The sequence below is a fragment of the Carya illinoinensis genome, chromosome 6 (assembly GCF_018687715.1).
Source record: "Carya illinoinensis cultivar Pawnee chromosome 6, C.illinoinensisPawnee_v1, whole genome shotgun sequence".
NCBI classification, from domain to species: Eukaryota; Viridiplantae; Streptophyta; class Magnoliopsida; order Fagales; family Juglandaceae; genus Carya; species Carya illinoinensis.
In genome coordinates, this window is record NC_056757.1 from 28,628,354 (window position 1) to 28,771,731 (window position 143,378).

Here is a 143,378-nt window from a genome sequence, read left to right on the forward strand (position 1 = left end):
TAGTAAACGGTAACCTTTTGCTGCTTAAAGCCCAAGTCTATTACTAGTCCCTATAACAAAATGACTTCTTCTACGGCTTCTGTTACAGCCATGTATTCAGCCTCCGTGGATGATAGTGCAATTGTAGACTATAAATTTGATTGCCTACTAATTGGTCCTCCAGCCATAGTGAACACATATCCAGTTGTTGATCGGCATTTGTCAAGATCACCTGTATAGTCTGAGTCAACATATTCAGTTACTAGACTATCTTTACTCTTCTCAAACTTCAAACCAAGATTTAGGGTCCCTAAAATAAACTGTAGAATCCATTTAGTTGTATGTCAATGGGTCTTTCCAGGATTATGCTATAAGCGACTAACTAAGCTAACGGCTTGGGAGATATCAGGTCGTGTACACACCATGACATATATTTGGCTTCCAACAATACTTGTATATGAGACATTCCTCATGTAGTCCCGCTCTTCATTATCTTTAAGAGACTGCAATGCAATAAGCTTAAAATATGGGGCCATTGGAGTACTCACCGACTTTGTCTTCGAGTCCATGTTGAAGCGTTGCAGTATTCTTTTCAGATACTGCTCCTGATTAAGGTGAACTATGCATTTCACCCAATCTCTGCTGATCTCCATCTCCAATATTCTTCGTGCTTCTCCCAAATCTTTCATTTCAGACTTATGACTCAACTGAGTTTTTAAACTATTTATCTACCACTTGCTTTTATATGCAATTAACATATTATCCACATATAAAAGTAAATAAATGAAAGATTCATTTGCAAGTTTTCTGAAATACACACAGTGATCCTATTGGCAACGAATGTATTTCAGGTCTATCATAAAGCGATCGAAACGCTTGTACCATTGCTGAGGTGACTGCTTCAAGCCATAGAGTGAATTTTTTAGACTGTAGACCCATTTTTCTTTTCTAGCTTCTTTAAAACCTTCTGGTTGAGACAGATAGATCTCCTCCTCCAGATTACCATGTAAGAAAGTTGTCTTCACATCAAGCTATGCTAACTCAAGATCATTTTGTGCAACTAAAGCTAGTAATATCTGAATGGATGAGTGCTTCACAACAGGAGAGAATACTTCACTGTAGTCAATTCCCTCTGTCTGAGCCTAGCCATTCAATACCAATCTAGTTTTGTATCGTACTCCATTTTTAGCAGTTTGATCATCAAAACCCACATACAGCCAATTGACTTCTTTCCTTATGGAAGCGCCACAAGCTCCCAAGTCTGGTTCTGGTGAAAAGAGTGCATCTCTTCATTCATCGCATTTGTCCATTCAACTTGTTCACTGAACTATATGGCTTCTCTGTAAGTGGTTGGGATCTCACCCCCTTCAACTAGCAGTGCATATCACAAAGTCCGCAAAACGTGTTGGTATACATTTCTCTAGTCTCAGCTCGTTGGTTGCTATTGATTCAAGTTGACTTGGAGGTACTGTGACTGGACTATCAATCTTATCTTGTCCATGTTCTCCTGAATCGTTTGAAGTAGTAAACTTCACATTCTACGAATCACCGGGTGTTTCGCTATCATGGCTGCCTTAATTGGAATCTTTATGCTTATGTGATTTAAGTATCTCAGATTCGTTGAATTTAACATCTCTACTGATGATTACAATTTTAGACTTTATGCACCAAAATCTATACCCTTTTACACCAGTACTAAAGCCTAAGAATTTTAGTTTTTTTGCTCTAAGATCAAGTTTACTTTCTTTAATATGATAGTAACCAGGACATCCAAAAAAGTATAAAGAGTCACAATCATTAGCATGTATACATTTCCACATTTCAATGGGTGTCTTCCTGTCATTAGCAATTGCGAGTGGTTGGTTGATGAGGTGGCAGACATATGTCACAGCTTTAGCCCAAAATTTTTTATTGAATCCAGCATCCAGTAACTTACATCGCACTTTCTTTAGCAAATTATAATTCATCCGTTTTGCCACACCGTTTTGCTACGGTGTTCCTCGTATCGTGAAGTGTCTGACAATTCTTTCTTTCCAGCATACTTCCATGAAGGGGTCTGAAGTATACCCACCTCTATTGTCATATCTGAGTTACTTGATTTTTCTAAAGATCAGAGTCTCAATCATTTTCTTCCAAACAAGGAAGATGTTTAGCACTTCGTTTTTATTCTTCTTCGTATACACCTATACATGAAGAGAACAATCATCTACAAAAGTAACAAACCAATGCTTACCTCCCAAATATGTATTTTTGGTAGGTCCCCAAACATCAGAGTATACATAGTCAAGTATCCCCTGTACAGCAGCTCTAAACTTGATTCGTCTCTGCTTCCCTAATACACAGTACTCACAGAAAGACAATTTACCAGTCTTGACACCTTTAAGTAAGTCTTGCTTCACTGGTGTTTGCAAAGCTTTTTCTCCAGCGTGTCCCATACGCATATGCCAAAGACTGATGGTTTCAGCATCAGTCTCATCTAGCTTCTCACAGCCTGTGGAAGCTCTACCATCAACAGTACTTCCTTGTAAGAAGTACAAGTTTTCACCTCAAACCCTTCATAGCCACCTGAACTCTCATTACTATTTTGAGAGTTTTGTTTTTAATAGTGATTTTGAATCCCTTTGAATCCAGAGATCCAAGTGAGATGAGATTCTTCCACAAGTCTGGAACGTACCAAACTTCTGTCAGAGTTTTGACACTACCATCGTGCAGTTTCAACCGAATGCTTCCTATTCCCTGAGTCTTACAGGCACTTTCGTTGCCCATAAGTACTGCTCCACTATCAGTCTTTGTGAAGTTAGTAAACCAGTCCCGATTAGGACACATGTAATAGGTACATCTAAAATCCATAATCCATTCATCGGAATGACAAATGGATGATGAACTTGTCAAGGAAAAGTCTGAATCTTCATCTATGTCAATGACATTGGTTGTGGTGGGTTAATTATTCTGTTGTCCTTTCAGCTTGGGCAATCATTCTTCAAATCTCTTTTGTTACGACAAAAGGAACATACCTCTTTGGCGAGTTTTCTCCAGACTGATGAACCACGTGATGTGGCCCAAGTTTTCGATTGAAAACCTTTCTTCTTTCCCGAATACCTTGACTGTGGTCTCTCCCTTACTATTAATGCTTCACTTGATGTATCTAACTGTACCTACTTCTCCTTTCTGCGATACTCATTGCTAATTAAAGAACTTGATACATCGTCAAAATTAATTAAATGCTCATATGTATCAGGCAAGGAATTTAATAATAATAAAGCCTTATCTTCATCTTGGATTTCAACATCCAAATTTAATAAATTAGCAAGAATTTGATTATAAGTATTGAGGTGTTCAGACATAGAAATACATTCACGAAACTAGAATCTGAAGAGCTTTTTCTTCAAGTGCAAACGACTCTCAATGCTTTTCTTCATGAACTTATCTTCCAATTTCTGTCAAAGTTCATTTGTATTTATCTCTCTCATGACAAAATACTTCTGATCTTTGGTAAGACATAACCGGATTCTACTACAAGTTTGTGTATTAAGCTTCATCCGATCCTTTTGGGTCATATCATCTAGTTTTTCTTCTAACGCAATATTTAACTCTTGTTGGATCAAAACGTCCATAACTTCGCACTGCCTCATGCTAAAGTTACTTGTTCTATCGAACTTTTCAACTTCAAACTTGGCATTTGAAACTGTGGACCAACACTCAGAGCTGCTGGCATTTCCAGAGCTCATATCTCTTTCAGAACATTCCATTTGAATGTAGAAAAATTTAGACAACAAATTTCAAAATTCTAACAGTACGGATGAGTCAGGAATGATCCAAATAATTGGTAATCACTATTTGATCGTTGAAATCGGACTATAAATGACTTAGATCAAGCTCAACAAGGATCTGAAAAACAGACGATGTTGATCGTCAGGCACGTGAGATACACACGCAGAGCAAGGCATCTAGGGGGTGCATGGGGTACGTGGCATACATGCGTAGAGAGCTCCTAGGGCACGTGGAGGCGTGTGGGAGCGTGTCCTCACCCGCCCCAGAGGTTGAAGACGCATGAAGGACACATGCCCACGCGCCCTAGGAGCTCTCTACTCATGTACACCACATGTCCCACGCGCCCCCAGATGCCCTGCTCAGCGTGTGTATCTCATGCGCCTCACTATCAGCACCTGTATCTCACGCGCCTCACTATCAGTACCGTCCATTTTTTAGATCCTTGTTGGGCTTAATCTATGCCATTTTGAGTTTGATTCTAATGATCAAATAGTATTTTTCAACTATTTTGATCATTCCGGACTCATCCATACAGTTAGAATTTTGAAATTTGTTGTCTAAATTTTTCTAAATTCATATGGAAGGTTCTTAAAGAGATAGGAGCTCTAGAAATTCCAGCAGCTCTGGGTGTTGGTTCACAGTTTCAAATGCCAAGTTCGAAATTGAAAAGTTCGATGGAACAAGCAACTTCTACATGTGGCAGTGCAAAGTTATGGATGTTTTGATCTAACAAGAGTTGGTTATTGCGTTAGAAGAAAAATTTGATGATATAATCGAAAATTATTGGAGGAAGCTTAATACACAAGCTTGTAGTACAATTCAGTTGTGCCTTACCAAAGATCAGAAATACTTTGTCATGAGAGAGACAAATGCAAGTGAATTTTGGCAGAAATTAGAAGATAAGTTCGTGAAGAAAAGCATTGAGAGTTGTTTGCACTTGAAGAAAAAGTTCTTCAGATTCCAGTTTCGTGAAGGTATTTCTATATCTGAACACCTCAATAGTTACAATCAAATTCTTGCTGATTTATTAAACTTGAATATTAACATCCAAGATGAAGATAAGGCTTTACTATTATTAAATTTCTTGCCTGATACATATGAGCATTTAATTATTACACTACTGTATGAGAATGAAAAAATCAATTTTGATGATGTATCTCGTACTTTAATTAGCAATAAGTACCACAGAAAAAATAATCAGATACAGTTAGATACATCAAGTGAAGCATTAATAGCAAGGGAGAGACCACAGTCAAAGTATTCAGGAAAGAAGAAAGGTTTTCAATCAAAAACTCAGGGCACATCACATGGTTCATCAGTCGGGAGAAAACTCGCCAAAGATGAGTGTTCCTTTTGTTGTAACAAATGACACTGGAAGAAGAATTGTCCTAAACTAAAGGGACAACAGAAGAATCAACCCATCACAACCAATATCGCGGACATAGATGAAGATTCAAACTTTGCCTTGACAAGTTCATCATCCATTTGTCATTCCGATGAATGGATTATGGATTTCAGATGTACCTATCACCTGTCCCAATCGAGACTGATTTACTGACTTCACAAAGACTGATAGTGGAGCAGTACTTATGAGCAACAAAAGTGCCTATAAGACTCAGGGAATAGGAAGCATTCGGTTGAAACTACACGATGGTAGTGTCAATACTCTGACAGAAGTTCGGTACGTTCCAGACTTGTGGAAGAATCTCATCTCACTTGGATCTATGGATTCAAAGGGATTCAGAATCACTATTGAAAACGGAACTCTCAAAATAGTAATGAGAGTTCAGATGACTATGAAGGGTTTGAGGCGAGAAAACTTGTGCTTCTTACAAGGAAGTACTGTTGATAGTAGAGCTTCTACAGGCTGTGAGAAGCTAGATAAAACTGATGCTGACACCACCAGTCTTTGGCACATGCGTATGGGACACACTGGAGAAACATTTTTGCAAACACTAGTGAAACAATGCTTACTCAAAGGTGTCAAGACTGATAAATTGTCTTTCTGTGAGCACTGTGTATTAGGGAAGTAAAGGTGAATCAAGTTCGGAACCGTTATACATAATACACAGGAGATACTTGACTATGTACACTCCAATATTTAGGGATACCTACCAAAAATGCATCTTTGGGAGGTAAGCATTAGTTTGTAACTTTTGTATATGATTATTCTCATCGTGTGTAGGTATATACTATGAAGAATAAAGATGAAGTGCTGAACGTCATCTTTCTTGTTTGAAAGAAAATGATTAAGACTCAGACCGTTAGAAAAATTAAGCGACTTAGATATGATAATAGAGGTGAGTACACTTCAGACCCCTTCATAGAAGTATGCCAGAGAGAGAGAATTGTCAGACACTTCACGGTACGAGGAACACCGCAGCAAAATGGTGTGGCAAAATGGATGAATCGTAATTTGCTAGAAAAAGTATAATATATATTACTGGATCTGGATTCAGTAAAAAATTTTGGACTAAAGCTGTAACATATGCCTGCCATCTCATCAACCGACTACCTACAGCTGCCAATGACGGGAAGACATCTATTGAAATATGGAAAGGTATACATGCTAATAATTATGACTCTTTACACGTTTTTGGATGTCCTGCTTATTATCATGCTAAACAAAGTAAGCTTGATCCTAGAGCAAGAAAGCAAAATTGTTAGACTTTAGTACTGGTGTAAAAGAGTATAGACTCTAGTGCATAAAGTCTAAAAATGTAATCATCAGTAGAGATGTTACATTTAACAAATCTTAGATGCTTAAGTCATATAATCATAAAGATTCTAATGAAAGCAGTCATGATAGCGAAACACTCGGTGATTCATAGAATGTGAAGTTTACTATTTCACCCGATTCAGGAGAGCATGGACAAGATAAGGTTAATAGTCCAATCACAGTATCTCTACGTCAACCTGAATCAATAGTAACCAACAGGCCGAGACGAGAGAAACGTGTACCGATATGTTTTGTAGACTTTGTGACATGCACTACCAGTTGAAGGGGGCGAAATCCAAACCACTTACAGAGAAGCCATACAATCCCGTGAACAAGTTGAATGGACAAAGGTAATGAATGAAGAAATGCAGTCTCTTCACCAGAACCGGACTTTGGAGCTTGTGCCGCTTCCACAAGAAAAGAAGTCAATTGGCTGTAAGTAGGCTTTCAATCTGAAAGATGCTCAAACTGCTAAAAATGGTGGACGAAACGAAGCTAGATTGGTAGCCAAGGGCTACACTCAGACAAAGGGAATTGACTATAGTGAAGTATTATCTCCTATTGTGAAGCACTCATCCATTCGGATATTACTAACTTTAGTTGCACAAAATGATGTTAAGTTAGCACAGCTTGATGTGAAGATAACTTTCTTACATGATAATCTGGATGAGGAGATCTATCTGTCTCAACCAAAAGGTTTTAAAGAAACTGGAAAAGAAAAATGGGTCTGCAGTCTAAAGAAGTCACTCTATGACTTAAAGCAGTCACCTCGGCAATGGTACAAGTGTTTCAACCGCTTTATGATAGACGTGAAATACAATCATTGTCAATACGATCACTGTGTGTATTTCAAAAAACTTGCAAATGAATTTTTCATTTATTTGCTTTTATATATAGATGATATGTTAATTGCATGTAAAAGTAAGGAGGAGATAAATCGTTTAAAAACTCAATTGAATCATGAGTTTGAAATGAAAAATCTGAGAGAAGCACGAAGAATATTAGGGATGGAGATCAGCAGAGATAGGGTGAAATGTACAGTTCACCTTACTTAGAAGCAATATTTTGAAAAGACTACTGCAAAACTTCAACATAGACTCGAAGACGAAGCCAATGAGTACTCTAATGGCACCATATTTCAAGTTCAGTGCATTGCAGTCTCCTAAAAATAATGAAGAGCGGAACTACATGACGAATGTCCCATATGCAAGTATTGTTGGAAGTCTAATGTATGTCATGGTGTGTACACGATCTAATATCTCCCAAGCCATTAGTTTAGTTAGTTGCTATATGCATAATCCTGGAAAGGCCCATTGCCATGCGGCTAAATGGATTCTACGGTATATTTTTAGGACTGTAGATATTAGTTTGAAGTTCGAGAAGAGTGAAGATAGTCTAGTAACTGGATATGTTGACTCAGACTATGCAGGTGATCTTGACAAATGCCGATCGACAACTGGATATGTGTTCATTATGGCTGGAGGACTAGTTAGTTGGTGATCAAATTTATAGTCTACAGTTGCACTATCATCCATGAAAGCTGAATACATGGATGTAACAGAAACTATAAAAGAATCTATTTGGTTACATGGACTGGTAACAGACTTGGACTTTAAGCAGCAAGAGGTTACTGTTTACTGTGACAGTCAAAGTGCAATTCATTTGGCCAAGAATTAAGTATATCACTCTTGAACAAAATACATAAATGTCCGATTTCACTTTGTACGTGAAATATTAGAAGAAGAGGACATCATACTTAAGAAGATTGGCACTGAAGATAATTCAATAGATATGTTGACGAAAGTTGTCACAGAAATCAAGTTCCAATACTATTTGGAATTGATCAATATTGCACACTGCTGAGTATCATCGGGTACATTGGAGCCTTAAAGCGCATTTGATAGCGGAAGTCTCTCATGTCAAAGAATGAGGTGCATTCATTTGAAGAATAAATCAATTTGTAAGCTGCCTAGTATGACACACTTGGGTGGAGGAGATGATTGTTGAAAAAGCCACTTAAGTGTGAATGCAGAAATTAAAAGGCTGCTATGGACATGCACTGCCTAAAATCTCATACTCTGCACCGTCCTATATGTTGCAAGTTCAACTATAGCTGCTACAGCTCACCCTTAGCCATCAATTTCTGCTGATATATAGTAAGATGTTTAGTTGAACTTCTCCTATAAATATGAGAGTTCTGATATGTGAAAGAATGGACAAAAATAGAGAGAGTAGACATGAGAAAACTTTGAATATTTGTAATCTCATACAAATATATTGAATTTTTACTTCAGTGGATGTAGGCAAATTGGTGAACCACTTAAATATCATCTTGTGTAATTTTTGGACAGTTCTGAGGCGCAACAGTGGCAGCCTTGAGCATTGATGAGTAACTATAATCTCCAATCACAAGGGTTTGCAAGAGACTCTAATCTTCGATACTTCATAGTTCTGATTTAAAGGAGCAAGAAAATTGTTGTAAGAAAAATTGCTAGATTTACAAAGAGAGGGCCTGTTTGGAAATAGATCCCATTTCAAAAATTTTATCTTATCCTATTTTATTTCTAAACATAATTCAAACTAATCATTTTAACTTTTTCAAATTAATCATTATAACTTTCTCAAACTTTTAAACAAAAAATAAAAAATAATTAAACTTTTTCAAATCTCTAAATAAAAATTATATTATAAAATTATATTTTAACAATATTTTAACTTTATAATATTTTTAATTCAACTTTTTCTTTCTCCTTTCCTAAAATTTAAAAAATATTCAACTAAAATTATCTCATTAATACTCACAAGCTATCTTACTACTGTTTAAAAAATTATCATCTCATCTTACACCCCAAACAAGCCCTAATGTGATGCGTTAAATTTAGTTTACAACAATTTTTTTTATATATAATTTAACTTATTGTATCAAACTACATTAATTTGTGATTTTATTTTTATAAGATTTATTTGTGGGTCGAGTATTTTTCTATTTGTAATTTCTTCCTCCATTCCTCTAATGTCCTTAAATATATATATATATATATATATATATAACTTAAAATGGCTCCAGTTGGATGGTCACACGACTCTATCAAGTGGATAGGCTTATCAAGTGTTTTTGAGTGTTGAGGTGATCTTATATAATTTGTGAATTCTATTAAGATGTATTTGAACGTATAAAATAGGTTGAGATATATGTATAAATTGGTCAAAGTAGTTATTTTATATTAAAAAAAATTTAACGACTAATCACATTAATGAAATGTATAAGAATACATAAAAATGACTATATATAAAATTTTTGATTTGAATACATGAAATAAGTTAAGATATGTTTAATTTTTTATAAAAAGATGAAAAAATAGTAAGTTGGATCTTGAGATAAGATGGAAATATAGTTGACAACCAAACGTAGCAGCTTGTATATCCACAGAAGCCTGCAGGTGGTGCAAGGTGTTAGAAAAAAGAGTCAACTCTCAAGTTCAACATTGAAGCAGGACTTGGATGTGATCATATCTCATAACAAATAGACGTCGTGTTTCAACCTTTTGCAGATAGTCGTCGATGTCCTGCGCACCAACAAAGCTAGAGGACAGGCTAATTACTGTTGTATTTTTCTTTTTTTCTTTTTTCTTGTTTTTATTTGTTAAGAACCAAGAAAGAAAACTCGTGGCTTAAAAACAGATCCCACATGAAAATAATTAGGAAAATAAACCATATAAACGTGAAGTGGGTGGTGCTCAATTCACGGCCGGTAACGGGGTTCGTCAGCTTCTGTCCAAGTCTGTGCTACCGACTATTCTCAAGTCCTGCATGGATTTTTCTTTTTATCATCCATTTATATCATGATTTTCTAAATGTATTATATTCAATCATATAGATTGATATAAAATATTTAAATAATTTCAAAATAATAAATTCGAACCAAATAAATAAAATTTAATTATGGCGGCCAGCTTTGACAAAAAGAAAGAAAGAAAAAGCAACCCATAGCATTTATATATTCAGCGTTCAGTCGGACCCAACGAGTAGTTTGCAGTTTGCAGTTTGCGCGTGGAATTGAAAATACAGTTCTGTAACTGTTACAAGACAACGTCCCTTTATTTGCCGGCTGTCTGAAGTCCGAGGAAGGACACGTACCTTCCAGTTGCCGTTACCACATGCCCGTGCTCCTCCTCGGCTTTGCCTTTTAAGAGTCTCTCTCTCTCTCTCTCTCTCTGTGCTCAGACATACGCGTAGTCGAATTCTGATCACTTGCATGTAGAGTCTGATCGAGAACATAAACACAGGATCCATAAAAGGTTTGCTTCGTATGATTTGAGGTTGTATTAACTTGAGTGTTCACAGTATCGTTAATTATTTCAATTATGGGAAACTCGTGGACATGCTTCGCTCCCAAGGAGGTCAGATTCACCAGAGAACCCTCCAAACGCATACCCAACTTTTTACGCAAAAGTAGAACCGGTTCTTCTTCTTCTCCTTCCCCTAGCAGTAACAAGCAGGGGAATAAGCTCGATGATGAAGATGCTCAGCTTCGACAGCAGGCCATTGCCGCCGCTCTTCTCTTCCGCCAACATCAGCAGAACCTTTCTCTTCCCCTTAACCGCTCCACTTCTGTCGTCTATCCTAATCCATCTCCTGGTGTTCTTAAAAAGCTTCCCAAGAGTTCGAGTTCTAGGCAGCGTTCACGATCTGATTCTCTCGTTCAGCCTCATCAGCTTGTTATCAATAAGGTTTGTGTAAATTCCCTTAAAATTGGTTCTATTTTTTCTATGGTTTTTGGATGTTCTATTCGTCAGATTATTTTCCACACTTGATCATAGTTTTGTGCTTCTTTTTTTCTTCAAAATGATTCCTTCCCTGGCCTTGTGAAAATTGATTTTCGAGTCTAACTCTGTTATTACTCAATTTCTTGTTTTGGGAACTGTATCTTGTTTGAGAATCTTTTGATCTGAAGCTCATGTCAAAGAATAGGAATTAAAGTTTTGGTTAATCTTCATTTCATTGCCTGCATACTTAGGAATAGTGCTGTTTGACTGAGTTGGTCAACTCAGTAAGATGGAAAGACCAGTTCAAAGTGCAGCCTGCTGGCCATTATTTAATTCTATATAGGACGGTTATGTTTGCGGCATAAATTATAATATCCTATTTCATATATATGATTAAAATATGCTATATAATCACATTCAACCACGTTTCTTTAGTGTTTAATTACGCCACGAGTTCTCGCCTTTACATGGCTTGTTTGGTCGAGCATTTTTCAACGACTAAAATTGGTCGGGTTTGGTGAAATTCAAACTTTAGTTGGAGATATCATACGCTATGGCTGAAAAGATGCATGATTCCATGAATATGTACTCCTTTCTGCTGGCGAAGAGTTGCCAAAACTGACAATTCAAAGACATCAAAAAGGTTGATGTGAAGTCCATTACCCTTTGATCACTATGCTTTTGCCAAAAAGTTACTTGACGTTTACAACATGATTGGGCTTGTATAAAGCAGCTTCCTTCTAACCTGTGTCAAAAGAGACAAGTTTACCCCCAAAACCTAGATGAATTAATCAATATACAGTTCTTCAAAGTTCAGGCGTTCAAGCAAATAGGATCCTTCCCAATTCTACAGTCTAATGTAACAAAAGAAAAGAAAAAAATAGAACAGGGAACTCTATTGGCTCCAGGAATCTAAATTTAATGAGAGTGGTCAGAAAGTATGCACATAATTGATGGTAGATTTGATGCACAATGGACTGAATAAGTAGGGTTAATGGATTAAGTTAGCAAGTGATCAGGAAGCATTTGATCAGTTTGTGAAAAATTCACCTTATCTATTTCCTATCATTATATATGGACATGCAGTATCATCTCCATGATTTTTGGACTCTAATGCTGCTCAAATACTTGTACTTGTTCATTTCAATTTTATACTTTTACCCTGCCTGTTCAATAGGAGACAGAAAAAATGATGATTGTGTCATCCAAGAAAGGAAATTCTTCCTCTTATATATCAGTCATCATCTTATTTTCTGATTTTAATCCCTTAGGATGTAAAGGCTGATGATCTGGAAACCAATCATTTTGTCCTTGTTCATGGAGGTGGCTTTGGTGCTTGGTGTTGGTATAAAATTATGACGCTTTTGGAAGAAGGGGGATACAAAGTTGATGCAGTTGACTTAACTGGAGCTGGAATTCATTCATATGACACAAACAACATCACCAGTCTTGCACAGTATGTAAAGCCACTCACAGATATCCTAGAGAAACTTGGAGATGGCCAAAAGGTTTTTGCTCTCTCTCTCTCTCTCTCTGTTAGAAAAATAATCACAGTGTTTATTTTTGTCTGCATTCATATATGCTTATAGGGTGAAAAGTTGTGTACGTCTGAGATCTTTGGTGTTCTTTCACAAGTTAGTCTTGGTTTTTTACTCTCAATTGCAACAAGGATAACACTTTCAGATTGCTTTTATCTCATATGGAGATGACGAACCCTGAAAGGGACTATTCAAGCTTATCCCCAGTTTATTATTCTATTATTCATTTGTGTATAGATTCCTTATCATATTACTCTCTTCTATTCATGCTTACAAGATTCCTGTCTCTCAGACTCACATTTTAATTCCAAACAAACATTATGCAACACAGTTGGACAAGATATTCACTGAAAGTTCATTTGCCTGTATAAAATTAGGGAACTTTGTAGCTAGCTTTCCACTTTCCAGTGAATAATTGAGAGTAACTAGCATTGATCATAGTAAACCTGTGGTAGTACCTCTAAATGCAGGTGATGCTGGTGGGGCATGATTTTGGCGGTGCCTGTATTTCATATGTAATGGAGTTGTTTCCATCTAAGATCTCGAAAGCAATATTTATAGCTGCAGCAATGTTGAGCAGTGGGCAGAGTACCCTTGATATGTTTTCCCAACAGGTTGGCCTCCACTCCATAATTATTGGGCTCAGAGAAAGGGTAGAAACAAAATAGGGAATATTGTCACCCATATAATTAAGGGAAAACTTTGCTCTAATTTCTCCGGGTGACTCCAAAGCTTTCCTGTTTTCTAGATAGTTTACAACATATGCCTCCTTAATATGCTTCCTTCTTCATTCCTTAATTCTTAGTCCACTATACTTAAATACCAGCAGTCCAAATAAAAGAAGTGCATTGCTCATTTAATGTTACACTCTCCACCTTATTGTTAATAGCAATTGCAGTAGTTTCAGTCCACTCTATATTTATTTGAAATAGGCTGCATGTATCTGCAATTAAAATTGAGTAATGATACAAATACAACTCGTTTTATAACTCTGCCTATAATAGAAAGCAGTTATGCAAAATTTAAAATTCAAATCAGATGGGAAATTCAAAATTTGAAAAAACACTTAAATATATATATGAAATGACACTATCACATTGGTTGGTTGTTAAATGGATTGTAAAATAGTTGTGCCAATATCATTATTCATTAAAATTTAGTATGAAACTCTTAAGTCTAGTTTCTCGACAATTGTGTGCTAGCATGAGACTGTCTTACTAAACTAGTTGTGCATGATATTGCAGGCAGGTTCAAATGATCTGATGCGGCAGGCTCAGATGTTTTTGTATGCAAATGGGAAAGGTCAGCCTCCAACTGCAATTGATCTTGACAAAACATTGGTGAGAGACCTATTGTTCAATCGAAGTCCCGCAAAGGTATGTCCACCATATTGTTGTGACTGGTGTTAAACATTCTTGGAACAGGTCTGATATGAAAGCTTTTATTCTCCTCCATCCAGGATATCACATTGGCATTAGTTTCAATGAGGCCTATCCCTTTTCCACCAGTAATGGAGAAGCTCGTGCTTTCTGATAAGAACTATGGCTCTGTTCGGAGATTTTTCTTAGTTACTCAAGAAGACAGTGCAGTATCAGTTTCTCTGCAAGAGAACATGATAAAAACAAATCCCCCAGAGCAAGTGTTTTGGCTAAAAGGTTCTGATCATGCACCTTTCTTCTCGAGGCCTCAGTCCCTACACAAAATATTGGTAGAGATAGCGCAAATGTCATCAAAGCAGGTCTAGGAATCCTTTTGCGTCAGAGCCTCGGTGGTAGAGTTATCTTGCAGATTGTGGGGGGCAGATTGTAAGCAGCATCATGCATGTCTGGTCAGGGTACCTCAATCTGTCTAAACCATGTGCATGCATATGGCATTGTTCCCCTTGTGTAGCTGTAATACATTTGGTTGTATTTTGGCATCTTCCCATCTGTGTGGACAGTTTTGGCATGTGTTTTGTGAGCCAGAGAGGACCCCATGTATTTTCATCCTACATATTATAGGGTACTTGTCGTGAAATGGATGGATTTGAACTTCTGAAAAGAAGGGAATATTTCGGCATACTCCTTTGTGTCATGTTATGGCAAACTGTTTTTGGTGACAGGCTAGAGACGATCAAGTTTAGAGTGGGACTGCATCTTAATTGATGCCCCACTTCACCCACCAAATTCTGAGTTATTTCAAGTAAGAGGTTGCTTGGAAAACATATCTCATCTGACTTGACTTGATTGCTTTAGCAACTTTCCTCCTCCTCATCCTCTATATTTTCGGAGAGAAAAATAAAGACGAATGTCTGCTTTAAACAAAAGAAAGAATTGAAGATTGTCCCTTGCCAAAGAAATCTTGTCAAAGAAATAAGAATTGTTGGACCATTGCCGGAGGTGCTGCCTTATAAACAGGCATCTCTGGCTGTGGGTAGGTAGACAATGACATATCGAATTTTTAAGATGGGGGAAAAACACAAGGAAAATGGAGGAAAATTAAAGAAAAGAGAATAAAACGATTGGAAAATTAAAGAAAATCCAGTTAAAGGAGCACCAAAACCTACTCTTTGGGGACGGTGAGTGGTAGCCGTATATTCTACCTTTGGTTTCCCTTCACTAGTTTAGATTTATCGCCATTGAAATAATTTATTTTGCAATGAATTTTCATGCAATTTAGTAAATTTTCTTTTCCTTGTTATCTCTCCATATCATTCTGTTACTTTGAGCCTTGAAGCACAATCCTCTGGCCACGAGCCTTCTCACGGCATCAGTTTCAACTTTCAACAACTGAAAAATTAACAATGTCCGGTTTTTCTATCTGGCCAACTAGTTTTAGCTTAGCTGCAGCTCAAATAACATTTTCTTTATGAGCGACAGGAGCAGGAATTATCCCCCATTTCCTTCGAACATCCTCCAAGTCCTCATGAAAGTGGCGTTCATAATATATACACATGATCCGGGTGTCCGGTTATGGTTTTCAGCCCGGATTTTAGAAATCCACATTTTAAAAATCGGTCCAATTTGGGCCGGTTATGGGTATTACACCTGGGTACCAGATCTTAATCCCGGTATCCGGTTTTTAAGGTTTTGATTGTGAATGTGATTTATTTGACTCCTCTCTCTCTCTCTTTCTCGCGTCCGAGCCCAACGAAATGTAATCTCTCTCTCTATCTCTCTTTCTCGCGTCCAAGCTCGACGAATGTAACCCTAGGCTTTGCCTTCAAGTCTTGCCGCTGTCTATCTCTCTCTCCCTGCTGCCGAACTTTAGATCGGTAGTCTCTCTTCTCTCTCTCTCTCGATCGATCGACCGACCCAAGTTTATTAAACATAGGGTATTTTTTATTAACGAGTTGGGCTCATAGCAGATCAAGAACAGAAGAAGGTAGATCTGCTATTTTTTGTTAAACATAGGGTTTTTTTTTTCAAGTTTATTAGTCTTTACATTTGGTTCTTCTGTTTCTCTTTTTTATATTCTTTTATTTTATTTTCCGTTGGATAAATGCAGTGAGTGGCTATATAATTTTCTGGGATGCCCTATATATTTCATTTCTATCCTCTCTTCTGTTTTTCGCTTTGTTTTTATTCAGCTTGTTGTGGGTTTCTTAGTTTGTTGCTTTGTTTTTAATAAATTAACGGATTGGAAATAATTTTCTTAGTTATTTCTATACTGATTGGCACTATATTTTTAGCTTGAGTGTTTCCCATCCCATCTCCAGGTGAGCCGTGCGCTTTTAAAGTCCTCCAGATACTTATAATGCCATGATTTACAATCTTCTCTTCTACGATGAGGCCAAATATTAGTTAATCAACTTGATAGCTATTATTGATCGATTCTTCAAAGGTTTAGTTAAAAGGGTCTGCTTTTCTACTTTTAACAAAAACAAAAACAGGGCATTATATATCATTTTCTCAGAAAGCAAATAATTTGTTGTGATTGGATATTATTTCTCAGGTAGAAACATCCTCTGCAAGGATCATAAATAGAATCAAGTAAAATACAATGGTAGTATTGATGGTAGTTTGGAATTGGTCTTGGAAGCCAATTGCAAGCTTGACTTTGAGCTATATATATACACACACACACTTAAGAATTCAAGGTTGGAATTTATGTGATCATAAACAAACGAGTTCTATTCAAGAAATTCTGGTGAAAATTACTAATATTACATAGAGATCAATATATAAGAAGCCAATTGTTGTCCAATGAAAATGCTAAGGCACATTATGTGGCCTTAATGAAGCATAATTTCTGGGGAACCTATTTCAATTTATTTTTGCAATTATTTGAAATATATTATGTTGATAATTAGTGCAACATTTTCTTTTCTACCTACATTTGTTGTTTCTATGGAGCAAGTACGAATTGGCACCCATTCCTTTACATTTGATCATGTCTATGGAAGCAGTGGAGTGGATCTCCTTCATCTGCCATGTTTGAAGAATACATTGCTGCACTTGTTGATGGTTTATTCCAAGGATATAATGGTACCAGTACTTGCTTATGGTCAGGAATCTCTAACCTATACATAAAATGTTCTAAATGGAGCAAGACCTCACATTTAAATTCAATTGATAGAATTTGCAAAGTTTGTCTAATTATATTTGACATTTTGGCTCAGTGTAAGTTACTGTAACTTTGATTGTGTCAAAAAGCAAAACAGAGTCCATTCAAATGTTCAATTGTGTAAGTTTATTCCGCTGTCATATCCCATCTATCTCTTTTTATTTGGAAATGAAGCTGCGAATTTATGAGGTTATAATTGTAGATCAGTTTAATTTATTGCTATCTAATTCTCCCATTTATGCCCCTGCTTAACAGATTGAAGCAGCAGGAGGAGAGGAAATGAAGATCATGAAATAGCACATGTTTCTATTGTTAGTGTAGGCAATGATTATTCAGTGGGAAACATGATTGTTTTGTAATTATTTTGTAGTTCATCTTGTAGTTTTGTATTTTGTATTGTAATGTAATTTAATATGTAAATAATAAAATAATGTAAGATGTAGTGAATTACACAAATTTTAGTTTTTCATTTTTATATATTTTTATTATTCTGGAAAATAGTATTATGCTTTTTAACATTATCTCTTAGAAAATTTTCACACTAAATATAGGCTTTTATAAAAAAAAAAAATTAAGATTTTCAAATTTTTTTAAAAATTTCTATCATAAATATAGGCTTTTACACAAGGGGTTTTTTCTTGAAAAATCTTTAATATAATATAGGCCTTTATTAAAAAAAAGAATTATACTTTTTAAATCTTACTAAAATAAAAAGTTCTATGGTAAAAAAAAAACTCGGTCCAATCCGAAATTTGGGTTTTATCAAATCCGGATTTATCCGAGTTTCGGTCCGATTCTGATTCGGACTAATACGGTCCGGATAATTCCGGATTCCCGGGTTGGAACCCGGAAGAACAGAGGAGGTGAGTGCACTGCATGCCAGTCCGTATGGCCCACGGGAAGTAGTGCTGAAAGAACAATTTCCTCTGCTTCTCGCTGAATCTTGCTCTGCCCCCTAAGACAGAGAGCAGGCACATGGGAAGGCACATTTGCTCAAACTCTATCACCTTGAGTGCTGACTCGCCAATTAAGTTGGCGGGGAGGCCGAATAGGGTGTGCCAGAAGTCAAGCAACACGGGTATTTCTACACCCGATTTTCTGGAGCTGCATTAGAATACCTTGTACCCATGATTTGTCATTGTATCCAAGGGGTGAGTAATTTACACCAACGTTACTTAAAAACTGTACATATTATGTAAGGAAGGGATCACATGGAAAACACTTAATTTATCGAACTTATGTACATGCAAAAGTGTGTAGAAAAAATGAGTGGTAAATCTTATGTGCAACAAAACATATAAACAATTAATTGAAACTACTTTATATTAGAAATGACTGATGGAGTGGGTTCGGATACTTTCTTGCGTATATGTGTATGGTGGAAAGTCATTGATTATGATAAGATGCCATTAATTTAGAAGATGCTATTACATTTGAAATGTTGCTAAGTTTTGAAGCAATTGTACTTATAATGACTAACTAAAAAGTAGAATCAATAAAGTTTGGATGACAATGATATTATATTGGAGTGAAGGTCCTTCACTTAAGAATAGAAGACGAACAAAAGAAAAAAAAAAAGCTGTGCAAAGTTCTTTTCATTTAGAACTGTTACATTGAGTAATACCCCCTTATCCAAATTTAGGTGTTACAGTAGCATTTTTTATTTCATTGTTTGGAGATATTGCTACCTATAAAAAATATTATGTGGAGATATTGCTGTTTTTCTAATCAAATTCTGGGTCTCTCTCACTTCATGGTATTTTATACCCCCTTTTCCAGGTGGATGTATGGGCTCTTGGTGTGTCTGCAATTGAAATGGCAGAGGTATCTCTTCTGTGTCTGTCATTTTGTAGAATTCCAAAGGAAAAAATTGAAGGGGCAGATATATTTTATAAGGTGCTTGAAAGCAGATATTTTTATAGGTAAAAGAAAGTTTTTTAATAAAATTGAATGAAAATAGGCGTAGCCCAAGTACACTGAACAAATACAAGAGAAGACACATTCAATAACTAAAAATCAATAGTACAAAAAAATGAAAATTGAGTCCATTGAAGATATCATCTCATAGATCCCTAGCCACGTCACTGTGAAGAAGCAAATGATCTATTGTCTCTCCACTTCTCCTACACATGCAACACTAGTCAATTAGTAGTAATTGATCCGTTTCCTTAGGTTGTCCATGGTCAGAACTGTCCCTTGCAACTGGAGTTTCCTTTCTTTTTTCGGGCAGGGGGTGAGATAGGATTCATGCCCGAGTTGCCAAAGTTCTCCCACTCTAGTGTTGAAGGTCTAATGATGTCCAATAGATTTATGAATGATGGTTTGACTTGTGTAGTTTTGTCACCTTTCAATTTCTGGACTTTAGTAAACAAAAAATTTTGGTATTAGCTGTCATGACAGCATATTTTTGTGTTGAATGACTTTCTATGGATTATATTCAGGATGACATTCACTTGTTCATGTTTTTTGATATCCACATCCTTTACCTCTTTTCCTGTCTTTCAGGGACTTCCTCCAAGATCGGCAGTACATCCAATGAGGGTTAGTGCATCATTCCCATTCAACTGAAATTTATGTGATAGTTTATTATTGTGTTGTAATAAGTATCTGTATTTGCCCAGCTTTAACCCATGTTCATGATAATTTATATTTATTTTAGTGCATTCATTGAAGGATTATTGCACGACATTGTTTGTTTCTTTGTAGATAACTGGTAGATTTAAATCCTAAGTCGGTATACATTCTAGGTCATTGACAAGAGCTTCTATATGTTTTCTGTCCTCTCTCACCTTTTAGAGATCCTTTAATCACATATGGTCGGTATTATGGTCATTGCTGTTTTAAGAATATGTTTTTTTCTATCTTGCTTGTAGATGCATCTTGTGTAATAGGTGAACCTGTGGCACAATTCACTGTTATACAGTGATGAGGAATATTTGACTTATCTTTTTCTAGTTGATAGGTTCTATTCATGATATCCATTGAGCCGGCTCTGATGCTTGAGGATAAAGAAAAATGGTTCGTTTTTAAGTCCATTACATCCACATATCTAATAGCAATTATTGTGGGTGGTAACTTACTTTTAGCAGTTCGTTTTAGCCACCCGGTATCACGTTGCTTTAATTATGGTTCAAAGATTAGAAGAGTATAAAATCCAACTAATAGAGCTTAAACCATTGTTTTCCTATTATTTCCTTCTTAAATTGGTAGGCATTAGGTGGTCATATAACATTATGGCTGGCCTGTATGATTATTCTACAATGATCTTTTGGTCTTCCTTTCAATCAAATTTCTCCATATTCTCATTTGTACATATGCATAACCAAATCTACTTTCGTTAAGTAACACTTTTTGGTGCCCATAAGAAAAGGGTTACACTTTTGTTATGCCTTTTTATTTATCCTTTTGGTTGTGAATCACATACTGCCTCTATCCCAAAATTAAGTGTTTTACCTTCCTTGTTAGGATCTTGCAAGGTGAGTCCGGGGAGTCAGAAAGTATTCATATCTAGATCTTCCTATCTTATTCTAACCTAATATCTATATGTATGTTTATGTATTATATGAGTTTTATCTCTATTTATATCTTCTTGGATTATTCTTACCTTAAAAAAGAAAGAAAGAAAAGCCTAAGAGACTCATTAAAGTTAAAGCCCACATTTGGGCATTTTAGTAAGACTTTCTGCTTATTATACTTCATTAAGCATTGTGCCGTTTCAAACTAAGTAAAATTAAAATTTACACGATCACTACAACAATAGGGTTTTATCACTACTTGTCCCAACTTAGTGAAGCGAAAACAATTTTTGTGTGTATTCTAAAGCTGTATATAGAGATTCTCTCCGATATTCTATTGAGTTTGATGGTCCAATTTGGAGAGAGATAGACATAGCATGTAGGCTTTACAGCATCTAAAGCTGCTTGTTTGGGCTCCGCATGCTGTATATTTCTCTATTCAAATTGGATGATACACTTTGAGCAAAGAATTGGACAGCATCTCAATCCTCTATAGCCATGTAAATTTCAGTAAGGATCTCAATCCTCTAAATCCACGTAAATTTTGGGAAGGATCACCATCTTTTAAAGCCATGGTATATAATAGAGTTATAACTAAGCTTCACTCAAGAGTATATACTCCACCTATGCTCGTACCTTTTTTTATTCTTTGTTATGACATTTAAGTCATATCATATCGATGGTTTTCAGACGCAAGTTATCTCCTTTGGCAGGTCTCTTGTGTTCCATGATTTTGTTGCAAAGTGCCTTACAAAAGAACCACGTCTACTTCCTACTGCATCTGAGATGTTGAAACTACATTAAGTAGCATCTCTACTTGTGTGGTGAAAAATACACATTTTGTAAAAATCTTGATGCATTGAATTTATATGTCACGCATTTTGTACTTAGGCATTATTTCGAAGTGACACCCTAAAGAATGAAAAGTTTCAGTATCCACCATAAACTACTAATAAATTACTATATGCTCCCTCCGTTCAGATCATGCTATGTAGACTATTTTTTGTTCATCTTAATAGTCAAATCTTAGCAGAGGGCAGCTTTGTTTTTATAAGTAAAATAAAATGTTATTGGAACATGTAAATAGGCATAGCCCAGGTACATAGGAAGTATACAACAAAGAATACCTAATTACAAGTTAGGAGCTATAAAGTGATACAAAAAAGTCATGTAAACTGGCTTCGTTAAAAACACTGTTAGAAGCCCAAAGAAATAAAGTATAGAAAAAAGAAACTTCTAAGCTCATCCAGAGAGCGTTCCCTATCTTCAAAGCTTTGGCCATTCCTTTCAAGCCAAATAAACCACATGAGACATAAAGGAATTATTCTCCATGCATCCACAATTTGGGAATTGCCCCGAATCCCTTTCCAACAAGCAAACAAGTCCACCACCCTCTTAGGCATCAGCCGTGCAAGTGTAATGTCACTTTAATGAATTAGTATTGTATGTGTAGGACGAATGGGGAGTCCATTGGTCATTCTATTCTTCACTATGATGCAGAGAAAGATTTATTGTGTTTACTATTCAGGTGGTTTGGTGTTGATTGGGTAAAACCTAGAATGGTGCTAGAGTTAGCGATCTGGTGGGGATGACAGGAATGTGGTAATGTTTTGGTAGAATGGAGGTTGGCTCCTCTATGCCTACTAAGGTGTATTTGGAGTGAAATGCATGGACCTTTGAAGATAAGGAAGCTTCAGTGGTAGAGCTGTCAAAGATCGCCCTCAAAACCCTTTATACATGGATAGTAGCTCATGCTACTGTTATTTTTTCTGCCTTTTCAAGGTATTTAAGTTATTGTTTTTACATTTATTCTGAATAGGGATATTAGGATTGCCCCCTCTTCAATTTTTAAAGAGATTAACATTTTTTTATAAGTAATAAAAGATTTTATTCCCAAGAAATAGGCATAAGCCCAAGTACACAAGACGTATACAAAGGAAATACCTACTACTTTCCAAAAACGAAAGGAAAACTAAAATATATTCTGGAAATTATCTTCCATTCCAAAAGCTTTAGCCCACAAACTCAAAGAACTAAAGAAAAAATCCCTTTTTTTTTATAAGTAAGAAGTAAATTTTATTCATACGAATGAAATAGGCATAGCCCGTGTACACAGGAAGTATACAAAAGAACACCTAGATACATTCTAGATTAAGGAAAGAAAGTCATGGATATTGTTTCCATCAAGTACAATGGTTGAGAACCAAAGCATTAAGGTGCGCATAAAAAAAATTCTGAAGCTCTACCATCGTGCTCTCCCTATCTTCAAAGCATCTCTCATTCCTTTCTAACCATGTATACCACATAATACACAATGGGATCATCTTCCACACTGCCGCCACGTGAGGGCAGCCTTGAAGTTCCTTCCAACAAGCCAATAAATCCACCACCCTCGAAGGCATTACCCAAGCAATATCCATTCTTCTAAGGATCTCATCCCAAAGCCCCCCTGTAACCTCACAATGCAATAGCAAGTGATCTACAGATTCACCTTGCTTTTTACACAAATAACACCAATCCATCACAATGAGTCTCATCTTTCTCAAATTGTCCATAGTCAAGATCTTCTCAAGAGCTGCAGTTCAAGCAAAGAAAGCTACTTTAGTAGGCACCCAGGACCTCCAAATCCTCTACCAAGGGAAAGGAGCATGACCTTGGCCTCATAAAGTCTTGTATTATGTCCTAACTGTACATTTTTTACTGTCATTCACCCTCCACTGCACCTTATCCTCCTGTGCCATGGTATTTCCCATAGAATAGAACAAGCTGAAAAAATAAGACATGGAGCAATTCCCAATCATGAATCCCTATTAAAAAGGACATTCCATTGGTAAGAACCATGAGAGAATACCCGCATATCTGCCACGGAAGCCTTAGTGTTGGCTGCAATACAATAGAGTGCTGGAAAAACCCTATACAAAGCGCATTCTCCACACCAAATATCATGCCAAAACCTGATTCTGGACCCCTCACCCACCACAAACCGTATATGACTTTCGAATCACTGCCATCCCTGCCTAATAAATTCCCATAAGCCCACGCCATACCCCCCCGCCCCCTTCACTACATTGGAGCACCATCCTCCCCACTCACTCCCAAGTCTAGAAACAATAATCTCCTTCCAAAGTGTGTCCCCCTCTAGATAGAAAAAATCCTTAAGCTCTCCCAATGATTGTTCTTTGTCTTCGAAGCATCTCCCATTTCTTTCAAGCCATAGGCACCACATGAGACAAAAAGGAATCATCTTCCAAACATGAACAGCATTCTTGCTACCCTTCAAACCCTTCCACCCTACCAATAAATCCACCACTTCCTTGGGCATTACCCAAAGTAATCCAGTCCGATTCAAAGCCTCATTCCACAAGAACCTGGCCACTTCACAATGAAGAAAGAGGTGATTAACAGATTCTCCATTCTTCTTGCACATGACACACCAATCAGCAATGTACATACCTCTCCTTCTAAGATTTTCAGTTGCCAACACTTTGCCCAAGGATACCACCCAACAGAAAAAAGTAAACTAGGAAGGAACTTTCACTTTCCATATGTTTTTCCAGGGAAATTCACAACTCCTGTGACTGGTTAATGTTGCAGATGGAGACAAAGAAGTAAACGGTGCCATGCACCGTTTACTATTTTGGCATGTTAGGCACCGAAGGCACCGTTCGGTGCTTTTGTTAGGCACCTCCCCACCTCTTCCTAAAATCATGCAGCAAGTTGCTGCATAGTTCTGATATGCTCTCCTATAAATAGGAGAGCTTAAGTGAAGAGTAGTGTGCAGCGTGCAGACAGAGAGTGGGAGAGACAGAAGAGAGAAACAGAGAGTGGGTGAGAGAGAGTTTCTGTAAAAATATTTTCATAGTGAATTTACAGCTTCTGTGGACGTAGGCAGTTGCCGAACCACGTTAAATTTCGTCCCTCCTTTATTTAGATTCGTTTCTGGGCCAGAACAGCCCACAACAACTGGTATCAGAGCACCGGTTCAATCTGTCCGAAAATTCAAGTTGTTCAAAATCAATTTTTGACAACTCCACGGTGTTCCTCGCATCGAGACGAATCCGTTGCCGCAAACGGAATCGAAAACGGAGGTCGGACGAGGCTACACGCGCCCCTAGAAGATCGGCGCGTGCATCTGCTGCAAATCCACGCGCACCACGCGCTCCAGAGGTTGAAGACGCGTGCAACACACGCGCTCACGCGCCCCCACGCGCGTCAGAGGTTGAAGACGCGTGACGGACACGCGCTCACGCGCCCCCACGCGCCCTACAGAGGTTCTGCGCGTGTTCCACACGCGCCTCACTCTCCCCACGCGCACAGCACTGTACAGAGCGTGTATCCCACGCGCCACGCGCACTGTACAGCGCGTGCAACCCACGCGCCACGTGCTTGACCACGCGCACTGTACAGCGCGTGCAGCTCACGCGCCAGACAGATCAAGGCCGTCCGTTTTTCAGATCTGTTTTTGGCTAGATCTAAGCCATTCGGAGTCCAATTTTGACGATCAAATAGTGCTTTCCAACTATTTGGATCATTCCGGACTCATCCGTACGGTCGAAATTTTGATATTCGGCGTCAGTATATTGGATCTGAACCATCCACGTGTTGCAGATCATTTTGGGCTAGATCACGCCAGTTGGAGTTCCATCGCGACGATCAAATAGTGCTGACAAACTATTTGGATCATTCCGGACTCGTTTCCAGCTAATTCGAGTATTTCAGACGTAACGGTGATCTTTGTTTAAATTTGAACTCATGGCTGGAGAAGAAGCTAAAGGTGCTGGTATCGAGAAATTTGACGGTACAGACTTTGGCTACTGGAGAATGCAGATAGAAGATTATCTCTATGGGAAGAAACTACATCTTCCACTCCTAGGAAGAAAGCCAGATGACATGAGCAATGAAGATTGGAGTCTCCTTGATAGACAAGTGTTGGGAGTCATTAGACTAACACTGTCAAGATCAGTTGCACACAATGTGGGAAAAGAGAAGACCACGGCGGATTTGATGAAAGCTCTATCGGATATGTACGAGCAGCCATCAGCCAATAACAAAGTGCATCTGATGTACAAGCTATTCTACTTGAGAATGACAGAAGGAACTCCAGTCATTCAACATCTGAATGAGTTCAACACCATCATCAATCAATTAGCTTCAGTGGGGATTGAATTTGATGATGAAGTACGTGCACTGATTGCTCTGGCTCAATTGCCAAAAAGCTGGGAGGCCATGAGAACAGCTATTAGCAATTCTTATGGCAAAACAAAGATGAAGTATCAAGAAATCCGGGACCATATTCTTAGCGAGGAAGTTCGCAGAAGAGATACAGGAGAAGCATCAACTTCCAGTTCTGCCTTAAACCTCGAAACGAGAGGTAGAGGAGCTAGTAGAAGTTCAAATCGGGGCAGATCGAAGTCCCGAAGAGGCAGAAGTAAATCAAGGTCCGGAAAACAAGTACAGTGCTGGAATTGTGGCAAGATTGGCCACTTCAAAAATAACTGCAAAGAAGCAAAGAAGAAGAATGAGCATGATTCTGTTAATGCCACAACAGAAGATCTACAAGATGCCTTACTTCTTTCAGTCGACAATCAAATTGAATCTTGGGTGTTAGATTCAGGAGCTTCGTTCCACACTACAGCACACCGAGAAATCATGCAGAATTATGTCACTGGTGATTTCGGGAAGGTGTACTTAGCAGATGGTGAAGCGTTGGAAATCGAAGGCATGGGAGATGTACCAATCAATCTGCCCAATGGAAGTGCATGGTTGCTACAGAAGGTGCGACATGTTCCTAAGCTCATGAGGAACTTGATTTCTGTAGGACAACTTGATGCTGATGGGCATTCGGTACTATTTACTGGTGGCACGTGGAAGATAACAAAAGGAGCTATGGTAGTAGCTCGAGGCACAAAAACAGGTACTCTATACATGACTTCAAGTATTAGAGATACTATTGCAATTGCTGATGCAAATGCCAACCTATGGCATCAGAGGCTTGGTCATATGAGTGAGAAAGGAATGAAAGTACTATTATCCAAGGGGAAGTTACCAAAGTTGGAATCAACTGATTTCGACATGTGTGAAGGTTGCATTTTTGGGAAACAGAAAAAGGTTAGTTTCCTGAAAAATGGTAGAACTCCAAAATCTACAAAGTTGGAGTTGGTGCACACAGATTTGTGGGGGCCATCCCCAATCGCTTCTCTTGGAGGATCGCGGTACTATGTTTCATTTATTGATGACTCAAGCAGGAAAGTATGGGTTTATTTTTTGAAAAATAAATCTGACACATTTGATACTTTCAAGAAGTGGAAAGCCATGGTTGAAAATGAAACAGGCTTGAAGTTAAAATGTCTGAGGTCAGACAATGGAGGAGAGTACATCGACGGAGGGTTCAAAGAATTCTGTGCTGCAAATGGGATTAGATTTCAGAAGACTATTCCCGGGACACCGCAGCAGAATGGCATAGCTGAACGCATGAACAGAACTCTCAACGAACGTGCCAGAAGCATGAGGCTGAATTCAGGATTGCCTGAATGTTTTTGGGCTGATGCAGTTAACACTGCAGCCTATTTGATTAATCGGGGACCTTCAGTTCCCTTAAAGTTTGATCTACCAGAGGAAGTCTGGAGCGGAAAGAAGGTAAATCTTTCCCATTTGAAAGTTTTTGGCTGTTTATCATATGTTCACATAGATTCTTCTGATCGTAACAAGTTAGAAGCCAAATCTAGAAAATGTTTTTTCATCGGTTATGGTGATGAAGAATTTGGCTATCGATTTTGGGATGATAAAAATCGCAAAATCATCAGAAGTAGAAATGTGATTTTCAATGAGCAGATTCTGTACAAAGCTAGGTCACAAGCTGAACCTGAGGAGCAGCCAAAGAAACCTGAGGTTGTTGACTTTGATGTTACTCGAGTCAACACTGATCAGAATGAGGATCAAGAGAATGATGATCCACAGATCGAACAACATACACCACTCACTGTTATTCGAAGATCTTCAAGGACAATCAGGCCACCACAGCGGTTCTCACCATCTCTATACTACATCTTGCTAACAGATAGTGGTGAACCGGAAAGTTATGATGAAGCTCTACGAATTGAAGATTCGATCAAGTGGGAGAAAGCCATGCAAGATGAGATGGAGTCACTGATGTCAAATCAGACATGGGAGCTAACTAAGCTTCCAAAAGGCAAGAAGGCTTTGCACAATAAATGGGTGTACAGAATTAAAGAAGAGCACAATGGTAGCAAGCGCTACAAAGCCAGAATGGTCGTGAAGGGGTTTCAACAAAAAGAAGGTGTCGACTACACAGACATTTTCTCCCCAGTTGTAAAATTGACTACGATCAGGCTAGTGTTGGCAATTGTGGCTGCAGAGAATCTACATCTTGAGCAGTTAGATGTGAAGACTGCATTCCTTCATGGTGATTTGGAGGAAGACATTTATATGCACCAGCCACAAGGATTCTCAGTGAAGGGAAAAGAGAATCTAGTTTGCAAACTGAAGAAGAGCTTGTATGGCCTAAAACAAGCTCCACGACAATGGTACCGGAAGTTTGACAACTTCATGTGCAGTAATGGATTTACAAGACTGCAGGCTGACCATTGTTGCTATATGAAGAACTTTGACAACTCTTATATTATCCTACTGTTGTATGTGGATGATATGCTCGTTGCAGGGTCAAGCATCGAGGAGATCAATAAATTGAAAAAGCAGTTGTCAAAGCAATTTGAGATGAAGGATTTGGGTGCTGCAAAACAAATCCTTGGTATGAGAATTATTAGAGACAGGTCTAATGATACTCTCAAGCTCTCGCAGGAGGAGTATGTAAAGAAGGTGCTCAAAAGGTTTAACATGGACAAGGCGAAACCAGTGAGCACACCTTTAGCTAGTCACTTTCGACTAACTAAGGATCAGTCGCCAAAGACGGAGGAAGAGCAAGAATGCATGGACAGAATACCCTATGCATCTGCTATTGGTAGTCTTATGTACGCCATGGTCTGTACAAGGCCAGATATTGCACAAGCAGTGGGAGCTGTGAGCAGGTACATGAGTAATCCAGGAAAGCAGCATTGGGAAGCAGTTAAGTGGATTTTGAGATATCTACAAGGCTCTTCAGATACGTCACTATGCTTTACAAAAGCAGGTTTAAAACTACAGGGATATGTAGATGCTGATTTAGCAGGTGACGTTGACAGCAGAAAAAGTACTACTGGATTTGTGTATACGCTGGGTGGTACAGCTGTATCGTGGGCTTCTAAGTTACAGAAGATTGTTGCTCTCTCAACTACAGAAGCTGAATACGTTGCTATAACTGAAGCAGGGAAGGAAATGGTTTGGTTGCAGTCATTCTTGGAGGAATTGGGAAAGAAGAATGAAAAAGGCATTCTGCACAGTGATAGTCAGAGTGCTATTTTTCTTGCAAAGAATCCAGCCTTTCATTCCAGAACAAAACACATACAGTTGCGATACCATTTTATCCGATCTCTTCTCGATAGTGGACAGCTGATACTTGAGAAGATTCGAGGAGCAGAAAACCCAGCAGACATGTTTACAAAAGTAGTTACTATTGACAAACTGAAGCTGTGTATAGCTTCAGTTGGCCTCCGTATTTAAATGCATGATTTGAAGTTGCTGTGATAATTGCTATGAAGATATGTAGACTCATTTGTCTCCAAGTGGGAGATTGTTGCAGATGGAGACAAAGAAGTAAACGGTGCCATGCACCGTTTACTATTTTGGCATGTTAGGCACCGAAGGCACCGTTCGGTGCTTTTGTTAGGCACCTCCCCACCTCTTCCTAAAATCATGCAGCAAGTTGCTGCATAGTTCTGATATGCTCTCCTATAAATAGGAGAGCTTAAGTGAAGAGTAGTGTGCAGCGTGCAGACAGAGAGTGGGAGAGACAGAAGAGAGAAACAGAGAGTGGGTGAGAGAGAGTTTCTGTAAAAATATTTTCATAGTGAATTTACAGCTTCTGTGGACGTAGGCAGTTGCCGAACCACGTTAAATTTCGTCCCTCCTTTATTTAGATTCGTTTCTGGGCCAGAACAGCTCCCAACAGTTAATATTCTGTAGAAAGAGGAGAGTAAGAACTTTGAATTTCCTGCAGGAATCCACAGCATGCTGTCCTCCCTATCTAGCATCAACTTTGAACTGTAAAGTCTTTCCAGAAAAGCCTTTACATCTTCCACTTCCCAGTCATTAACATCCCTGATAAAGATAACACTCCACTGAATATTATTGTCAATGCAACAGAAAGACTATTTGTACTATGAGTAATGAGATTAACATTACTCATTGAAAACAAATCGTAATAGAAAATGCATATCGAAACCTATTTTGTACTTTAGGGTGCACATTGCAACTTTCCGAAGATTGAATGCAGATTACAAAAGGTGGTTGTAGGCACAACTCATGGCTTGGATATGAATGAGTGGTATCATGCTGCAGTTGTGTCGAAGATTTTTACTAAATTTCTATGGAACCTTTGTATTGTGGGCTATATGGCTTGAATAGGCATGATTTTCTTGCATTGCTGGACACTTATGCTTAGGTGTTGCTCTTTTATATGTCCCATGTAGTTGAGATATGCCTATTTACCGATGAAAAAAATTAACCACTGTAACAAAAATTGATCTAGCATTGTGTACAGGTTATTGTTTCATAGACTTGGGGGATCGCATACACTTATTCATCCAGAATTTCAGTTTAGCATGGGTGATATAAGACATTTGTCAGAAATTTTTTAAGAGATCCTTAAACATAATGTTTCTTATGTTTAATTACTAATTATAAGCTCAGATAGGTGTAAAAGTGATTCAGGCTTGAGTCTTCATAATATAGGCATCCGCATGTATTGTGCTGGTTCAAGCCCAAACACAGGAACAGTCTCTTTCTTTCTTTTTCGTTTAATCTTTTGACTTTAATACAGATTGCTTTCCTTTGTTTTTCTTTTTCTGTATTTTCAACATAGCACAAATTCATTGAGAAATGCAAATATGGACCCACTGCAATGTTACCAAAGATTGAGGAGGCAAGGGAAATCAGGACCTCCATGGCTCTGCAAGTGCAAAGTCTTGCTTCAACTTTACCAGGAGATGTTGTATGTTGAAGTTTCTTCCTTTTTTGAGTCTCTCCTTCAATCCATACAATTTACATCCCTCTCTTCCTCTTTCTTTCCCCTCCCAACCACATCTTCCCCCCCCCCCCCCCCCCCTCCCCCAGTTTCTCAAAAGGAGAGAAAAAAAATAGGTTTCTCTTCATAAGCGAAATATTTTATCTGTTTGCAAGTGTTGTTAATTTGAAATAACTGCACAACCACAGGTAGCTCCAAAACTGAATGAAGATCATGGAAATACCGTTCCCTTGGGGCCTTATAATATCGCTCTTCAAGTTGCAAATGAAGCACCTACAACTAGCACTTTAAGGAAGCAGCACGTATCGGATGGTGTAAATCCAGTTGGAGAAGGTATGCATGTCTTCATTTTATATTGTTTGGTTGAACTTCAATTCTTGTAGAAGCACGTATGCTAGCTTTTGTTATGTTATTATCCAACTAGTGTAGACTAAGTTCTGTCACAGTATCTTTGGAAAAATAAGTGGCTAATTTTTCTTCATTTTATATTGGCGGATGTCACCATCAACTTGAACCTGAGGATTTTCAAGTAAATGGAACTACGTAAACTAATTTATAAATAAAACTTCAACCATCTGTCAATCTGGGTCTGAGTTGTGTGAAGGTTCCTTTCTTTTCTCCATGGGACATGGAGTCACTACTTTTTGAAGAAAAAAACCCCGTTTGAAGTATATTGGACATTTGTGATGAACTATTCCAGAACTGATTTTTTCTTTTAATGGCGTCTTTTCTAGTCAAAGCCCCGAATTTTTTTGGAAAAACCTCACTTGTGGCGGAGAAAAATTGTAATACAACCAATCCTCGAAATAAAAGATCCTATACTCATATTTCTTTAATAGCATTGGATCCTTCCTAATATTTTGATTGCATGCTTTAACTTGCCATTGCAAGGAATGATCTGTGATAATTACTAGTCTACTGTATCTTGTTAATGTCACCTTCGGGTTTCAAAACAGACAGCATGTTATTTTGAAACTGTACTACTAATGGTTTTCCCGTTTCTGAAATGATAAAAAAATACCCTAAAAGGGATTATTTATACTTTCTTATTGAATCTGGAAACGTGTTTTAGAACCTATACATCTGCTTACCTGCTAATGTATTTAATCACCGATGATCGTTATAGTCTCTCAGCCTATCGTGATGTTTATTATATATTCTTTATTCCCTTGGAGTCTGGTGAAAATGATCATTTCATTTTCATTTTTGTCATTTGATCCTTATAGTTGTAATTACATTTTAGGTATTACTTGAAGATCTTTCTAAACAGATATGACTGAACCCAAGTTAAAATAAGTCACGTATTTTTTGAGAAAGGCAATCCTTAGGCTTTGCCATATATCCTGTGCATATCTAAGAGCCAGAAGGTTATGACACCTTGCCAAATAACACTGCTTGTACCTGGGTGCTATTTTTCTGAAATATATGAATTCTATGTATGACAGGTAATTTTGACACTGTTATAATTCGTGGAGGAGACGAGATAGAAAAGAAATCAACTCAGATACAAGTTTCTGATGCTAAAGAGCACCAACTCTTGAACATTTTGGAATCTTTTCCATCAGTAAAACACAAGAAAAATTGGCTGCAAACGGGTACTTCTTTTTCCTAAATCTAGATTTTGAGCTTGATTTTCAGACTTGCAGAAATATTTTATTTTATATTGTTGAACAGAGTACTTTTGCGAATCTCGTCAAGTTGAGTTCAAGTTGCTAAAAGCATATTTGGTTAGTTTTATATAAAGTATTTTTTAAGTATTTTAATAGATAAATATATATGGTGATTTGAAGAACTTCCTAAAATGTTGTATTTCGTAGTTTATTGGGTTTGGCTGATGCTCTTGATATATCACTCTGCCCCTTTGATGTCTAGTCTTCACTTGGTACCGATTGTTATAGTTGCCAATTTAATTCCCCCCCTCCCCCCTTTCCGGAAACCTCTGACCAAATTTCTTCAGGGTGGAAAATGTTGACGCAGACAACACTTTAGTTGGAGAATCAAATACTGTCACACTGGCCAATAAGGCGTCTCCTCACACCATATCTGGCTCTACCAAGCAAAACCTCAAGACGAAAGGTCTTTGTCAGACAGAGCTTGAAGTTGGCAGTGGTACAATCAGGCGCACATTGAACAATGATACTGTTAGCCAAAAAGCTTTTGCATTGCAAGATAGGGTGGTTTTTATTCTAATTTTTATATCTGCCCAACTTATAAATGACTTGTATTTTTTTATCCTTAAACTGCTTTAGAGGTAAGCAATGACTTTATAATTTTTAGAAAGTTTTGTAAAGATTTGAGTTATTGTGATTAGTTGTATTATTAGAATAGATATACAGATTATGGAGAATTTATTGTGATTACTGTGGCTGCAACCTTGGATTTGTTAACCCCAGTTCTATTGTCAATGCCATTTCAGCATTGGTCCCTTCCTCCAAGTGTTTACCAAAGGCTTACTTCAAGTTCTACCCTACTGAATTTGGCACAGGCTTTAGCATACCACAAAATGTATGGCTTCTCTTTTCGAATTATATTTTGTTGCTTAGTACTTACTGCATGTTTTTGGTCCAATTGACTTTCAGCAGAGCAATTATGTAGTCAATTTCTAGTGCGATCAGAGAAGTCAGTTCCCTCTGCTACTTTTTTCCTAATTTGTTCTCTCTTTTATCTTCTTTTCCTCTAGAATTGAAACCGAAAAACACATAAATTGCTGCATTTCTTGGTGGGCAACTGTTTGCAGGTGTTATGAAGACATGCCACTTCAGGAGCTGCAGGCTACAGAGGAGCAGCAAACCATTCAAAATCTTTGTGATACTCTTAGAACTATTCTGCGGTTGCAGATAACCAAAAATTCTACCGCTTGTGTACTTTTTTAAGAAAATTTGTTTCCTCATTTCTGTAGTTTTTTGGGTCCTTTTTTTTTTGTTGTGTGGTGTTGGGGGGGCGGGGAGTTCAAAACTGTGTGCTATTAGGTTGTGGGTAAATAGCATTTCTTGTACAGATGGGTAATGGGGAAAAAAAAAATGTAATCAATAATTTTATTTTTATTTTTTCCCTTCCGATTGCTAACATTATGTTTACCACTTATCATGTAAATGGAGAATTTTCTATTTCTTTTATTTTTTTTGGCCAGTGTGTCTTCTCATCTTATTAAATTTTTTAATCGAATTTCGGCTGTAGATTTCAAAAAATATGAGAGTTAAAGAGAAAAAGATAAATTTTTTAATAAAATTAAAAAATATAATAATTGCTCTCTGAAGAATATTTTTAATAATATTCACTTAAATAAAAATTTTAATTATACACATATATCACTTTTTTTTTAATATAAAATATTTGATTTGTTCAATCATGAGAAAAATTGAAAATAGTACGCAGCGTAGGTGCAAAGGATTATGTTCAGTTCAGCTCGCCAAACCTCGTTTTTACAGCCCAGCCCGCCCCCAATGCTTTTCGAGGCGTAGGAAACTGGAAAGCACCGCTTAGAGTTGGAGGGCCCCGACGACAATGAAGTGCAGCACGCTTCAGGCTCTACTTCGTCTTCGCGGAACTGGCGGCTCGCTTTCATCTCCCTCCCCATACTTGTCTTCTGTAAAAAGGCTTTCTTTCTTAGCCTCCTTTCCTTCCCAGACACAATTCCTCCCAAACCCTTGTCATTCTCGTTTGCTTCGCTTCCCTCTCAAACCCAACTCCTACGTCCTTTCTTCTTCTTTTGTTGTTACTCTTCGGTTTGCGAGCACTGCCAGCTCCTCTTCCTCGGAAGAAGATATTGAGTTCGATGCTAACGAAGAAGAAGACTTATTTCAATGTAAGCCTCTAATTTTTTATTCTGGGTTAGGGAGATTTTGAAATTACTTAACTTTATTTATTTTTTCCTTTTGGTTTGTTTTCCTACATCGAGCAGAAAGAGCTCTAGTGTTCACATTTAATTCGTTGAGAACGAAAATGCTGCATTGCGCTGTTGTATGATGGGTTTGAAGGCTTGGAAATAACTCGATAACCTTGATATATGTTCCTCTTCAGCATGTTATTCCGGTGTATAATAACAGTCCAATACTCCGGATATGTATAGACCAGTTTATTTGCCATTAAGTTATCTCTTATTTCTACGCTTATGGAGATTTGAAACCATGCTGTGAGTTTTATACTTTTGGCATTTTAAAAGACTTGTACTATTAAATATACAAATTTTGATCTTGGGATACTAGCACTTTCTCTGAATTTCCTTGAAATATAAATCTTGGGAAAGGGAAAAAAAAACAATACATGTTTCGTAATCAGCTTCATTGAATGATTTAAGATTTGACCAATTATGTTCCGCTTCATAGGTATATTTCTGGCTGTTGACACAGTTCTTTAATGAATTACACATATATGCCACATAGAGTCGACACTCAATGCTAGTCTTTTTCCTCATGTTCAATGTGGAAATTATAGATGTTATTTTCGCTTTTGATGCAAGCTTAGACTTCATGAGTAGAAGTAGCAGTGTAAACTTCTCAGTTCCAGCTTTCTGTTTTCCTGGTCATAGATACTGTAATGCTATCCTCGCTCAATTTTTGTTTTGATTTTTGTTTTTTTCTTTCTTTTTTTTTTTCTTTTTTTTTTTAATTTTTTATTTGCAGGTGAGACAAATGAAGAGGGGGAATCCACAGATGGATGGGAAGAGGAGGAGGAGGCTGAACCTGAGGTACAGTGTTCTGGCTTCAACGATCTACATCTCAACTTTCATTCAGCTACACAAAGTTAACATTTTAGTGGATGAAAATGGTTTATAGATTGGTGATGGAGGTGATGGTGGTGGTGTTGTGTTGCAAGATGTCCCGTGGGGTGAGGGGGCTCTCTCGATTGCCCTTGACGTCTTGTTGCAGTTTGGCGATGACATGAAACTCTATGCTTTCAAGACAACTCCTCGCGGATATGTTTATGTGAGACTGGATAAACTTTCAAATGAGTAAGGCCGACCTTTTGTAGCTAGGATTTGGTTACTTTTTCCAATAAAAAAACATTTTTACAAAAACTATAAATGGTAGCATATCCTATGGTCAAAATACAAGCTCTTACTATTGTTAATTTTCTCAATCTGATTGTTTGACAGGGTCTTTTTCAAGGTTTTTTTTTTCATATTTTTTTATGTTAGTCTGTAGCTATAGCTACATCTTAGGTGTGGGAGGTAACTTATGATATTTTGTTTTTCAAGTTGAATTCCCGTAGGTTTTTTTTTTTTTTTTAAAGATCCAAGTATTGCTTTCATCAGATATGGTTGTCCCAGCATGGAGGAGCTTGAAAGCTACAGTCAAGAATTCAAGAAAAGATTGGATGAAGTTGGAGAAATTGGAAAAGTACCTGATAATTTGGCACTAGAGGTATTGAATGGCTAGCTTTCTTCTGCAGTCTGTACACAAGGCTTTAATCATTATGTTGTTGAGTTTTCCCGTAATTTCATTAAGATTTATCTGATATATAAACCTTTCACGTTGTAGATTTTGTATAAAAGCACTTTACTTTGATTCCATAGGTTTCATCTCCAGGGGCAGAGAGGTTGCTAAAGGTACCAGATGATTTAGATCGGTTTAAGGACATGCCTATGAGAGTGTGCTATGTCAATGTGGAGTCTAAAGGTCTCGATAAGGATGGAATCTTTGTGCTGGATTCCATAGAAACGGAATCAGAGAGTTGTGTGTGGAAGTTGGCTAATGTGAAGGAAAACAGGGATCCTCAAAGCAAAGGTAGACCTTTTAGCCGGAAACAGAAGGATTGGAGATTAAAAGTTCCATTTGAAATGCATAAAAAGGTATTCCTGTACCTCGAATACTGAATCTTACTCGTGAGATTGTATTGAAGAACATGAGATGATAAAGTTTTGCCTTGTTTTGGATGAAATGATCCAGTACAAAATGTAACTTTCGTGTGGCATTCCTGGTGTCTCGCTCCAGGTTGGTTTTTATATTTTTTTCCAATCATTTTTGGGTAAATGGTAATGTTACTGGAATTATGTTGTCACGTCTTGGGTACTTTCCAAAGAACAATCTTGATTAGAGGAGAGAGTTTTGGACTCCATGGCATATGGCCCAGCGCAAACTCGAGGTAATAGCTATGGTTGTGGGCGTAATGGCACCATCATCCACCCTAAGAATGAGGCAAAAAGGAGAGGGGTTCCTTTCTGTCTCGGCGGCTGGAAAGAGCCACCGGCAGCCCTTTTCTTAATAGAAGTATGTACACCTTTGTTTGACATCATTCTATCTCATTACACTTTTTGCTTCTCCTTGACCTTCATGACCAAAATAGCATTGAGTACGGTTGAGAAGGGAAGGAAAGAGAGACTATTTACTTCACAATCATCGGTTTTGATACGAATAAGAGCATTAAACTTTTATCTTTTGGCCATAGCATTGACTTTTAGCTAGATGAGTCCACATTAAACTAGCCATCCTAAAGTTCAAATAATAATATAATATTATATATTATAATAATAATTGATATTTTTTTTAATATTTTGTAAATACACTTCATATATTAATTAATAATTTTATTAAAAAATAAAATTGTTATTTTTCAGCTAATTTTTCTCTTAACTTAATTATTCAACAAATATATTTTACCAAGTATTCATCCAACAATCATACATACAAACATGTTAACATTTCTTCTATCCAACATTTACACTTAGAATTTAGTTGAAGCCAACAAACACATGTGCCAATCTTTTTTCTACCCAATAATTACATCTAGAATTCTTTAAACTAACAAATTCTTTCACAAATCCTTCTTTTTCCACCCAACAATCACATCTATAATTCTAAAAAATTAGCAAACACAAGTTCTAACAACTTATTGTACCAACCTATCACCATCTATAATTCTTGAAACTAACTAATTTTTGCCAACCCTTCTTCTTCTGCTAACTTTTTTAGTTGTAAATAATAGTTGAAAATCAAACCATATAGAATCAAATCATATAAATAGACTCATCCTTTAACTATGCAATACTCATCGCAATATCTAAATGCGCAACACCATTACAATATCCAAATAAGCAAACCATATATCCCAAATCACGATTATCTCATGGCAGATTTTGTAAAGGAAATTGCATAATCTTTTGAACGACGATTCACGGGCAAGAAAATGGGTTTAACACATCAATGGTTCTTGCAAAGCAAAACACATGGCAATTCAATCACTCAATAAAGAGAAAATGAGATAAAATAGAAAGAGAATGAGAGGAAAGCTTCAAAGCAAACGCACATAGAAGAGGAAGAAAGAAATGAGGAAGAGAGATTACCATTTGGGCTAGAAGATAACAGCAATGTGGATGATCGATGAAGACAAAGGGGCTTACGGGTTAAAGAATAGAAGGGAGCTTTTGGGAGAAGGAAAAAAAAGAAGGAAATGGTGAGGTTTTGGGATGAAGAAAAAGAAAAAAAAAATGAGGGAAAGAGAGAGCAAGAGGTAGATGAAATAATAAAATAAAAATTTCTAGTGTAAATAGTAACTCACCAGGTTTGGAAAGCATCTAACAATTACTATAATTCAACTGTTGAGTTTGAGCTTTTTGCTAGTCTAATATAAAAGTTTTTTCTCACGTTTAACTAAAGTTTGAACTTGTATTGATATTTGGAATTGGCAATGGCTATCCTCTAAAAATTGTAATAAAAGTATACGAAGTACAAGAAAAAAGACGATCGTTCATGAGGTTAAGAGTTTCAAAAGAAGCCGAAACCCAATTCGAGGGACAGAGTAATTTCAGGACCCGCTGGTCCAATTCCTGGATTGGGCTTCATTCAGTGTAATAACTGAAGCCCCACAGGCTTAAGGACTTCCAGGCACATTTTGTCCACTATCCTTAATTAAGGCCAAGCTGCTTTGGGCCTTAATTTATTTATTTATTTTTAATTTCCTCAAGGACCAAAATAACGTAATTAAGATGCATGATGAAACGGTTAAAAAGTATGGTGAAAATTCTTTTGACTATATCAAAACATTTCACTACAGTGTTCCTTATTCGAGTAATACAATCGTGATGTGTGTTACCATGTAGTCGTTTTAAAAATGAGTAAAATTTATTATTAAAAAATTAATTTTCTTTTCATATGAATGTAGATTCTGTATGTATTTTTTTTTTTTTAAATAATTACACAATATTTATACACTCATAAGTATCAATTCTCTTCTTATCCACAGGCCACCGAAAATGACATTTAAAAGAGTTCATAAATTGGGTCCGGATTCAATTTATTGGATTCATTGTCTATTTATTTGTCTTTTATTGCTACATCGTACCTATTTTGTATGGGTCTTTTAGTATCTCCTCTTGTATATAATTTAATGAATCTAGTTTGGGAAAAAAAAATGGACGAAGAAGAATTATACGAAGGAACTCTAATAGAATATTTGATATGCTCCCCCACTTGTATAAGCACCAAAAATATGTTCCAAACCGATGGATGAATGGCTGAAAGCAATCAAAATTCAAAGATACCATGTGAAAATGCTCAAAGAGATATTACTTCGAAGGTTGAAAGAGTGGGAATTTGCTCAAAGTTAGATGCCTACACGCCAGTGTTGTATCCGTATTTTGACTAAAGAGAGCCAACCAACCTACGGGGATGATTGTCTTTCACCAATTTCAGCTGCCGATATTATAGTTTTATAGTCAGTTTTGGCTCTGTGTTGCTTTCAGCCAAAACCACGATGACGCCAGCTTTTTCGTCTGCTGCTTTCTCTCATCCTCCTTCCTTTTCGTGTATTCCTGGGAACTGTTTGGTACAGTTGTCAGTTGTTTATATTATGCACGGTATGGTCCTGGCTAGTAGCCTAGTCTAAGAAGATGAGCTACTTCTCCAACCTTCATACAACTTTCGATACAGAGAGATCAATTTCCAAGGAGAATAACTCGAAGTTCTCTATTCAAATTCCTTGATTTGGCAATACCGTTTATTAAACAAGCATTTCAACTCGAATATCAAGGAATAATCTTGATTTTCATGCAGAAAATGTGTCAGATCAATATAGATCCCTATATGTCCTTATGTGAGAATATAAAACTATATATAAAAAGCAAAATATAATATTTTTTAATTTTTTACTTATTTATTATATTTCATTTTGCATAAAAATTGGGTCACCTAAATTTTCAATTGCCCAACTTCTTAAGAAATTGATGATCTTCCACTTCAACATCAGCAAAGGGATAGGCATTATCTCGTGAAATGGATTTGACACCATTTTAATTCAATCATAGCAATTAACTAATCACATCGATAGAAAGAGGGGTCCCAAAAATACTCTGAATGATAAAAAATATTTTCTTCAGTGGAACCCAAAAATTCCTATAAGAAAAAATAAAATGGGATCTTTATCTGATTGTGTTTCGGCAACTAAATATGGATGAGAGAGGCCAAGTCCCCACCAAGCACCATACTTGTGCAGGAGGAGGCTTTGAGATCAGATCTAGACAGAAATTATGGAGTTCGATGGTTTTTGGAGTTTTCCATTATTTGGTTTGAAACAACTTTTGATATTAGAGTGGTTGTTCATTGAAGCATGAAGATGTTTGGTGAGGGATGACTTCATGCATATTTGATTACTTCATATTATTTGCATGACCCTTAATTATCGCTTCTAACTATTAAAAGAACAAAAAAATAATTGAGCAACAAAGCAAGGACCCTTTTTTCCCTTAGTAATAATTGTAGAAAGAGGGGAGAGGGGGCAACAGAAGTTGCTACTTTCTTTGTAGGTGTGTAAGTTCGGATGGTCAACATTCACATGGGTTGATATACAGATTACATCAACACGGGAAGTGGGATTTCATTCAAGAGAATGATTAGAGGTGTTTATTCATTTCTTGTCAATAGTGGTAGAATGAAAGGTGGTGGAAGATTATTAGCCGAGGCATGGTTCCTGGCTCCTGTTACACCCCCATAAGGAGTAAACAATGTAGGAAGTAGGAACCCATCAGTATGTCATGCTTTGATAATGCAAAGATTCCTCAAACTGGGGTAGGAAGTCTTGATTTGTCATGATGTGTGGGCTTTGATTTGGTGGGAGGGAACTTTATGTATACTTTTTACTTGGAACACCCCACCTTCCTTTTAACCACTTGGCAGGTTGATTTTGATGTAGAGAGATTCCAAACTCCCTCTCGAGTATTTATATGTTCATTAATTCTTTTTCTATGGGTGTGGAGGTTGGAGGAAGTAAAGAAAATGATGGTTGACATGATGTATCCAATGCAAGACTATGAAAGATGACATAAAGTTGGTTTCTATAATTAAGGAATGGCCCAAAGATTGAAATGGCATAAACTCTTTCAACAATCAAACAGAACATTATAATTGGGAGACTTACTCAAGAAAACTGCATCACACAACAAACTTCCCCCAAAAGAAGAGAGGGAAAAAAAGAAAACCACGTCCTTGACAGGATTCATGTCTGATACCAGGTACCAAGACCCAGAACCTAATAAAATCTGACCATCCACTCCATGCACCTTTGGAGCATATATGCAAATTGGACCATCAATGGCCCCGGTGACTCTGACTTCAGACCGTGTGTACTCAAAAGAAAAGAAATATTACATTTCATTTATGTGTCAGTGTGCATTTCTACCCGGTACAGACCTCTCTTAGTGGTGGAACCTATGGAATGGTGATGAGGGAAAGCGTATGACACAATACATACAGAAACATATAAAAAGTGTCGATAGCTGGTTTTGAGGAGACAATCAAAACGAAAATTAAAAAGCAAGCAAAGACCCGCGGGAAAAGAAGAACAGAATATTTACTCTTTTTTAATAGGGAGAAATATAGTTAGGAGCAGACAGATAAATTAAGATTTTAAATAATTCCATAATTCCCACTATCTTTAATAGAAAACTGTATTCTGTTTTTCTTGCAAGGCAGGGAAATCTATTTGTATATTTTTCAGCGTCAGCTTTGAACGGGTGTTGGGTTAGTCTCCCACGGCTCTGCTCCTGTAAAAATTAGAACTTTTGTTTTGTTTGGCGGTTTTAACCCATAAGATTTACATGTATTTATTGACTTTTTATTTTTTATTTTCAGTTTGGTTTCTGTCTCAGATGTTTTCGCAGATGATCTAGGATTGAGGAATTTTGTCATCATCATCTGTGAAAAGCGGGGAGAGAGAGAGAGAGAGAGAGTTATTTATTCATTCTCTCTCTATCTAGTTTAATCCGTTTACTTCGAAGAGAGAGAGACTTGTTGTTTTGTCTGTGCTTGTGTTTTGTCACGGTCATTGGATGCACGTGGAAGCCCACAAGGTAAAATTCTTCTCGACTTCTTGTGAAGGTTTTGTTACAATCAGAGTAAATGAATTAGAAAATAATGTGTCTCTGCAGTATGATATAATTCCTTATTCATACCAATCTTCCACCTTCGCCAGTTTCTTACTACCTTTTGCCACACCTCTTCTCCTCCACCTTTGTGAGCATTTCTCTTTTGTTGTATTTTTGTTCTTCGACATGCTGCGGTGTCTGGAATCCTAGACTGCATGGGATTGTTAATTTTTTTGTAGTTTTTTTTTTTTTTTCAGCTTCTTGGTGTAATGGGGTTCTGAGTCGAGGGTGTTTTACGATCTGGCTGTGCTGGATGCCTGTATTTTCTGTGAAATTTGTCTGTTTGACTTGATTTCGGTTCCTTTGCGTTGATCTCTGGAGCACAAACTGTATAATTATCATACCCTTTTGTTGGATTGTCTTCTTCTCGTCAATTTTGACTCCATGCACAGATTGATTTGTGTTACCATATAGTTGTTCATAATTTCTTTTTTCTAATATCTCAAATTGTTGTTTGAAAAAGAAAAAAACATTCAGTCATGGACTCTGTAGAATTAATTGATCTAGATTTTATGTTCACCTGTACTAATATAACTCGCTGCATATGAGCTACAAGGAGGGTGACTACTTTGTTGATTGATGTCATATTGATTCTAATTAAGCTTGTTGAAAGCATGGCTCTCTCTGAAGGTCAGATTGTATTTAGTGAAAAATAAACCAACCTGAATTCTAGTATTCTTGTCGTTCTGATGTTTCTAGAAAAGAGCTGTTAAACTTATTGAAAGAATGGCTCTCTCTGGGGCTTGTAACCATCGAGGGGAGGTGAGGCTCCATGAAAGTTTGGATGAGCTTAGCACTGATTTGGCAGACTATATTGCTGAATTATCAGAGGCATCTGTGAAAGAGCGGGGTGTCTTTGCCATTGCGTTGTCTGGTGGTTCTCTCGTTGGCTTAATGAGGTATCAAAGCCTTCCTTTTGTTTGCCTGAAAATTTCTCTAGTTTTATTACTTTGGTACTTTGTTTAACGACGTGCTGAAAAACAGGAAACTCTGTGATGCTCCTTTCAACAAGACTGTAGACTGGGCCAAATGGTATATATTTTGGGCTGACGAGCGTGTTGTGGCAAAAAATCATGCTGACAGTAATTATAAGCTAGCAAAGGATGGCCTATTGTCCAAGGTTTTTATCTCTTACTTCATATATTCTCGTGTCTTTTTTCACTTTACCTATCCATATATAGGTTGTGTTCGGTTCTCAGAAAAGTTGGAGGGGAAGGAAAGTAAATGCAGTTGGTTGTCATCCTCGAGCATTGCATGCCTTTTGTTTAGACACCTTTGCTGCTTTTTTGGAAAAAAAAAAAAAAAAAAAAAAAGAACTAGGGAAAAAAGGAAATGGAAGATGATGATTTTGTCCAAGTTTCCCTACCTATAGCCAGATAAAGGAGTCCGTTATGGATTTAGCTGTCAATTCAAAATCACCACAAAAGTGGTCCAGACCCTTCCAGTTACTGGAACATTTACTTGAGCCCACCTTATCTGCCAATTTGCTTGGCACCAAATGTCTTCTTAACACCTTAGACTGTCATTACTTTCTTCATGTAGAGTGATTGGTAAGATCTTTTGGATTTTCCTGTCGATAGAAAGTACCAAATGATTCAACTCTTTAACTATTGTGCAGATTCAAAATATGTGTATGAAAGTAATAGGTGTTTACCATATTTATTTAGTCGAGTTTGTACCATGCTGAAACTTGCTACCTGCTGCTAAAATTTGGAGTTTCTTTAATATCTCAATGTCCTCTTAGTCTTTACAGCTGCTTTATACTTGTTGCAGTTTTCTTCTTTTGTGGACTTTCAATCTTGTAAAATTGGCAGCTAATAAGAAGGTTCTTACAAAATAGTGTCAATACGGAGGATAGGCAAATATTATTAGGTGGCTACTTTGCCATTTTATGCTGTATTTTTTGTTTTTATGTAAACGCTATAATAACAGCCAAATGCCTACATTATTCCCCCTTCTCTCTAAAGAATGGCGTTCCTCATGGGGATATAATTTTTTTTTTTTTTTTGTAGGTAAAAATGTAAGTGAAATTGAGTGGCTGTGAGCCTGTGATGGTCATGGGGAGATGGGATGTTTGTCTGCTTTTTGCTCTATGATCTTGTGATTTGAATTTTTATTATTGCTCACTTGTTCTTACAGACTGATAGCACTTCCATTCAACAGAACTCAAAATAGCTGAAATGTCCACTACTAGGGATTGGCTAACAAATGCTTTTCCCTTTTCTATTTCATCAAGGACTATATCTTTCCGATATATATTCATCAACTATATCTTTTTGTCATTACCCGAATCCACATCTCCAGCCTTCTATATGCTGAATGCAGCTTCAGATAAAGAGCTTCATGAGTTGAGCATTGGTTTGTGTAGCAATCCATTGGAATGACTTTCTACACTTTATCGTCAATTGGCAGTGCCTTTAGTTTGTTGAACCCTAAAAAACAAATATTTGATGTTATAAAACTGGAGAGTTCTTAGACGAACTTAATGGGTCTAAAATAGCCAGGAAACAAAAAACAAAACAAAAGGCACTTAGATATGGAAGAGATACCATGGGATGGTGGTCTGGATGAAGTAGTTTTCTAATGTCACTCTGGGGTTGCGTCCTTGCCTTAGTTGCCTATGTTATGGGTATGAAAGAGGACAGTCTGTTTGTGTCAAACTTTTTTTGAATCAGTATAATACATATTTAATGGAAAACTGATTCCTTGCTCTTCCCAGAATAAAAGAAAGATGATTCTTTATATCTGAAGTTATTTTGCATATAGTTTAGTAACAAAGTAATTAGCTTATCTTGAAGCAATATTTGATAATTACCTTGATTATCTTATTCTCGTCAATACAGTTTTTTTTTTCTTTTTTCTTTTTTTCATTGTTGTATAAGGCCATGCTCGGAACCACTGGTATCTAGAAAGTTGGCTTGGAGAATACCTATCTTGGAATTCAATATCAAAATAAAATTATGTTTTGACTGACTAATGAGTATGTCTGAATGTATCCACGCATGTCCTTTATTACTTGCTCTTCTGTATGAATGGGGAAGTGGTCATTATTAAGTTGATATTCTCTTACTTACGGAAAAAAACATCAATAAAAGACGTTCTCCCATAAATAGATTTTGGTTTATATGTAAAATGAGGTCTCAGCTCTATGCACTTCTAATTGACAAATATTAGACTGTCAATCTTGTATTTGTGGCAGCCCTTACTTACCTGTAATGCCTCCTACTTCTGCCTGAGATACTTTTCGAGGAATTTATGAATCTTTATCATTGTCAAGTGTCCCACTTTTGGAAGTAAAACTAGTTTCTACCACTTATGATTGACTGAATTGAGTATCAAATCCCATATATGCTGAAGCATAATTCAGTAGCACTAGCATCTCTTTACTAAGTATGTTATCATCATATATTACAGTAATTTTAAGAAGAGTTATTCTGTTTTCAAGCTGGTGTGTAGAGCACATCATTTACATTACTTACATGGTAAAATGTGATTTGTAAGATTTAAATTTTAAAATTTATCTTCCACAATTATGCCACATTAGCAGTGAGTGGTGTAGAGGCCTTAGAATAGCAGTATTCTTCTAAGAAGCTACGCTTTGTCCTTTTTTTATGCAAATTGGTATCCTCTGTAAACTTGGACATATTGTAGGTGATCTAGATTTGAAGGTGGGTGAGGATTAGTTACTTGGAAGCCCCTTACCATTGTACAGGGGACCTGGGATCAAATCCTAGCTAGGGCAAAGGATTGGAGAAACCTACCTTCTATTGAGTAGCCTATATAGTTCCAATGCTTCCGTGCTCTCAAATGGGCCCGGCAAAAATATTTATTGAGTTTTGAAGACTCAGGACCATGGTGGTTTTGCTGGTTAGATTATTATTATTATTTTTTATGGCTTTGCTGGTTGTTAGATTACTTGAGCTGGTGTATTGATAAAATCTTACAGGGTGTTTCACTGTCAAACGATATGGGTGTGTGTAATCTTCTCATTAGATCACCTGCATTTTACATTACAGATGCCTATAATTCCCAGTCACGTGCATTCTATCAATGATTCAATGACAGCAGAGGAGGCTGCCAATGACTACGAGTTTGTCATCCGACAATTAGTGAAAACTCGTGTGGTCAGTGTGTCTGAGATTAGTGATTGCCCAAAGTTTGACCTTATACTCCTTGGAATGGGCCCTGATGGCCATGTTGCCTCACTATTTCCTAACCACTCGGTGCTCAATGAGAGAGATGAGTGGGTAACTTTTATTACTGATTCCTCCAAACCCCCACCAGAGAGGATCACATTCACTTTGCCTGTCATCAACTCAGCCTCCAACGTTGCTGTGGTCGTGACAGGTGACAGCAAAGCAGAGGCTGTACACTTGGCAATTGACGACGTGGGACCTGACTCCCTGTCACTGCCAGCAAGGATGGTGCAGCCAATGAAAGGGAAGTTGGTGTGGTTTTTGGACAAGCCAGCTGCCTCAAAACTTGACCGTTCTCAATTTTCTGAGTAGATTGGGATGTGTATTGCTTGTATGTAGCGATGGGATTTTACCCCTGTGGATTATGTTCTTTCCCATTAGTTCTTTTTGCTTTTCGCATTCGGTTAAATTCTCCATTTGGCCTTTCTTGCTCTCTTCCTTCAAAAGTGTTGGACAAATGTGATTATCCTTGTTGTGAGATGAGGTTAATAATGTAGGGGCCGTGATGCAAAAGCTGTTTTGTTCAGGTTCCTTATATAGGAACTTGCATAGTAAGTTCGTGAAATTCAACAGGATCTTTGTCTCCTCCCTCCGCTCACACACACACACACACATTGTTGTGATCATCATCATAATTACCGGTGCTTAGCAGCCTAATGTCCACAGAATGATAAATTAGAATTGAAACTGCAGATCACCAGATTAGTTTCTTCAGTCACCCTCAATTATCATAAACATTTGTGAGTAATTGACACTCCCATATCTTTCAAGATAGCAACTGGTTTTCAAATTTTACAGGTACAGGGATGAGGTTGACACACCTTTCTCTTTAAAATGATAGGCCTTTGCCACCATTTTAGAATATTTTCAAGGAGTGGTTTCAACTGGGAACCTGTAAATATGTTAAAGTACATTGATGATTAGCTCGGCTATCCATTGTGGATCAAATTAAGTAGAAGCAATACGCTTGTATATCCATGGTAAACCGACCAAAAAGTGGAAGTTTAGAGAAGGTAGGGCGAAAGTTTCTGTTCTACTACTCAGAAAATAGAAGGGAAGGCGAAAGAAAGCACTCGGTCTATCAAAAGTGCATACAAAAATGGTGTAAAATGAATGAATTGTCTGTCGTCCATCATCTAAAAAATATTGGGTTTTTCTTATCCATTACAAGAAGTATTTATAGGTATCTATATAAATTTTTAGAAATATTCAATTAAACACTTAAATTGTAGGATGTATTTCTATCCCACGTGTTTTCATCGTGGCCTTTTATTTTAAAATATGCTAAATTAATGAAATTGAACTCTCATTAATACTGTTGTGGAGTGTCAAGCTTTTCACGATGGTTTAAAAATGTGTCAGCAACTTCGTTTGAAAGATTTCTTTATTGAATCGCATTCGACGGTGATAGTCGGTTGGTTTCATTTGGGAGTGCGTTAGTTTTAGTACTTACGAAATTTTTGGGAAGAAATTCTTCATTTGTTTTGGGTGCTAAATGTTCGAGTTCGACATATTTTGTGTGAAGATAACATGGTTGCGGATTTTCTTGCCAATGAGAGTGCAGAGGGTTGGGTTTTAGATTTTTTGGGTGAGAAGTTTCGAGAGACATTTTTATGGCCTTGTTCAAACTAATAAATGGGGTTTTTCTTATATTAGGCGTTAGTTTTTGTATTTATGAATTTCTTCTATTTGAGTGAGGTTTTTAATAAATAAAAAAATAGGCATTCCCTCTTGAAAAAAAAAATAAAAAATTTCATTGATATATATAAAAAAAAAAGTAATGTCACATATAATCGTAAAGTGTGTAATTATTATGTAGTTATTTTAAAAAATAATAAAATTTACTAATAAAAAATTATTTTTTTCATATTTATCTATATTTATTTATTTTTTTTAAATAATTACTTGACACAACTACCATCTCTCTCTCTCTCTTTTTGTTTTTTTTCACTCATTCGGGAGGATTGGAATTTTCGATACGAGTAGCTGAGTAAGGTTGCTGGCATAAAACGACTGGGGATTGATGCGAGATCCACCAAACAAACGACAATCGTTTTTTCTTTAAGAAAATGTACGAATGTATACCCTACTCACCTGCTCGCCAACTCCTCTCTCGCTTTCTCTATCTGCAGCTGCTTGTTCGGATTGATATCCTGGAGTACTGCACAGCTCTCCCTCTTCAGCTTCAAACTTTACGTTAGAGTAATAGGACCTCAGCAGGCCTCGCACCCAGCATACCATTTTCATATGTAAAAATCGTCTTCCCGAAAAGGTATTCGCTTCCACTTTTTTAGTTTTATTGTTCATCTGAAAAAGAAGATAACTTTTCCCCATTTTTGCCTGAAGATAAACGAGAAAATTAACCTTTGGAGTCTCCCGTTTTATGGTTTGAAATTAGCTTTTCTTGTTCTCTAATTGATATGCTGGCTTTGCTCTAGAAATTTCTGTAGCTTCTTTTATGCATTTGATTCTTTTGGACTTTGTTTTCTTTCATCTATTAAACTTTTGTTACGTGAGTTCCAAATTATGGTTTCACTTAATCTACCTTCACCAGGCGAATTTCGTGTTAGAATTAAATAAGTACTTTAAGGGGGTCTTAAGTGAACTTCCTAGCTTTTAGATTTGTTGGATAACTTCAAGTACAAGTGCCTTGTTTAGATCACTTGAAAAAATAGTTTCTCTAGGGGCTGTATTTGGCCCAAGTATGGGGAGTCAACTTTTGTTATTAGTGTTCAACTGAAAACTGAAAATGTCTATGCATTTCTTTTTTCGGTTTGCATACTTACAGTGCCGAAATATTAAGTCACTGTCATGTCTAACAAAGAAAGTGATAAGAATAAGTTCTTGTCACAAGGCATTATATGCCAGGCCATAGTTAGAGCAGTTGACTCTAATTTTCATATTAGTAGTCTTCTTTCTAAGGCTCTGTCAATTTGAATCTTTGGTTTTGGTTGCTAGGTTTTAGTATACTGTCCCGTAGAAATTTGTCTGCTATTTTATTTATCACCTTTATTGGTAAATGGTAACTCCTGATTTTAAGTTCCTTCTTTTTCACTCTTTATGTAACTGTGCAGACTAAAACAGGAATAGCATATTTACTTTGACCTCACGTTGTTGAGAAGCCGTTCCTGATATGAATACATTGAAGCAATTTGTGCCCAACAAACTTTGGCTTAGTGGTTTCACAAAGTATTTTAGAGGTAATGTATATTCAGTTTAAACAACTTGGCGTCTAAATTGGGTGAACTAATGGGTTTTTAGTTGAATGCCACTCAGACTTTTTCACCATGATTACGAAAATCAGCTCTCAGGGATAACTGTGCCATATAGGACATAAACTATGGTTGGTTGCGATACTTTGATTGCAGAAAGAAGTTATGTGAGCCCTCTTGTTTTTTGGGTGAATTTATCTGAGCCAGTTTCTATATACTTGTTCCCATCCTTTCTGCAGCACTGCACTCTTCCTCCCCAAATGCCTTTGTGGAAGTTCATTCTCCAGAGCAGGAAGTAGTTATTGCTTTGGGAAGCAATGTAGGCGATAGACTACATAATTTCAACAAAGCCTTGGAGTTGATGAACAACTCGGGCATAAATATTACAAGACATGCTTGTTTGTATGAAACAGCTCCAGCCTATGTGACCAATCAGCCTCTCTTTCTCAACTCAGCTGTTAGAGCTGCCACTAAACTTGGCCCACATGAATTATTGGGAGTGCTCAAGAAAATAGAAACAGACATGGGTCGTACTGATGGTATAAGGTATGGTCCAAGACCAATTGACCTGGACATATTGTTCTATGGAAGGTTCAAGGTCCACTCTGATCTTCTAACTATACCCCATGAAAGAATTTGGGAGAGACCATTTGTAATGGCCCCTCTAATGGATTTGTTGGGATCAGTTGCTGATTGCGATACAGTTACCTGCTGGCATTCCTTTTCAGGGGATTCTGATGGGCTTTTTGAGTCATGGGAGAAAATGGGTGGTGAATCCCTTATTGGAAAGGAAAGCATGAAAAGAGTTTTACCCATTAAAAGGGGTTTATGGGACTGGTCACAGAGAACCTCTGTCATGGGTATTCTAAATGTGACCCCAGATAGTTTTAGTGATGGGGGAAAGTTCGTTTCTGTGGACTCTGCAATTTCTCAGGTCCGCTTGATGATTTCTGAAGGGGCTGATATAATTGATATTGGTGCTCAATCGACAAGGCCAATGGCCTCTTGGATATCCGCTGAAGAAGAACTAGATAGGCTTATCCCTGTTTTAGAAGCTGTTGTAAGGATGCCTGAGGTAGAGGGAAAGCTCATATCAGTGGATACTTTCTATTCAGATGTTGTTTCAGAAGCAATCAACAAAGGGGCTCATCTTGTGAATGATGTATCTGCTGGGAAGTTAGATTCTAACATGCTTAGAGTCGTTGCAGGCCTGAAGGTTCCATATGTTGCAATGCACATGAGGGGGAACCCATCTACGATGCAAAATACTGAAAACCTCCAGTATGATGATGTTTGTAAGCAGGTAGCTTCTGAGTTATACTTGAGAGTTAAGGATGCGGAATTATCTGGTATTCCAGCTTGGAGGATAATTATTGACCCCGGTGTTGGATTCTCAAAGAGAAGCGAACATAATTTGGACATCCTAACAGGTTTACCAAGCATTCGTGAAGAGATTGCAAAAAAGAGTTTTGCCATGTCTCATGCTCCTATATTGATTGGACCCTCGAGAAAGAGATTTTTAGGTGACATTTGCTCTCGAAGTGCTGCAGATGAGAGAGATCCTGCCACAATTGCTTCTGTCACAGCCAGTGTTTTAGGTGGAGCAAACATTGTTAGAGTACATAATGTTAGAGATAATCTTGATGCTGTGAAGGTCTGTGATGCAATGCTGAAGCAGAGGAGATCTTGCGATTAAAGGATGTAAATTATTTGTTTCTTTTCTCTTCTAATCGGAAATCTGTGTTGATATGTTTTTCCGCCACACCTAGTTTCTGGATCGGTTATAGATCTAGAAGGCTGCCATTGGAAGCATTAGCTTTGCAACCTGATGTTTACTGTCAACACACTGGTATGAACTTACAGAAGTGAATAGCATTTCCAAGATTTCTTTTTCCTTCTTTTCACCAACCCTATCCTCAAACTTCATCAGAATTTGTGGTATTGTTATTTCCCATTGATAAGTTTTTGTGGTTTCAACTAACTTCTCATTGCTTTGTGAAGAGGCTCCAAGTGGAATACACCATGGATTTGCTAACAGATATGGTAAAAAAATAGTGGGTGTTTTCATAAGGCTGAAGGTTGAAGGAACATAGGTTAGGCCATGGAACGAGATTACAATCCAAATAGAATTACATAGAGAACTTATCAAAACAAAAATAAAACACAAAATAATTGAATGGAGAAAAGGAACTTAAGCCTAGCTTCAAAGTAGTCCAGAGTCGAGAGGTGCAACTCAGAGTTGAGTTCTGAACATGTATCAACATCTTGCAGGAGAGGTCATTTATTGGTCAATTTGGACCTCAAAATCTCAATCTTCATGTGGCAATGACAAAATAAATACTGATGTCAACGAAATAAGGTCTTCAAATCTGTAACATTTACACGGCATTCTTAATTATATCACGTAAATTGAAGACCTTATTTCTACTGAATTCCACATGGATTAACAGAAAAATGGAATCCAACGAAATTGTTGTCAGTCTGCTAGATTGCTTGCATTAAAATAATGTTTGATATTCTTCATCACTGCCCAAATATATCTCGGATCCTCTCAAGTTAAAATACAAGTTTACTGTCAGTCTGAAGAGTTTTGCAATGCCTAAAAATATCTCAATTGCATGAATTTATGTCTCTTTTAAAGGCCAGGGCATTTGTTTCTATATCTTTTTTCCTTCTTTTATCTGCTCTTATGAGAACCAAAACTTCCACTAAAGCATATCAAAGACAGAACCAGAACAAAAAAAAAAAAATACAGGAAAGACAAAACAATAAAAGATTAAATCCCATCACATGTAGAAGGATGCAGAAGAACGCTTCAAGGTTTTTTCGTCCTGGGTCTTACAACAAGGATTTGGTTACATCAAATGTTCGAATTTCAGATACTTTCCACATTCATACACGTTTCGGTGGCGCATATTGCACGTGCTCATCTTCACATAAATTCTGCAAGAGTCCAATAAAATGGCCCATTACAAAGATTCGAAGTTGAAAGGTCCAATCAAAATGCAATAACTGAAAAGCTAAAAGTAACGGTACAAGCAAGCATAAATTTTGACAACAGCAGTTAGTTTACAATATCTACAAGCCCCGTTTATCTCTACAGCAATATCTATCTAACTTCTAAATGCGCTCAAGAAAAATAAAATTCTAGTTTTCAGATGCATGTAAACTGAACTTTTAACACAATTACTGTAGCTACCCATTCAGTATATGATGCTACATTATCTATCAAAAAAAAAGTATATGATGCTATTTTTTCCTTTTTCTTTTTCTTTTGAGGAAAAGGAAAGGGGTTGGGTTTTTTTGGTTTTTGTGGGGGGGAATCAAGGCTAAACTGTTAACAGCACACAAACGTTGATAAACACATAAATTAGCAGCCAAGCATAGGTCCTAGTAATTTTCATCACATTACACCATTTCCCAGGATCTTTTTCAGGACATACTTGGCAACGAACGTATGATATTAAATGGAAAAGTGTTCATATCAATGAATGTGAATGGATGAAAAGATTGTATGATTAGCATGCAAAAGACTCAATAATAAGATTGTATGATTATAACAATCTCCCCAGCTTAAAATCCCAACCTCCTTATCAAGCCATTCCATCATAGGTGGCATGGCTCAAATCCCATACTTCTGGTTGATAATGGTTTTGAAATCATTTTTAATGATCCAATAAAGGCCCAAGCCACGTTTGCGCCCATACTCAAAAAGACTAGTTAATGGTACAATTGGAGCCCCCTATAATCATTATAAAGAGCAAGAGCTTCTCCCTCCAAAGCAATGTGGGATCTTATTTACAACCTATACCCACTCAGTACCATGTACCACAATTTGTGTTAATTAGAAGAAAGAGATATATGCAAAGTAACATAATTCCTCTCCTAAATCAATTAAATCTTATGACATGAATGTTTGGAATCCATATTATGCAAGGAGACATTGTTTTTGCTAATTCACATTGAAAGGATATAACTGAATGTAAAAATTTATATACACAAACCTGCAAGTCCTCTGGAAGAGCCTCTGAGACTGCAAGAGTGTAACAACCAGGGACAAATTTTCCTGCAAAAAGTATTTTAGGAACTTAAACTCAAAATTACAAAAACCAATTTGAGCAAACTTAGATTTTCAAACGCAAAACTGTACGCATAAAAAATATCTAAAGAAGTGTTTAAGAATGTTCAAGCAAGTAAAATAAAATTTCAATTTTTGGGGAAACATCTCTGTTAGCAGATAACAAATGCCTGAGGGAGCTCAAAAATCAACTATTTGGGATTTCTAATAACCATGTACGAGAAAATAGTGACACCCAACTTCCAATTTAAGAGGGGGAGTGTAAGAAAAATCAGATCAAAATCAAACCATGCTCAAATGCTACAAGCATCCGACCACCAACCAATGCTTCAAATGATGTTTAAAATTTTGAAGCAAGTAGCCAATGATCTAGAGGTTAAGTGATAAGCAATAGTTTTCCTGATCCCCAATCCTAAGAGGATCCTCTTACTATGTATCTTAACCAATTGATTAAAAATCATAGGCATGCAATGAGTATTCTTGAATGCAGATGACTGTGACACAAAAAGGTTGCAATAAAGGTACACAGGGAGATACAGTATACTAATTAGAAAAGGAAGAGTAATAGAAATCCAGAACACCATAATCAAATAAACAAGATTGAGACCATCTAATGGTATAGGGAAAATTATAGCATCGTTGTGAACAAACATATCACAATCTAACTAAGAAAGTTTTGTCTCTGTTTTGCCTTTTACATAAGTGTCGACAGGGAATGAAAAAGAATGAAACTTTCGGATCAACAACATTCATGCATCAAAATTAGAGTACCCAACAATTTTCAGTTGAATTATGATTGGCGAGGATAGCGGTAAACTATGGTAAACATACAGAAAATTTACGAAGGGAGAGGATCTAAGGAATTCTTACATGTGCTAAAACTCGAGAGCCAAAAAGAGAGACGAAAAGAACTCGGCTGTAATAACTAATAAGATGTTTAACATACCAATTCGCAGCCACCGAGCAGCCCAACTTCTACTTGGCTCCATGACCGAGATTATCCTGCAAGAGTCCCGATGAAAGGAAGGAAAAAATCAAAATACGAGAGATCGGGAAATGGAATTTGATAACCAAAATAAACAATTGCGGCGCGTGTCAGCAAGCCCAGGTACCCTTGGAAAATCAATGATACTCAAATAATTGACAATTCACAATAATACAGAAGAATAATTTCTGGGAACACTAAAATATGCACCAAACCAGTTCCTACTATTTTCCTGCTAAGAAAAGCGAGCAAAAATAAGATGGACAAAGTTTCACAGTACAAGTTTTCAAGATTACAGATAATTCAAGAACAAAAGCAAAACAAATTTTATGGCACGCTCTAATCCATGTTGGGTAAGAAACATCACAGCAACAATAGCATCAAAAACAACACTGATGATGATAAAGGTAAGAAAGATGCATACCCAGTAAAATTAGGAGTGGTGCAATCGACGACACGTTCGTTATCCTCGTCCATCTTAAAGAAAGGACAGTTCTCGCACCCCGATTCCCGAAACTGTGCAGTATTTGTCAAAATAGTGTGAATCGAAAGTAACCATTGAATAGGAAGAAGAAGAAGAAGAACCTATAGAACCCTAAAATTGATATTTTAGTCGAATGTGTGGGTGGACCTGATCGTAGGTTTTGACGAGGCGGCAACGAAGGCAAGCCCTCAGTTCATGCCCGAAGCTCGTCGGAATCTGCGCCGCAGCACTTCCCATTCTGGTCTTCTCCTCCGATATTTTAATCACTCGGTCGATGAATAAAGCCGCTGATGGTACGCCGTGACAAAGAAAACTCTTCTCCGTTCCTTCTTCTCTTTCTATGAAAAAATTTAGTTGTTAAGTTCAGTTATACATTAATATATATATTAATATATTGTGATGCATCAAAAAATAAATTTTATTAAAAATAATATTAATTTAAATTTAAAATAATAAAAAATTAGTATTGATATATATATTAATACATAATTTTAACAAAATTCTTCAATCTAAATGCTTACACATGCATGCTGAAAGTCTTCTTATTAAATTTTGGGTCAAGGAGCTTAAATACACATTCAGATGTGAGTGCTTTACATCAGTGTAATAAAATAAAGGAAAATTCTATGTGCAGTCATTTTTGCGGAGTCCTTTGTGCACTCCAGTGATATGATTGGTTGTGTATTAAAAAAAAAATTAATCCAGCCAATCATATCAGTGGAGTGCGCAGAGAGTGCACAAAAATGACTGTATGTAGCATTACTCTAAAATAAAACTTAGAGGAGATTTTCTTTTTTTTAACTAACGGCCGGTTTGGATTTATATTTTTGTATATATGTAAATAATAATATAATAATTTGAGCTAAAATGTTTTATTATATTTTAAAAAATGAAAAAGACAAAGTTGAATAAAAATATTATAAATTTTAAAATTTGTTTGAATTTAAAATTTTAATATTATTTTTATTTTAAACTTAGAAAAAATAGTTTTTTTTTTTTTTTAAGTTTAGAAAAGTTATAATGATTATTTAAAAATTTTGAAGATTTAAAATTGAAAATACTTTATATTTGACTGATATTTATGAATTAAATATTTAAGAATACTTATGTTGCCAAACGGATGCTAAATATCCATCGGCCTAATCTTTTCATCGATTACAATGACAAACTCAAAATATTTTAAACCCTATTAACTATCCCTAATCCATGCATGATTGAATAATGAATTAAACGCTGCATGATTTTGAACTAGATTTCACATCTTCTTAGAGGACTCGGCTTGATTATGATTCATTTGTGACATCAATTACTACTTGTTCATGTATGAGACAATTTTGACAAACATATTTGATAGTCATCAATGCAAATTTTTTTTTTTTTCAAAATTTAAAATTTTTTTAATGGAAATAATGAATTTTAAAAAATTAGACTTTTTTTTTTTTTTTAATTGAAACGATCAATGAGGTGTTAAGAATATTTTGCCTCCGTGGAAGGTAATCTTCGATTTGAGGATGCCTTTGACATCACAGACTAAACAAACATAACTTAATAATATTATAAAACTTGAATTCAATGCGACACTGACAAGGTTTGTAGTGCCCTAAGGAAGGCCTAAATCACATCTAGACTCCAAAAATACTAGTCAATGATATAATTAGAATCTCATTAGAATCATTATAAAGAATAAAAACTTCTAACAATGTGAAATGCTCATACACTACCTACCCTTATCACTTGGTATGGAGGTATCACGAGGTTGTTTTCAATCATCAGTTTCCAGTCATAAAAAGCTTCAAACTTTCAACTGCTTCCCGACTAAAAAGACTAGTTCAAAGAGAATGTCCCAGCTCCTGTTCTTGTGACTGGTGATGCAATTCAAATTTGAAGTGGAATTCATGTTGTATACCACATGTAACCTACCCATTATTTCTGTTTTCTAGAGACACTTGTGGCTACTTCATTTTCCAACCAAATGCATTGGCATAAGAAAGCCACAAAAATGGCATAGAAATATCTAAGAACCAACTTCTATCTCTCCTGGGATTTGTATGAAATCTTTCAACTTTCTGCACATATTAGTCTCAAGGGTGTAAAAATATAGTACCAGTGGCAAATTATAATGTGAGAATAAATGCTAACTTGAAGATTTATTAAAATTTTGTAGGCCAAGCAATGGGTTTCGACATAAAAACAAAATCCTCAAAAAAATGAAGACATCTTTTCACTAGACCTACAAAAATTTAGACTATAATGATTTAGGACTGCCTTTGCAGTCAGTGCCCACGACACGCCATTCACTAATTTGTGGTTAGCTCAACAGCAATACATAAGAAAGTCCACAATAGCCAAAACTCATTAGGATTTGCCAGCAGTGCTATTAACCCTTTCTCTAACCATCGTCTTAACAAAGAGCTCGCCAGCCCTATATGAGGATCGAACCTGAAAAATCAATACATGTTGAACTTGTAAGATTTATTCTTAAATTCGAAGTATGAGCTTGAGAAAATTATTAAATCACATTACAAGTTAGCAATTAGTTTGAAGAAATCGTTTCCATTTTGACTTCAATTTTTTTTCCCAATTCTCTAGTCCACCCAATGACCCAAACACTAGTCAGAGAATAATTTAAACCAAGATATATTTGGATAGGAGGCGCTCATCCTGTTAGTCCATTTCAGTGGCTATTTGTATTCTAAAAAGTATGCATTCATATGAAAAATAAGGATACCATCATCTATAACGCAAACCGTAACAGAGAGCTCACCAGTGGTCCACTGGCAACATAACGAAATCCAATGGACTCCCCATATTCCTTCCAGAAAGTAAACTTTTCAGGGGTAACATACTCTTTGACAGTGAGGTGTAATGGAGTTGGCTGCAACAAACAATTGTAACCACATTCAAGTTAACCAAGAGCCAAGTAGTGCCAGATCACAGCAATGAGCCAGCTTAAAGTATTGAAGAAAATTAAGCTCTGCAAAAATTACACGCACAAATGTGGGCAGGACCAAAGTTTCAAAATGATCCCATTTTTCATGTGCCAGAATGCTAATCACTTGAGTATGATATGAACTAGTATATATTACCCCAAGCTCTCTCAAGGTTTGGAAAAATGTCAAGAAGGCTCCTATTTAGAAATGTCCAAAATGTCAAGAAGGCTCCTATTTAGAAATGTCCCTTCTGTAATCTACATGGCAAATACCCTTATGAACACACACAATTGCAAACTTTGACAATATAATTATATATTGACTTATAAACCTCAAATAATGGTTACTACCCAGACTGGTTGCAACAAGGAAAATCAGCGGGAGAAAAAAGATGTAATCATGTAAGAACCTGAAATTTTCCCAAAACAAAGGCAGATTGGTGTTATCCAATGAACTATCGCTTATCAACTAACCTGTAAGTATTGTCCAAGTGTCAAAATATCAACATCTATAGCCCTTAAATCAGCCATGGTTTCCTTCAATTCATTATCAGATTCTCCAAGGCCCAACATTATAGAGGATTTTGTTATCATGCCCTCCTTGCAGAGTTTTGCATGTTTTAGAACTGACAAGCTCTGTTCATACCTGCATAAATGAACAAAACATAAGAAACATAAATAGAATCAGCAATCACATGTTCAGTATAGAGAAAGAAAAAATCTATGAAACAGAGGCCATATATGGGGTACGCCAATAAGCCTGGCACACCAACCACTAAACTGAGTCCAATCATGCATTCTAAAATCAACAGAATGAGGTCTTACATCACTTCTGCTAGTTTTTTTCCTTGTCTTATAGTTCTCAAAGCTTTCCCAATTTTCTCATACCTAAAAACTTCTTACTAGATTCTTTTTTGTTTTTTCTTTTAATTTTAAAGCAACAATAGTTTCTTCTAGTTATTTATAGGAATACCATTAGGAAAGTAATGCAGAGATGAAAAATAAAATATCTAATTTGCAGACAGACTTAAAAGATGCAAACTGCTATAGGGAGAAATCCTTTAAAAAACAAGGGGTGGGGGAAGGGGGCAGAAACAAACAATCAATGACTAAGCAGAAAGATGACATATACTGCAACTCACCCAGCCCTAGGATCTCTGACAATTCGCTGGAGCCGTTTCACAGTCTCAATATTATGGGCAAACACATCCAATCCTGAGTGTACCAGAGTCTCTACAGCCTTCAAGTCACCCCGAAAATCAGAAGTCAAACACTCGACCATGATCTCAGGCTTGAGTTTCTGCAAAACGAGACATATAGTACCCAACAAACCTGAATTCTGATTTCAACCTCATTTGCAATGGCATGCATAACAAAACTAACTAGAAAGAACCTCAATACAATAGCCAGAAAGATTTACACACCTTCATAGCTTTGACAGTCTGAGCAAAATGCCCACTTCCACCATCAGGTAGATCATCACGATCTACACTCGTTAGAACAATATAGTCCACACTAGAAATAGCAAACCAAAAAAAAAAATAAAAGAGTACTGAATTATGAAATTGCATTGAGATACACATGATAAGGTATGTATTATAAACCACCCAACAAAATTCTAATAAATGTCCAAGTTTGTGATAAGCTTCAATACTTTACGAATAAAACTACCGGTTCAAAAGTCTTATGGAACAAAATAACAAGTTTCAAGCATCATAATGGTAGTCCTTGTTCCAAATACTTTCTTTACCGATTAAAAAAAAAAATCCTTGTTCCAAATACTAATAATGGGGTGTAATAAATCAAGCTCTATTTAGGGAGCCGCATAATTACACAGCGAAATCACAATAGTTCTATTAGTTCAAGTTCAACAACAACGGATATAAAATTATCACGATTTTTACTTACAAAAAAATATCATGGTTTCCAGACTCTAAAGCATTACACATACCCCCAGCTTACAATAGCGTTGGCAGTGTTTTGTGGTTCCAATGGATCGGGAGGTGCAGGGTTTCGGCTGGTTTTGACAGCACAAAATCTACAGCCACGGGTGCAAGTATCCCCAAGAAGCATGATCGTGGCAGTGGCAACACCATCTCCGCCTCCGTTCCAACACTCCCCAATGTTAGGACACTGGGCCTCCTCGCAGACTGTGTTGAGATTCAAGCGGGAGAGGGAGTCCTTCACCTGCTCGTACCTCTCTCCTTGAGGCGCTCTCTGTCTCAACCACTCCGGCTTCTTCGCATTCGGATCTCTCCCCGTGTAGGGCCCCATTCCTCCAGGGTAGGGCCCACTCTTCTTCGCTGCCGACGAATCCCACGACGACGGGGATGGTTTTATGTCAACCTTGGATGAATCCACAGCCTCACAGCGAATTCTCGTTTTCACATAACTACCGGGAAAATCACAACGAAAGCAAATACTGGCAGAGGAATTCCAAGACATTGAGTGCGGTTTGAGTTTTGGAAATGGGACAGAGATTGGACAAGGGTTCGAAACCGATTGCTGAATCATTTTTTTTATTCCGTTTTCGCTGGAAACAATCAATGAATACGTGACTTCAGAGTAGAAAACTCAGACAAATAGATAAGAGTGTCGTCTGTTTGTTTGCGTGCAAAAGCTCTGCTCCTCCTTGTTCTTAAATCAGAGAGAATGGGGCTGGCTTTGGTTTCTCCGTTGAGTCCAGGTTGGTTTGGTAGTTTCAACCAACTTTACTGAAAAACAAATTCATTTTTAGATGGAAAATGCTACCTGACCTCCCAACACACCATACTTTACTTTTTTTTTAATTTTTTAATATTTTTTTTAAATTTATTCTTTTATAATTAATTTAATTCTTTTATTCATTATTTATACATTAAATATTTAATAAAAAATAAAATAATAAAAATTAAAAAAAATATAGAATGTAGAGTGTTGGAAGGTTGTGAAGATTTTTTCTTTTTAGTTACCCATGAAGACACTACCCATTTAAAACTTTCGAAACAAAATGTTATTTTATAAAAAAAATACTTCAGTCACAAAATAATCATATAAAAATAAATTTATAAATTAATATAATGTTACTTTTATTATAAAATAGATCTAATAAATTCTATAAAATCACGTCAGTTTATAAATTTACTTTATGTAATTTCTTTACGTTTATAACAGTTCTTTATTTTATATCTTGAATTTTGAGAATTCTTTCAATCTTATTTTAAAAAATTTTGCTATATAGAAATAAAGTCACGTACTAATCTGCATATTAATACTGATTCCTTCATATTTAAAATTTAAATTAACATTATTTTTAATAAAATCTACTTTTTGACCAATCACATTATATTAATACACATATTAGTATATAATTATGCTTGCAACTAGATTTTTCTTATTTTAAATGTATTTTTTTTATCAGGTATTTAACCTATACACCACTCAAACTACTACTAGTAAGATCAGTACAAAGAATTTTAACACGCGCACATAATTTTTTACGATAGCCGATGCAATGATTTCCACTACAACGATGTGCCTAGTGTATTTATAAACGGGCAGGCAAATAGATGTTTTTCCAATGTAAATAGGCTCTCTAGCTTACACTGCTTGCCTTATTTCACTTGTTGGACGTTTCAACATCAATGTTTTCGCACCATTGATGGCTTACCATGACAGGGAAACTCGTAACAGCGTATGCTGTATATCGATGCACAAGCATAAGGGTAAGCGAACGAGGTAAGGATCGTTTGTGCGAACGTGACCACTTTCCCTCAATGGTCAGGATCAATTACAGCTTGCAGTGCATGCAAATTTGGGATGGGCAAGGGCTTCAATTATAAGTTACTTCCAGAATTCAATGATTCTCTCGAGTTCGCTTCTGATCTCAATTATTTCTAAAATTTCATGCTATCTAAGCTGTCTCTGAACTACAAGCCAAAGCACTTCGGTTGTTCGACAGTAACACCAGTTGCAGTATCTTGTCAAAAGCCATTGAGTGGGAATGCATCAGACATCAGACATCACAGCCTAGAGTTTTTATGACGAGAAATTCCAAAGATCATGCAAACACGTCTTTAACCCAATTAAACCTCATAAGCGTGTAACGCATCTCCATCACAAAGACCAGGTAAATCGTTGCCTTTTAACCAACAAGATGTGGTTCCGAGAAACGAAACTGTTTGCGCCCAAGAGTTCAAGCATACCAACAAGACCAGAACACTTACCACTTGAGCCAACCCCTAGGGGTCAACATTTCAGCCTCTGATTCACAAGCACTCATTCAACTCAGGTGCTTTTAGGGCCCCAGTGACAGTATGAGCTACTAAAATTACACCCACCAATAGCAGACACTTTATTCTTCACAAGACAGTTTCTTAGTCTCATTAATATTGTGGGGGAAGGACTACTCACAATCATGAATCAGAAAAGAGGGAACTTGATTATTTATTAAGAAGCAGACAGTCTATCAAAAGAAGAACCAATATTCACCATTTCAAAATGAACCCAGTTTGCTGTGTGTACATTTAAGGTCAATGGAGCATACACTTACCTCTAGGGATCTAGGAAGCATTCCGTCACTAATACCAAGTTTCCCGAGCTGGCAGCTCACAGAATAAAACATTTGAGCAAAAACAGGTCTGTACGTCTTCTTGTTCCTTTTAAGAACCATTCACATCTTGATAAACTGAATGAAAACTTTGGGAATCTAGACTGCATGGCCTTATGAATATCAAGGATCTCAACAAAGAACATTAGAGCAAAAACTGGTATGCGTGTTCGCTTGTTAATTTGAAAAATGTTTAATTTTCAGCATGCAGATTTTGCCGATAAACCAGCAACTGACCTCCATCACTAGCTACTGCCAAAGCACCTGCCCCTGAATCATCTGTAGCAACACATGAAATACTGCCACCTAATACAGTAACAAAACAAAGAGTATATGAATGAAAATTAAAAATAAATTAAAATCTGCATTTGGTTATTAAATTACATTGCAAATCCGGATTTCATCAGGACTTATCAATGGTTTGAACTTACTCTTTGAAGTTCTAAAAGTACTTGATGTTATTTTTTACCCACTTGACCATCGCTATATGAATAACAATGGCTGATGTGATTGACATCCTCTACATAAATATCTTGATAATGTTGATGTGATACTTAAGCCACATGTTGGTCTTACAAAGCAGAATCACACATGAATTTTCAAGAAATAACACATACATTTCACGTATCTTCATATGTTTTAATTGTGTGAAGCCAACATGTTGCCATACATACTACGCCAGCTTTATAAGGGCATGTGTTCATAAAGTGACCACCATAGTAGTAATTAACATTCAAATTGTGATGTTACATTGAAGCCTCATAAGCATTGCTGCGTCAAAATTTGGAAAAAATAAAAAAGATGATTGAAGGATGGAATTGGAATCCGAGCATAGTTTAGGGACCGAAATGTTATTTCAACAAGAAAAATGTTTGGTCGACACAGATCTAATAAGAACAAATTTAAAATTGATATGGCTTGATGTGGTACTCTGATTGTAAAGTACTTTTTATTATAAAATAGATCTAATGTATCATATCAAATCACATATTTCATAAGTTTGCTTTTATATGATCTCTGTATAAATCTTGCACTTCTCTTTCGACAAACTAAAGAAGCCATCAAGCAGTTCAAAACAAAAATCTATAATGCAAACGTGAAAGGTTCAAATCAAGCAACAAATCTTGAGACAGAACGAACTGAGAGAAATATGAAGAGTAGGCTTTGATATAATATTTTTCCCTTTCAACAGTTAAGCATGATGGTCATTATGATTACTCTTAATGGTTTGCTAGAGAACAAATATTCAAGCAAAACCTACTGTAAGCCAGATGTTGCTCTAATAAGACATGTTATATTAGCTCAAGGTTGGTTGTTCGGTGTTTCCTAATATTAGGATAATTGTTCATCTTTAAAATATTTTTACATGGCAATACATTTAAATAAAAACATGTTGACAAGATAATGATCAATTTCTCATCATCTTGCATAGTTACGCTAAGTATGTGGTGCTTACAAATCTAATTTCACTTTTTTTTTTTATTGGCACCTGATGTCCAAGAATTAGTGTCCCGACTAATTCCAAGAATGCATAGGCCCTCGACAAGGAGTAAATCTAATTTCATTACAAAAAAGGAAAAAAAAAAAAAAAATTCTTGTCTTGAATATGCAATGAATTCTTATTTATCTTCTACCAAGATGCGTCTATCTCAAATATAAACACAGTGCTTTGATCCACAGAGAAAATAGAAACTGAACTCCTAATGTACTAGAAGGCAGTCTTCATGCTACACACACTGCTAGCAATTGTGAGTACACAATATCGCAATGAGAAATGATACATACAAAATGATATATACAAGCCCCAAATGCACAAGCCTCGAGCAAGCCCTTTTTTGAAAAAGTGGATCCTGCCATGCAAAAGTGTGAAAAACTCTTTTTTTTCTTTATGGGCGGGCCCACATTTTCACAAAAGACTTGTACAAAGCTTGTACATCTAGAGTTTGTACCTAGCATTACCCTATTGCAATATGTAAGAGCAATTCTCATAAGAGAACAAAAAAAACAGAACAGCATAAATACGGAAGTTGATACAAGCATACCTTTGAAATGATGCAACGTGCCAAGTTTAGCTCCAGTTGCCAATTCCCACATGTATGCAAGTCCATCACATGTGCCAATAACCCCGTGACCAGCTGATGCACCAACAGCAGAAGCCCTGCACAGTAAGTTCTACAGTTTAACCTTTCTTAGCATGGAATAACAAAGTTGACCTCTGAAATACGAAATGTATCATTCCCAAGAATTGTTTATATCATCCTCCAAAGGTTTGAATTTGGCAACATATTACTAAAGTATGAAGAATAAAGCACCTTGGATCTAGTGCACATCCCAGTACAACCTTATCTTTCACCAGTAGAGCCAGCCTCCACCCTCCCACTGAATGATTCTGGTAATAACTTGGTATATAGTCATGTTGAGCATCAGAGTCTGAGATAGTTGAGACAAGGAGCCAGACAGCAATATCTTCACCCTCAAATGAAAGAAAAGAATTATTCGCACTGTTGTCTGAGAACCACATTTTTGTTGCAGCCATAATCCCATTGATGTGTTCCTCAACATTAGAGTTGCTGAAAACATGGTACTTGCTGTTCCAATTAAACAAACTAATTGGAAAGAATTGATAAATTGAAGTGCTTGGAGCAGAAAAACTTGATAGACAGATGCGCTTAGAAATATCCCTGAAACAAAAGAAAAGTACTGCCTATCAGATACCAATCTGTCCCAGAAAGAAAATAAATAAATTTTCTTTCACCTTTTTGGTGTTTGGGTTTTGTGCCCTTTTTTTATTCTCTATACTAATTTCCTTTCTGGGGGATGGGACGAATGTGGTTTAAGGAGACCATAAAGCAACAGGTGAAACTGATAAAATGGGTGCATGGTGCAGAACAGCTGTGTATCAGATTTAAAACAAAGCACTCTTACATCAAAGAGGAAACTAACGTAAAGGAAAAACACCATCATTAATATGTGAGTTGGGCCACTTCTAGTTAAAACTAATAGCAGAAAAGTACTACAATAATCATACCTCAGCTTTGCCTAAAACTTGGTGACATGAACACCATAGCAATTTATCCCAAGGTTTCAGTCTCAGCATTGTTATACCCAGGCCAATATCAAAATACATACAAAACTTTTTCAGTATCTCCCAGAAAAGGGAATGAGTATAGCAAAACTGGTTGAAACTTAAAATTGACCAAATTAAGAATGACATCATAGACTGAAATGTTGAACAAAAGAACACGGTGCTACTTTAGAAAACATAACAAGATAAATTAGGTTTTGATTTTTCATTTACTGGGTCATTAAATCTAAAATTTAGACCTTTTTTCCTGAACATATTCAACTTTATCCATAGATATTAAAAGCTTGCATTGACAGATTAGACTGTAGTTTTGAGAAAATTGTGAAGCTTTGCTCTTTAACAGCATAAATATGCGATGCTTATTTCGATATAAGATAACTAAGTTTCAATCTCATAGATAACTCAGGTCAACTTATAGGATTTAAATGTTAATTTGCTTCTGCAGTGATTCATTCTTTAATTTCACAAAGTAATGACTTGGTGCTGATTAGAGTTTATATATCTGAATGGATGCAAGATGTCATAAATACTTCCAACAGGATATAAAAGAGAGGAAAAAAAAGTAGGATCAGTTTTGAAAGGTGGTTTCAAATTTGAGTTGCATGAATATATCTATCATTTTTTGCAAACTCCCCTGTATTTTAGGATAGCCCAAAAAAAGGCTTCAACTATTTAAGGATGGGGGGTATAGCAGAAGAAATTGAAGCTGGAGTGGTTGGTTCGAAAGGACAAAATCCAAAATAAAACCATTCAATCAATTCATGAATTTGCAAGTTACAAACATTTTTTTTAAAAAAAAAAAACAGAAGCTATGTAATGCATGCCATAAGCTAGAGACAAGAATACTTTTGAGGAATACCATATTGATAATCGTTCAAGCTGATATACCTGTGGCCAGAAGCCCTCTTAACTAGAGGAAAAAACAAATTGGGGCTGCAGGGAGAAAAAATAGCGATACATACCATATACTGAATTCCCCAACACCATTATGACCCACAACTAGAGAAGCACACTTTGGAATTCCCTTCAACTCCATTAGGCCAGGAGAGGCGTAATTGTTAGCCGGTAAAATGAATTCCTCTGTCTGTGCACTGTGTATTGGGAAAATGAATGGAATGACAATGGAAAGCAGTAAATCAATATAGAAAATGCCCAGTTGAACATGAAAAGTTAATCCTGACTAAATTAACAAGTTGCTGAAACAATATATCAGACTTCAGGAACCCTCAGATTTGAGCAAGTTCATATCCTCTCTTTACTACTTTCATGAATGTGTATCACTGGGTATGCATAAAACAAGCTCTACAAAATAATATTCTGAGTTTGGGCATCCAATATCAAGTTTGAGAGAACGACTAGTTACTGCCACAATAAGACATCCGAATGTAATTAAAAAAATCTATCTACCTGAATATTAGGGTCACATCATAGCAATGCCCCACCATACATGAAAGAAGTGTAACCAGATAGACATGACATTACCAAAACTCACCTCCATGCTGAATTCATAACCCACAGATGCAGTCTCCCACTCTCTCCAACAGCGACAAGATGGCTGGGTTCACAAACCAATATACAATGCAAGATCTCAACTGCTTTCAATTTTACAACAACTGAAACATAACCGAATTTTACTTGCACAATCTTCACTGTGTTCTCCTCCAAACAATCTGATTTACATGTTGAACACAAGCACTGAATTCTCCCTTCCCTAAGAATAAATACCCAAAATCACTATGTTTGTGTCATGTTATCATTCAGTATAATTAAAATCCATATAGATACAACCTGCAATAAGGTGTTTTTATGCTGTCAAGTAAAACAAGATGCTGGCCATCTGGAGCAAAGTGCAAACCAGATCTTTCCAGTTCAACCTAGCAGAATAACGCAATCGTAGTGATGTCAATGATAAGCTGGAAAAGTGACTGACGACCAACCCAAGGAATTTTTTAAAATGAATGAGTGCCCAGAAGTTATGCAATAACTTACTTCTCTACCAAAGTAATCTTTGTGAATTGGCAATATTATGGATGTGTGCCCAACGAAAGAAGGGCATCCAACTCTTGGTTCCTGGATTGCTAACCTGTATATGAAAATGTTTCTGTCTCTGTCCGTCAGAAGGCCACATGAAACACAAATGCAGATTTCATTCCCTTTGGTGCTCAAAGATAGTGACAAAATAGGCATGGGATGGACATAGCATCCCACAAGCTCAACAATGCCTCTTAGCTCATTATTAAGCTTCAACTTCCTGCAAAGTTTTGTGTCTACACCATCTTGAACTCCTTTAGCCATCAAACTGTTATTTCCACCGAAACCGGTGTTCTGATTCAGAATCAATGCGGGACTGTTTGAATCTACAATATTCTTGTGCCCAACCGCCTTCTTGTCAAGATGGGCTTCAGATTTTTCTACATGTGAAACAGATTGCTGAAAAACATTTGAAGTATCCTTCTCATCGGAGGCAAATGCCAATGCGTGACTTTGTGATATAGCAGGAGCCATACTGTTAGTTGAAATTTTGGAATCAGTGGTATTCTCAGTGTGAGACCCACAGGATTGTCCACCAAGCCTGGCTTGAACTCCCAATAAATCATGATAGCATGGTTTGTCATTAGAAGAGCTCATTTGATGAATCTCTGAGGCAAGCAAAGTTCCTGTGGCAGGATTGTTTTCAGGGTCAAGATCCTCTCCAAAGTTTCTAAATATGATACTTTCTGAGAGTGGAACGTCATCCTTCCTTGCCAACAGATTCACATTTCGAGCCCTTTTTCGGGTATAGACCTTATTTGGTATTTGACTAAAGAACATAATGCCAGGTTCAGCATCCCCTCTCTCAAAACTTATTTCCTTTGATGATATTTTTGAAGAATCAACCATGCTTCTTTGGTTGGTGTCAGTTGTTTCAGTAGTTGTAGAAACATGAGTATCTGGGTGAGCTGAAATTTGTACAGAACAGGATTGATTGAACTTGAAGATGGCAGTACTAAAAAGTCTCGATACTTAAAAATAGTTTTTTTTTTTTTTAAAATAAGTAAACACTTCAAAATAGTTCATGACCATAAAATAAAGGTCATAATCATTTCGTGGTTTATGGCTCCCCACTTTATAAGCAGAATATCCAGTACTTCCCAATATGTCATCTTTATGAAGAAAAAGGAACTAAGAGATTATTAATGATTACCAGGGTAGTAGAAGCTATAGGTACCTTGCTTCATTGGCTACTACACTGAATTTGAGCAGATGACATATTCTAATTCTTATTACTGAAGGACTGAACAAAATTTAACAGATGGTTTGGACAAAGTTTATTACCTTCAGTGCAATCATTTACAATTTTGAGGTGCTTTTCCTTGGAATGGATTTCAACTTCTATTGGGTTTTCGTCCAACTTAGCACGACCATTGATGTCATTGCTGGCCATTGCACAAGCTGAGATGGACTCAGATATACATTCACCTCCCTCTTGAGGCTTTTCATTCAAAGTCATGTGTAATTCATCATAACAAAAGACATCTTTGTTCCCACTGGTCTTAACATGAGAAAATGATGAGTCATTCTGTACAACAAGCTGTCCCCAAGAGTTGGGAGGACACCTGTCTTTATCAAAAGTGAAATGATTGCCTTCAGCAGTATCATGAGACAATTTCACCTCCTTAGTAACAAGCTCTCCACATTGATCATCCTCAAAACTGTCAAGAACAACAGACTTGGTATGTCCAAAACTTGGTCCAACTAAATCAAGAACTCTACTTTGGATCATCCTTTCTTCCTTTTCCATATGGGCAGTCTCAGTAAGTGTTAAAACTGCAAGTTCAAAGGAAAGTGACCCAACTATAAGAAAAATGAATGCTACAATGAACTTAAAGAAGGGTCATTATACATGACAAATTCCAGAAATAAAATAATCAGAAGAAGGTTCAACACTACCAGGAGAGGGAACATCTGCAGAGTATCTGGCTTCATTATTTTCCAACTGAGACTTCACCGTACAACTAAAAACCTTTGAAGGGCTATTTGAAGCCTTTTTCTTCCTAGACACCATTTTGAGCAGAGGAACTGCTTGCGGAAGCAGAAGCGTCATCATTGACTTGGCGATTTCCTGACCAACTGAATCATAATCACTCTTTTCAGAACTTGCATTTGTGTTAGATGTGCCTGTTTCTTCCTGTGGATGTGATTCGGTCACCAGTTCTTCAGAAATGACCGTGTCGGCTGCAATTAACTCTTCTTTCTCATTGTATACACCTTTATGTTGGGGACTTGGAGCAGGACTAGAAGTATTATCTGTATTGTAATATGCTCAATTACAAACTGAGGGAACTACAGATGACGATACATCAACTACTAGCCTATGTTGCACAACACAGTGAATGGGTTGAGGAATACCTTGCGTAAGATCTAAAGTATCCGGTGCACAAAGACCATCACCAAGTACTAAGCAGTCTTTTCGAGCTACTGCACTTCTATTTTCCTCTTCTGCTACATTTTGAACATTGAACTCCTCTAACTCAGTATCTGGAAATCTACAAAGCTGTAAGAAGTTAAGAGTGCTTCCTATTTCATGTCTTTTTTAAATTACCTATATATATATATATATATATATTATAAGTAAGAAACTTTATTGAATAAAACTAGGTGAAGCCCATTTACACACAAAAGAAGCACCTAATTACATTCTAGAAATTTGAAAAGAAAACAAAAACTGTTGAGCATTTCCTCCCTTAAGAACAATAGCTGAAAACAACTGCAGCAAAGAAGACAAACAATTTCCAGATATCCTCAACAGTTTGCTCCTTGTCATTGAAGCACCTCTCATTCCTTTCTATCCATAAACACCACATAATACACAAAGGAATCATCCCCCACGCTGCTGCCAACTGAGAGCTTCTGTGCTGCCTATTCCAACATGCTAGTAGATCCACCACTCTCATTGGCATAACCCAACTCAACCCAGCTCTACTAAGAACCCCAACCCAGAACTCCCTACCGACCTCCCTACCCATAACTCTCATTGGCACCACTCCATAACAACCTTGCCACATTTTAAATTACCTATATATATACATATAAAGTGTTTCCCATGCTAGAGTAGTTGAGTGTAGAATAATGAGTAAAAATTAAACACAAACGTTAAGAAAAAGTGAAAACTCTGAACTTGGGGGTGTAATTTAGAATCAGTATGTGCATGCATGTGTATGTTGTGGAAGAAAAAGATAAAACATATGCAGCATGCAAATTTTCTGGAAGACAAAAACATCCAAGAGCTTATCAGCTTCTAGGATCAAAGAACTGAGATGCGCTTACAGGTTCTTCCCCTTCAGGCAAGTTGTTAGCTACTCCAGCAGATTTACAATTTTCTGAAGCATCAGGTTCCCTCTCTTCTTGAGTAGGGACAGCTTCCTTCATCTTGGAGAGGTCAACAGAATTCAATAGTGGCCCCTCTTTGACTGAGAAGTGGCTCATTTCTTCTATAGCTCCAGATATTAAGTGCGGTGACAAGGCTAAAGCTCCTGGATGTTTATGAACACCATACTCTTTTTCTGGAGAAGTGGGAGGCATGAAACATCCAAGATTATCATTCTTCTGATTCCCTTGTCCTAAAGCTGGTGCATCAGAATCACAAATGAGATCTTGAGGTCGGGATCTTTTAAGTCTACCCATGCCGACTGACTTCGTGATTAAGATTTCATGTTTTCTAGTTCTCTTCCCTTTATTTGGAATTTTAAGATATGGTAGCAGATCAGGATATGTACATTCATCTGAGAGTCGACTGTAATCCTCAGTTTTAGAAGTGCTATTGCAGAAATGGGAACTTTGCTCTGCTCTTCCATTGACATTTGCCACCAATTCCCGAAGTAATCTTTGGACTAATGGATTTTTAAACCCAAAAAACTGCACATCACATGCCAAGACAATGAATTTAATCTGGGCACAACATACTGGAGAATTAGTACTATTGATGCTATTTAAGAATTGATTATGGCAACAAGCCTAAATGTTGACTCATTGGATATGAAGCATCAGCAGTGAGAGGGTGCTGTATTGGTAATAGACTCTTCACCCTAATCTTTTTTTAAAACTGCAATTTAAGGTTGACTCGTGACCAATTTCAGGTTCTTAATATTCTATTTTCTTGTTCATTGTTGATTGGATGTTTTCTTGTTTTACTTAGAAAAAAAAAATTATTTACTTTTTTGCACTGAAGATGCACTATTCTATTTCAACTTAAGGATCATATTCTCCTGTCCGAGGTTCAAACATGGTAAAGACAAATATTCTGTTTCAATCCTATCAAGTTTCCTAGTTACTTCCTTCAGAAGGTAAGGTAAGGTCTTTAACACAATATTCTTTATTAAACGAAGTTTGCTGATGTTACAAGCTGCCAATATCTACCTCCACCCCATCTATCTTGCATGAGAATCTCTTTCCATGCCAAATCTTCATGCGAGTAAAACCTTTCTTTTGGCATTTCTCCCATGCAATATCTGGAGTTTGGCCAGAACATGAATGTCCATCAGAAGTAATCTGCATATACAGAATGGAATTTACATGTTTTATTCATAGGCTAAAAATTACATTGCAGCCCCAAACTAGCTAGTAAAGCAAATCAAGAGCAGCAGAGCCGAGCTACATACCACAAACAATGGACCCTTAAGACCTTCATGAATTTCCATCTTATACATGTTCCCATTATGAGCTCTTATGACTTGATACCCGACAGGATAAGGATACCGATCTTTACCCTACAAAATAATAAGATTTGGTTGATTTCAAATGTAACATAAAAGGAACAAAAAAGAGTGACATGGCATGAGTTCTATACAGGCATACTGAAACCCTTTCTGTACAGGCATACTAAGCCTGTGATGAAACAAAGCTTAAACAACAGATATTTGATAACTTTAGCTTTGAAATATTATCTTCAACAAGACCCACCCACTGGTAGCCCAAGTGGTAAGGGCGAACTTCTGTGCATGAGCTCCATGTCACAGGTTTTATTACCCCTAGGATCAAATTTAAGTGGGAGGCCATGGCAGTGGGCTGTGCTAGTTTCCCTGTCATAAAAAATAATAATAATTTTTTTTATTCTTTATTTAAGAAAATAATATATTCTCCTCATTCTCGGACTCATACACCCCTGTTCCGCACATCTTTCATCGCCTTTCCAAAGCTTTGAAACCAGTACTGTCTGTTCAGTACCGAGTGAGCGTTTTCAAGTTTTCTGTGAGTGACTTAGGCCAATAGTGAAAATTTTATGAATGACTTTATTGTTACTCAGTACGAACATTGCTGGATCTTTCTAATGCATTTCACAAAACAATCATTAGAGCACTCCTATAAGCGATTAGCCTTCCCAAACATATCAAACAATACGCACAAGATCTATTTGCGAGATTTAAATCATGTAAAAATCCAGTTAATTGAAGTCCTGTCGGTTAGAATGCTAGCTGTCACATCAATATACAGATCTCAGCCTGCATACATTTCAAGATGACTCGCATGGCCACGCAGAAAATCAAACCGAATAAACATTTCAGGTTTTTAAAACTGGATTAAAAAAGGTGGGCCGAAGAAACATTACTTGCCGTTTAATCCGGGATTAACGAAAATAAAATGGAAAATAAAAATCAAGAAAAACAAATATTGAGAGAGAGAGAGAGAGAGAGAGAGGGGGGGGGGGGGGGAAGAAAGTGGAAACCTAACCCTAGAGCTGCTCCAGTACTTCTTGTCCCAAGAACCTTTGTATAGAGATCCAATGGAAGTGATTTCTAGGCCTTCCAATAGGTCATCTTCTCCAGGTTTTGCCATTGGTAGCTGAAGAGCGCGAGCGCTGAGCTCCGGAGTTTCGAAAATGAACGAAGTAGAAGGATATTGATTTTACAGATTGAAATGCTTAAGTTCGCAGAGTGAGAGAGTAGAGATGGCGGGAACCGAAATCAGAGAGAAAGGAGATGTTTTTCGTTTAGTATTCCCTCCAACTCCAATAGATAAATGCTTCGAAAAGGAAATGTACAAAACCAAAAATTATATTCGCCGTTGCCGGGGATCGAACCCGGGTCACCCGCGTGACAGGCGGGAATACTCACCACTATACTACAACGACTGTGTTGAAAAGTGACCTATTTAGTAATTATTTATTATTTCTTTAACTGATATTACATACCGACTACAACAGGCAAATCCTAAAAAAACAATTAAGGGAGTACTTAGATAATGAGATGAGATAGTTTCATATTAAAAATAAAAATTAAATAAAATATTATTTTTTTAATATTATTATTATTTTAAAATTTGAAAAAGTTACAATAATGAGATGAAATGAAATAGTTTTTTAATTTAAACAACCTTTAAGGCTTCATTTGATTATACAGATGAAATGAAAAATTTGTGAATAGTAGTGAGGTAATTTGTTAATAATAATGAAATAGTTTTAGTTAAGATTTTTATAGGGTTTTGAAAAATGAGAAAAAAAAAGTTGAATAAAAAAATTATAAAGTTAAAAAATGGTTAGGATATAATTTTTAATATTATTGTTGTTTTAGAATTTGAAAAAGTTGAATTATTTTTTATATTTTTTTTGGGAGTTTAAGAAAGTTGTAATGATTAAATTAAAAAATTAAAAATTTGAAATTAAAAAATATTTATATTTAAATGGTATTTAAATATTGAGATGAGATGAGATGGTTTGAAATGTTTGTAAAACTAAATCTAGCCTAAATTTTGTATTAATAATAGTAGTCCCTTCACTCCATGTGTGAATTACCAATTTTAGGAATATGCCGTTATAAAATTTTGGAGAAATGTTGAATCAACCTTATGAGTTAAAAGATGCTGCCACGGCTAGCAACCAAATATAGAGTCTGGTTTGAGCTCCCTGTCTTAGGCTATCTAAGTGCATCCTGCTTTAATTAATACCCAAAATTTCCCTCTAACTTGAATTTAAAAAAAAAAAAAATGTCAATGAAAATAAAAATTAAAAAAAGGTCGGCTTTGAGAGGCTCCATATTGTAATTCTAGTTCTAGAAAGGAAATGCTCTTTCATACTCTATAATGAAAAATATTTATACAGTTTTAAGATATGGAAATTTTGCATATTTTATTTGAAAAAATAGGAAAAATCTAAGACCCTTGTGTATATATATAAACCAACTTTTTTTCACAATAGATGTCACTTTTTTTCAAAATGAGTGCGCTAAACTTTCACTCTAAAAACTACTCCTCTATAAAAATATGTTGGCTTCCTTGTTTGTTGCAATTTGTAGCAAAATATGTTGTGAGAAACTCCACACCCACACACAACATTAGTAAGACAAACAATGAAATAATTGTGAAAACATAAGAATCAAACGCGCACACACAATACACAATATTTAACGTAGTTCAACAACATGCCTATGTTTACAGAGCTGTAGGAGATTTTATTTCATAAGATTACGAGAGTCTTACTCATACAAATCTCAACTCTCGCTAGGGCTTTTTCTCTCTCGCAATGTTGATCTACACCATTTCCATTCCTCTTAGTTCAACCTAATGCATTTCAATTCCAAAACATAACATATATATATAAAACTGCGCCAAGAAACCATAATGCAATAAAACATGGTTATTTGCTCGAACGAACAACCTATCTAACATTGGCTTGAGCGACACTAGAGTGAACTATAGAGTTCTGCTTGAGTCCACTATCGTGTGCCACAAGCAAAGAATCTGTCTAAACTTCGCATGAGCTAATTATTGAGCGAACTCTCTGCCTAAATTTTGCTTAAATGCCATGTCAAGCGAGACTCGAGCAAACTCTCATCTTGATACCTTCTCTATCCAAAACAACCAGCTCCATGACCCAACAAAATAGGCAATAGGTGGAAGAAGGAAGTTGGAACCGTCAATGGACCAGTTTTATTAGATTTAATTAAGTTTGTCAATCTCGAATGTACCACTAGCATTAGTCATTTTATCATGCACGTGTTATACTTCCAAAAAATTGGTCAATTTGCTTTATAATTGTAGCCTAATTTTTTTTATTATTTATGTTTAATATCATGTGTATCCAAAAAAGAAAAAAACGATTATTTTAAGAAAAATGCTAAATTACAACTAGTTTAGCTGCAAAGCCTCTACAAACGAATGCGAGGTTGCCGGGGAATGATAATATAATTCCTTGCTCGAAATGACCAGATGGCATTATTTTACTTTTATTCATTGAATTATGTTCTAAAGATATAAAGTTTTTCTCCCTCGAAAGGATATAGATATTTCAATAAAAGGCATGAAACTGTTCCCAAAACACAAGAGGAGAGAGAGAGAGAGAGAGAGAGAGAGAGAGAGAGAGAGAGAGAGAGAGAGAGAGAGGTTATCTCACGGTTTCATCAATAATATCTAAATACTTAAATTGACATAATATTTGTTGAAAATAGAAATAAAGGGTACTTAAAGGAACTTAATTACAGATTCAAACTTGCATCACTTTACAGTAGCAAGGTCCACAAATCTTTTTCTTATTTGCCTTTTTGGGAAAAGGAATGTTCCTACTTACGGTGTATATGGTTTCTATCAACCTTTCAAACAGCTCAATGGAAGTTAGTACTTAGTAGAGTATTCTGATCCATGCAGAATGTCTTCAACCGCCTCTCCTTAACCTGCACCAACAAAACTGTTTCTATTTATTGTTCACAATAACTAGGGGTAACAAGAACCTGAAACTACAAAGGTTTTTCTCTATTTTTCTGTCATTCATGCTTCCTCATTTTAAGGAAATTTCTTTTGATAACGTGGAAACTCACTAAGGTAGGGCCCTAAGGAAGTAAATCTAAGAATCAAGGTACACAACCCCACCCGTGAGAGATGTCCGCCCATTTGGTTACACAGATAAGATGAGATGAGATATTCTAAATAGTAATAAATAAAATATTTTTATAATATAATTTTTGAATATTAATTTTGTATTGGGATTTGAAAAAGTTAGATTGTTTATTATATTTTGTATAGGGATTTGAAAAAGTTGTAATGATGAATTGAGATGAGATGAGATTTTTGGTTTTGGTTAACCAAACAAGGTCGTCTACAACTCATCCCAAACTCATCCTTTGACCACCGGGTTGCATCTTGACAGTTTAGGAATTTGAAATATCAAGTCTCTTTCAATTGATATCAAACTTTTAGATAACTCTCAAAGCGAAGGACCAACATAGTAGCTACCATAAGATTTGATTGATAGTCTGATTTTTATCTTCATTTTGCTTCAACTCCAAAATGCACTACCATAGATCCTCACACCTTCGCCCATAACCCTTGCATTAGTACCCCACACAAGAACTTTACCTGTGAAAGCACCCTTGCCTTCTAAGTGTGACAGGAAAAAAATAGACACACAGATCATTAGAGCTTTATTGGCATACCTTGCGGATTGCACACTGCTCTAAAGTTTGGAAAATAGCACGAGCCCTCATTTTCCTGCTTTACTTGAAGGGAGTTTTTTTGTTGCTCCACTCTTTGAAGATGTGATGACAATTGGAGCCAATCAACTGTGGATCCATGATCAGGAGGACAATACTTGGCATTCAGCATCTTTGACTCTTGAAAAATCCCATCGGTATGAACTTGAAAACCAGCAGCATGACTAGCATCAGAAAACATAATGGATCCCAGCTTGTCAACTTCTATGGAGTTCATTCCATATGAATAGAGTCCATTTGGTCCATACTGCTCCATAGAGCTTACCTTTAGGGGTTTCTCAGAAACTTGAACATCACCGTGATGGGCAGAATCACCTTGCATAATCTGGGGGCCAGCCATTGGAATTCCTATCAAATGACTTGACAAGTCTTCTGATTGAGCTGACAGAAGAGAGAGAGCAAGACTGGAGATTGAGGGCCCTGACAGTTCCTGTACAGTGGAAACAGTAACATTATAGTCTTCAGTTCCTGATGAAGGCAGTCCCAAACAATGTTGTTTCCCAATGCCATGTAGATGGAGAATAGAGTTCGAAAGCAACTGCCGACTGGTGATAGGCATTGCTGATTGAGGACTGTTAAATGACTCCCCTTCCAATTTGATATGTCTAAACCCGTTAGCTTGTACAGATTTTCCTGGATAAACAACGCCTGCTTGAAAAATGTCTGGGAAAACAAAGGGTGTTCTCTTTGGCAAGGAAGTCCCTAGATATCCAGTGCCTGCAAAATCCTTATTTTATTACAAGCCATGGAACACAACTTTGAGCAGGAAACATTTTTCCAGCAGCCAGTAGAATGATTTCTGATTGCTTATGCATAATTGTCGGAAAGCACAAGGCAGATTCAGCTATATATTATGTATGTATATACTTTCACCCTTTTCAACCAGTTTCTTGTCATTCTCTTCATATGCAGGTTCCTAGTTATTAGGATTATATAGAATGCAAATTTTCTTGGTTGAACTTAGAAACTTTATGTGCAAGCTAAATGTCATATGTCTACTTCAATTAAGTGACTTGACCTGAAGTTGTTTCTACACTCTTCACCTTCTGTCTAATTTGAGAGTTTCCAGGGCCTTTGCTTAGTTTAGATTATGATTCTTACTAATCATGCCACAAGCTCTTAAAAATCAAAAGTCTAACTACTAGACTACCCATACTGAAAGAGGTTAATTTATTTAACCTTAACACCTTGTATTTAAACTATTCAAATTACTGCTTATACAAGTATTTACAACAAGCTCATTTCATTTTTTTGGACAAACTGTGACAACACATTATATCAATCACATAGACCATAACTCTGCATAATGATTATAGTCTATATTTATCTGGACATACTGCATATTATTTAAATTATTTCAGGAAATATATAATCTGTCATCAATATGTGCCAATTAGCTGTTAACAAGTGAATCGTAGTGGTTATAATGTTAAAAAAACCATTGGATAGACAGCATTAAAAGGAACTCAATGCATGGCTGACGTGGTCAAGAGGCTCACTACGATTCACTTTTCCTTTTCTTTCAATATCTATAAAATTCATTCTGGTCAAGAGGCTCAATTTTGTGTGAAAAATGAAAAAGATGTAATGGGATAAAATATTAGTATAAAAGACATTATCTCTAATGACAGTTCTGACTAAAAAAGGAAATCAAAAGGAAATTAGTGAAATTAGATGATTGGTCAACTTGTAATCTTAAACAAACTTATCTAACTTGACTGACGTTGTCTTGTGCAGTGACCTATTCTTGCAAATATAATGACAGTTAGGGATGGACCAAGGAAGTCCTGCAAGAGCCTAATATCTGTACTTGAAAAAATTGCTAACAAAAAAACAAAATTTATTGTGGTGCTTTTGTTTTTTTTTTCATTTTGGGGGGGGGGGGGGGGGTGGTTTATGTCTGCGTTTTATTGTGCATTAAGTTCCTAGGGAGATTGAAAGTTTCATACCTTGATATGATTGAAGCAGCTTATGTTTACCAGAAAGGGTATCTAACTGAGGTTTCCTTCGACGTTCATTGTGGCCTGCTAGGCGTTTACGACAACTTCGCTTGCCATCATCAAATTCAGCCAGCAAATGAAACCTTATCAAATGACAGAAACCGAGTTCAAGTAAGCACTTTTAATAAGCAGAGGTGCATAATGAGCTTAAAAGCTAAATCAATCAAACAGAAAGGTGATTCTTTTTATGGTTGTACTAGATTCTACGCTTATTCAATGTAGGTTGACAAATTGAAGTTATTAAATAAATACCTACGTAGTTATTAAATAAATACCTACGAAACTTGAACATATTTGGTCGGAAAGGCAAAAACTACCTAAGGCACACTACCAAAAACCTCGGCAATCATATCAACATTGTTGCATGATATCATTATGCAATTTTGCTTCATGTCATCAGCTGATTGCTTAGACAGATTGAAGTTATGATCTAAAAATAGGTTAGTTTTATAGTCCAGAGTCATAAATTTTTTCTTTGCTATTCTTGTTTTCCATTAAGCATGAGTTCATTCCTCGTCATTCACATTGTGATCCTCTGAACTGTTTCCACCAAACAACAGATTCTTGTATGTAGCCATTGCCTTCTGCTCCATTTGGGTTGGTTCAGTCGTTGATTTCTACTGGAGTTTGTGTTTTTTTTTTATATCATAGTAAAATGTTTATGCGGATGACATCCAGAAGTGAAAGATTACCAAAATTTCAGGGGTTTCAATGTCCCTCCTCTTAAACAAACAGGTAACTAATACAATCTCTGCCTGTGGGTCTTAAAAAAAAAAAAAAAGAGAAGGGGTTGTTTTCATTTTTCTATTTTAGAAAGTTTTAAATAGGTGCTGTTCTGCTTGAATTTGTTTGATTGCCTCCTTTAATGCTTTATATGTCTCCTCTGTGTACATAGGTTGCATACCTTTCTTGGTTTCTAGATCATTTTCACATAATAGGACCTAAGTGAATGTGTAGTTTCAATTGGATCACAAAGCCAACAATTTTTTCTACTACATATGCTACGAGTCAAACAGGCTAGGGTCGTTACTACTAATGCATCCCAAACACAGCGTGAGAATAAGAATCTGGCCTTATATAGATATGTGCTAAGCTAACCATTACAACTTTTGAACAATTCAAAAGCTAGAGGGAAAAAGATGACCAACCTGCTACACTGTTGGCAAAACCTTTGTTCAATGCCGTTAACTATTACTTTTGTAGTCTTGGAGTGAACATCACAAACTTTATGCCTTTTGTGGTAATCCTTTGAGGAGCTCAAATCCTTGTTACAACCATAGACTTGGCAGAAGGCAGTCTGAGAGTATGAGCTTGCTTTACGTGCTCGCTTTGTAAGCAAGGATGGTGGTGCAGAAGGCAAAACCGGTTTGATTTTCAAAATCTTGCTATTCTCTACATCTTTCCAATCAGCCAGTCTTCCTAGCTTCAAGTCAATCAGTGATGAATTTAGGCTGTTAGCTTCCAGGACAGAACTCGAAAGCTTTGCTTCAGAAGCCACTTCCTCAAAACATGAATTTGAAGCAAAAATACACTGAGGAGAAACTTCTCTTTTACTAGTACTACAGCAAACCTCGCCACTTAGTATCTCCATTCCTTGGTTACCATGAAAAGGCTTTCTCACAAAGTCATGGAATTCCAATTCCATTCTCGCAACCGCTTCACCATTAGAAACAAGTCCATTGCGTTCAAAATTAAAAGTGGATTTATCGCCCCATTCCGATGGTTTTTTACTTGTAGCAAGAACATCGACTTGTAAATCTATTTCGTCGGAAAACATAAGACCTTTCCCTTCTAAATTGTAACTCCAAGGCTCCATCATTGATCATAGAACTTAATCAAAGCAAAAAAATATGCAATGATGTAAATGCCTACAAAAATTCCGTAAAAGAAAACATAAATCACCCTTCTGAAACTTACCAAAAGAAAAACCACCCTTGCAATTCGACCCTGAAGCCAAATTATACTCTAATATAAGACGAGTAAGAAACATAAATACATAGACAAATGTAAAAGCAAATACATACAGACATAAGCCGCATATAAACAAACATATATCACATGGAATAAACGTTGCAGGAACAAAAGAAAAGTGATGGCATTAACAATCATAAAACTGTAAATGTGCCAGAAACAAATTTAAAGAAACTGAATAACATTGATTGTAGACGTGCCAAAGTCAGACAGAATATTCCAATTTCAGGTAGCCCAGAACTGAAAATAACAAACAACAGTCCAAACGTATAACATGGATTACTAGGAACGATTGATGCAAAATCATTATCCGTTTAACTGCTGGAAAAACAGAGGGGAAAAAAGAAAAGAAAAGAAAAGAAAGGGAAATCAAACGTTTGATTCTCGAGAACCAAACGGAATGCACAATGAAAGCTGGAAAATAAAGAGAGAGCAGAAAAGGCAACGGAGAATAGGTAAGAGTGGTTCATTGCATACCAGAATGAACAGTTACTTAGAGAGAGAGAGAGAGAGAGTGTGTGTGGTTTCTTCAGCTTTGAGATGAGGTCGAAGCAGATACAGTAATCGTCAACAAGATTTCCACTAACCTGTCCAAAAGCAAGTCGAGGTCTTTTTGTAGCTTTTGAGGGACTTTGAAATTCCGTTTTTAGGAAGCCTATCTTTGCTTGGGGAAGTACTTGGGTTACCAATGAGGTGTTACAACGAGCATGTTGGTTCGTTTGTCTTAATGTATGATACTTTTGTCTGTTAAGGTTAATTTGTCATTTTTTTGTTGTTGATCATTACACTTTCAAAGACTCTCTAGTTGATATCATTAGTTCACCTTTGAGTTTTTCCAAGACTATTGATACTATTCGTTTTAAATATCAATAAGTAGTTAAGGTTGAGTTTGGATATTGAGATATACTGTGAATAATAATAAAAAATAAGTAAAAAATAATAATAAAATATTAAATAATAATAAAAAATAATAAATATTAATAAAAAGTAAGTAAAAAGTAATAATAAAATAATAAATAGTAATAGAACATGTTAAAAAATGTTGAAGTATTCTCAACATCCAAACACAGCCCATGACAATTATTTATTAAGTAATATTATATATCATACGTTATTTTATTATATAAAATGTGACATATTAATTACATCTTATTTTATATAATTGAATAAAAATGAAATAATAATATTGTGTATAAAGTTTTCTTTAATATATGCCGCATCATCAGGTGTGATTACATATGATGACGTTTAGGATACATAGAAATATTGCTCTTTCCAAAATAGTACATAGGCTACATTGATAACTTAGGACATTGAAATTCTCTTCCACTGTCCATGCACGATCCTCTTTCCTTTCCGACAAATGGTATTTGCTACATAGAGTACGCATACGTGTCCTTTTTAAGCCCATATGAAAATATTAGTTTTTCAAGATTCGATTCTTTTTAAAAGAAAGTGTACAGTATTTATATAATTGTATTTGATATTATTCAAATATAATTATGATATAATGTATTCATTATTATTTGATATAAAAAATATAATAAATAATTATTTAATAATAATAAATATATTATATTTTATTTACTAAAATATAAATAAGATAGTAATATGGTGTATAAATTTTTCTTTTTAAATAAAAACAATAAAAGTCAAATTAGTGGCCAGCTGTCGGTTAAAGTCATTTCAAGTGGGGTTTTTTTTTTCAAAATGACCGAAATATTCACTACTACGCTTGAAACGTTATTATAGTTGAAAAATGATATTTGTAATTATAGTTGTATAAGTATCGTGTAATTTTTTAAAAAATAAATAAATTAATACAGAATTTATATGAAAAAAATTAACTTTTTAATCATGAAATTCACTCTTTTTCAAAACAATTACTTGACATTTGTACACTCCACAACTGTATGTAACATTACTTTTTATAATTTAAGAAAAAATCTGCACAATTTCTTATTATACACATAATTTCTACATAACACATTTTTTTAAATTTTTATTATTTTATTATTTTATTAAATATTTAATATATAGATAATGAATAAAATAATTTATTTAATTTAAAAAGAATAAATTATTATTATTTTTTAAATATTAGAAGATTAAAAATTAAAAAGAAAATATGGTATACGGAGATTGGGGAGGTTGCATTACTCATAATCTAATCCTAGAAACGTTTTGCTGATAAGGTGGTTCCCACACCCACCGGATTAAGGAGAAGCCAACAAAACAGAGACAGGTGGTGAGCAGTGAGACAATTTGATCGGACGGGAATCAGGCATCCACATCGGCGCTCTTCTGGGCTGGGGAGCAGAGAATCGTTCGTGAAGTTGATGGAAGGGGGAAGGTACTAAGGTAGATCTGGCCACCATGTGGTTGCCATTGACTATATGGGAAATAAGATGTCTATCTGGAGGGGAATTGATCTGTAGAAGGATTACCGGAGAGTATGAACTCTCAACCATGATTGCATCGGAATCACCAATGGTGCAATGACTAGAAAATGAAGAGTAAAAATTTTAGTTTTACAAATATCATTTCTCCCACATTTTGATCTTTGGGAGTGCGACGAGGCCCCTGAGTGCCATTTGTATACCCTGGGTAATCCTGCAAGTCTCCCCAATCAAGAAAGCTAAAGTGGAATTGTGGGATAGGGGTGGGTGGAACTGTGACATCTTCAGAGTAGTCCTGACAGGCACTGTCTCCCTTCTGTAACTTTCCCAAATGACCATTGAGCCAACTCAAAAGCCAGCCCACCCACTCACTCAGTGAAAAAAGTTGTCCATTATGCAACTACTGATCAAAAGGGTTCTCAAGTGAAAACAGGACCCCCAAAAAAAAAAAAAAAAAACCCGACGGGTTAACTGAAATTCGAACCATTTTACCATTGGTCTCAGCATCACCAAATTTGTCATTAGGTTAATAAGATTCTACCCCATTGATTATAAACAGTCTCAGATGTAGCCAGATTCCGATTTGGTGACATAAGATTGTTTTCATTGCTCTCTATTCTCTCTAAATAAAGAGATTGAATAGAAATAACCTCCATTTTCTGCTTATGTTGTTGGAGTCCTCTCTCATTATCCTATTCCAATTCTTATTATTTACCTGCTGAAAAAGTGAACATTTTCACTCTACACTTCTGCTAAACCTTTTGAGTGAAGCTCCACCGACAATTTTTTGTTCTTTTACATGATTTTTGGAGTGTGAGAAACATCTCTGAATTATAGGAAGAGTTTTACTGCTCTTCAAGATAGTATGTATTTGAGAAAGCAAACATATAGGGTTAGGGGGGGTAAAGGAATGGTGAGGTGTTTACGCAGCTGTTGAGGGGAATAATGCATGGTGGGGGATAGAAAGTGTCAGGGTCACACATTGGCAATTGCCAAGCTAGAGATGGGGTACCCGGTACCTACCCAATGCTTTTCTTTTCTTTTTTGTCTCCTTTCTCCTCTATGTGTGGAATTGAGGACCTATTTTTCACCAGGAAGGTGCATCCGTCACTATCAGTGGGCAGCAAGAAGATCTATGAAATTTGGTAAAGAGGAAAGCTGCACTTTGGTTAAAGGTAGAAGGCCCACTAACCTTGATGAGACAAAATGGGGGATAAAAAATGTGGGTATCCACCACAAAGAGGTGTGTGTATGTGTGAAAGAGAGAGTCTTCCCGGCCCACCATGTGGGTGATCTTATTCATTCAACAGGCCTACAGGTTTGTGGCAGAGCTGATTTTTTAGCTCTACAGCCCTACAGCTGATTTTTTAGCTTGCTAATCAAATGACCCAACATCTTCCATTGTTCTTTTTTCCCTTTCCTTTTGAAAGTGCAGTTGGTCCAAGTCCAGGGAAGAAGATGAAGAGTTGATGACAAAGAGTTTTGCTTAAGGAAGAGGAGGAAGAGTTGATAATAAAGAGTTTTTTTTTTTTTTTTTTGCTGTTTATAAATTGGTTCGTCAACTGGTAATTAATTTGACAGACTTTCATAAGTTTGTGTAGAATTTTTCAGATAGCATAATCTCAGCAGGAGGAAAACCATACCCTTGCTAGGATGCAAGAAAGAAGACGAAAGAAAAAGAAAAATGGCAGCAAGTTGGCAGGAAAGTGAAGTGGATGGAGAGGTAGGGGTCAAAAAGAAGTGTGATTTGGGTAGGAAAGATGTAATAGATGAAGGAGAAGTTATATGCATAGCCACTATTTACTTTTACATTCTATATTTATAAATTTTTCATAAGGTGTAAAATTATTTTTCATAAAATATGTGGTGTATAACAATAAATAATAGTTGATGAGAATAATTTCTTTAAATATGGACCAGATGGTGGTGTCGTGTCAACAATCACACTGATTGATGTAAGTGGTAGTAGTTGTAGTGATGCCACCAACGACAAGCAACTTGAAAAGTGAATGAAAATGATTCCCCTCTGCTTTTCTCGGTGTCTACGATTGTCGTTCATTGTCTGCTTAGATTATATATATGAACCTATCGTAAACTTAATAGATACCTATAAACAGGGAGCCAAGATTAGTAATCTGATGAATCAAAGTGCAAAACGAGGGAAGACAAATAGAGGTTCATGCACCAACAACACCTATCTATTAAGTATACGATAGGTTCATATATATATTTTTTGTTACGGTTAATGTTATATATCGTTATAGAGTGTATAAGTATCGCATAATATTTTTAAAATAGAGTGAGATTTATTATTAAAAAATTATTATTTTTTTTATATAGATCTCATATTTAATAATTTTTTTAGAGGAATTACAAGCACTCTACAATTGTAAATTATCATTTTTTAAAAAGTTTAAGACTGCATTTAGTTGCTAAGATCATCTCATACTAGTTCACTAATATTTACAAACTATTTACTATTAATTATAAATTATTTTATTATTATTCACAAATCATTTGAGATATTCTTAACATCCAAATATACCCTAAGCTAAAAAAATTGACATGCATTCAACTATAGTTGAATATATAAAAAGATAAATGATATGTACAATCATGAGTATGTAAGTTTCGTGTAATCATTTTGTAAGAAATAAATAAATATAGGATTCACATGAAAAGAAATTAATTTTTTAATAATAAATTTTATTTTTTTTAAGTGATTATATAATATTTATATATTTCATAACTATACGTAATATTATGTTTTTATAAGTTAAATTGTGACTCGAAAAATGTGAAACTCATCACTTGGCGTAATGAGAAATGACCAACCTGAAATCTACCCTTTTTAATGAGCAAAATCCACAAAATTATCGGGCCATTCTAATTGGATACGATTTCTCCATTCATTGGAGAAACTGAGCTGATTAAAGTGGGCTTTATGTATTACAAAATAAAAAACACAGGCCCCAGCCAGGCCTTGCCAGCCCAGCCCAACCCAGCCAAGCCAGGAGCAGCCTCCTCAATAGACTCATCTGTATGGCTCGGTCCTAGCGTTTTTGTTCTCCACAACTGTTATGGAATTCATAAGGAAAAATTATATTATTTTTGGAAAAAACAAAATTTTACGCTTTTTAAAATAATATTTTAATTTTTTTCAATCTTAATAATAATCTTTTAAACGGATAAAAATTGTGATAGTTCAGTAATTTATATTAATCCACAAATTATCAGGAATTAAAAAAAAATATTAATAGTTCAAGAATGCAATTAATAATTTAATATAAAAATCTATCTTTTGATCACAAGTGCACGTGGCTTCATCAAGCTTCTCTAACGGGGGGGCCAGGCCGGGATAGGCCTCCAATTTTGGCATAATTAAATATGGTCGACGTCGTTTTGTGGACATGTTGGCGAAAGAGATGGATCAAAAGTTGGAAAGGTGCACGAGTCAATGATCACGATTCACGACCTATACCAGCCTTAGCTAGCTTCAACAAAAGTTAAAAACTAAAAAGCTGGCAGCAGCCATTTGATTGATAGAAGTTTGTGATCAGCCTATATAACGTGTAGGAGAATAATGTTAGATACATTTTTTAAAAATAAATATGATTTATAATTAAAAAATTATATTTATTATTTTCAATATCAAATATAAATATATGATTTGTTATTTTTAATATTTTATTTAAATATACATATTGATGTATAAATATAAATATTTAAATAAAAAGATAAAAATAATAAATTATTTTTTAATGTATAGTATAAAAATTATAAGTAATATTTTTAAAAAATTAATTGTTTATAGATTATCGCTATGTACAGTCGTCGTCTAATCACGGTATATTAATATTGAGTTTCGTTATATACAAATACAGTCGCATACTAATCTGTGTATCAATACTGATTCGTTCATATTTAAAATTTAAATTAACACTATTTTCAATAAAATCTACTTTTTAACTAATCACATCACATTGATATACAAATTAGTACATAATTATACTTGCAACTATATTTCTCCATTAATATTTGGCATGTCTAGGTCCCACGTCCTATAGAGAAAAAATAAATAAATAAAAAAGAAAGATAGATATACTCGATTCGCTCTCTCTCTCTCTCTCTGTGATAGTAGAAATCATTTTTGTCACAATTTCCGGCTGATTTCTAAGAAGGAATCACCATCCTCGTCTCCAAGCACCAAAGCGGTACATAGAGCGGGACTTTTTCAAGTATGGATTTAGAGATTTTGAGCATTTGGGGGCGAAAAAGATGTGGGAACGTCTGATATATATATATATATATATATTTATATATATATATTTGTAAGGAAAAAAATGTGGGAAACTCTAATGTTTGTTTTCGAAATGCATTTGGTTAAACCCAAAAGCTGTTCTTCTTTTCTTCAGTCTTTGGTGTCCTCTCCAGCTTTTTAATCTGAGAGGGAAAAAAAAAAAAAAATTCACATCAGTGAATAAGCAAAACCCATAACAAGAACGATGGAGTCGATGGGGACCATGTGAGGAGAAGAAAGAGAGGAGTTATCTCTCTGCTTTTGTACCACAACCATGCTTGAGTAGCTTGGAGCTGAGGCCAACTTTTTAATCTGAGAGAAAGAAGAAAAAAAACAAAATCACAGCAATGAACAAGCAAAACCCATTAAAAGAGAATTAGAGAAAGATATTGGAGACATTGGATGGACCTCGTGGAGAGAAGAAAGATAGAAGTTATCTCCATGGGTGTAATCGGTTTGGAAGGGTCACGGAGCGAAAATTTCGGTCTATCATTTTGCTGGACTAGACCGTTAGTTATCAGTCCATTTGGTCCATGAATATTTTGCCTATTTTTTCTTTTTTTGACACAAAATTAATTAAAAAAATTAATTAAATTAGCAAAATTAAAATTAAGTGATCTCTTTAACATGTTATATATAGTTAATGAATATTAAATAATTTTATTGTATATATGGTCAATTGTAATCCTTTGGATGAAAATTATATAATTATTTTATACAACTACTATATAAAATAATATATATTCGGTCAGCCTCGGTTTGGTCCTATCTAAAAAAACCACACCTCGAGATCGACCAATAAGACTATCGGTCTCGTTGGTTTTTCTGGTCCGGATGGATAGTCTTACAACCATTGTTATCTCTATGCTTTTGCACTATTTACTCATTTTTTTAAAAAATAATTAAGAATGAATTGTGCTTGTACAATTTATGATTACAAATATCATTTCTCATACTTTAATAAGAAGCTGTTTATCATGTTCGAATAACCAATTTCAGTCTTGCTTCTTTCTATATTAATTAACAACGGTGAAAAGAATCTTAGATTTACACATAAATCTTATAAAAACAAGTTTATAAATTAGTAAGTTCCAACTTTAAATAAATGTTTTAGTCACAAAAAAAACTTTACAAAAGTAATTAAATGACAAACTGAGCACATGTTTTGACGTACCATATCAAATTATAATAACAAGAACAGTAATCTAATGTACCATAGTTGTCAAGTTTTTTACTTTATAATAACAAGAACAATAATATAATGTATCATATCAAATTATGCGCATCATGAATTTGTAAGTTGTCTTTTATAATATCTCTCTATAAACTAAATTAATATGTTCTTTAACAATATAGACTATTGAGGGACTTAATTAGTTTGAGGATTATAATACTAGTCATGTTGGGATAGAATTGACATGATCCAGCCCATTGCTAAAATAATGGAAGAGGTAAAGTCTGAGTATTTAGCTATTATGGATAAAGTTAAGAAGAGATAAGATAAATTGACTTAGACTCCTAAAATGAAAGATACTCAAACTTTTAAAAGAAAAATGTTTCGTAAGGTAAGTTAGACTCAATAACTCTAAGGAAATAGACCTCTTTATAAGGAGGAGATCTCTACATATAGGATAGACTCTCCACACAATCGAAGCTTCCTACGCTTAAACTCCACCACACATAGGGAAGATCCTAAATTTCTCTATTGTAATGTGAGATATATGAGACCATGAGAGATTGCTAAATCACCAATTATAATGGATTTCACCCCCAAATAACCCCGTTGATGTAGGCATTATGTTGAACCACTTAAATCCATGTGTCTCTCTTTATTTATTTTTATTTGTTTATTTATTATTTATTTCATGAATGAATATGAAGAATACCGTATCCACACCTAAATCTTCAACGTGGGTTGTGAATCATTCTTTTCTCCCTTCCAGTTTGTTATGCAAATTTAAGGCATTAATGGTTGGCATTGTATGTGGGATCAATTTCTTTTTATTCTTAAAGCCGGAAATGAGTGTATGAGAATTCCACGACTCAAGAGATTGTCTCTAGGAGCTAGATAAGTTTTCCTTATCAAATCAACTATTTTCATGTTTTTTTTTATTTAATTAATACTTTTATGCAAAAAGAAAGAAAAAGAAATGGAGTGTGTGCAACAGACATATACTATACTTGCAGGCCACATGTGATGATACAAAAAAAGAGAGGAAGATTAAACTGGTGGAGTGCATGGCATGCATTATGCATTCAATAGATGCATTGTGCATGCCATGCACAGTGTGCATAACGGGTGCGCAGCGTCCATTTTTTTTTTCATTGTGTAGATCGCAGGACTTGCAACCACCACCCCCATAGCGTGATGGGGTTTGGTGCTAGATCGCATGGCGGAGATGCCACGACAACAGAGCCCTTAATCGGCCGCTCACCGTAGTGGCACATTGTGCATGCCTTGCACAGGGCGGGCAAAGACCAACAAGTTTCTAGAGGCCTACATATCGGCGCCCGTGAGTTTCCAGAGTCACCACTAGCCACCACCCACATTGTCGTCGATTTTTGTTGCTAAAGGGGTAGTTCCTAGATGCCAGAAGCCAATAAGGTCGAGCACAGTGCTGCGGGCAGAGGATGCACATTCTTGTGCACCCCAAAGGTCCACCCACTGGCCGCCACCTAGCATGCCGGGGCTTTCTGTCGTCGACAAGAAGGTCCCTGACCATATTGCTTGTGCTTGTCATCACCCCTCGCCACCATCACCAAAGCTCACCGTAAGAGCCTCTCAATGGTGATGCCACAATGTACTTGCTAGCCCAGTCCAACCGTGAGCTAGTGATGCCACCCAAGGCAATGTTGTGAACCTCTAGCGCTGTTTGTAGCCTTACGGTGATCCTCACTCACTAGCCGAGTCTGCCGTAAAGTTCCGCATAACTGTCACCATAACACACCACTGTATGACTAACATGACCCTTGGTCCTCGGCTATGAAAGCTCCTTCTAGCAGTTTCACATCGCTGTGAGCCTGTGAGGCCCCCAGCTGCTGCCGCCCAACTCGCTAGTGTGCTTTGTCGCCATCGTGGCACCATCGCACTCCTCGTCACCATGTTGCACCTCGCCCAGCCTCATTGTTACTAAGGTTGTTCGCCACGTACAAGAGAAACCTCGCCACCCTAAAGTTGCATCTGGAAAGCCATGGCCCGCCACCACAAAGTTGCTCACAATGGGAACTAGCTGAGCTACTGCCCACAGTGGGTAGAAACATTCTCGCCCTTCAAACTGAGCAGACAAATGGAGATGAGTCCGTCCCACAATGTGGAAGCATCTCAGCACAAAACGTTGCTCACCACTGATAGAGAAGATTGCCGCCATCACCTTTGCTCACCCAAATAAGTATTTCTCGCCCAAAGTAGATATTTTTTGTCACACTTATTTGATCGCCATAGCTGGTACTTATCGACTAAAGGTACTCACTCGCCCCCCTTGTGATGGGCAACAAGTTCCTAACCTTGCAATGTACCCAAGAAGCTAGCTTGCCACCATTTGGTTATAAACAAATTTAGGTGAGCTGCACGCAGAGAAAGCTAGCTCGTCACCCTCATGGTGGGAAATGAATCCCTGGCGATAGGCAGACATCAAATTCCTCATCGAGCCACGAAACGAAGCCATTTCATCCACGGGAAGCAATGAGTCCACCAACAAGTTCAACTTGAGCAAGAATGGGGCTAACCCATGGGTGCCAACAATCATGAATACTTAGATGAAAAGCACAAGTAAAGCAAAGAAGATACACAAACAGGAAAATCACAAAAAAATAATAAGATATTTTAATTTTATGTACACTAAAGAATTTGATTTTTGGAGGTTTTCCTCCACAAAACTCTTCAAGGTTTCACGAGAATTTGAGTGGCTACACGCTTGGGAGACATACTTCACTAAAAATCACCCATGTGGTTCGAAACACCTACTATGAAGCTCATCTCGAGCATTGCTCAGGCATTTCAAGTTGGTGTCATCAAAATAGACTTCTCGATATTGTGGGCACCTTGGACACTCATCATGCTCTAGCGAAATGGCTCAGATTTACAAGTCTCAAACTTGTAATTTGTGTTAAACTTACATATTTGATTTTTGGTGAAAACCTCTCAGAACATGCGAACTCTGCCTCATGCGATCGAGCCCAACCTCATACCACAATAGTGCGGTTGAGCATCCCCAAACACCAATAATGAGTCCAAAAAATTCACGATGACCAAATGGACATACAGGTCAAAAGACCTGGCGACCCCTCAAACACCAATATCGAGTTTCAAAAACTTGTGGTGACCAAATGGGCATGTAGGTCAAAAGACACCGCGACACCCCAAACACCAACGATGAGTCCAAAAACTCACGATGAACAAATAGGCACATAGGTCAGAAGACATTGCAACCTCCAAAATACCAATGCTGAGTCCAAAAACTCGCGGTGACCAAAAGGGAGTGCAATCAAAGTTTTGAATACCGTACCGGAGGCTGTACTGGTTAAGGCACTAGAAAGAAATATTTCGATACCGATACCGTTTCATGTACCGTTTCAGAATAGTCTATACATGTATAAATTATATAAATATACATAAACTATATTCTAAAATAATAATAAAATAAATCATAAACTCAATAATACTACTTCTCAATACAAGTCTTAAATTTTAACAATACACATACTTGTAAAGTAAAATTAAATAAATCTAAATCTAGCTATTAAAATAAAAGCACTCATCTTGAAATCACATAAAAAATAAAAAATAAAACTACCAACTAAAATAAATAATAAAAAAAATTGATCACATAAAACAATAATAAATTCAAAACTTTCAAAATGAGGTGACCATTTTAAACATTATCTATATCTATTGATCTCAATGAGGTGTAGGCGTGCAGTAACGTAATGGTCCATTAGTCCTTTTAGTTTTTATTTTTATATTCGCAAAACGAGGTACAGTCTGGCAGATGCCAGTAACATAACTGTCCTTTCTACATTTCTACTGCTCTGACTACGAAAATGCCCCTACCATTCTACCAAAATCACAAAAATGTTTGAATCACTCAATGGCCAACTCCTGTTATGTGTATAGACCGAAATGGACATTTAGGCCAAAATCAGAAATACCGACCGGTACCGGCCAAAACACACTGGTACGAAGTAGGCCCATTCTCTGTACTAGAAATTGTTTCGGTATGCTATATTTTAGTCATATCGGTCACTACGATACGAAATTTGAAACTTTGAGTGTAGTTTAGAAAACCCTGCGAACACCAATGACAAATCCAAAAACTCATGTAACCAAATAGGCGCACAAGTCAAAACATCTCACGATCCCCCAAACACCAATAATGAGTTTAAAAACTCGCGGTGACCAGGACGTGTAGGCCAGAAGACCCTGCAACCCTCTAAACACCAAAGATAAGTCCAAAGACTTATGGTGAAAAGGGCACGAAAGTCATAAAACCCTAAGACCCTCGCCATCAAAACAAGCAGGAAAGGTTAGGGGTGGCCTGACCCCACTCACACCTCATTGAGAGTCAATAGGCAGGACAAGTCAACAGACTGCCTGACCTCCCTTGTGACGAGCCGACATGTGGGAAAAGTTAAGGACTGCCCAACCTCCCAAGAGCCCTACAGGCAGGCAGCTCTCTGGACTACCCGACCCCTCTTACTTGGACAACGATATAAGCACAACATCTTCCCCAGCAAATACTGAGTGTTTACGTTCGCACCGCAACTGTTGCTAGCGGGTTACCTTCTGGAGCGAGCTATTGAGCTCCACAACTACCTCACGTGGGTTTCCTTCAAGAACAAGTTGACGTGCTCAGCAATCGCCTAATGTGGACCTAGGGAGTCTATGGGTTTCCTGACCACTTAAGTACGAGTAACTACAAATAAACTCTAACATCAATGCCAAAATGGGAACATTAAATGACGATTTACACCAAGGGACATAAAATCTACTACTACCAATAGTAGTACATCTGCTGCTGAAGCCGAGCTCCACGCTCGCACCTAATGCAGACGAGGTTATCTCTCACCCAAGCTGAGCTCCATGCTCGCCACTATCGTGGTCGAGTACATACCCAGCCTATTTCTCTAAGTTGAACTCTTCACTGTTTAGCAAAAAACAAACAAGAAAACCAATGACCCACTTTTGAAATTTATATGTTCTAACTTCAATATTCTCAAGGCCTTCTTATTGAGCAAATTAACCTTAAGAGTCGTGGGCAATTGTTGGGATAGAATTGACCAGATCCAGCCCATCGCTAAAAATAAGGAAAGAGATAAAGTCGAGTATTTATCCATTAGGAATAAAGCCAAAAAGAGATAAGACAAGTTGACTCAGACTCTTAAAATGAAAGACACTCAAACTTTTAAAAATAAAAGGTTTCACAAGGCAAGTTAGACTCAATCACTCCAAGGAAATAGATCTCTATATGAGGAAGAGATCTCCACAAATCTGACAGGCTCTTTACATAGAAGTTTCTTACGCACAAACTCCATCACACATAATGACTCCAAATGATATTTCCTAAATTTTTTCATTGTATTGTGAGATCATGAGAGATTATAAAATCATCCATTATAGTGAATTTTTCTTCCAAATAACTCATGGAGGTAGGCATTATGCCGAACTATGTAAATTCCCTTGTCTTTATTTATTTATTTTTATTTACTTACTTATTATTTATTTCATGGATAAATACGAAGAATACCATATCGACGTTCGAATAATCAACGTGGGCCGGAGATCATTTTTTCCTCCCTTCTAATCTGTAATGTAAATTTAAGACATTAACAAGTCATGACCTTAGTTATTACGAATAAATAGTTGATATGGTTTTTTTTTTTTTAATTTTTTCTAAGTAAACAAATTATAGATATATTTAATGGTTACACGATACAATAATAAAGAGGGTGAGAGGCCTCAACAGTCATCCGAAATAAAGAAATACAATACAAGAAAAAAAGAGAGATATGGCTGGAGCCAATGATTTGACTCATGACTTGACTCCGCCCATATCACACAAGGAGAAGTCCTTTAAGCAGTTTTGATACAGATTGAAATTGATCTATAGGACTGCCACTGAAAATCGCAGTGAAGTAATGTGTGCTGCATTAATTTGATATGTTTTATATGGAAAACGGTCTGTAGGACCGTAAATAGTTGACATGTTTGCGTGTTTGTTTCTAGGGTATTTGATTGTTTTAATTATATATATTGGTTGTTGAAAGCATTTAATGTCTTGAATTATTGTTTCACTCATGTTGATCAGTTGTTGAGGGTCTTAAGACCCTTCTGAAACTGTTAGTAAATAGTAATGTTGGCACAGAAATGGATCCCGATAGCGCTCTTATTTACAGCAGGTGGGAGAGTCGTCATATTTATGCAAATTACGAAAAAAAAGATAATAATAATTTGGAAACTCATTTCTTGACAAAAGAAAGGATATATATATATATATATATATATATATTTGCCGGTATAAATGAAAGATGGACCACGAAAGCTGGTCTGCACGTCTTTCCTTCTCTTCCTCTTATGTAAGCATCAAGCTGCACAGTGTGTGGACTGTGGGCATGAAACTTCTCATCAAGAACATCTCACTTTGAATGATAACACTTTTGGGCCCTCTCACGACCACTCTGATAGTTATATGCTTGGCTAAACCTTTTCTTTTTGGTGCCCCATGCATCATCATTTGAGTATACCATGCCTCATCAAAAGGGCTAGCTTTTTGGTGCATGCTCATGCATCATTATTAAGTACATGTCATTCTCTCTAAAAGCCTTGCCTATCCACAGGATTCATGATTCATCATCTACCACTAGCTCCGGGCTTAATTAACAGGCGCTTACAATGCACCCACATACATTTGGATGAACGTCCTCTCAATTTCTTATTCATATATATATATATATATATATATGTATACACTCACACACACTTAAGAGTCTTAAGTGAGAGACACATGAAATAAGTCTCTTATTATTCATTTAATGTTGTTCCAAATATTTATGTACGAAAATAACAAAAAATGTTATATATACATAAATTTATTTGTCTATCTTTTCCTATTCGAAACTTTCAAGTTTAGACCCTCAAGCATCCATTCATGGAACTGAACTGTCTTTCAGTACGCTGATTTAGCCAGCTGTTTTTTTGTGCAGATGGAGAACTATCCTTCAGCATGGTGATAAAGGTAGCTGCCTGCCCAGCTTGTCTATCCTACAGCTCTAGTTTAACCTATATATGCATGCCAGCTTTTGGAGTTTGTTTACAGAGAGTTTAATATATATTAAAATCTCGCTCGTGGATCTATCTCATTATTGGAACAGCATGAAAGAAAATTAATAAACAAAAGGTTTGGGGTCCCTTAGTCTTGGATGATATAAGTTGGGTTGCAGATATTAGTAATCAACAGGCTATGCCATATATCTTCATGATGATGGCTTGAGAAAAAAGGAAAAATTCTCAAGCATAATCATGATGTCATGACAGAATAATTTTTTGGCTTTAAGTATATATAATATCTATATATTAACTTCAAAAGTCGGGCCTTTATAAATTCCAAAATAGATGGTCTTAGATCGATGGTCCTCCTCCTAGCTGTTCTCTTTGTTAGATTCTGTCCCCTAATATTTATTGATTAGATTATAGAATAAGCTGCCTGCCTGTAGGTTACCTTTCTATGTTGATCTTCTGATTAGACCTATTTCATTATATGATCAACCCTCTTAATTATTTGAGTTAAGCTAAAAAGATGTGGAGCTTATAACAGGAGATCAGACTAGGAAATGATCTTGTGTTCCGGCCAATTGTACGGAACTCATACTTTATGCTGTTCCTGCTTGGCTGCTTCCAATTAAGTTCTGAACTTGAATCTCCATTAGACATTGCAGCATGCATGCACAGCATTTGTTAAATCATCAGTATCTAAAGTACCCATAAGATCCAATTTGCTGGCTTGGAGTACTACTGCCTTGGAATTTAGCAGCAAATATGACGTTAGATCATGTTAATTCCATATATATAATATATATAACAGTGTTTTAAGTCGTGCCAAAGTTCATTTCATAGTCCTATTCAATTCATTATTTCTGTAATTTGCATTATTTGAAACCTATTTTATGTGTCTATCTTTATCTCGTTCTACACTTTAGAATTCGGATAATAACTCTAATAATATCTAAAACCTAAACGGCATAATTCATCTCTGGCTTCCAGCCGTAAAACAACGAAGAAAAACAAAATGCGTTTAGATTCGATGCTGATGTGATAATTGCCACTCGTAATCGTCTTATGTATGGAAGTTTATCATGTATATAAGATGTGCAATTCTGGATGCAAATTAATTTCTCAATTCCCCACCAAAGGAAAAACAAAAAGCCTTGCATCTCGGAGATGATGTGCTTGTATTTATTATTGCACCGTACCTCCAAAGTCAAAAGATAAAGATATGCAATAACCCAAATGGGGTGAATATGTATTTGACTGTTTCTTTCTCTAATTGTTTAGTTTTAGTGGAAATCTCTCGTCATCCAACGTACAGTCTAATCCTAGCCACTCCAGTGGTGGATTTTTTCATGAAGTTCTTGCAATATTCCATAATTTAGATAGCCCCTAAAAAGCAAGAAAAATGAGAAAATGGAAGGCAAAACATTCCCAAACTGCACATAAACTGATAAAAAACCTGTAAGAGCTATCAGAGAGAGAAGCGGAAATCAATAAACAGAAAAAGAAAAAAGAAAAAAAGAAAAAAGAAAAGTAAAATCTTGGAGATTTTCTTTGATATTACGGATTCTAACATCAACATGAAGAGTAAATATACAGTATCATTGATTGCCGTTGGAAATTGTTGCTCCTCTCTTGATGCTATCCATGTTGGTAGTTTCATAGACAGGCAGACCACTTGAATAGTCACCCAAGTCATAGTTTTGCAACTCAAACAGATCAGAGCTTGAATCACTTTCAGCACCATCATCTTCCTCACCGAAACTCCTGAATCCCTTCTCCCCCGGTGAAGATTTATGCACCCAAATCCCATCTTTATCCGAATACTCTTTACTGAGATTCTTGCATTTTCCTGGAAAGCCATTGCTGACTGCCATTTTTGCATCCAACCAGGTTAAGTCTTTGTTTCTGATTTTGTCAATATCCAAGACCTGATCATTATGTAGAACCGTGGATCTTGCGTGCCCAATGTTGTACTTTGACAAAGACCCCATTTGTTTGTGATGTTCTGAACAGCTTCCAAAATCCTTATAGCTCTTTGTAGGCGTTTGTGCATGAGGAGGAGGAGGTGTCCTAAAGCCTGAATTTCTTGAAGCAGAATGTATAGACTTGGAATCAGCGGTACTTGAGCTGCTAAAATGGCTAATGCTGCTCCTCCTCTTCCTTCTTCCACCAGGGCTCTCCTCTTGATCATCTTTCATGGACTGTGCTGCCGATTTTGATTTCTTCTTCTTAGAAGCTGATTGACTGAAGAGAGAATTCAAGAAACTAGCCAGTCGTCCACCCGGAGAGCTGGGCTGCTTGTACTTCTTTTCTTTCATTTGCTTTTCCACTCCATGTTGTGGTCGATGAGGAAGAGAGTTTCTCATAATTGGAACGTCTAAGCTCATTCTGCCTACTCTACTACCCTGCGGCCTGATCTCATCTCTCATGATCTTATTCGGAGTAAAATTTGTAGCACTATAGCCACCAGCTTCATGGTATCCGGAGAAGTACCTCGCAGCCTCGAACACGTCAAGCTCACCAGAATCATTCCTTCCATGGAATGATTTATTGTAAAATTTATCTGGGTCTGAAAGGGCTGTGATGGACATGGCTGAAACTCGAAATTTTCTCTGATGGGATATTAATAATGTGGCATTTTTTTTGAAAGTTATGTCACAGGTTTTAAAGGTGTTTATGTAGAGGGGAGTGGGGGAGGTTTATGAGATTGTAGAGAGGTTAATGGGTTGGAAACAATCGAGGTTGCTTGGATAGTGAGATCATGAGATCATTGAGATGATATGTTTTTATACGAAAGTTAAATACAATTTTGTTATAATATTATTTTTTTAATATTATTAATATTTTAAAATTTAAAAAAATTAAATTAAAACTTATAAAAATTAAATTATTTATTATATTTTATGTGAGAATTTAAAAAAATTATAATGATAAAGTGATATTATTTTTCAACTCAAACGATGGTAAGCACTCTGATCTCTCTCATATATATATATATATATATATATAATCATAATCAATTGCCGAGTCTGAAATATTAAATGATGGAGGTGTTTTTGGAGGTTTTTCGTAGAGACCCACATGATGTGAAGTGCTGGCTGCCTTTGGTTAAAGAAGAGAGTGTGGATTAAGGGAAACTAGCTAGCTTTTTATCCTTTTTTTATTTTTTATTTGTCCTGATCATATGCATGCTGTGAAAACCAGATGCTTAGACCGTGTTTGGAAAGTGAAAACTGATGCTATTTTACTATTATTTATTATTTTTTTAATAAATAATTTATTATTATTTATAAACTATTCACAACTTTTTTATTATTATTTATAAATTATCTAAAATCACCTCAATATTTAAATATAGTCTCTTTCAACGAGCTTTGTTTCCTTGGATCCTAGGGTTGTAGTCACAAGGGACATGTACTGCTAATAGTACTTGACCTATAAGTACATATCATTATCACATATCCCACTCCTGATGATCTTTTGAGAGCTTGGAAGCCACTCTTCGAATTAATTGGGAACCTTTACCTAAATGAAAGTTATTTGTTTGCTAAGAAATCTTTGATTGCCACAAAATGCCTATGGCCCATGGAAAATGAAAGTAATCTGTCTGTGTTTTGGTAAAAATAGCCTCTTGTACTCTTTTACCTACCTTCGGGTTAACTTCGAGATATTCATTAATTATGGTGTAATTAACATGCATAAAGGAAATTAAAAAAAATATAATTCCGTTGCGTACAAACCTAATTATACATAAGTGTATGCATCATTATTAATTACATGGATGATGATCGACTAAGCATCCTGTAAATGAATTCAACTGTTCATCAACATTTCAGGTAGCGCGCACGTTATAAAAATATTACTTATTTATTATCAGTTATTTTTAATAAAAATTATTATATTTTGTCAAAATGAGATGAGACTCGTCACAAATAATTATTTTCGTCATAAATAAGTCATCATAAATGCTATTTTTTGTAGTATATATATATAAACTAAACGTATATTGATTTATACAAATTAATAGTGCCTTTTAGGATAAACAAGACTTTGAACAGATGCATGGTTTGTTGAAGTAGTAGTACTGCGGGTAGATACATATATATATGATGTGGATCGCACTGAGTAGTGCAATGACTGCAATGGGGTTTCTTCCCGAGCCATCTATATTTATGCATGCCAGCGGCCAGCTTTATGATGCATTCTAGCTAATTAAATGCACTTGAGTAAGAGAAAAATCAAAAAATTTCTTTAATTAGTACTACAACACTATAATCTACTGAGGATCGAAGTCCCACCAAAAGAAAAAAAGAATTATTGTGGACTGACCTTCTTTTGGTATAAAGAACCAGACATATGTACGTTTGGTGAAATCAACTTCCTTTTGCTTTCAAGATATTGGGTTAGTCAATAGTCAATAGATCATTTGGCCCATCAAACACAAACCCCATTCCTTGTTGTCGGGCAATGCATGGCAACATGAACTAGCTAGGATTGTATCCGTACTGTTTGAATCCAGGCATGCAGTTCGAACTCGACTCGAAAGCAATTAATGAAATAATTATAGCTCTTAACCTTGTTCGAATATGATCACTCGATTTGTTGAAAATCCAGTCCTAATTACTTGGTGAATTGAACTATATATAATGGAGCTAGAGCCCATTACTCAATTGAATTTAGTTGGCTCCACTCAAAATTAATTATATTTCTTTTTAGTTTCTTATAATGTTGTAGCTTAAAAACTCAAGATAACTAAAAAAATAAATGAAAATTGAATTTTTATTGACTTTTTAGTCGAATCTCATAATTAATAAAAGACATTAATATTACAATTTCAAAATAAATACACAAACTTATACAAATAACAACACATTCGGGAAAAAACAAGTCTTCAAGATTTTTAATATATATTGTTATTTTAGAGTTAATATCTTATAATATAAATATATATACACATAATAGTACTTATGCGTATATATATGTATACTATAATATACAAGAGTAAGTTTACAAGTTGAGTTCTCAATCTTTATACCATGGATCGAATTACTTGTTCTTATCATTATTGACTTGTAACAACCTGGCCCAATAATTTAAAAGTCAAAATATTGATAATTTTTATCATGCCTAAATTATATTTAATGAGCCATATTAGATAAGTTCACGAACGATAAATTATTGAGGTTGATTAAGAGTTTTAATTAGGCTCAGTAACTAGGTTAAATCTTACTTAGTATTTAACAAACTTAGTATTGAATGAGTTAGACTTATTTTAGAAGTTTATTTCAATTTAAAATCACCACTGATTGAAGTCCCCTATGCAGTCTGATCAGTCACTGTCAATCCTACGTATATTGAATGAACTACTACATCATATTTTTAAATTCAAACTCTCTTTTTAGATAATCACGACTAAGTGTTCAGTAGATTAGTATCACTACATGTATTAACTGAGTCCAACTCAAACTCATCTGCACCATCTCCCAAATCTCTCTATAAATATCTCTATTTCGTGTGCTATTTAGAAAAAAATCATAAACCTCCATAAGTGTAGCGGCCGAACCTAAGATAACCAGTCTAGCATCGTGATCGATTTTGTGTCGAAAATTTTAGGAAGTAACGCTACAAGGTAAGAAACTTGATCATAATTTAGGATTAATATACGTTAGCTAGTTATATATTATTATTAAGGCCATTCTTTGGAAGCTAGTATTTATGTACCACGCATGTCATAATATTTGCAAGCACGTCATTTATCATATTTCATTCTACATAAATAGTATGTATTATGCATCTCACATTGTATAAGGCAAGTAAACTTTCTTAAGATCAAGTGTAAGATAAGATTATAGCAGTTTAATTAGATTGCCATTTAGATGTATGGTGCCAATATAGTTTCAGGGTGGATTTGTAAGCCATAGATTCAAGCGTGGTTCACTATAGTATGCCAAAATACTATTAGAGGCTCTCATTGCGGCAGTGAGACATGAGACTGATGCACAACCTTGCACACATAGTAAAGTCTGTTGGTAAGTTAGATCAGTTAGGTAAATTAGACCAGTCATTTAATTCAAATAAATCAATCATGCATAGCATAAGTATCAGTATACTTAGTCCTGATTTTAGTTCTCAATATGAAATATTTTATGAAAATCTTATATTAAGTATGCTTATGTTATGATAAGTTTTTTATTGAGTCATCGACTGATTTTAGTTAGTTTTTATGTTTTTAAACCACTATAGGTCAAAATATTTGTAAAGGTAGAGCTGTAGGATGTGATTTAGTCCAAGGAGGTGTAACAGTAGCCTATATCATGTATAGAGATTTTAAGTTATGATTTTTATGGCATAAATTTTGAAAAATTTTAATAAATGCTTTCGTGCACTCTCATTTATAATTTCAGTATTTTAATACAAAATGACTCTATTTATTATAATGAATCTTTGTACTTAGTGCTTCCTTTAGAAATTTTTTATATTTTTAAGTCAAATTTAGTAATAGCACTCTGACTCTCGAGAATTTTTAAAAGTAACTGTGGGGAGCGGGGTGTTACATTACTTGAGTCGAGTTAATTTTGTACATATTGTATAGTGTAATAATTGATTATAATTTCGTAATCACAAATGATTTATACGCTAAACTAACTCAATGCAAATTTAATCGAATCAAATTTGAGTTATTAATTTATGGGTACTTACGTAATGATATTTTCATGACTCACACCAAAGAAATATATATATATATATATATATATGATGAGATGATCAACGTGCATGCATGTGGGCGGTCATCATCTTTGTGAGATATTCATCAACCTAGCTAACTAGCTAGCAGAATTCCAAAACCCAGTAGAGGGAGATCATGATAATCATGCATGACAAGTCAAATTTTCCGCACTTATCATGATGCATTTTAAGACTTGCGCATGCTAGCTGGCACACTCATGTACTGTCTATCTCCCAATGATCCATCCTTTCCCGATATTGTGACAGTCCAACTAATTCCTGTACTGTCACGACCTAAAACTAAATGCACGATCGAAGACTTATATATAACTCATGATATTAATGCTGCTAGCTAGCTAGCTATGTTTTCACAACCACGTAGTACGTACCAATCCCTTGCTTCAGTAAAACATGCAGATACGGTTTTGAGGAGGCAGTGATTAGCTAGGGATCAGATTCCTCATTAATTAGCTCTAACAATATCATGTTAATAATTAAATCAATGCAGGTTGTTCTTTAAGGCGAGCTGAAACCATGCACATGGGCCATAAGCACCAGGAAACCTGCCTACACAAATCGCCTGTAGGAAGGATACTGAAAAGGACCAAACTCTGGGAGCGTCAGATCAACAAATCAAATTAATGGGCCTGATCATATCATTAATGAAGGGTACTGGCCACACATGTTTAAGATCATGGCCGCGCGTCTTCATCCCTAGTAGCCATTAATCTCTTATAAAGATCATTGTTAGATACATGTTGGAGATCATAACGTTTTGTTGCTTTCTTTTCTTCTGCGCCATGCATTCTGAAAGTTACCTCCCATGGCCATGGTTTTCCAATGAGTCCCCATCTGATCTCTAGCTAGCTAGCTAGCTAGCCGGCCCTATATAGGTATGTGTGTGTTTTCCCGGTGGTCTTCATGTGTCCTCTTCAGTAGATCGAACATTGGATCAGAAACTAAATTACAAAGTACTTGGCTTGTTGTGGAGCTCTCATATATAGATTGAAGTTTTGAACCAATCATAAATCACAGGAAAAAGCTCCCCAGATCGATCATATCATCAAGGCTAGGCTTTGTGCAGACATCACTGACCCAACATACCATATTTCAGAAAACTTTGGCATTATACAATTCAATGGTTGGACCCACCAGAGACACTCTGTGCCCCCCTACAGAGACAATGATTAAGGAGCATTGACCCTAAAGTTGTCCCCCAATATCACTTTACTTACGTATAAAAGTCTCCAAGTATTACTGCTGGAATGCAACGTTCAATTGATGGGATACATCATACATCAATTTAGCTAGTTGTTGCTTTAAATCTACTTGGAGAAGAAACATTTGTGATAAGCACTGAAGACTATTTGGATATGGAGGGCGGGACAGATCATAAATGCATTTTCTAATTGTTATTCTAAGCTGGATTCATTCATCCCTAACTTTCTCACTCATGCATGTACGTCCGGATAAACATGGCAACTAGTGATCTAGCTGCACTGTACACGTATAGGTGCACACAGCTTTAGGCTGTATTTGGGCAGGAATAATTTGGCTTGTTAATATTTCGAGGGTGGCTTATTTTAAATTTTTATATTTTTAAATTTTAACTATAATAAATATATAGTGTATAGATGATAAGTAAAACAAATCAATTAATTTAATAATAATAAAATAAAAAAATAATAAAAAATAATTTTAAAATATATAAAATATATGATATAGTGTAGGATGATAAGTACGTAGGAATAGTGAAGTACTATTTAATATTTTATTATTAATTTTTATCACTTTTCATTATATTTTATTATTATTTAATATTTTATGATTATCTTTTATTATTATTTACATATCAATTTATATTCCACACAAATCCATCGAAAAAGTAAATACGAGGTAAAAACTTTAAATAAATAAGTTTCGCGTAACTCGTTTATAAAAAGTAAATTCTGCTAAAAAAGAGTGATTTTAATTTTATATTTTTTAAAAATGAGATTTACTATTTGTCAAAAACTTACGTGTAACTTTTTTATTTAGAATTTGTACGAATTATTAAATTGTCTTATAATATAGGCATTTGGCATGCATGCATGTGGTACTGGCGGTCTGGATCATATTGATTAAGAGCGTCGATCGCAGCTTACTCCTTGTATTTTCAAGCTCTTGCATTTTTTATTTTCTATCGTATATTTTTGTATTAACTAGTCCTCATTTTTTTTTTAACCAATTGATTTATAAAGGTGATTTAATTTGGAATAATTAATTTAAAATTTTTTAAAGAAAAAATTGATTCTCTACTATAAGTGAAGATTAATATCATAATTATATAAAGAAAAATGCTACAAATATGAAAGGATTTTATAAAATTAAATTTAAAAATTGGCATGATTTTATATAATATTTTAAATTTATTTTATAATATGACGTACCACATCAAGTATTAACTTGTAAATAATGTTTATGAATTTTTTTTTTATAAAATGCTAAAATATCTCTTATATAAATTATAAAATGTCGAGAATGATGTGACATTAAAAAAATAAAACATTGAGATGACGAAACTGACTTTAATTTTCATGACCTGACAAAAAATTGGGTCTAGAACAATACATATCTTAAAATTTGTAATTAGCTCTTAACGTATTGGAGTAATTTAATTTTGGGAATTTGAGGTGTCGGTTGCGACTCAACAAGGCCTGAATATATATAAAGTGAATGGAGGCCCACTGTAATTAAAAAGAAATAGGCCCAGCTTGTCGACTACATCTAAATAAAATTAGAATTAAAACAGTTTTTTACTCGTCATTCTTATATCACTTCGGTTAAGAAAAAAATAGAAAAAATTAAAACATAAAAATAGATATATGGTATAAAGAGGCGAACTCAACAGACAACACAATATCCGTAGGTCTCTCTCTCTCTCTATATATATTTTATAATCTCTTATTTCAACTTTAATAGATTTAATCATATATATTTATAATCTCTTAATACGTAAAATATTTAATTAAATAGGATGGTAGGTTGAGGTATGTTTAATAATTTATATTTACCTTAATAATTCTACTCACGTGTGAGCCAGATTCTTCCTTAATAAAAAAATCTAATATGTGAAATATTTAATTAAATAGCGTACTAAAATATAGATTTTGGATTCGAACTCTGAATTTTTACTCTGATACAGTACGAAATTACTATTAATTTCAAAAGTTAAGCTGATAGAAAGAGGTATATTTAATAATTTATATTTATTTTAACAATTCTCCTCTTGCGTAGGCCAGACTTCTCAACGAGTGAGTTTAACACGTGAAATATTTAATTATATGGGTTAGAATGTAGAATCAAGCTTAATTTGAACTATGGATATCTACTTTGATACCATGTGAAATCATTACTACTTATCTCAAAATATTAAACTAATAAAAAAAATATTTAATCATTTACATTTATATAAATAGGGCTTACAACTCCCTGCTATTGATCCAGACATGAGCTGCACATCTGTGGGGGCGAGGGGCGCCCACAACCCACTATCCGGCCGGCCTGCACCTCTACTACTCAGTTTGTCTACAATTGAAACCCTAATCACATTATGAACTATGAAGCTTGTCACTAAAGCCAACAGACGCAATTATCTTGTGCTGGCTGGGTGCATGGCAAATTAAAAGGTGACACGTAGATGAGATGTTAAATCCATGATCTCGACCCCAATTAGAAATTCTCCGAATAAAATGATCGAAAATGTATTATAATTGACCCTTAAGAGACGGAATATTATCCCCCCATGCATTGCATAGTCAATCATTTTATCATCAGAAGAGTCGGTCTTGTTAAGAATGTAATACAAATAATAAAAACTACCTATTCTTATTAGTTTAAATTTTTGAGATACGTGATGATTTCACATAACTCTCATGTTACTTGTTTGAATATTTCCATTATTTTTGCTATCACCTTTAACTGATTGAGACTCAATCGATGGTATGGCCGAATGAAATTATTAGCGATCAACTGATGGCCTTTAATATGACATCAATATTATATATGGACTTTTAATATCACTTATATATTATATGAGTAATGTTACATACAGTCATTTTTGCATATTCTCTGCGCACTCTACTAATATGATTGGTTGAATCAATTTTTTTTAATACGCAGTTAATTATATAGTAAAGTGAATAAAAAATATATTAAAATGACTGCACATAAAATTTTTGATATTATATATATCTTTATTAGTTTTTTTTTTTTTTTTTTTTATGAAAACTAACTCTTTTTCCTCAGTAAAGTTACAAATTAATTAATGATGATTAGGACTCGATCGATCGAGTTTATATCCATATATTATAAGGAAATGAAATTGTTGTGTTTTCTCAATGATCATTATTTTTACGGTACTCATGATGACTAATGAATTTACAAAAAATAAAACAATTAATTAGCTGGATCGATCTGCATGGGGTTCAAAATTAATAGCATTTTCAGAACACAAGAAATTATAAATTCAGATCGAGCTAGCTAGCTACGTAACCTCATGAAGGAAATTATGGGGATCTACCTCATGAAGGAAATTAAGATATAAATTAAATAATAAAAATCTATATGATCTTTTTCAGCAGCTTAAAATTTTGAGATAAATGAAGATTTCATATGGTATCAGAGTAGATGTACGCATGGTTTTAAATTTCGTATTGTACCGACTGATATGGTTGAAATATGCCGTACTGTACGGGCCAGTAGGGCTAAAATATGTCATATCGGGTGGGTAGCTGGAACAGAGAAGATCCTTGTTTTGTATTGGTTAGAATTCTACCGTTTCGGCCTGAACCGGTCAATATTTCAGCTTTTGCTTTTTTTTTTTTTTTTCTTTTTCTTCTTCTTCTTTTTTTCAAACTACAAGTTTATTTTTTGACTCCCAATTAAGACCAAGCTATTCATAATTTATATATATATATATATGTATTTATATATAATTTATTTATATATAGGCTATTATTTTGGAATATAATTTATATATATTTATATATATAATTTATTCATATATCGACTATTCCGAAATGGTATCCGAAATGATATCGTGTCGAAATATTTCGTTCCAGTGCGTTGACCGGTACGGTCTCTAGTACGGTATTCAAAACTTTGGAGGTACGTACACTCTTGAGTTCAAATATCGACTCTATACTCTAATATATCGTTTAATTAAATATTGTACGTATTGGGCTCATTCATGGAGGGATAGTGTGGCTCACGCATGAGGGAGGGTGTTAAAATGTAAATTAAATTATAAAATCTATCTCTTTTTATCAGTTTAAACTTTTGAAATAAGTGATGATTTCACAGCATGAAAGCCAAAATAGTACTGGAAAGAGGATGATTCACGATATTAGAAAAGCCACAAAATGCTGGGGACTTCATCATGTATGGCCATTTTTTTTAAAATTTTTTTATACAGGAGGTTGGGGGTTTAAACCTAATTCAGTAATTCTGCCATTTGGAGACCATGCGTTATGGCATCTAGTCCAAACAACCTTGGCAAGTATGACTATTTTAGAGATTAATTTATTAACAACTCGCATATATATTAGGTCAAGTAAGGTGCAAAGCACGTTTGTCTAGTTGGGTGAAACATGTTTTTTACAAAAATAATACGGTTTTTTTAAAAGAAAACTTGATTAATGAATAATTTAATGCATAGAGATAAAAAAAAAAAAACAAACTTGAGCTAATATATTTGGATAATGATAGGTCGGTAAGTATAATAATTATATATTTAGATACATTAGAAAACAAAAAAATTAGTTTAAAATTAAAATCAAGATACATTAGAATAATATAGACCAATAAAAATAGCATTATTACCACCATAATAAAAATAGCATCTTTTCCAGAAATGGTTTCCACATCTGCACTCTCTCTAAGATACACACCAATAGGTCCGTTTGAGTCATAGTCATCCTTGTGGGTCATCCATCCAAAAAACTTATCTCCTAGATTTGTGGCTGTGTAGTAGTCCCTCTTCCTGCAATGATCAACTTCAAAACTTTTCTCCATGGGCATGGCATCGTTGAAACCATTCCAGCCACTTTTAAACTCTACAATTGAAAAACCTGAATGTCCCCAACGATTCCATACAGAATGGACCCTCACAGGATTAAACCCCTTCCTTGATAACACCTCCTTGAGTCTTGCTTACTCTTCCCAGGGCAATATGGGCATCTACATACTAAATTAGAAAACTTAACCTTAGGCTTGCCTTTTTTCAACCCATACATCAAATCAAATATGACCCTTTTGACTTCTATGTATACCATGTCTAACTTTATTTTGTATAGTTGCAGACGATATTATGCATAGCCCACTTTCTATGTATGGATTGATCGTGTTTCCGTGTATTACTTGATCTTGTATAGTTGCAAAAATGGAAAGTACAAATCATCTTCAACTATACAAAATCAATTTATACACGGAAACACGATCAAGCCATACATAGAAACAGGAATATTATGCGTAATAGTTTTTTTGGATTCAAATTGCATTTGAGAGTCTAAACTATCTGATATACAATTTCAACATATTTTAAAGAATTTAATTGAAATAAACATTTAAAAGGATATAGAATAATAAAAATCATATTTTGGAATCCGGCTCAGTTGCAGGACTTGAAAAATCGCAAAAGTAGAGAAATGAAATCCAAAAATGATAGAAAGAGAAATAGAGACATAGAATCTTGAGCGCTATACCTATCAAGGCGCTCTTTAATGCCCGAGAGCAACCTATAGTTGTCTTGTTCATTGGTGGCCAAGGCATTCGATCCTCACAGCAAGCTCATGGCTAAAATGGTCCAGCTTCCGCATGTAGATCATCTCGGTCTTAGAGTCCTCTTTCCTCTACTTGGATGGAGTCCGCCTCAACAACGCTAAATTCGTTCATTGATGCTGGGGAAACCTCTCGATAGCCGCCCATTGCAGCTCCTCCTAATTTTCTAGCACCGATTCCGCATTTGAAGGCTTTCCAAAGGACTCTTCCGCTCCTCCAATCTCGAAGTAGTTGCTCTCATTTGATACTTCCATAGCCTGAGCCTCTCTCTCTCTCTCTCTCTCTCTCTCTCTCTATTATAATGCTTTTCTATTATAATAGAATACAAACGGACACAAACAGGGAATTAATGGAAAACAAGAAAATTAATGGAAAAAAAAGAAAAAAATTATTATTCACAATTAGATAGCCACTTATTATAATAGAATATATATATTATATATAGATGGATCGAGAAAAAAAAGGGGCGATCGATCGAGAGGATAAAGTACTGGATGGGCGTGGATGGGTTTGGTGAGATCATCTAGGATTACATGATATTATTATTTAGGTGAAACCAACACCATACATTTTGGGGGAAATGCCCTAACTTAAATTTCGAGTACCTTTTTGAGCTAGCAAATACTTAAATATTTATTAATTAATATATATTTGTGTAGATATTTTTCGAAATAATACAAACTATATATATACAAGTACAACTAATTAGTCGATCTTGATCCCATATCCTTGAAAGTAATTAAATTTACATTAGAACATCAGTCCAAGACATGGATTATTTTGTAACATGCAACTTTGGGAAATAAATGCTAGAGATGTAAGTACAAATTTGTGAGAATGTTAGAGTGACTACCAAATATGCACATGACTAGTATAAATAAGTTTTTATTTTATAATTATTTAATCATTTTTAAAACATCTTAACCATTAAGAAAAAATAAAAAATATATAAATTTACTAATAGTCACTTCTTTCAGTACCATTAAAAAAAAATATGAATGGGCATATTCATAATATATTTAATAGTTATAATATCATTTTCCTTTGCCACATGGCGCACAATTCTTTTAACGGGAGACTGATGAAAGTACTTAATTGTAATTTCTTGATCTTCCGGCATCAATATTGCAAAAGTTGAAAGATGTGATCTCAATTTATAAAAGAATTGAAAATCATAAGGATTAATTTTGTTGTATCTTGTAGCTTTGGAATGTCTTTAATTATATATATATGATTCTAATTTTTCCATATTTGTTAAAAAAGAACCATCTTTTTTGTTAGAAGAAATTAAATGCCAGTATGTTTTTTTTTTGTAAAATTTATTTATAAAAATTAAAATGAACATAAGGTTTTATGCTAATTAGATTTTTATATGAAAAATGTGTTTTTATATATATATACACATAAACTACGCGGCAGGCATACGGGCGCCGTCAACGAAAAGAAGTTGACATGAGCTGGAGGAGTAGCACGCATGACAATGTTGGGGTCCCTGTTTCTTCCTATACAAACCCCTGCAGCTCTGACACTGTTCATTAAAGTTTAAGACCCTTCTCTTTTAACAGCAGCCACTAGCTAGGGCTACTAACTACAGCCAACCAATCCCAACTCGACAACATATCCTTAAAAACTACCTTGGTTTTTCCAAAACCATTTAAGTTTCACCCTTAAACCGCTTTTTGCATTGTTCTCGAACCACTCCTCATTCTATATATATGCAACTTGTTTTCTTAACATTTTCACATTTGGCAAGAAGGAAGAGTACCGCCCCACTTCCAAATTAATTGTTTGTTTGTGTTCAGTTTCAGGTGGTTTTTGTTTTCCTTCTTTTCTGGGATTTTCTTGGATCCCGTTTTTTTTTCCTCTTATTTTCTTGAGAAACTGAGATGGGAAGGGGTAGGGTTCAGCTTAAGCGTATAGAGAACAAAATCAACCGTCAGGTTACTTTTTCCAAAAGGAGAGGTGGGCTGCTCAAGAAGGCGCATGAGATCTCTGTGCTGTGTGATGCTGAGGTCGGTTTGATTGTCTTCTCAAACAAGGGAAAGGTTTTTGAGTACTCCACAGATTCTTGGTACTATTCTACTTCCGATTTCTTCTTAATTGATCTTCCTCCTCCTTCTCTTTCAGTCATAAATGCAATAATTTTATTAGCAGACAGAATCGCTTAATTGCTTGATTTAATATAGTAGTGCACACACACATGATATATGTAGTTCACAAGCTCTAGGAGAGAGGTTTCTGAAGCCTTAATATACCAACTAAAACTAACCCTGTGTAGGTCATATCTGACTGAAGGAGACCTTGAACTTCGGGAGATAAGACTACTCTTTCCTGGTTTAACAAATGGCAAACTAAAGTGTAAATTATATCAATTACACAGAGTACATATACATTTTGCTGAGGTACTTTAAGTATGGATTTCACTTGAGAAAACAATGTTATGTACTAAAGATACCATATCAAAGTATGCAGGGTGCATACATACATTTATGTGCAAACTAAATGCGAGTGAGTGTAAATAGGTGAATTCTCCTAACGTTTTTAACGCAAAGCAGTAAATCTAAACAAGAATGTTACTTAGAGAAGCTACCGTTGAAAGGTCTCAGAGTTATGACAAGTTTTCAAATGTCTCTGGGAGAAGTGGCATGGGTTGAACTAGCACGGGACAGTACTTCAGAGGCTGGTGCGGTACAGGCCCATTGACAGAATCTTCTGATCAGGAAGCTGGAAGACAAGGATTTGTCAAAAAATTATGCAGACCTTAGAAGAGCTGGATAACAACTAGCAATTTGTGTTGGCTAAGCTGGAAATGACATGTATATGAGCAGATGAAGGCAACCCTAATTCCTTTAAAGGAGATCAAAGCCCCGGGATCGGATGGGTTTAGTTTCGATTTCTCAAATGGGCATGGCGGCGCCTGTGGTTGATGCATATGCTAGCTATTCATGGAGTGAATGGTGAACCACTCTTTTTTCAAGGATTTTCGACCTAATTCCTGCCGCAACACAATCTTTCAATGTATTGCGAAGGTGTTGGAGGGCGCTGATGCCGGATCTAGCTAGTTAGTTCACAACAAACGATTTTTATTTGGGGGCGGAAGATTAATGATAAGATTCTCTTGGCCCAGGAATTGTAGTTTTTATCATATCCCAGTTGCCTTCAGTTGGTTAAACCTGCATCTTGATTGAAATTCATGATACATATTGGTTTTCCATATATATAATTCGTAATTTCCCCAAGAGTAAGAAGCTGGTGCGGCGTTGTGGGTGTTGTTTGTCTGCTGAAGAAAGAAAGGGACTTGAGAGTGCTTTGGTTGGTTTCTTGGAATCAAGCATCAATGCTTAAGCGCATATTAATTGGGCGTTGACACCGGACTGAATTAAGATTATCTGACGTACAACTAGTACATCAACAATTTTTCTTTTGATAAGTAACAATTGTATTAATAATAAAAGGCTTAGCCCATGTACACAAAAAGGAATACACGAGTCACCGCCTATCTAAGAAGAAAAGCAAGGAAGTCATGAATGTTTATGCCATTAAAATCTACAACAATGGCATGTAAAAAGAAAGTTCTAACAAAAGGAGATCTAAATTTCTCTAAAGAGCATCCTTTATCTTCAAAAGTCTGGTTATTACACTCCTTCCATAGGCACCATAAGATGCAAATAGGCACGTTTTTCCACACACTGTGAATTGGGGAGCACCTCTTAGATTTGTCTAGCTGGCCAAGAACTCAACCACTGTGGCAGGCATGACCCAGGCTAGCCCTAACCTGCAAAACACATCATCCCATAGCTCTCTAGCGACTTCATACCAGTCTATTATGATCATCCCATGTTTCCTTAAGTTGTCCATCGTCAAAATTTTGTCCAAAGAAGTTTTCCAAGTAAAAAATGCCGCCTAAGGAGGTGCTCTATTTTGCCAAATCTTCTTCCATGGAAATTGGTTGTCTAGCAATTATGTGAGAGACTTATAAAAAGAGTGAACTGAGAACATGCGTTTAGATGTTGGTTTCCACCACAACCTATCAACCTGGTGAATGTTTAGTCTCATGGAGTATAGAATATGAAAAAATTCCTCAAAACTACCAATTTCCCAATCTTGGGTAGCCCTACTAAAAATGATGAGATTGAGATCGAAAAAGAGACATAAAATAGATAGAAAGTTTTGGCTGAAAGATTGTATATTGATAAAATCCAAATTAGTTCATGAAGCCCACATGCAGACCAACTGGCTTGATTTCGATCGTTCGACGATTTACGTGTCGGTTTTGGACCTTAGTTGTGTTTGGGTGTTGAGAATACCTCAATACTTCTCAACATACTCAACTGCTATTTATTACTTTATTATTACTTTTTATTACTATTTATTACTTTTTACTACTATTCAATATTCTGTTATTACTTTTTCACTACTATTCACAACATATCTCAACACTTCTCAATACCTAAACCCAACTTAATTAATGATCTAGAGTCCAATTTTAGTTTACATCTATGGAGTTATAGGATCTAACACTATTTGGCCACCAAGAAAATGAACGAACACAAATTCTAAATGGGAATGAAATCTCAACAATGCCAAAGAACATATTTGAGATTTGACAAAAAAAAAATTACTCAAATATTCAATGTAAGTTAGTAACTTACCGAAAGTGTGAGAAGGTTTGAGAGAGAGAGAGAGAGAGAGAGAGAGAGAGAGAGAGAGAGAGAGAGAGAGAGAGAGAGAGAGAGAGAGAGAGAGAGAGAGAGAGATGGGATGTGAGGGAGTGAGGATCGGCAATGAGAGTCATCGATTAATAGCCGAACAGTGGATGGAGGGAGAATCGAGAGAGGTTTGAGAGATGAGAGAGAAATAATGCTGGAGAGTGGAGAGGAGAAAGGAAGAAGAAGGGGGAAGGGCAACGGGTGAGGGTTAGGGCCTAACCCAAATTGGTATTGTTTAGTGTATTAAACAAAATGATGCTGTTTTAATTATTTTTTTCTAACAAATCGTTACAAAACAACCCCATTTAATTTAAGTTAAACAACATCATTTTAAATAAGAATAAAATAATATATATTATATTGGTCGGTTCATTGGTGAAAATGGTTCAAATCGGAGCCCGAACCGATTTTGATTGGTTTTAATAGATTTGGACTGTTGGCTGACACCAAACAGAAAAAAAAAGGATTGTCGGTTGACTAAGTCTCCACCGGTTTTGGCATGTTCCTAAATCCGGTGGCAAATTCCGGTCGGTGACGATTGGTCCCAACAGTTTCTGTTCACCTCTACCATTGGGTCCAACTTACCAGGTCAAACTTGCTAATATATGTGAGATTTATGTTGTAAGTAACTCACTAAATCTAACTATTAATTATGGTGTAATTTTTTGATAAGTAATTATGGTGTAATTAAACTTTCTCATCATTAATCTGGTATATATTGCTTGAGATGTTAAGTTAAGCTTGGAAGAAAGATTTTTAAGGATGCATGATCTTTCTAAGGGAGTGGCCTTGGCATATTTTTAGAAATATAATAATTATGACTTAATAAAAATATAATATTTGCGGTTTGTGAGAGAAAACCATTGTGAAAATATACATATCATCATTCTGTTGATCTTTCAATCACTTTGTTTTTGGGTTGTTGCCAGTGAGTTCATTGGCGTGCTACTGGCAGAGCTTACGCTTTCTTAGGGTTACCACTCCCCATCGTAAGCCCCCTCACGTCCAATGTCTATAGTTAGGGACCATGTAGGTTGAACCTACCCTAGGGGCCTTGCCTTCTCTAATCTAGTAGCTTCCTTGGACAACCATTCCCATCTAGGGAAGCTACAAAAGAAGTCTAGGGTTAGCTACTGAGGTGCGGTACGTACTTGAGTGAGTCACTCGTGAGATTGCAAATCAGGTTTAGAGTTAGTAAAATTTTTATGAGTGTTTAAATCTTCTTATAATCAATTACTTCTACAGTGGATTTAAAGGTGCTGACCGAGCATTTAGATTTGTTTTTCTTTTGAAGATATCTTCAAAAATTCCTTCTACTTACTGTTGTCCTTTATGATCTCTTTACTAATACCTGCCCATCTGCCTACCAATTAAACTGACTTTTCTTTTGCTTAGTTTTGCATAAAAAAAGTTGGTCCCAAGCCATGAACCAAGAATTAGTTCATGCACTTCACAAAATTAAAAATAAAACCTGGACACTATTCTATTAATAGCTTGATATGCACATTATCTGATGCAATTGAGTTGTTGACCAAGTTCAATGTTGAAGGCCCCTTAAACTGAATGAAGCCCACCTTGTGGCAAAAGACTTCCACTAGGTTGAAGGCATCGGGTACATCAAAACCTATTCCCTCATCTTTAAACTTGGAATAATTTACACTAGTCTTTCTTTCGCCTTTGTTTGAAAATGGGACATCCTTAAATTAGAAAATTATTTCTTGCATGGATTCCTATTTGAACATGTCTCCATGGAACAGGCACCATGTTTTATTAACAATGATCTACCCCAACATGTATGCAAGCATAAAAAGCTCTATATGAGTTCATGTAACAAAATCCATATGGTTGAAACAAGTTCAATCACTTTAGTTCACTTCTCCTCTCCTATAGTTTCTTTTGTAGTTTGATAGACCCTTCTCGATCTCGTTATTTATTGTTTGAATCATGACATAATACTTGTTATTTTATCATATGTTAATGATATGGTCTGCTCTCTCCACTACTTTTCATTATTACCACGGAAGTTCTAAACAAGATGATTTCGGGTCACGTGGAAGGTGGTTTTCTCTATGATATCTCTAGGTGGGGAATGGTAATTATGACTCTATTGGTAACTCTTATTTTTTTTGTACACGATACACTTATTTTCTATGAAGCAAATCTTGGGCACATTCAATGCTTGACTCCTTTGTTTTGAAGCTTTCTCTGGTTTGCAAGTTAATTTTTCAAAGTTTGAATTTGTGCCAGTGGGGGTTTTCCCCAATGAGGTGCTTGTCTCATGGGATATAAGATATCTTCTCTACCCATGAAGTATTTTGACTTACTGTTGGGTGCTTCCTTCATATCAAATGAAATTTGGAATGTGGAGTGCATATTGGCTTTTTAGAAGAGGTTATACTTGTCTAAAACGAGTACACTTACTCTGATTAAAATTACTCTTTCTAACATTCCCACCTATTTTCTGTCCATGATCCCACTTCCCACAAAGGTTGCCAACCATATTGAAAAACTACTACTTGTAGAGTGGGGTGGGGGGAAGAATTCAAATTTTATTTGGTAAATTGGTTGATTGTTTGCACACCAATATCTAGGGGTGGAGCGGGGATCCATAACATGATGAAGTTCAGCCAAGCTCTTTTAGGTAAATGGTTGTGACGGTACCAACAAGAAATGAGGGCTCTATAGAAGATAATTATAGATTTGAAGTTTGGGGTTGCTTGGGGAGGATAGTGCTTGAATGAGATACGCAGTCCATATGCGCTAGTTTGTGGAAAATATTAGAAAATGCCGAGAGATCTTTCTAAGACATGCACGTATTGTAGTGGGTGATGGTTCTTGTGTCAAATTTGGGACCACAAATGGTGTGGTGAACAAAACCTCAAAGACACATTTCCTACCATTTTTGAGTTTGTATGAGCGAAGGATGCAGCTGTATATGACCTTTTGGTCTTCTCTTGTGGCTATGTACCCTCAATGGCATGTAGATTTCATTAGGGTAGCATAAGATTGGGAGTTGGAGGTTATCACCAGTTCTTTGCTTTAATGCATTTCGTAAGAGTGATTGAGGCTGTGTTTGGGAACACAAATGTTCTCAAACATTTTCATACTACTAATTTATTACTATTCACAAATAATTAACTATTATTTACAAACTATTCAATACTATTTATAAACTATTTCACTACTATTCACAGATGATTTAAAATACTCTTAACATCCAAACGGAGCCTGAGGGTACCATATAAAATATCAACTGGAGCCCTTCCAAGAAAGGTAAATTCAAAGTTAGATTGTTCTAGCAAGTTCTAACTAGCTAGGGTATGGCCACTTTTCCATGAATGAATATGATGAAAGCTCTTCTAAAAGTAATTTTGTTTTGTTTGGACAGCCTCCTTCTACAAATAGATAATATGAAGAAACGTCATGTAATGACGTTGGGCTGGTGTTGCACATGTAAGAAGAATGATGAACAAGTAGATCGCTTGCTTTTATATTGTGAGGTGGCAAGGACCATGTGAGATTGTTTTTTTCTTTTTAAGAATTAGATTATCATGGGTCATACCTCACAGGCTGGTAGAATTTCTAGCAAGCTAGAGAGGCCTCTAAGGTAATTAACAAGTGGCAACAATCTAGAGAATGGCTCCTATATGAATGTTTTGGTGCATTTGGTGGGAGACAAATGATAAAACTTCGAGGATTGTGAGAGGACAATAGATGAACTTAAAGTCCTCCTTTTTAAAACCTAGTTTTTATGGGCTAGGGGCATTGCTTTTAATGGATTAATGTCCATGATTTTCTACTTTCGGTTGTAAACACTTCTCATATATACTTCATGTGTACTTGACTAAGCCTTCTCTTCTCTTCTTATAAATAAAACAGCTTCTTGATTACTTATAAAAAAATATGACATCAACAAGTCGAGTACACCATTCCTTAATAATTTCATTCTCTCCCTTCATACCGAACTGATCATATGAGGAATCTTGGCCCACCACATTATTTTTATAGACCCAAGTGAGTCAATGACCCTAGTTGTTGATGGTTTAATTTGGTCTCAATCCAAGTTTGCTTTAGATATTCTACAATGTGCTCCAATGAAAAAATGCAAGTCAATTTCCATGTTAATGTCCCAGAAAACAAAGGAGACAAAAATTGATATTCAATTTTCTTACTTGACTATTTATCGCAGTCTTGTCAGTGCCCTCCAATATCTCATTCACTCGTCCTTATTTTCCTTCAACATAAATTTTGTATCACAATTAACACAACGATCAACTAAGAGCCATTTTAAAATTGTCAAGCACATTCTTTGATATGCCTTTGTTGATGTCTTAGGTTGGTTCGCTTGTCTTATGATGCTCCACCATAGGCTACTACACCTTTTCATAAAGCAATTCCACATTTTTAGTGTGCTAAAATGAAAAACATTCTCTCTTGCTTCATCACACAATTAGCTTAATATAGGGTCATGGCTCATGCTATTGCTAATTTAACCGAACCATCCTCCTTACTCTAAGACCTTTGGCATTTGCTGACCTTCACTCATCCTCTATCTTTTTTTTGCAACAATCTGAGTGCATTTTACACAACTGTTATGTACAATGCACATTGAATTGGCCACCACTAAGCTTGGGAACAAATTGCTCATGTTTTACTTCAACCCCATATGCCTCATCTTCTCCTTAATTAGCTAACATCTTCACAAAATCTTCTTCCTTCATTGACTTTGATGCTCTCTCGCTATTTGGATAAGTTGTAGGGTATATAAAAAAAAATAAAAGAAAAATCAAGAGTTGATGCCTAGTAACCCAAAACAGAACAACTATCTTCAAATTGAAAAGAGAAACCCATCTATTAAGAAGTTTTTGCCTCCAAGCTAGTAAAGGGAATCCAACACCACAGGATCGGAAGTCATGATCAACCTGTTGCATCCTATATCATGGCATTTATTTTATTTCATTATTACTTATTCCCTTAGATAACTAATCAAATCTCACACTTCTAGTTGGGATTAGGTCTAATACCATAGGTATTGACCCAAGAAAGTTTAAGCCATTAAAAGGCTCCCTAGAGACCCCAATCTAGGCGATGAAGGCATCAAAAGGAGACCCTACAGGTGGGTTGCCCTTGGCTGATTTTTGGTCCTTGCGAACAAGGCACCGCGGTGAAGGTGACAAATTTGTTGGTGAAGACGTCTTTTATCTTAGGGATTAGTCGAGAACCAGAGTCTTATCTAAGACCTTTGCCACACTTGAATCTATATTGTAAAATGACTAATCAATGTTACAATTAAAGGCCTTTGGAATCATTTCTTTCAAAAAATCTAGGATCCCAAATTCACCATTCCTATACTTATCCTAGGGTACTACAAAAAAACCACCATGATTACTTGTGGTCGTTGTGTAAGATCCTTAAGGTTTTTAGTCATTGGGTTGAAATAACCACACCATTAATTGGGAATGATTCATCCACTTCTTTGGACCGATAACTACCACCCTACAAACCTACTTATTGACAGATTTGGTAAGAGGGTTGTTGTTGCATCAACGTATAGTATCCTAGTGAAATTAGATACGATTTTTGTTGGTTCAGGGTTGAATTAGGCCACCACTAGGTAAAACATTGACTTGTGGATGGCTATCCAAAATTTATTAATTATAGGCTGGTTTTAAGCCAAATATTACTACGAGAGTCAAAGCTCAATGAATGAGTAATCCGAGCATTGCTTTGTAGTGCTTATGATCAGACCCCTAGATCAAAAGAGTAGAGGATCCTGTGGCATAAGCTATTAGTCATCTCATGGAGCAAATGAGGAGAGCTAGCATCACAATCACCTTTTTTTTTTTGTTTTTTTTAATGTACCTTTGTTGAAAGAATATGATCTTTTTGAAATTGGCTCGTTGATGGCAATATTAAGTATTTTGACATGTTTTGTATAGACCATTAGGACTCCTCGGACAGCTAGGATGTGCTCCACAAGACCTATAGACACAAATAAGGAAGGGAGCTTGGGGGTGGTTAGGGGACCCTCCAATGCTCAAGTTAGTTTCCTCTTCTAGGGAATGTTTATTAAGCCTTAAGCTTTCCTGAGTTTAACCATACCTCGATTATGCTTTTATACTAGGTAGTTCAGAGTTCTATTGCCTTCATTCTAAAGAACTATCCCATCACACCTCATCCTTTGTGCATGTGAATCTGCTAGGGGGCATGATACCATATGAGCAATAATTACTACGGCGTTGGGCTCCGATTCATGTCTTGGCGCCTCCTCAGTTAGGTTTGACAAGTCTCTCTTTTCCATCACAGAGAGAGCTGTGGTTATTTTCTTGGCACGCTTTCCCAAGACCATTGTTTCTCAGCCATTATTTCAGCCGCCTCCCAACTTGTTGTGATGGTGCCTACACTGGCCTCTTTTGTGTAGAACCCACTGTTACCTCTCCCTTCACTCCCCGCAGCTGTTTCCTATGGACTTGAGGAGTTCGGCACCTCCTTGGCCTATCCTGGTGGCGCCCACCTTCTTTTCCCTAGATGAATGGCGGCAATAGCTTCTCCTGCATTTTACGTGGTGGCCATGTGTTGGTAATGATTCAAGGTGGCTAACATGTTAGTGTATGTCCCACCTGGCCACCTCAGGCGGTGTCTTATTAGCCTTGGGTCGGGCTAGACACGCCTCTCTCTTGGTAGGCACTAGGGTTGTAGTCTTGATTTTAATAGTCCTCAGGGCCCTTGGGCCAGGCCTTTTTCACTCTCTCCAGTGAGTTGTGGATAGCTATCCAAAATTTGTATAAGTTGATTACTATTAAGCCAAATATCACTTGGATGGATAAAGTTAAATGGTTGTTGATCGAGTGATCAGAGCAGTGCTTTCACCATCAGTAGTGCTATGAGACCCTAAGATCAAAAGGGCAGGGGCTCCAAGGCATAAGCTAGTGTGGTTTGGTGGGATAATCATCAAAGATGCAGTCACTTTGTGGAGCAATTGAGGAGAGTTACTATCACAATCACCTCTTTTTCATGTATCTTTGCTAGCTGAAAGAATATGCATGGTTGATGTTGATGTGACAAATAATTAAAACATACCCCGCTTGCAATGGCCTACCTTGGGGGAGCTAGCTAGTTACTTGGATGGCAGCAATATTCTTTTTGTTTTTTTTGTTTTCAGAGCCAGCTAAATTAATTACTAGGGAGATGTTTCTAGTGCTATCATATTTGGAGGGAAAAAGGAGTTCCCTCTTAGTTAATGCATGGGAGGAGAAAACAAGTTAGTTCATGTCCTAATGGGTACTTTATTTGATAGTACCCCAGATCGATCATGTATATATATAAAGGGCCGGGACATTTTCTCTTCAGAGACGAACGAGGATTTGGCGGATGGCTATGCAGGTCTATGCATGTTACTACTATCCATTGCATGTTAGGGAAGTTACGCTGCTAGCTAGCTGCAAATAATTAATGTGTAGTGTTACCTGTATATTTGCAATATATAGGTGGTTGCTTTGTTGCTTAATTAGCTTGCAACTTGTAATTGTTCGTGTACGTTGCTTGGCGTTTGCTAGTCTTGTGTGGTTTTTGTGCTATTAGCGGCTATACAGCTCGATCCATGTTCTTGCTGGAAATGTTATGAACTTATAATAATATTCTTTGGAAATGGTGATGGCGTGTTAGCTGTTCTTGTTAGAATTGCCGGCCGTTTCTTTGTTGCTTGCAGGTAGTACATACGTACTTCATGCTATGTTTATTTCATACTGCTTGTTGCTAGCTTGTTGGAGTTGCGGTGATCACCAAGTAAATTGTCTATATATTCATTCAGCCAAAAAAAAAAAAAAAGTTTCTATATTCTGAATCAATAATATTATTATATCACGTTATTGTACTAGCTAGTACAGTTGCTAAATACTTTCTGTTGGGGCTATTTCTTGTTGACCACGGCCACAACTTTTGTCCCTGGCGGCCAATTTCTTTGCTTAACATGATCCACCAAATGATTTCTTCCGCTGATCAAAAGATCATTTCTTTTTATTATTGGCATTGGATGTCCAGAAAAAGCATTCCAACTAAACCTGGATGTGTATAGGCCCTCGATAAGGAATTTTTCGTAAGTGCAATTACTTGAGAAAAATCTTCCAATTCGATGGTTCTTATAGATTGTTTGTACTCAAATAAATTTGAACTTTAAACTTGAGGGAAGTATATACCCCAAGGCCTTTACCACTCATCATAACCCCTAGCTAGCCCATGATGAGTAAGATCATAAAGAAGAACGAGGTAGTTGGCTAGCTTTTGACTCCTAACAGTACTAGCATTTTATGAAGATTCTAATTAAACGTGATAAGTTATAAGCTAGAAACTTTTGACGACCTAATTAATGTACGTGCGACGTTTCAGTAGTACGTAGAATGAGTACTAGTGTTCTCTCTTGATGATGCATTTTAAAGCTTCCCATATCATGATGATCATGAGTTACCAACTGCTATTTTAGTTCATATGCATATATTAATGACAATAGATAATATTAATTAATTATTTTCTTTATGCAACAGCATGGAAAAGATACTTGAACGTTATGAGAGCTATTCTTATGCAGAGGGGAAGCTAGTCACTACAGATTCTGAATTTCAGGTAATTTGTCAATACAGATCATCTAAATTCATGATTTACAAACGTAGCATGCATGCATGGTATATTAATGTCATGTATGTGTATATATATATATATATATATATAATTATTTGTCATCAAAGTGATTATTTGCGCCAAGAGCTTAATGACCGCATGGCATATGACGAGATTCTTTTAATGGAAAATCTGGGTTCGAAACTCTCCGCCCCCTGTATAAAAAAAATGATTATTTGCAATAAGAATATATTTATTTTAACATGATCTTGTGCATGCAGGGGAATTGGAACTCGGAGTTTTCTAGACTCAAGGCTAAGGTCGAGCTTTTGCAAAGAAGCCACGGGTATATATGTAGTAGCTAGCTTACTTAATTGATTACATCCGTGCCAGTACTCATCATGTGTCATGTTTTCTTAATTATTTAGGGGATCGGAGTTACGACATGCATGCAGTATCCTGCATTTATTTACTTGTACAGAACTAATTAATTATTTAAACCATCAGTTTTAATTATCTTATATTGATTTATCCAACTATAAAAATAATTATGATAATTTTGCCATGTGACCTATTTTTTGTACATGTATAGTCAATATTCTTAATATCAATGGTGAACTTTAATACGTTTAACTTTCTATAATTAATATATATATATATATATATATATATATTTTACCTCTTTGATCATCAGGCACTATTTGGGGGATGATCTGGGATCATTAAGTCACAAGGAGCTACAACATTTAGAGCAACAGCTTGATGCTTCTCTTAAGCGTATTCGATCAAGAAAAGTACGTACTGCGTTAGCTATCTATATATTATTTATGATGACAGCTTCCGGCCACCATTAATATTATTTATTATGGCACTGAAATATTTCTCTCTTGCAGAACCAACTCATGCATGAGACAATCTCGGATCTTCAGAGAAAGGCAAGCTGGCCGGCCTTTATCGGCACATTAATCATGATCTAATTGGTTTTTGCAAATCACCGAGGATATATATATATATATATATATATATTTTCATATTTATATATGCTTAATTCCCATTTCTGCATGCTTACTATTTTATATCTTTGAAGGGTCGACTTTGGCACATGATCTTGATTATAAATCCCCAAAGAGCTTTTGCATTTCTATGTTCACAACAAGTAGTCGACTGCTCAGTGTGTAAATCGGTCCGAAATTCATATCTGATCAATGTGCTAATTCGCTGCATATATGCATGCAGGAGAAGGCAATAAAGGAGCAGAATACCGTCCTAGCAAAGAAGGTGACGTACCCCGTGATCTATATATATATATATATATATTTGCATGCATGCACGCAAATTTGGTATATATAGCAGCTTCGGCAAGGAGCTTTAGCCAAATTTATTGAAAAGAATAAATGATCTCTCTCTCTCTCTCTCTCTCTCTCTCTCTCTCAATAGCTCAAAGAAAAGGAGGAAACTGTGGCGCCACAGGCACAGTACTGGGAGCAGCAAAACCATGACCCTAATGGATCATCATCGTTCCTACTGCCACAGCAACCTCCCTGTTCAAACATAGGGTAATTAAGCTTCTATCTCTGACAGAGAAATATATTGTCTATTATACCATACTGTACTATTTCTTTCCAGAATTATTCTTTATGTGTAGCTAAATGTGAAAGCTAGTTGGCTGGCCGACGTGCCAATGAAACAAATAATAACAATGCCTTCCTCTTCCCTACGCTAGCTTCTCCTGCATCCCAAATTCTCATTTATAAAACTTATGTTTTCGGCTTCTTAGAAAGAATAAAAATTAGGGTTCTTCTACATAGACCGAATGGTTGCACCGAAGGAATGCATTCCTTTAAAAAAACCAACAAACAACAGGAATGCACATCCTTAGCATTTTCCTAAAATTTATATAACTTTCAACATTTTACAGAGGACATAGTCAAATATGATCACTTCCAGTATTACTGATCAATGAAGTAATATGATATCAATGTTATATATATGCAACTGGACCTAACCCTATTATATATTTTAAGTGTGAATATGATCAGTTCGAGAGTATGGGATGCATCCCAAATCCCATGGTTCGAGTTTTTTTTACTGTCTGGAACTAGAAAGTAGACTACATAGATAAAATTGTTTTGAGGCAGTGCCGTTAAGATGCTATTTGGGATGTGTCTGGTATGCAGTGGCAGTACTGACTGGGAACAAGAGCCAGAGATGCAGAGGAATCATGAACTCAACCTCACTCTTGAACCAATTTATAATTCATATCACCTTGGATGCTTTGCCCTGTGAAATGATCAGGGAAGTATTAAAGACACTGCTACTTCTAGCTGGGTATATATATATTTATATGTTTGGTTTCTTTTTGAATGTGGGGAAGTAATTAAATTCTGAATCCTCTAATTATACCTAGCTGCCTAATATATTGTGGACCTTGTTTTGAGACAAGAAACATATATTTAATATGAGCATGCTCATAAATGAAATCATTGCTCTGTTGTTGAGATGAATTATATATAGAATATATCTCACTTTGTATTTTCACAGAGCATGCACTCATTATTTCTATTCTTTTATTTCGCCAAGTGGATTTTATTTTCAAATGCAAACCGGATGGTATTTGTGTACCTATCTACAACCTTTGAAGCTGAAACTTTAGATCTTATGTGAAAAGGTGACTGGCTTCACTATTTGTCTGTATTTCAGTTATATAACAGTGCAAACTACGTACTGAAACTTTTAATAGACAAAATCTCATACTTGAAACTTTTGCATGTTCATCTTTCTCCTAATTTTCATCCTCGGATAAAACTTACATCAATTTCATGATTTTCATCCTAGCACAGAATTTATATAAATTTTCATTTCTAAAGATGGTCGTGTCAAATATACAAACCTAATGTACTCATGTATGTATGATAAATACATCAGGATTCAGGAAGGCCAAAAGGACATTTGAAAAAAGAGAAAAATCAAATATGCTGGTAATGGTATCATTCATCTATAATCCATTAAACCAGAACTAATAAATTGATATAATGTGACATAGAGAGGGAGGTCATTCAGCATGCATGTATTAACAGAATCTGGATTTTAGTCTCTTTCGCGTACATTTGGTGAACTATGAGAACTTATCAGGATCATGTTTCCGCTCGACCTCATCTGCTTCTGCAATTGTATCTTCATCATCTTCAATTTTCTACTCTTTACATGCCATGAGAAAGTTGAGATTAATTTGTTGCATCGAGTATCAACACCTGGAAAACCAGTTCATATTTAAGAGTTCAGTGCAATGTAACATATGCACTTCAATGAAAAATTGGGGAACAGTCGAAAACGTTAGAATGAAAGCAAACCCTGCTTGGCTTTCTGGTTCTTAGCAAGTTAGCAACACACGAGTGACGAATCTGATTTATGAAACTAAACATCTTACTAAGAAGTCTGAAGAGGAAATTGAAGAGGAAATTGCTTACCTGGCAACATACGGGACAGGTCTCACTTCTCTCCATCCATTCATATATACAACTAAGGTGGTAAGGATGAGAACATTGGGTTAAAATCTTAGGATTCTCAGGTGTGTATTCTGTCAACAGAAAAGCATGGTAAGAGTCACGGTGAAAATGAAAGTAGCAAAACTTTTTCTTTGACATTAAACAATTTCTATCTTCTAGCTAGATGAGACAGATCATATCCTGCTCAGAAGTTGGACAAAGAAATCAGGATAAACTGACCACTTGTTCTTCACCTTGCCAGATTAAGGCACTGGATCCAAAAAAAAAAAAAAAACAGGTTACCTTCAAGACATATAGGGCAGATATCTTCATGATCTTCTGGTAATGCACGGTCATAGAGGTCCCCAGCTTTCCTATTTTCCAATGAGAACTTCAGCGAGGAATCTGTTGAAAGTTCTTCTCCAGTGTGAGTACTAGAACTGAGCTCTGAATGAATGCTCAAATCACCTTTACCTTCGTTTAGTCCTTTGACCTGCCCATCCAGTTGCAAATTGGAGGATCGAAAATCGGTATTTGATGCCAAAGTTCCAGGAGGAGATAAAATAGTCGCAGGTTCTGTAAATGCAGGTGCCCCATTTGGAGTTGAGGAAGCTGCCTGCTGGGAGGATGAATGCAGAGCATGCATTTGCCCACCTCTGAAAAATGCCGCAAACTGTACATAATTTCATTAGAATAGCTGGATACAGATCATGGGGAATTTCCAAGCATTCAATGAACTATCATTCAATTATCAAGGTTAAGATCGAAACAAAATTATCTACGAAAATTTAACTTCACATCTATAGAGCAAATGTCGCAAGATACTTCATTCTATGCTCCTGATTATCTAAGGACTAGCACATAATGAAATCATATCACAATAAGCTTCTCCACATGAGCTGGCATACAATCCAGATACCATGACCTAGGACTAGCATTTCTCTAAAGCAGAAATGATAAAATCACCGTTCATGTCTCTTGTTTGTGTACACGGATCCGTGTCTGTAGCAATGCTCTTCTCTGAAGTCTTAAATGGGAAGTAGTTCAATTGGGAGGGGTGATTTGACAGTCAAGATTATACCACGTCACCTATTTTTTTCATCTTAACGTACTGTCGATGGTTCGGATGCAAAATGTTAGACACCTTGTAATTCAAGGGTGGAAAGTGTATTTTTCTTTTTACTTCTTCGTAATGGAATGTTATTAGAAAGCAACAAAAGGTTTAAACTTTAGAAAGATACAAACATGACCAGTAGTTCAAAGAACAATTTTACTTTATCATCTCCACACACACGTGTACACACTATATCTATTTTATTTTATTTTATTTTTTATTTTTTCTATAACAAATATGTGGTGTATGGATGATAAATAGAAAAATTCAATTAATTTGATAATAATAAAATAAAAAAATATTAAAATATGTAAATTAAGTGTGTAGTATAAAACGATAAGTAACATCACTCGTAGTTCAAATACTTATCATGACTATATGGGAAATAATTTGTGAAGTCTAGCTAGGGTATGTAAGTTTCGCACACTTTCTTTAAAATAAAATGAATAAATATAGGAGCCACATGAAAAAACTTACTTTTAACTGTAGACCATTCTTTTTTTAAAGGGATTACATGACGAATTTACAAATCTTAATACTGTATCTGACATTGCCCTAACTATATTACTGATTGCATTTACTAGCTGTGATTCTGCTATTTCACAGGCCGGTGTTGTGATTCATTGAGATGCATGGAACAAGCATTCCTAGTAACTGAAGGCTTCATGAAAAATATAAGTACTAGTGAGAGATCTACATGAATCCTTTTGCTAATAGCTATTCCGCAGGAAACAAAAGGTCAATGTAGAAGGACTACCATGGACATTATACCTTGCTGAATGAGTTACGAGTGAAGCACAGAGGACAAGTGCAGTTTTCCTGTCTGGATACATTAGCAGTTTCTGCAGGATCCTCGTCATGAAAGCAACAAAAAAAAGAATCCATCTTAAGGCTTCAATTTCTACAGAGATATGGACTTCTGCAAGACATATTAACGTCTCATTAGCAAAATTGAAATAAGTTTCTCAATGCCAGTGTAAAGAACATATTCAAATAACATCAAAGAAGTCAACAGTAAACAGCCAAGATGACCGTCCAACGACATTAACAATCGAGTCTGCATTTAGTTTGCTGAAAATTTCCCAGAATTTTAATCCTCGAGTGAATATTAACTTGCAACGATATTTTAAATTAATTATATAACTAGGAAGAATTATTTTATTCTTCCAGATAGAACTCTTGTCTTGGCGTTTGTTTTCCTGGAAAATGTTTTCTTTTCAAAACGGGCTGACTTAAAAAATTCCAGAACCCAATCAGCTTCAAACTGGGACAGAACAGGGGGAAAAAAAACAAGAAAGGACAGACAAATCATTTAGAACCAACTACACGGCATCATATTCTCGTGAGGATGCTCAATTGAATGAACGGATTCTTCCTGGAATATGAATCCTTGACATTTCAGTAAAAACCAGCATATACGATCAATCATATGTAGAGTCGTGAAGATGGTCCAACATAATTACTTCACTAAATCCCATGAACGAGTAACTTCTACAAATAGAAAGCAACAACAAACCAACCAAAAAAACAAGATGCTAGAAACCTTGGCAACACAAAGCGAACGTCGGAGAAACTTGGAAAGGAGAAAAAATATATGTATAAATAAAAGAACGCTAAACTGGGAAAACATACATGTCTCCGGTGTGAGAGCAGATAGCAGAAACCTTCGAAAATATTATTCTGAAGCAGATATGAATCGAAGAACGATTTATAGATATAGAGATGAAGATGAAGGATGGGAAATTGAGGAATAGAAGAAGACGAAGACATGATGAGTTCCACTTGGAGTCGGAGTCGGAGTCTGAGATGGTTTCTTCGCGTAGGTTTCTTCGCCCATAAAAAAGCTAAAATAAGATTTTGTGGGGCTTACTGGGCCCCTCTCGGGCCCACTTTCCGCCGATCGTGTCGACTTCTTTGTGGCGTGTCCTCATATACTATGGTCTGATCTGGAAGGAAAAAATTTATGATGTGATATCATATAAAAAATTTATAAATAAAATATAAATATCACATAATAAGAAAATAATAAATATCATTATTCATTTCGAAAACTACAAAAACTTTTTTATTTTTTTATTTTTTTTAATATTTTTGTTTATTCTTAATTTGGCATGTGAATCAGCATGTCGATCTTTAGGATTTTGATCGATTAATTTATATCATTACGTACGTGCCAAATCCCATTTTGTTTAAAAAAATTCGAGGCGTGTATTTCTAAATGAGAAGGCTTTAAAAATTAGATATATTTTGTAGTGGAGTTTAGATAAAATTTATGTGATGGTTGGTATTTTTTTATAGCTTTTATAAAAATTATTTTATTTATTTATTTATGAAAAATTAGGGAAACACATCATGACTTACTATATATAATTCTATATAGTGCATGTAAATTAATATGTAAATTAAAAGTAATGATATATAGAATCTTAAGATATGCAATCGTACTCATTTTTTTTTTTATGTGTGTCAAATTTATTTATTTATTTATTTTTTAAAAAATTTACAAAACTTCCACATCTTAAAATCGCATAAATTATTTTGATGTAAATTAAACATATTACTTACTATAAAAATCATAACAATTATAAGTGTCATTTTTCTTCGTTCTAATATGGACAGATCGAACTAGAAAGTCATGTACAGTACTGCCCAAATATGCATAAGAAAATTAGAGCATCCTTAATGGATTATTTAAAGTTAAATGACACTTTTGATGAATGTAAGATGAATTTAACTTTTGATTATTTCATTCACATAAGTCTTCATATTGGAATAACTAGTTTTTCAATATATAATAATAAAATAATATAAGATGAATTTGACTTAGGCTATTCACATCAAAACTCTACACTGGATTATCTATTTATTCATTATATAGTAATGAGTAATTAATAATTAAAAAAATATTTAATTTTTTGTAAATATTAACTTATTTTATTTGATCATATTTTACTATATATATATTCTACTTATTATATGTTAATTAATAATAATATTCTAATTAAATTACATTTGCTCTTTAATTAGTAACAAGCGAATTTGATTTTACTTTTATAAATAATGTAGCTCAAAGTCAATAAATTTAAATTTACATAATCCATTGCAAGCAATATTTTTTTTTTAATCTCTAATAATTAAATAAGACTTTATTTTTACATTTCGATAATCCATTAAGAATTCTTTTATGATTTTGGGCTGGAATTTGGGTCGAGGCATCTGTACTTGCCACAGCTAATTAGCCTAGCCCATGTATTTGATCAGCTCGGTCCAACTTCCATGCATACCCATTTCCACGTACGTAGTCGTACAGCTAGCTCTTACGTACGTACGCGCTTGTTCCTCGGCTAATTTCTCGATTTGGGTACGTGGGACATGATGAAGAAGAGACACTACATGCAACATGCAGAATCATGATTTTGCATTGCTTTTGCATGCCTTTTAATTCGTTGGATTACTAGTGATTAGACTGCATGCGGCATATTGTTTTGTTTGAATAATCAATGAATTGGTCAGCAGTATTATTAGTTAATCGGGATTATGGAAAAAGTTGAGCACCGAGACGTTTGAAAGAGGTAAGAAAAGGCAGAAAGGTTGCATGGTAAGTGCCAATATTAGGTGAAAAATATATAAGATGCTAGAATCTAATTACTTATACCACCTTGTTGATTGATTCGTGTCATGCCCGCCATCATCATGTTTGGTTACTTGTGCTTTTTTTTATGAAACCATGCACAATTAATAATAAAGACAATGCAATTCCAATTTTTGCCGACACATAGGTACAAACATTGATAGGACAGACAGGTGGAATTAAAGTTTGTGAGACGACATCTTAGCCATCAGCATCCGTCCTTTCACGTTAAGGAAGGAATATATCTCATCTTAATCTAAGAAATCAGCCCGGCATGGACCATATATCCAACTTATTGCTAGATCTAGTGTTTCAATGTTGCCATTTTTTTTGTACTTCTTTAATTATATGATATGGGTATAACGATTATATATGGTCATCTACACGTACGACTTAAGTTTAATGGTCCTTAAAACGTATTTATCCAAAATTGATAGGCATATGTAGTGCTACTATAGAGATCTTATAGTATTTATTAATCATTTAATACCATATATACATATGAAACATTCACACCGATAATAACAAATATTATAAAATTCATTTTATGTGTCCGTCTCTAATCGATCTTGAATGTCTACTTGAGTTGAGGCTTTTCATATTTTTTTAAAGCAAGCGCATCAATGATATAGAGAATTTGAACACTTGTATTTTATTGTAATTTCTGTCACACTATGTATTACAGAGGAGGCTCCTATTTATACAAATATACCTATACAGACAGGAAAGGAAAGAGCACGTAATTGGCTCTGCTGTACGTAAAACAGAGAAATACAAAAGACTAAGATATGGAAAGTGAATACAGTTGACTTCGTAATTCTTGCTAGACAAAATCAAGGAAAACGATTTGCAGTGATTACAAAGATTTGTAGTGATCATCTATTACGCCCCCGCAAGATGGTGCTCCCATCAGCAACACCAATCTTGGAACGTAAAAACTGGAACCGCGGACGAGAGAGTGCCTTAGTCATTAAGTCAGCAAGTTGATCCTGAGTGGATACATGGGCAACGTGAAGTATACCTTTGCTGACATAATCTCGGACGAAATGTAAATCGATGGCGATATGTTTCATCCGAGAGTGAAGTACCGGATTTAAACTTAATTGGGTAGCACCGACATTGTCACATAAAATTTTTGGAGTAGATGGAAGAGTGACGCCAAGCTCATGGAAGAGAGACTGGAGCCATGCAATTTCAGAGGTGGCACTCGCAAGTGCCGCTTCGGTGGAAGAGCGAGCAACAACTCGCTGTTTTCAAGTGCACCACGAAATGGGATTGACTCCTAGAAAAATGATATATGCTGAGGTAGAAGAGCGATCATCAAAATTACCTCCCCAATCTGCATCAGAATAGGCAAGGAGCTGAGGAGTGGGTGAACGACGAAGATGAATACCATGATAGAGGGTATTTTTGAGGTACCGAAGAAGCCTCTTGACAGCAGTCCAGTGAATTTCAGAAGGTGCATGCATAAACTGAGTAAGCTTGTTTACATGGAATGCAATGTCGGGGCGTGTGAGGGACATGTACTGGAGGGCACCAATGACACTCCGATATGTGGTACTGATTGCAGCACTCGAACCATCATCTAGACAGAGTCGACTAGAGGTTGCCAAAGGAGTAGTGACATCTTTGGCTCCCTCCATTCCTGTTTTGAGAAGAAGTTCACGGACATACTTATGCTACGTAAGAAATAGACCAGCAGGTGTGGGAATGACTTCAATGCCCATAAAAAAATGAAGAGGCCCAAGGTCTTTCAAGGAAAACTGAATTGCAAGTTGACGAATGACAGTAGAGATAAATTGAGAGTCGTTGCCAGTGAGAACCAGATCATCAACATAGACAAGAAAGTAGGCCACGGTGCTGTGTTGTTTGTAGATGAACAACGATGGGTCAGAGGCAGACTTTGTGAAGCCAAGACGATAGAGACAGTCATGAAGAGCATGATACCAAGCCCGCGGGGCTTGTTTCAGTCCGTAGATGGATTTTTGAAGATGATAAACATGCTGAGGATAGGAGGCATCAATAAATCCGGCAGGTTGCATCATGAACACATCTTCATGGAGGGTGCCATGCAAAAACGCATTATTAACGTCGAGTTGGCGAATGGGCCAACCATTCATCACGGCAAGGGAGAGGATGATGCGTATGGTGGCAGGTTTGACAACTGGGGAGAAGGTTTCGGTGTAATCAATTCCGGGTTGTTGATGAAATCCCTTGGCAACTAAACGTGCTTTGAAGCGATCAATGGAGCCATCAGATTTTCTTTTGATGCGAAACACCCATTTGGAGCCAACGAGATTTTGGGGGGGATGGGGTGGAACCAACTTCTAGGTACCATGTTGAACCAAAGCTGTGAATTCGTCACTCATGGCCTGACGCTAGGAAGGGTCTTTGAGGGCTTGCTGAATGCCAGTTGGTTCTAAAGCTGAAGGTAAAGGATGTTTGGTAGCCATGAAAAGTCGCTTGGGTTTATGAATGTGATTCATGGAGCGAGTAACCATGCGAGAAGGCTGAGGTGGTCTGGGTTCAATGACTGGTTCAGGAGGTACAGTAGGAGAAGGCAGGGGAGAAGGTACCTTATCACATGAAGGCTGCGCAAGGGAGATACTAACACAAGGCAGTGACGACGTCGATGAACTAGCAGCTTCCAACAGCGGACTCGAGACAGCATGATCACTGGAGGGTGGTGTAGACTGAGTTGGTATAGAAGAATCAAGAATGAGAAGCTGAGAGGAGGAGTGCACGGGTGGAGCAGATGAAGAAGTGGACGGCTTGTGAGAATGAGGAAAAATAGTTTCATCAAAGCGAACGTGCCGAGAGAGAAAAATGCGATGAGTGTCAGGATTGAGGCACTTGTACGCACTCTGTGAGGTGGAATAGCCAACGAAGATGCATGGACGAGACTTAGGATCCAGTTTATGTTGGGAATAAGGTTTGAGCCATGGGAAACATAGACAACCAAAAATTCAGAGTTTGTGGTAATTTGGACTGGTTTTAAAAAGAACCTCAAAGGGAGATTTGAGAGAGTGGAGAGGGGTCGGCATTCGATTTATTAAGTAAACTGAGACTTGAAAGGCTAAGTTCCAGTAGGATGGTGGAAGATGAGCTTGATGGATTAAGGACATGCCGGTTTCCACTATATGCCGATGGCGTCGTTCAGCCACCCCATTTTGTTCAGGGGTATGAGGAGCCGGGGTTAGGTGACTGATGCCGTGTTGGCTAAGATATCCTTTTAGAGCAATGAATTCCCCCCCATTATCAGAATAAAGATTTTTAATGGGTAAGGAAAATTGCTTTTCAAGAATAGCTTTGAGTTGGGGAAAAATGGTGGAAACTTCCGATTTTAGTTTCATGGGAAAATACCAGCAGTACTTTGTAAAATGATCAACAAAGAGAACGTAATAACGATAGCCTTCAAGGGAGGTGTGAGGGGCAAGACCCCAGACGTCCGTGAACAAGTACTCAAGAGGCAAGGAACTGGAAATAGTTGAAGCATGAAAAGGAAGTTTATGACTTTTATTGATAGAACATGCAGTACATAAGGATTTAGAGATGCTTTTAGTAGAAGGCAATTGAAAACGATTGATTAAATGATGAACAAGAGACCGAGAGGGATGACCCAAATGGTTATGCCAAATTTCTAAAGATACACGTTCAGTAGAAAATGCTGTCTTCGAGGTACCAGAACTGCAGGAGAAAGCAGGTAGTGTATAGACGCCGTTGTCACAGTTGCCTTGCATGAGTATCGCCCCCGACGTTGGATCCTTCACAAAAAAATGATAAGCGTGAAATTCAAGAGCAAGTTTATTTGTCTTGGTGAATTGATGGACAGAGAGTAAATTTTTATGGATGGTAGGAACACACAGTGTGTTGGTGAGAGTGAGATTTCGAGTGGGTAATCGAAAATGCACAATGCCAGTATGAGATATTTTCAAACCTGATCCATCACCGATTATGACCACGTCAGTGCCATCGGAGCTTGGACAGGTCGGAAGTAATATGATGAGAGGCTCCGGAATCAACAACCCAAGACTTATCGGCTGAAGGACTAGTGGCAGCACAATTAACATTTGGTGAAGAAGGAGTCCAGAACTTCCGGCATTGATGAGCAGTGTGACCAGCGATAGAGCAGAATTGGCAAACCACAGAATTCTTAGGAGCGGATTGAGATGCATGCTGGGACTGATTGGATCGCTGGTTCGGCTGTGAATGATGAGAGGTGCGGTTGGACTTGCCTCTGTGTGAGGGAGAGAAAGATTTTTTCTGGTGATAATTTGCAGTGGCAATGGTGTTGTGCTGCAGTGTCTCAAGGCGTTTGAGATAGGTCTCATGACTGACAAGCAAGTCATGAAGTTCCTCAAAGGTGAGAGGAGTTTTGCGAGTACGAATTGGTCCCGCGATATCACGAAAATCAGATCCAAGGCCATTAAGAATATAGAGCGTTAAATCATCATTCATGAGAGGAGAATCAACCAATGCTAGTTCATCAGCAGTGACACTTTTGGAGCCACGAGTCAAGGAATTAAGAGAATCCTTGAGTTGCATCACTTTGGTGTGAGAGCGATTGGCATAAAGCCGAGTCAATTTGAACCAAGCTTCTCTTGAAGTGCTAGAGGTAGCAATCAATGGCAAGATGCTTTCGAAAACAGAAGCAAAAATACCATTAAGCAAAAGTTTGTCTTGACGAATCCAGCAAATGCTTCAGTAGTCGTAGTAGCCCCAAGAGTAGGACATAGATTAGAGCCATCGATGAAGTCCTGAAGGTCATACCCAATGACAAGGCTTTCAAGTTGTGCACGCCATGCAGCAAAATTAGAGGAGGTGAGCTTGTAAGGAAGCTGAGCATGAGCGTTAATGGCAACAATATTATTGGTTGATGAAAGGGTGGAATGGAGGGAGTTGGTGACAGAGGGAGGGGAGTCAGACATAGCGGAAGAACGGAGAAAGGATCAAAACTTGTTTGAGAAAAAAACCTGTCTCTGATACCATATAGAGAATTTGAACACTTGTATTTTATTGTAATTTCTGTCACACTATTTATTACAGAGAAGGCTCCTATTTATACAAATATACCTATACAGACAGGAAAGGAAAGAGCACGTAATTGGCTCTGCTGTACGTAAAATAGAGAAATACAAAAGACTAAAATATGGAAAGTGAATACAGTTGACTTCGTAATTCTTGCTAGACAAAATCAAGGAAAACAATTTGCTGTGATTACAAAGATTTGTTGTGATCATCTATTAAATGATAGGCATGATTTATCTGTTTCTTTATTTAGTTGTTTTTTAACACCCATGCCTAGGAATTATAAATCAAGAAATTACAAGCTAGCTCCCAAAATATTGAGGTCGGTATATATCACCACAAGAAAACTACTAGATCGGTTATTTTCAGTGAAATGATTATTTTTAACTAAAATGAGTATTTTTGTCGCAAATAGTCATTTTAATTGTAAAAAATTGGTCACAAATATTTATTTTTCTTGTAGATATATATATATATATATATATATAAAAGAAATCGCAAAGTTGGCCATATATAGATCATTAGACTTATATATTAAGCACTTAGTACGTGGGGCTGTCAAGTACTCATATTGATGAACGAATTATACAACGTGCGACTACATGCATGGGACTAGTTTGGAACAATTTCTTCTATTATACATACATATATGTATGTATAATAGAAGAAATTGTGGGAAAAGGCCACCTTTAAGTCGCAATAATATTTATCCCACGAAATTACATTCGTGGGATGTTGGTGGCATATAATAAGTGGGGAATACTATTTTGTCATGATGTGTTTTTTTCGTGGAAAAAGACTGATATTTCCCACGAAAACATCTAGTGGGAAAATTGATATGTTGTGGTGGCAAACGCTACTTGGATTTATTTACATGTGGTAAGTTTAATTATTTTTCCCACACTGACTGTTGGTTGGGATATATATGCTTCTCACGAGACTATCCATGGAAAAATATGGTGGCAAAAACATATTTGTTATTACATATTTTGGTTACAGTTGCAAATTTGCCACCAACTCCGTGGTGCCTATTATATCACGTAGTAGGTTGTAGTTGTGAAATTGCACCTTTTCCCATCACATTTTATGATGGGTAATGGATATTTAGTGTCCAAACGAGTAGTCCAAAAAACGTTTTTTCTATGTTAGCATTCGTCTCAAATAATATGGCAAAAAATTTATCTCCATCGGATTGTATAATGACAAAAAGGAATTTCAGACTTTTAGTTTTGGTGGCAATATATTATAACAAATTCTTGTTAGTTGTGAGAAAATATTATTTCCCGCCATTTAGAGTTAATGGAAATTGCAAAATATGATATAACCAATTAGTCTGGAAAAGGCTACATCCATACACATTGGTCATGGGAAAAGGTTTCAATGGTGGAAACTAGCTATATCGACCCCAGTCAAAACTCGTGACTATTGCTTATTATCCACTGGTCTATTGTCCAATTATATATTTTTACATCAATTTTCTTTGTGGGAAAAATATACAGTGTGGTGTTTTTTGCCATACCAATGAGTGGTGGCAAATAGTATTATGTGCATAACCTGTTTGCACCATTCATGACAATATGTGCATAACCTGTTTCCTCTATATTATACTAATTTCACAGATTAGTCATAAACATCACTTATTATGACAACCCCATTCACAAAATCCTGTTATCCAAGTACATACAAAATCTAAGTTTATAAAAAATATGCTAAACAGTTCATCATATCCCAGTAATTTATCATTCCCATCAAAGAAAAAACTACAAATGATACACTTATCATTGACAATCCATAATAACCTGTCATGACATTATATATTGCCACTTTCACAAGATATACAAGATTATCTTATCTTGTATAGACACAAGTCAGGCATGCAATCTCCCAACATGAATTGTCATTACCAAATGGGTTCATACCTAAAACCTTAATGTTAATTCAGCACATATGAAATCAAGGCCATGGACAGTACAATTTTCTTTACAATTGATATTCCAAGTACATGAGGGAATTATATCTACGATCAATTTATAGACTCTTTGAAGGATGGGATGGAGGACATATACACGGATTACAAAGCATTAATACAGCTTGCATTTCAATTTGTCGTGGAACCAACATGAGTGTTACTGCCTGTTGCTCCATTCAGCTCAAAAGGTAGTGGCATGAAAATGATCAAGAAGTACTTTCTACTGTCAAACACTATTGGTCATTTATGCATTCATATATCATGACATATTTGACTGATTCTACATAAACAAAAGATTGCTCCTTCCCATATACATGTTATTTATATGCATCATTTACTTCGTCTCCCCATTCATACATAGATTGTTTTTGTGGATCATCTACCTATAATTAATCATGAATGGTTTGCCAATATTATTAAGTTGATATTCCCATACAACTGCCCACTATATTATTATTAGCATTACAATTAGTCTAATACTTACCAGTTGAATATTCTGCATTCTGTTATGCAATTGCCTTAGCTGAAACCGTACCAATCTGAAATAGTGGTTGTATATCAGTCATCAGTTTAAAACAACCATTACAAAGCGCAGTTTATGAATTAGAGTTATGTACTATGTGCATAAACTCGTCTATGATACCATCTTCCCTATAGGTATATAAACCAACCATCTCTCAGATTAGGATATGCAAGTATCCTAATATTTGTTTAGCTGATCAAACACAATATTATTTGGTCATCCCTAGGTTGCATGAATTTCTCTATCCTCTTCATGGAATTATTGTGTACAATATTTCCCCACAACCCAACTCTGAAATGAATATCCTCTCCCCACCCACGTGTTTGGATTTCCAATAATTATTGCATTCTCATTTAGTTGACAAAACTAATGGGAGTTTCAGAAACTATAAACCACCTACTAGACATTATTGCCTCACATGTTTACCCAATTTCCTTATAACCCACCAGTTTCACAAATTGTATATATATGAGGCATATTTCACTGATTTTTACATACAAATATAGATGTTGCCCTGTTTATGGTGTTCTTTCAAGGGATCTTGGTTTTTGTTAAATAATCTCCAAGTATTACTTAAACCATCAAGTAATATTACATAGAAGCCCAAGAAATTACCTTTCATCTGAAAATTGGTTGGCACTCAACCATCCTCTCTGCTCTACCATCAACAACCCATGAGGCTGAAATAAACGCTGCCTATCATCACTGCTATTGAACCTGTAATTTTTAATGGAAGGGACAGCCAATCAGCATATATATTTTCATGCATTTATTCTATTTTCCAACATTTATACAAAGCAAAGAAAATAGCAGTACCTTTTGTACCATACTTGTTTCATAACTGAACCCTTGAATATAGACAAAATACCAAGCAAGTCAAAAAGTTTACCCCCCCTCTTACCTTTCCTGTAACTATGTTATAAGATAGCCAGCCTACCTATTATGTTACTTGACCAAAATGCACATACCCTACGGATGTCTAAGCTTGGAATTTTAAGGTGTTACATTAATGTGTTCTATCATCTCCACAAAAATATGTCCCCCCACAAAATATTCCCTCCACAAAAAACTTATGTCTTAAAAGTCAGCTAATCATCCAGCTGAGTCTCTCTATGAGACTCAGTACCAGAGGGTAAATCAGTATTCCGATAGCTCATCAATAGCTTCTCATGCTCTGAAAAATTCCTCCTCAATTCTACAATATCAGCCATCATTCCATCCAGCTTGGTTTTGTACATTTCAGCATCGCTCTTGTTCCTTTGATTCTCCTCCATCAGACGAATGAAAGCTCTACTCTTCTGCATTGAAGGAGATGGTTCTGGAATCACCATGTGCCCCATACCAGACGTGTATCTAGATTTGTTGCCCAAGACTTCCTTGAAGATGGTGGAAGCTGCTTCTTCAAGATCCTCGTCGGACTCTTTCTCAGCTAACCTCTCCATCATTAAATTCTATTAATTGCATGGTAAGTAGGAAAATTAGTTACAATTGACACCTATTGTTGCTACTCAATATATAAATGAAATTACAGCAGTAGAACCATCAGCTTACGTAATTGAGTTCAGTAGCTTCATTAATGAATTTTCCTTTCCGTGTTGACCAATGGGTATCCTTATAGAAGGCCACCATATTTTGCTGCATTGGTCGCTGGAAAATGAAGAATTTCAGGCATGAAAATTTGTGGCATTCTCTATTAAATAACTATAACTTTATTATAGTTGAGTATCACAAACCTTCTCCTCTAATATTCGAATAAATGATTTGCGACCACCGGTATGAGCAACCTTCAGCTTTTGCCTATTTGAAATGTTTCTCTTCGACTTCTCCTGCATTTGGTTTTTTGAAATTAGTTTTCCCCCTCAGAATTGTACATCACTTTCCTCTAAATCAGAAATAAGCATCCAAATGAAAGTAAAGGATCGGCATATGTAGCAAATATAGTGGCTAAGCTGAAGTTTTCAGTTTATTCATTTCTGCAATTATATTTAGGATCTGAAATTTAAACTAAAGTCCAGTACCTTGAATGTAGGACTTGCCCACCTTTCACATAGTTTTTCCCATACTTGTTTGTCCACCTTGTCTGTACCACCACGTAGTGCCTCTTCATGTGAGGCATATTTATTATACACTTTGTGTAATGCATAATGGAATGCATTATACTTGTCGGCCAAATGGTTTACAACCATCTCCCGGTGGTTGTCTCTTGTCCAATCTAGTAGAAAATCTGCCTGCATGAAATATTGTGAATTTGTGTCATAAGTTTGAATATAACTTTTGAACAGTTATGTAATGGAGCCAGCAGCCAACTTAATTTCCAGTTTATTAAAAATTAAACTCCTACCCTGACACGGTCAATCAGCTCTTGCTTTTCAGCTTCGGGTACATAACTCCAACTAGCATGCCTCATGTCAGCATGTATTTTAATGATGTCTGTTAGCCGGCCAGTGAAAATGGATGCATTCTCGCAAGATGGCCCTCGATGACCATCTTGAATTACTAGCGGTATCTTGCCCACTTTCCTCATTCTCTCAAATAGTGTTCCCTTCGCAGGCCCTCGACCTCTTTTCTTCCTAGGTGGATCTACATCAACTCATCAATTGATGGGCATAAATAACACATTAACAACAGGTAGAAATTTATTTATTGAATGTTACTTGTAGTTGAAAATGATTTGATAACACATTAATTCAGATAATCATTTATTTAGGCCTGACATACCTGTATTAGTTTGCCCCTCTCCAACGACATCTCCACCCATAGCCTCTTGTGCGGCTATGGCTCCTATATCCTGAGTTTCATCATTTGTATCAGGCTCATCCCGCAACATGGTTTGAGGAGGTAAGGGTGCTTCTGGTATTGGACTGCGACATATCTCTGCTCTACCTTGTCTGACTCGGCCCCCACGAAACTTCATAGATCTCACCATCCTTGCCTTCTCTGCTGGGTGGAAAAAGTTTCTGTAACATGAAAATGCAACCAGAGTAATACACATAAGTTTCCATTATTTAATACAGTTTTACAGCTCAACAAGTTGTAACAGCCTGGTCTTTTTTCAGACTATGATTTTGTATGCTGGAGGGAATTAAGTGTATCTTTTCCATCTAGCCATCATGATGGTAGTATATCTGCCTAATCATAAGTGTCTAAATAAACCAATTCGTACTAACTAGAAGTAGGAATTAAACCACCCTTTGGGATTAGATTCACACATCTGAAATAACTTGGTCAATGACATTTGATCAAATGCCATTGACCATGTGAAACCCACCTGCAGGACCCACATAATTATAAATAACAACTCCCCTTAGAACATGTTCAAGCATTAACTCTTACACACAAAATTCAAGGTTGTAACTCATGTGTAATTCACATCAAAGTTGAGTGTTGGCCTTTTAAATGAAATTAGAAGGCCAACTTCCCGCATTCTGTAGTTTGGACTTCTATCCCAGCCTTACGCCAAAATGTACCCCTTGATTGAAATTTGTTTTTTATTGTTATGTTGTTCAGTGTGAAAAAATTACCTATATGCAGTGTTTAAATGGGCTTATTCAAACTGCTGTAGGAGGAGGAGAAGCTGCTTAGTTGTGGCAACTTGTATGGTATCCACTGTACGCCCCAGTAGCGACTAGTGGGCTATGAAAATTGTCAACAGGATGGCATTTTTTGCAAAAATGAACCAGGAGGTAATACTAAATCTGATGGATATTGTGTTAGACATATCCAACAACAAACATCTTACAGCCACTAAATACCTAATGTTATTTTACAATCCTAAAAACAAAACACACTTACTATCACTTAGAACCCCAACTATATTTCAGCACTCGTGTATTTCTGGGAATACAGGATCCAAACCAGGGGGTACAAACTTTTCTGGTTATTGTGAATAAATCCACAAATGATTTACCTTCTTAAAGTTTCTGCTGATTGATGGTAAGTGCCTTTAAGTCCAGATCTGGAATTTTTTAGGAACATACATAACATTGCATACTAAAAGTCATCCCTGATATATTTCGTAATATTAATGTTGGAAAGGGTAAAACTTCCACCTTGACCTATATTATAATTTTTTTCCTTTGATAAACTGCTGTACGAGGAGAAAAACTAATACTAACATCCAGGTTGTCTGCCATCTACAGCCACATCCATAGAAACACTCAAGATGCCACGATGGTTTGAAGAATATATGCATATGTGACACTATTTTGACGTTTCCTTTTGTATTGGACAGTATATTTACTGTCTTTTGACATCCGGAAAGTAAAACAAAGCCCACTCTAACATGTTACTGTTACAAACTCAATACAACCTAAAAATGACCAGTTCATTTACCCATGTCTTGACATGCTAGCCTTAAACCATAACCCACTGCACACCACCATACTCTTCTGCTCAAGTGGATCAAACCAATCAAGTGTAAAACAATCCATTACAAGAAGTAAGTGTTGGCCTTTGTTAAAAGCCCTTAGAAGTAGTAGAAGCAGT

At 36.0% G+C, this 143,378-nt stretch overlaps 11 protein-coding genes, 1 non-coding gene and 1 pseudogene across 21 annotated transcripts; 6 read left to right on the forward strand and 7 right to left on the reverse strand.

Moving 5' to 3' along the window:
* The first annotated feature begins 10,464 nt into the window (after positions 1 to 10,464).
* On the forward strand, positions 10,465 to 14,833 carry LOC122314110 (putative methylesterase 11, chloroplastic). Of its 2 annotated transcripts, XM_043129518.1 has the most exons (5): positions 10,472 to 11,199; positions 12,507 to 12,743; positions 13,244 to 13,387; positions 14,018 to 14,149; positions 14,233 to 14,833. In XM_043129518.1, exons 1-5 carry the CDS (start codon positions 10,834 to 10,836, stop codon positions 14,515 to 14,517), a joined length of 1,164 nt encoding a protein of 387 aa, XP_042985452.1. In that variant the 5' UTR covers positions 10,472 to 10,833; the 3' UTR covers positions 14,518 to 14,833. The 2 variants fall into 2 exon arrangements, with proteins under 2 accessions (XP_042985453.1, XP_042985452.1); XM_043129519.1 differs by lacking the exon at positions 13,244 to 13,387 and having other exon boundaries at positions 10,465 to 11,199.
* A 3,334-nt stretch (positions 14,834 to 18,167) lies between these two features.
* Positions 18,168 to 34,091, forward strand: LOC122312733 (annotated as a pseudogene).
* A 249-nt stretch (positions 34,092 to 34,340) lies between these two features.
* LOC122312415 lies at positions 34,341 to 36,971 on the forward strand. Of its 2 annotated transcripts, none has more exons than XM_043127012.1 (5): positions 34,341 to 34,776; positions 35,594 to 35,658; positions 35,747 to 35,922; positions 36,226 to 36,334; positions 36,500 to 36,651. In XM_043127012.1, exons 1-5 carry the CDS (start codon positions 34,476 to 34,478, stop codon positions 36,515 to 36,517), a joined length of 669 nt encoding a protein of 222 aa, XP_042982946.1. In that variant the 5' UTR covers positions 34,341 to 34,475; the 3' UTR covers positions 36,518 to 36,651. The 2 variants fall into 2 exon arrangements, with proteins under 2 accessions (XP_042982946.1, XP_042982945.1); XM_043127011.1 differs by having other exon boundaries at positions 34,343 to 34,776; positions 36,487 to 36,971.
* A 4,787-nt stretch (positions 36,972 to 41,758) lies between these two features.
* Positions 41,759 to 47,108, forward strand: LOC122313207 (probable 6-phosphogluconolactonase 1). 3 transcript variants are annotated; one of them, XM_043127993.1, is made up of 5 exons: positions 41,759 to 41,923; positions 42,035 to 42,252; positions 43,027 to 43,226; positions 43,312 to 43,447; positions 46,344 to 47,108. In XM_043127993.1, the coding sequence occupies exons 2-5, from the start codon at positions 42,232 to 42,234 to the stop codon at positions 46,833 to 46,835; spliced, it is 849 nt and encodes a 282-aa protein (XP_042983927.1). In that variant the 5' UTR covers positions 41,759 to 41,923; positions 42,035 to 42,231; the 3' UTR covers positions 46,836 to 47,108. The 3 variants fall into 3 exon arrangements, with proteins under 3 accessions (XP_042983927.1, XP_042983928.1, XP_042983929.1); XM_043127994.1 differs by lacking the exon at positions 41,759 to 41,923 and having other exon boundaries at positions 42,020 to 42,252; XM_043127995.1 differs by lacking the exons at positions 41,759 to 41,923; positions 42,035 to 42,252 and adding an exon at positions 42,259 to 42,415.
* Positions 47,109 to 48,509: 1,401 nt separating this feature from the next.
* On the forward strand, positions 48,510 to 51,696 carry LOC122313206 (folate synthesis bifunctional protein, mitochondrial-like). Its single transcript, XM_043127992.1, has 3 exons — positions 48,510 to 48,795; positions 49,598 to 49,723; positions 49,975 to 51,696. The coding sequence occupies exons 2-3, from the start codon at positions 49,657 to 49,659 to the stop codon at positions 51,429 to 51,431; spliced, it is 1,524 nt and encodes a 507-aa protein (XP_042983926.1). The 5' UTR covers positions 48,510 to 48,795; positions 49,598 to 49,656; the 3' UTR covers positions 51,432 to 51,696.
* Positions 51,697 to 52,504: 808 nt separating this feature from the next.
* On the reverse strand, positions 52,505 to 55,633 carry LOC122313209 (transcription elongation factor SPT4 homolog 2-like). The gene is made up of 5 exons (XM_043127996.1): positions 55,430 to 55,633; positions 55,223 to 55,314; positions 54,760 to 54,815; positions 53,740 to 53,801; positions 52,505 to 52,678 (listed from the first exon to the last, which is right to left on the reverse strand). The coding sequence occupies exons 1-5, from the start codon at positions 55,517 to 55,519 to the stop codon at positions 52,628 to 52,630; spliced, it is 351 nt and encodes a 116-aa protein (XP_042983930.1). The 5' UTR covers positions 55,520 to 55,633; the 3' UTR covers positions 52,505 to 52,627.
* Positions 55,634 to 57,402: 1,769 nt separating this feature from the next.
* LOC122313210 (lipoyl synthase, chloroplastic-like) lies at positions 57,403 to 60,907 on the reverse strand. The gene is made up of 6 exons (XM_043127998.1): positions 60,163 to 60,907; positions 59,636 to 59,726; positions 59,354 to 59,511; positions 58,686 to 58,857; positions 58,047 to 58,157; positions 57,403 to 57,721 (listed from the first exon to the last, which is right to left on the reverse strand). Exons 1-6 carry the CDS (start codon positions 60,723 to 60,725, stop codon positions 57,638 to 57,640), a joined length of 1,179 nt encoding a protein of 392 aa, XP_042983932.1. The 5' UTR covers positions 60,726 to 60,907; the 3' UTR covers positions 57,403 to 57,637.
* Positions 60,908 to 62,608: 1,701 nt separating this feature from the next.
* LOC122313211 lies at positions 62,609 to 73,873 on the reverse strand. 2 transcript variants are annotated; one of them, XM_043127999.1, is made up of 14 exons: positions 73,592 to 73,873; positions 72,523 to 72,630; positions 72,281 to 72,412; positions 71,192 to 71,779; positions 70,274 to 70,418; positions 69,815 to 70,171; positions 69,200 to 69,691; positions 67,874 to 68,823; positions 67,673 to 67,758; positions 67,377 to 67,595; positions 66,847 to 66,975; positions 65,112 to 65,480; positions 64,842 to 64,957; positions 62,609 to 63,105 (listed from the first exon to the last, which is right to left on the reverse strand). In XM_043127999.1, exons 1-14 carry the CDS (start codon positions 73,694 to 73,696, stop codon positions 62,993 to 62,995), a joined length of 3,909 nt encoding a protein of 1,302 aa, XP_042983933.1. In that variant the 5' UTR covers positions 73,697 to 73,873; the 3' UTR covers positions 62,609 to 62,992. The 2 variants fall into 2 exon arrangements, with proteins under 2 accessions (XP_042983933.1, XP_042983934.1); XM_043128000.1 differs by having other exon boundaries at positions 73,587 to 73,873.
* Positions 73,874 to 73,919: 46 nt separating this feature from the next.
* TRNAD-GUC lies at positions 73,920 to 73,991 on the reverse strand. Its single transcript has one exon. It is a non-coding gene; the product is annotated as a tRNA-Asp (tRNA).
* Positions 73,992 to 76,238: 2,247 nt separating this feature from the next.
* LOC122313212 (squamosa promoter-binding-like protein 6) lies at positions 76,239 to 82,025 on the reverse strand. 4 transcript variants are annotated; one of them, XM_043128003.1, is made up of 5 exons: positions 81,899 to 82,025; positions 80,489 to 81,208; positions 79,290 to 79,423; positions 77,284 to 78,057; positions 76,239 to 76,538 (listed from the first exon to the last, which is right to left on the reverse strand). In XM_043128003.1, exons 2-5 carry the CDS (start codon positions 81,157 to 81,159, stop codon positions 76,456 to 76,458), a joined length of 1,662 nt encoding a protein of 553 aa, XP_042983937.1. In that variant the 5' UTR covers positions 81,160 to 81,208; positions 81,899 to 82,025; the 3' UTR covers positions 76,239 to 76,455. The 4 variants fall into 4 exon arrangements, with proteins under 4 accessions (XP_042983937.1, XP_042983938.1, XP_042983935.1 ...); XM_043128004.1 differs by having other exon boundaries at positions 76,239 to 76,524; positions 81,789 to 81,942; XM_043128001.1 differs by having other exon boundaries at positions 81,789 to 81,942.
* A 15,676-nt stretch (positions 82,026 to 97,701) lies between these two features.
* LOC122312868 (protein BIG GRAIN 1-like E) lies at positions 97,702 to 98,975 on the reverse strand (the record flags this gene model as incomplete). The annotated part of the gene is made up of 1 exon (XM_043127526.1): positions 97,702 to 98,975. A coding segment is annotated over one exon (1,101 nt), but the record flags the coding sequence as incomplete, so codon positions are not given.
* A 12,443-nt stretch (positions 98,976 to 111,418) lies between these two features.
* On the forward strand, positions 111,419 to 125,681 carry LOC122314253 (truncated transcription factor CAULIFLOWER A-like). The gene is made up of 8 exons (XM_043129732.1): positions 111,419 to 111,892; positions 123,071 to 123,149; positions 123,425 to 123,489; positions 123,838 to 123,937; positions 124,037 to 124,078; positions 124,380 to 124,421; positions 124,581 to 124,699; positions 125,321 to 125,681. The coding sequence occupies exons 1-8, from the start codon at positions 111,708 to 111,710 to the stop codon at positions 125,427 to 125,429; spliced, it is 741 nt and encodes a 246-aa protein (XP_042985666.1). The 5' UTR covers positions 111,419 to 111,707; the 3' UTR covers positions 125,430 to 125,681.
* Positions 125,682 to 125,880: 199 nt separating this feature from the next.
* Positions 125,881 to 129,564, reverse strand: LOC122314254 (E3 ubiquitin-protein ligase At3g02290). 2 transcript variants are annotated; one of them, XM_043129734.1, is made up of 6 exons: positions 129,375 to 129,564; positions 128,514 to 128,661; positions 127,103 to 127,301; positions 126,932 to 127,033; positions 126,611 to 126,720; positions 125,881 to 126,394 (listed from the first exon to the last, which is right to left on the reverse strand). In XM_043129734.1, the coding sequence occupies exons 2-6, from the start codon at positions 128,625 to 128,627 to the stop codon at positions 126,368 to 126,370; spliced, it is 552 nt and encodes a 183-aa protein (XP_042985668.1). In that variant the 5' UTR covers positions 128,628 to 128,661; positions 129,375 to 129,564; the 3' UTR covers positions 125,881 to 126,367. The 2 variants fall into 2 exon arrangements, with proteins under 2 accessions (XP_042985668.1, XP_042985667.1); XM_043129733.1 differs by having other exon boundaries at positions 126,932 to 127,301.
* Positions 129,565 to 143,378: the final 13,814 nt, after the last annotated feature.

Bases quoted from the DNA above. Each gene is read 5' to 3' on its own strand.
- LOC122313209 (XM_043127996.1), bottom strand. From the start codon at position 55,519: ATGGGAAGTGCTGCGGCGCAGATTCCGACGAGCTTCGGGCATGAACTG. The intron at 55,315-55,429 runs GTCCACCCACAC...AATACTGCACAG, and splicing joins TCGTCAAAACCTACGATCAG to TTTCGGGAATCGGGGTGCGA. The intron at 52,679-53,739 runs GTTTGTGTATAT...GGACTCTTGCAG, and splicing joins CTCTTCCAGAGGACTTGCAG to AATTTATGTGAAGATGAGCA.
- LOC122313211 (XM_043127999.1), bottom strand. From the start codon at position 73,696: ATGGCAAAACCTGGAGAAGATGACCTATTGGAAGGCCTAGAAATCACT. The intron at 69,692-69,814 runs GTAGTGTTGAAC...TTGAACTTGCAG, and splicing joins TGCAGATGTTCCCTCTCCTG to TTTTAACACTTACTGAGACT. The intron at 67,759-67,873 runs GTAAGTTATTGC...TTATTCTGCTAG, and splicing joins AAGATTACTTTGGTAGAGAA to GTTGAACTGGAAAGATCTGG.
- LOC122314110 (XM_043129518.1), top strand. From the start codon at position 10,834: ATGGGAAACTCGTGGACATGCTTCGCTCCCAAGGAGGTCAGATTCACC. The intron at 11,200-12,506 runs GTTTGTGTAAAT...TTAATCCCTTAG, and splicing joins ATCAGCTTGTTATCAATAAG to GATGTAAAGGCTGATGATCT. The intron at 13,388-14,017 runs GTTGGCCTCCAC...ATGATATTGCAG, and splicing joins TTGATATGTTTTCCCAACAG to GCAGGTTCAAATGATCTGAT.
- LOC122313207 (XM_043127993.1), top strand. From the start codon at position 42,232: ATGCACGTGGAAGCCCACAAG. The intron at 42,253-43,026 runs GTAAAATTCTTC...TGATGTTTCTAG, and splicing joins TGCACGTGGAAGCCCACAAG to AAAAGAGCTGTTAAACTTAT. The intron at 43,227-43,311 runs GTATCAAAGCCT...GCTGAAAAACAG, and splicing joins TCTCTCGTTGGCTTAATGAG to GAAACTCTGTGATGCTCCTT.
- LOC122313210 (XM_043127998.1), bottom strand. From the start codon at position 60,725: ATGATTCAGCAATCGGTTTCGAACCCTTGTCCAATCTCTGTCCCATTT. The intron at 58,158-58,685 runs GTTAGTTGATAA...TGTTTGTTGCAG, and splicing joins CACTTGGACAATACTTACAG to CCAACTCCATTACACCTCAC. The intron at 57,722-58,046 runs GTGAGCTCTCTG...TTGATTTTTCAG, and splicing joins ATGTTGCCAGTGGACCACTG to GTTCGATCCTCATATAGGGC.
- LOC122314253 (XM_043129732.1), top strand. From the start codon at position 111,708: ATGGGAAGGGGTAGGGTTCAGCTTAAGCGTATAGAGAACAAAATCAAC. The intron at 111,893-123,070 runs GTACTATTCTAC...TTTATGCAACAG, and splicing joins GAGTACTCCACAGATTCTTG to CATGGAAAAGATACTTGAAC. The intron at 123,150-123,424 runs GTAATTTGTCAA...TTGTGCATGCAG, and splicing joins CTACAGATTCTGAATTTCAG to GGGAATTGGAACTCGGAGTT.
- LOC122313212 (XM_043128003.1), bottom strand. From the start codon at position 81,159: ATGATGGAGCCTTGGAGTTACAATTTAGAAGGGAAAGGTCTTATGTTT. The intron at 79,424-80,488 runs GTTGGTCATCTT...TCATTTGATAAG, and splicing joins TTTTGCCAACAGTGTAGCAG to GTTTCATTTGCTGGCTGAAT. The intron at 76,539-77,283 runs GTATGCCAATAA...AAATAGAAACAG, and splicing joins AGCAGTGTGCAATCCGCAAG to TTTTGTTGGTGCAGGTTAAG.
- LOC122314254 (XM_043129733.1), bottom strand. From the start codon at position 128,627: ATGGATTCTTTTTTTTGTTGCTTTCATGACGAGGATCCTGCAGAAACT. The intron at 127,302-128,513 runs GTATAATGTCCA...AATTATGTACAG, and splicing joins CTCGTAACTCATTCAGCAAG to TTTGCGGCATTTTTCAGAGG. The intron at 126,721-126,931 runs GTAACCTGTTTT...TTCTGTTGACAG, and splicing joins CTGCCCTATATGTCTTGAAG to AATACACACCTGAGAATCCT.
- LOC122312415 (XM_043127011.1), top strand. From the start codon at position 34,476: ATGAAGTGCAGCACGCTTCAGGCTCTACTTCGTCTTCGCGGAACTGGC. The intron at 35,659-35,746 runs GTACAGTGTTCT...AATGGTTTATAG, and splicing joins AGGAGGAGGCTGAACCTGAG to ATTGGTGATGGAGGTGATGG. The intron at 35,923-36,225 runs GTAAGGCCGACC...TGCTTTCATCAG, and splicing joins CTGGATAAACTTTCAAATGA to ATATGGTTGTCCCAGCATGG.
- LOC122313206 (XM_043127992.1), top strand. From the start codon at position 49,657: ATGAATACATTGAAGCAATTTGTGCCCAACAAACTTTGGCTTAGTGGT. The intron at 49,724-49,974 runs GTAATGTATATT...TCCTTTCTGCAG, and splicing joins TTTCACAAAGTATTTTAGAG to CACTGCACTCTTCCTCCCCA.